This window comes from Schistocerca cancellata, chromosome 9 (genome assembly GCF_023864275.1).
Source record: "Schistocerca cancellata isolate TAMUIC-IGC-003103 chromosome 9, iqSchCanc2.1, whole genome shotgun sequence".
Taxonomy (NCBI): Eukaryota; Metazoa; Arthropoda; class Insecta; order Orthoptera; family Acrididae; genus Schistocerca; species Schistocerca cancellata.
In genome coordinates, this window is record NC_064634.1 from 185,591,188 (window position 1) to 185,701,897 (window position 110,710).

At 42.6% G+C, this 110,710-nt stretch overlaps 1 protein-coding gene across 1 annotated transcript; it reads right to left on the reverse strand.

Moving 5' to 3' along the window:
* Positions 1-25,070: 25,070 nt before the first annotated feature.
* LOC126101009 (retinol-binding protein pinta-like) lies at positions 25,071-109,691 on the reverse strand. The gene is made up of 7 exons (XM_049911675.1): positions 109,617-109,691; positions 93,928-94,066; positions 79,279-79,438; positions 66,702-66,960; positions 49,293-49,403; positions 34,839-34,941; positions 25,071-25,294 (listed from the first exon to the last, which is right to left on the reverse strand). The coding sequence occupies exons 2-7, from the start codon at positions 94,064-94,066 to the stop codon at positions 25,143-25,145; spliced, it is 924 nt and encodes a 307-aa protein (XP_049767632.1). The 5' UTR covers positions 109,617-109,691; the 3' UTR covers positions 25,071-25,142.
* Between the last annotated feature and the right edge of the window lie 1,019 nt (positions 109,692-110,710).

Sequence of the window (110,710 nt, forward strand, 5' to 3'; positions counted from 1 at the left end):
ACATTATTCCGTGGTTTATTAAGCTTTCAAATTTATACTGACTTTTTGATCACCCGGTATATTACTAAAACTCTACCCCGGATCCAGGTATCAGTTAAGTGCAGGCAGAACAAAAATTCGATTTTCAGTATTTCGCGCATTTAATGACCGAATTTAAAAATGTAAAACGCTGCCATAACCTATTCATTAAGAAGTATAATATTATGTTAAAATTTGAAACAATAACACAACTATTACAGTTAGAAACTGACACCAACCACAAAATGATGATAGGAAAAAAAGCTTACAGTTTACTAGGTTTTCGCTGCTCGTGAAATAAAACTGTTATGCGAGGAGTGACGTTTTAATTTATTACTGTTTTACTTCAAACTTTATGTAACGCACTTGCATATATTATGCAAATATATGTACCTACAAAATTATATCGCTGTACGACACATAGATCAGCAGATATGGCGTCTTAAATATTGAGATTCACGAAAAACTAGCTTTTGACTGGAATGGGGCACAAATTGCCCTGTTTATTTTGATCCAGTGTTTCGTAATGAGAGCTCTTAGCTGCGTTCAACAAATTTAAAACATAATTTCAAATATTTCAAAAAGTTTTTCTCCATTACATCCTTGAAGGCAAATATTTAATATGTTGACTCATTTGTAAAGTAATCAGAAGTTTGAAAGTGGTTTATACACGGAAGTTCGAAACTTTATGGAACAGAGTGTTTACTGGTTAATTATCTAGCAGATTCCGTATACGCTATGATGTACACAGAATACAGTCAAATATATTGTAGTGCATAGGGTGCACTGTATATCCAATAAAGATAATTTGCAAGAAGAGCTCACATACCTCAAGAGCATTTTTAAATCAAATGGATTTTCTCCGCAACAAATTCGTAGAGCATTTAATGCAAAACCTAGAATGCAGGTATGTGATGGCGAAGAAGGCAGTGATTCCTTCAGATCTAGTGCGTTTTTATCCTATGTGGGTGCTCTTTCCTCGAAGATAGGCCGTATTCTTGAGAAACACTGTGTTACGGTGATCTTCCGACCTCCCACGAAGATTGCAGCTTTACTCGGCTCTGTTGAAGGACGATTTACAGCTTCGTAAAGTGGGAGTGTATCAGATTCCTTGTGGAAATTGTGAGAAGTCGTACATAGGTCAAACAACACGCACCATGCATGAGAGATGTGGGGAGCATCGAAGGTACACCTAGACAAGTCAGCTGTCGTCGAACGTTTTATTGATACAGGGCATTCCATGAATTACAGTGATGTGAAGATTTTAACATCCACCTCTTCCTTTTAGGAATCTCTCTTCAAGGAAGCTATAGAGATTATACTAGCTAATAATTTAATAAATAGAGATAATGGTTTTAATTTGGATAAAGCATGGAATCCGGTTCTTGGGCTAATTAAACTGCAGAGAAGTCGTCATGGTGTTACCGCCGCCGATCATACATCGATAAGCGAATCGAATGTCTGTACGCCTTCGCCACTACAATCTGTAACCACGCGACCGCTATGGTCGCAGGTTCTAATCCTGCCTCGGGCATGGACGTGTGTGATGTCCTTAGGTTAGTTAGGTTTAAGTAGTCTGCATAAGTGGAGCATATAAGGCCACGCTTAGCATCTTGTCGTCTTCTACCTCACCATTTATGGCCCTCCTATTCACCTCACTCCTACCCTCAAATACCTTGGCCTCACCCTCGACCTCCACGTCACCTGGACTCCCTATCTCCTTACCATCCAACACAAAGCTCACAACAGACTCCGCCTCCTAAAGCACCTGTCCAGCTGGACGTGGGTCTGCATTCTTCCACCATCCTTCACACCTACAAATCCTTGATTTTCCCCATTCTTTGTTATGCCAGCATTGCTTGGATTTCCTCCCCTCCCAGGTTCTATAAGGCCCTCCAAATCCTCAAACGCCATGCACTCCACCTCCCCTTCCACATCTGCCTACTGTCCCCCATGAGCATCCTCTATGACTTCATCCCCTTCCCCCACCCTCTCCTTTTCCTTAAACACATCTGCACCCTGTATATTGTCTGCCACCTCGATCCCCATCACCCCTGGTGCCTCCTTTCCTCTCCACCCCCAGTCCGTTACCATGCCTTTACCATTGAACCCCACCCTCTCTCCATCTCCTCAACCTTTGCCTCCTTTCACAATGCAACTTCCAGCATCTACCCCTCCCGGATGATGAGTTTCGCCCTCACGTCTACCCTTCATACCACCTGCCTTCTCCTCAGGACTCTTTCTCCTCTCCCGCCCTTCTCCTGAGCGGCTTTTCCCTCCTACAGCCGCTCCCTCTCCTGTGCTTTCCTTCAATGTCTCTGCAGTCCCTCCTGCCTTGTCCTCCCTCTCCCATCCCACCTGTCTTCTGCCTCTTTGTGAACCCACTGACGCCCCTACTCTTTTCATCCTGCCCCCTGCCCTGCTGCACCTTTCTCCTCCCCCCTCGTTTTCCATCCTCTGAGGCCTCTACGTCGGCAGGTCCCGCCTGGCAGTTTTATTCTTCATTGTGTATGCTCCAAGTAGGTTAAGGTGTGTTGTTCTGGAGTGTTTTTAATACTGTGGCCAACTTTTAACCTGTGTGTGTGACTTCAGTGATTTTTTTTGTGCTCTACGAATCGCCAACTGTGTTTTTTAACTTTATGTCGAACTTTTTAATTGTCTCCCCATGAACGTCTCCTCAGTGTATTTTTACCTCCATTATGTCCCCTTACTCTGTTTTATGTCCCCCTTTTTTATCGTCTTTTTATGTAACATTTTCTTCTTGTATTAACTGTAATATCACTCGGCTGAAGAGCGGTGGATTGTGCCGCTGACAGCCCTCCCCTACCCATATGGGGTAGGGTAATAAAATCACAATAAAGAAAAAGAATCTTGTTTTCAGTCTTGTGACTAACTCTGAGGATGGCTGGACGACATGCGGCCGAAATATCAGAGGAGGAACATTTATTTGCGCGGCTGCATGCCCGAAATTTAATGGATGGTACAGTCAAATAGTTCGCATTATTGTAGTAATGGTTTCCATGTTCCTTGAACACATCTGCACCCTGTATATTGTCTCCGCCACCTCGATCCCCCTCACCCCCTTGTGCCTCTCTTCCTCTACACGCCCAGCCCATGCTGTGCCTTTACAATTGTGTCCCACCCTCTCTGTTGCCGAAGAAACAAGTTCATTCCAGAAGCTAGTTATACTTTTCACAAGTTAACATATTAACGAGTTTTGGCTGCAAGGGGAAACGCTGTGAAGTCCGATTGCGAAGTAATGAACACTTTGCAGGCACGCCAATAAAGTAAATAATGTGACAGTGTCTCACAATACTAAGACATTTTGTAGCAGAGGGGTGAAGAAGAGATTCAGTGACGGTCTGGAAGATACCGACAGGAATGTGGACTCCAGCGACGTGGCCAGGTGCGCTATGTTCTACTGTTCAGAATCCATGGCGCAAACTGCCCGATCGAAGTGGTCACACAGATTCTCGATTGGGCTTAAATGTGGGGGCTTCGGTGGCCATGAGCGTACTGTAAGCCATCCTGGTGATCTTAGAGCCACGCACGTACATTGCGAGCTCTGTAAAAAGTTGTGTTGTACTGATTGTAGATACCATCATGCATGTAGAGGTGGACATTGTCCCCAAGGATAACTGCATACTTGTGTTGATCCTTTATTACTTATAGAAAGAAGATATTACCCAGGGAATGCCCTCTGGCCTGGACCCTTCCGACGATTGTTGCCTTGCTTCAGAGGTTTCACGCCATACACGCCAACAGTCATCTCTCCGATGGAGCATGAAACGAGATTAATCTGAAAAGGCCACCTGTCCCCACTTAGTGGACGTCCAGTTGCAGTATGGGCATGCAAATTCCAGATTTCGTCACCAGTGAACAGCAGTCAGCGTGGGTGCATGAACGAAATGCCTGCTGCAGAGGGTCCTACACAGCAATGTATGCTGAACGGTATTTGGGAAGACACTGGTGGTAGCCCCTTGGATCCGCCGGACGCTCAGTTGGTCAATAATTGCACGTCTTTTCACCCATACATATCTTCAAGGTCATCATTCACCCTAGTTATCTATGGCCTGTGGTGCAACACAGTTGCATCGGCATCGGTTTTGGATACCGCCTTTTTGTCAATCACGGTGTACTGTAACGACGGTAGCACATGAACAATTTACATATGTAGCTGTTTCGGAAATGCTTCCACCTTTGGCCTGAAACCCAGTATTCAGGCTGTTCCACTCTTGGCCTGAAACCCAGTATTCATGCTCTTTTGAGCGTCAGAGAAATCGCTCCGTTTCCGCATTACGACACTGTTTTTCAGGTCTCTCCTACACGTTTTACGTACCCTCCACTGCTAGTGCTACCACCTCCCGTCTGTGAGCGCTTGTTGCAAATTGATGTGGAACATAGACGTTGGTCACATTGATTTGAGTATACCGTGTAGTTCCACGCTAATGTGGTAAGATTCAACAACAGAAAAGCGAGTTTTCATCGCTCACCTCGGTTTCGGTTCAAATGGCTCTGACCACTATGGGACTTAACTGATGAGGTCATCAGTCCCCTAGAACTTAGAACTACTTAAACCTAACTAACCTAAGGACATCACACCTCCATGCCCGAGGCAGGATTCGAAGCTGCGACCGTAGCGGTCGCGCGGTTCCAGACTGCAGCGTCTAGAACCGCTCAGCCACTACGGCTGGCTCCTCGGTTTTGGATAATATCGACAAAACTGTTCAATTTTTATCCGATGCCTTTCTTCTCGGTGCTAAAATCTCGTAATTTTAAACAAATCAATACCATTTACGTCAAATTACTTTAGTAAACAGCCTCATAGCTACGTTTGTGACCCACCATACACAGCGTGTTCCTCATCATTATTTGCTACTGAGTCCTTCTCCAGAGGCAGTTGTCTGCTGTAACTTACTCTTAAATCACATAGTTAGTTTATGGAAATGGATGGGAGGGAAATTCGTAGTTTAGCTCTATTAAAACGCAAATTTTCTCCAATCACCACACGTTATTTGTTTTGTTCTGCCTGTAGTATACACAAATAAAAACTTTTATATCCATGAACATAGTATAATCAACACAGGTATTTTACGAGGCCTGTCCATTTTCGTATTCAAACTGTGTGATTTGCGAACCAGCCGCTGGTGCTCGAGAGCACTGCAGGTGTAAATCGTGATGAGGAGCACGTTCCGTGTAATGTGCGAGCTCATTTCTAAGCGTTCACCAACCACGACGCAAACCACGTCTGGCGTACTTAACGATGCGATACACGTTCCGTGTGAGGACGGCTTAACATCCTGATCCTAGCGAGCAGTCAATGTGTAACAGGTTGCGATTCGCAACCGTGAGACTGCCAGCTACAGTACTATGACAAAAATGGTATCGATTCCTTTAAAGTAACTGAAATTTTAACAGCAAGAAGAATAACATTGTAAAAGTAATAAAGAATGTTATATAAAAATGAGGTGAATGATGAAAACTCGCTCTTCTGTGATTGAATACTACCAGTGAGGAGCTACTATACTTACAGGAGAAAAAGAATTCTCGCCATCAGGCCCTAAAAACCACGGGATAGTCGACCGACCGCCTTGTCATCCTGACTCATTCATCATCGGATGCGATATGGACGGGAATGGGGTCAGCACACAGCACTCCCGGCCGTCGTTGACGTTTTGATCTTGGAGCAGCTGCGTCCCAATCAGGCAACTCCTCAGTTGCCGTCATGAGGCTGAATGCACGTCAGTCCAGTTCTACCAGGAAGGAAAAATCGCTGCGACATAGAGTCCGGGTCTCCACATGAGGGTCTCTCACGTTAACCACTTGGCTACAGAGGCGGACACATGTACAGTCAATGAACAAAAACGTGGAAACACCACTAGAAATGCAGATTATAGACAAGCCTACAGGTTGCGCTGTTTTATCTGACCACAAACGACATCTGTGCACTGTCCTTAGTTTATTACAAGTGTCATCTGTGGTCATAACAGCATTGTGTGTACTTACGAGTGCATTGTGTTGGAGCCAAGTGTTTAGTGTATCAACAGGCACCGTATCGAACATTTATCCCGCATATGGGGAAAGTGGTAAAACATCATCCACTAAGTCTTAACGCGGAAGAAAACGTGGGTCGAGAGACTTAAGAGAATTGTGACGAAAGGTAAGAAGACGAGAGCTGCAGGCGTCACTGCACAGCAGATTGTCGCCGCGCGGGATAGCCGCGCGGTCTCGGGCGCCTTGTCACGGTCCGCGCGGCTCCCCCCGTGGGAGGTTCGGGTCCTCCCTGGGGCATGGGTGTGTGTGTTGTTCATAGCGTAAGTTAACTGAGGTTGGATTAAGTAGTGTGTAAGCTTAGGGACCTAAGCAGTTTAGTACCATACGATCTTACCACAAATTTTTCTCACCACAGCAGATTGTCGCCCTCGCAAACCTTGTCGGCACCAAAACAACACGAAGGGAGCTCCGTAAGCAAGAAATTACAGGAAGAGCTGGTGTTCCAAAACCACTCACCAATGATGCAATTTGTCCCTATCAGGAAAACATGTTGGCGAGACCATAAAACGTGCAATGGGATAATGTCATTTGGTTGTATGAATTTTCTTTTTCATTGTTTCCTACTTCTGGCCGAGTTGACCTCCCAAGAGTGAAACACGGTGGTGATTTACAAGGCCGCGATACTACGAAGGATTAAGTGAGAATTTTGGCTGGTCAGGTCCATTCCATGGCACAATGTTTGTAATGTTTGTTCCCCAATGGTGGTGCTGCGTTTCAAAAGTACAGGGCCCCGTTAACACAGCTCGCATCGTCCAGTTGTTACGTGAGACGAGGATGAACTGTCACATTCATTCTGGCCACCACAATCACCATACCTCAATATTATTGAGCCTTTGTGGTCTACTTTGTAGAGAAAGATGCATGACCGGTATCTACCTCCATCATAGATCCTTGCTTCAGTTTTGCAGGAAGAGTAATATAAGATTCCCTTGGGAACCAGGCAGGACATGTATTTATCCATTCCTCCATTACGAGTTGTTTCGGATGCAGACGGTTTTCGTACGCTGTATTGTGCATGGTAATGTGTTGTGATTTTGGTATTTCCACATTTTTGGCCACCCACTGCATTAGCTTATTAGGTACGACCCAGGTATTTTAATAAGTACGTAGAATACTGCCCGATTCTGGTTGGTACACTCGGATGGCAGAGTGAAAGAACATGGAAACGACATGAGACGACGCATTCCTTCACGTCCTCTTGCAGGATACTGGTGGAAGTATTCTCGCCTGGGGAGCGTCTACAATAGATGAATCAGGCCCTATGATGCATTTACCACAGCCAACGGCTTACAATACAGACACGTCATATCCAATCATGCACATGTGCTAGTTCGTCTAGAGTGGCCTACAGACGACTTCCACTTTTAACAGATCACTCAACTCCAACACAACAGAACTGTAGTAGAATATGAGAAGCACTCAGACTTGGCAAGGAGGGTACCACAGTTGTTAGTTTTGAATCCACCGTATTTTTAATACATGTAACTGACCTCTCACTTAACTTACAGGAAGCAGAATCGGTAGGTTTTGCAGACGACAACAGTGATGTCCAAACCTATAACCCTAGAGGGAAAAATTACCTTTATTATCCATTATAAAATCTGTCACCGGCTCAGAAATTAGTCCAATATGCACCAGCAAAAACTGATCATTTTCCCAGTATCTAAAGTGGCTAGCACGCATCAAAGCAAGTTTAAATCTAACCTAAAACCATTTCTGCTGGACAACTCCTTTACTCCATGGACAAATTTCTATTGAAAAAGTGCCGGCCGAAGTGGCCGTGCGGTTCTAGCTCTGCAGTCTGGAACCGCGAGACCGCTACGGTCGCAGGTTCGAATCCTGCCTCGGGCATGAATGTGTGTGATGTCCTTAGTTTAGTTAGGTTTAACTAGTTCTAAGTTCTGGGGACTAATGACCTCAGAAGTTGAGTCCCATAGTGCTCAGAGCCCTTTTTTATTGAAAAAGTAGTAGCCTGTAAAAAAAATTCTTTTGAGTATTGTGGCATGGGAGGAACGAAACTATGTGATATAGTAACTAACAATGGTACATAGCAAATCGAGGACGCCAGTTCGAGAAATGTACTTTTCCCAATTGCGGCTCTGACCAATCCCCAAGAGCTGAGAATCGCTGCTGGTAGGTTATGGAGCAAATTGGCTCCCCAGCGATTTTGCTGCCTCACGGATTTCATACGTCGCTACGTAGCACCGACAGCTGGGTAAAAAATGTGCCAGACGCTACAGCACTGATGTCTCTTAGCAAAAGGGAGGCTAAACTTCACCGATTTCCCCAGTTCAGCTGCTTATGTTCATACTGAACGTTTCAGCTACTCATTACATTTTTAACTGCTGACCTTCCAGTCCCGTACTGAGCGGTTTTGATGTTTAAATCTGCGACTGTTTCTCTGGAAAGTCCTCCACATGTGTGATGGTCAAGACAAGTTCAGACTTGTTAGAATTCTAACGCCATTTCTGAACTCACTAAAAAAACAAAGAAAAAGAGTAGGGTCCTAAGAAAGCTTCACTAAGCTACCGTTAGTAATAAGTCCTCCAGAGACAAAGAGTGTTGTGAATATGAATAGAGAGTCGTTAAGCTTTATTTGCTGTAAGAGCTTGAAAGGTTCTCAAACGTCAAGTCATTATAACATTTGCTCTGAAATAGAAGACTGGCAGCGTTTATATGGGCACATCGATTCTCCTTCGATATTAAAATATCGACGTGTTTCTTCTTCCGTCAATCTCTCCGAAGCAAGAATATCTTTGAGCATGTACCAAGAGAAGGATGCTCTCGGCGTCGTTTTGTCAGTAAGAGTGGTCAGCTGTCGTGTCAGCTTGTGCTGAGAGGAAGGCATGTGTAGACTTCGGTGTAAGCCACGCAGCGGGTGTCGCATCTTGGACGAAGAAGACCTACCTGGCCCTCCTCTCCTTCTGGGATAGCAAGCTGCCAACTGCAGCCCGTCATTTGGACTATGATAAAGCTCTGTATCGTAACGCAAATCGTTGAGTGGCTATCAGACTGTTTCCCATTTGAAACACTGAGAATATACACTCATAGTCATAAAAGGAGTAGCACCCAGACGGAGAAGGCGGGTTGCGACCATTGTTGGCAAGCAGGCAGATGGTACCACATGTATGAAATGATTACATTTTCAGCTATGAAGGACCAGCATGTGTTGCATGTTGCACTATGCAGTCACAAAATGAACATTTGGTATGCCGTCAGGTTTCTGTGCTTGTGAATACAAGCGTCCAGTTTTCACAGCATGGAGATGTGCAGGTCTCAGAATATGTAGCCCTGTGGTACTCCATCCCATTCTGCTAGCACCTGGGTGAACCTACCCAACAGACTGATTGGTGGACGTGGAATCCTGATGACATGCTCGCTGACCTCCCATACATTGTCGATGCAGGTGGCAGCCATATGAAAACGAAAGCTGTCATGTTGAAACAGAACATGGGCGTGGAAGTTAACGAACACAAGAGCTACCAGGTGCAGGATCTCATCCATGTAATGTACATCTTTCACAGGGCCTGTTGGGAACATTAACAGTGAACAAGCACCACTGAATATTTCTCCTCACACCTTCACATCAGTTTGGTGGGACATGTCATGGGAGACCACAAACTGCTCCTCGAGCTGCTCTTCTCTGCGCCTCTGGACATGGACCCGGCGGTTGTCGCCTCCTCCAAGGCAGAAGCGAGACTTGTCTGAAGGATGACCTGACGGCAGGGGAGTCGACGCTGTGGGGGCGTGAGTAGATGTTGCATAGAAGGCAGGACAACCCACTGAATGGCAGCTACCGTTTCCGCTGGGTCCACTCGCGCGTGGCAGACTTTCTATGGATGCACCCTCCTTGTGCTGTAGTCGGACATGTTGTGCATGGCTACCTTCCTGTATCTATAGCCACCGTCAATAGGCAATGATTGTGTCCACACGAACGGTGTGGAGCGCGATATGAGGATAGGACTACCATATCTCCCACAGCCACACGATATGGCCCTTGTGGAACTAGTGTAGCTAGGGAAGCTGCTGTCGAACGTGTCGCCTGCACATTCAGGTGAAGTTCTAGTGGTGCTACCCACTGTGGTACTGGCCAGGCCCTCTGACATCAACCAATGGGCACGATGTCGTGGACTCACTCACTCTCCACGAGTGCACATTCGAGCCTGGAAAAGTAATCATTGGCACAGCTGATGGTGTGCAACATACCCATCCAGTTTGCAGTGGGACTGTCAGGTGCTTTTGGTTGCGCTTCTTTTTATAACGATGGGAGTAAACGCGGCGATTTGTTTCCATATTATCTTCTAGCCACTGACTTTGAGTTATGCCGTTTCTCGGCAGGTCTGTTGGTTGTGAGAAAGTTGTTCCATGTTTTGTGGTGCCACAACGCATCGTGCCTGTTCTGCTCTGTTACAATAATTATTGAGAGAGGGGAGGGGCAAGGTAACTACATAATATGATTAATTTAGAGGGGTGATTTTTTGTGGTTAAACAGCAGCCACATGCTTTGCTCTCGTAAAGAGCAAGATGGACGCCTCGATCGGTAACTCCGTGATGATGTTATAAGCCTTCAGGGATGATGGAAAGGGACAAAATATCAACTTGAGGTAAGGAATCCTCGTAATTGACCTAACGCTTAACCCCCTTCTTCTGTCTGTTCTGTACTGTTTTACGTTATTACGTGCTAGTTTTCACGCATTTGCCGCAGCCTTTTAGAGAACTTATTACTGAGTTCACACTGTTAAACAGATCTCGCTTGATGCACACATGGGTAGTACTTGTTGTGATGCTTCAGCCACTGACCGCCTGTGTGAAAAGTAAATATACACCGAAACTCAGTGGTGGTGAGTTGGGGGTTGTTGTGGGGGAGAAGACCACACAACGAGTTCATCGGTCTCATCGGATTAGGAGAGGACGGGGAACAAAGTCGGCCGTGCCCTTTCAAAGGAACCATCCCGGCGTTTTGCCTGGAGTGATTTAGGGAAATCACGGAAAACCTAAGTCGGGATTGCCGGACGCGGGATTGAACCGTCGTCCTCCCGAATGCGAGCCCAGCGAGCTAACCACTGTGCCACCTCGCTCGGTGCAAACTACTAGAGAACCTTGCAGAGCGTACCACGAAAATATTCAAATGTCCATTGGCTTGCAAGATGGACGCCTCGATCGGTAACTCCGTGATGATGTTATAAGCCTTCAGGGATGATGGAAAGGGACAAAATATCAACTTGAGGTAAGGAATCCTCGTTCGGAGACAACCGAGTCGAAGGGTGCTAACGAAAATCTACTCAAGTTTCGCCTTAGCCTTACGCAGAGCTCATACTAAGGGCTCCAACTTTCGAACCCAGATCATAACGCACAGAATTCCCGTTAAATCCTTCCAGATGGAACTAAACTTCACCCGAACAAGCCATGAAGGACTAACGGCACCAACCTGCCGCCGTATCATCCTCAGCCCACAGGCATCATTGCATGCGGATACGGAGGGGCAGGTGACCAGCACACCGCTCTCCCGGCCTTATGTCAGTTTACAAGGCCGCAGCCACTATTTCTCAGTCAAGTAACTCCTCAGATTGCCTCACAAGGGCTGAGTGCACCCCGCTTGCCAACAGAGCTCTGCAGACCGGATGGTCACCCATCCAAGTGCTAGCCCAGCCCGACAGCGCTGAACTTCGCTGATCGGACGGGAACCGACGTTACTACTGCGGCAAGGTCGTTGGCGAATACTTCGAAATACTCTAAAACAATTTCCCTGTTGACGGTCTGGTAACGGCACACGTCACTTAATGTTAGAGAGATCAAAAATAGTAAGTCTACAGTACGGTAAAACTGAATAACATTTAGATGCACTAGTTTCACAAACTGCTACATTTACAACAGTTGTTCAAAATAGCGTTCTCCCAACTTTAATACAGGCTTGATACAGTCACACTGTTTTGTCGAACCTATTCTATTTTCCTCAATGTCATTTGAAAAGTATCACAGACACTGAGAACTCTTGGCACGAGATCCTTTTGAGGCTTGACAGGTGTCTCATACACAAGACTTTTCACGTCAGCCCCCAAGAAGAAGTTAAGTAGGGATGAGATCAGTTGAATGTGCTGGCCACGAATCAGGACCACCTCAGTAGTTATTTAAGGAGAGTTAGGGCATAGAGTGTGTCACAGATGACGTCATCGATGAGTCATTGAGTTTCCTCGATTCCCACCTCTCTGCCCTACTCCTCCTCCTCCTGCCCCTCTCCCCTCCTGACCCCTCTGCCCGTGTATGCTCCAGGGTTGTCCAGAAAGTAAGTTCCGATCTTTAACGAAATGGAAAACACAGCGAAAACCAGAAATGTTTTATTTGCAACAGTTAGGTACAACTTCCACTTACTTCTCTACACAGTCGCCGCTCCAACTTCGAGTTTTGTCGTAGTGTTCTGTCAACTTTCCAATTTCCTCGTCATAGAAAGCAGCCGCCTGTGCTTTCAGCCTGTGATCTGCACTGGTCTGCAGCTCGTTGTCTGTGGAAAAATTTTGTCTTCATAGCCAGCGGTTCTTGTGAGCAGAGATGAGACTCAGGGGGAGCCAATTATGGACTGTATTGTGGGTGATCAACCACTTCTCATCGGAAACGCTGCAGGTGCGTCCTCATTGCCCCTGCAGAGTGCGGCCGAGAACTGGCATGCAGAAGGAACTGCTCGACAGTTGTGTTATGTGGGCTGCATGACACAGGCGAAAGCTTTAACCAGGCCCTAAACTTGTCGGCAGACGCTATTCCATATGCATCTTTACATGCTCACTGTTCACACAAAACTGAAAAGAGTGATGCGACACGATCGATTGGCATACTAGAGACACTGCGCAACACATCTGTGCGTACCTTTACCGGATTTTTTCAGTGGTTTCCATTTCGCGACCCATCGGAACTTACTTTCTGGACAACCCTCGTATGTCACAGAAAGCCATTTAGAAATCCTGTGGATACGCCTAATGTTAAGTATGCTCTGTAAAAGGCAAAGTGAGAAGATTTGAAATTCGGTTGCATAGTTTCTGTCGTGTGTCGTTTGCTGGGTGAGTAATTACATTTCATTCTTCAATGTATATGTCGAACTATAGGGGCGAGATAGACTTGACGTGAATATTCTCAAACTTACATGGTGAATTTATTATTTTGTAGCATATTCCAAGATTTCAGTGCAAGAATCGATGTTGTCGGTACAATATTCGTTGTAGGAAGCAAAAGACTACATCTGGAGAGGGAGAGGCTTTACACTTCTGTAGGCACAATGTGATATCTGTACTACACATGGTTTCAAAATTGATTTGGTGTCATCCTAACTGATGTGAAGTGGGGCGCTCTTGTGTACTGTAAAGCAAGGAACATGTGATATTATTGTGTTACTCCAAGCTGTAAATGAGTTCCTAGCGAACAGCATGTTCTTCTTAATCGTGGGAACTCACTCTGTTCTTCACGACCCTAGATGACGTCATGTTTCGTCTATATAGCTATCACATTTCATCACACCAAGACATATCTACAGCAAAAAATCAACGTGTCTAAGGAACACGTGGAGCTACAGACTTTAGCCCTATTCCAGCTAAGCTACAAGCCTTGGAAAAGCGACTGTGTGTAACCCACAAACCTTTATGCAGTGGCGAGTCGAACAAGAGTCTGCAGCGAAGGCACCCTGCCCGGTGCGTCAGAATGTGGCCTGCGGCGGTGGCTGCACGCGAATCTAGCGTATTTAAGGAGACACAACTCTTTCCCTTCTACTGAGATAGTGCGCTGGTGGGCTCTTCACTACATCCACTGAAGGAAAAGAAATCGGAAAATCAAGAATGAGTTGTGAGACATAAAAGAAAGTTGGTAGGTGTGTTTCTGCATCTGAAAGACGATATACGTTCAGATTTCGCGCCAGTTTCTTGAGAGTGGCGCCAGTTTCATGAGAGTGGTGCCAGTTTCATGAGAGTGGTGCCAGTTTCATGAGAGTGGTGCCAGTTTCATGAGAGTGGCGCTAGTAGTGCCACTATGAGAGTGCAAATGAGGTTTGTTTCAAATACACGCTGTTACGGCCGTGAGCGTTAGTTACCTTTCAGATTGGAGGTAGTGAATTGAAGGCGATAAAGACCCCGTTATCAGCGCTTCAGGGAGTTTTAACAAGGTCGTATTACAGGGCTATGAGAAGCTGGATATTCCTTCTGCGATACTGCAAAAAAAAAAAAAAAAAAAAAAAAAAAAAACTTGGCAGGAATGTAGCCACTGTACATTATTGATGGCATCGATGGTAACGGTCGCAAGAAGACTGGGCTCTGGAGGGCCACTTGGTGTACGGCTGTGAAGCATCAGCAATTTGAGCAGCAGGTGGCACCAAAGTGACATAACGAACTGTTACAAATCGGTTACTTCAGGGACAGCTACGAGTCAGACGCCCTGTAAGGTACATTCCACTGACCCCAAACTACTGCCACTTGTGACTTCAGTGGTGTTAAGCGAGAGTGGATTGGAGGGCAGAGTGGAGGCCTATGTTGATTATAAGGAGGCCAATTAAGGGCGTGTAAAGAACCTGTCTTCGTGCTAGACACACAGGACCTACACATGGTGTTATGGTGTGGGGTACGATTGTCTATGACAGCAGGAGCACTGCCGCGGTTATCCCACACACTCTGGCTGCAAAATAGTACATCAGTCTGGTGCTTCGACATGTGCTGCCATTGATGACCAACATTCGTTGGCGTGTTTTCCAACAGGATAGCGCTCTCCGACATACTTCTGTTGCAGCCCAACATGCTTTATAGTGTCGACATATTGCTTTAATCTGCTTAATCACCAGGTATGTCTCATTAAAGCACTTTTTTGAGTCATCAGCTTTCTGAGTGGTTTGATACGGCCCGCCACGAATTTCTCTTTTGTGCTAATCTCTTAATCTCAGAGTTGCTCATGCAACCTACCTCCTCAGTTATTTCCTGGATGTATTCCAATCTCTGTCTTCCTCTACAGTTTTTGACCTCTACATCTCCCTCTAGTACCATGTAAGTCATTCCCTTATGCGTTAAAAATTCCCCAATCATCCAGTCCCTTCTCCTTGTGTTTTCCATATATTCCTTTACTCTCGGACTCTGCACAGAACCTCCTCATTCCTTCCCTTATCAGTCCACATAATTTTCAACATTCGTCTGTATCGACACGGCACATCGTCAGACGACAACTCCAGGTTCATCCGCAAGCAGTATTAACTGTCCCTCTACTGACCGAGCAACTGAAACAAGCGTGGAAACCCATTCCACATACTAACATCCGGCACATGTACAGGACAACGCCAACACGTTTCCATACTTGCAATGAACATTATGACGGCTACGCCGTTTATTAATGTAGCAGTGTTTCACATTTGTAATGGCTCATCTCACGATTACGTTAAGTTGTGTTACTTAGACAAATGTATTCCCGAAATTTTATTACTCTATGTTAATTATTTTTTGATGCTGTGATTTTTTCCGTCAGTGTATTACGTTCACTAGATGGCGTTGAGCTGTGCAGGAGATAGCAGTTAAGTTTTTCGTTCTGAAATATGCTGTACAAGTTGAGTATTTTGTTCCGTTTTTAATGGTTATGATTCGATTTGTAAATAAGTGTAAGCATGTTTCATTCTAAAATGTTGTTACTACGCATATGGTATCAATACGTTCGCGTGTTTTATGGCTCTGGGATGGTTGGTTATGTTAACTACCTAAGAATAGTTACCGTTCATTCCACACCGAAATTTTTGTAGTGAATTTTACAAGCATAGTACTTCAATTTGTTTTTCAGAGCCACAGCATAAGTGTACACCACCAGGAGGATGAATGTGCATCTGTTGATTTATTTCAGTTTGGAAGCAGAATGTGTTTGTGTGTTACTGTTTATTTCCAGTTTAAGTGAAATTTGACTCTTAGTCGTTTGGGTTAAAGTACAAGTGTGTTTCCTGTATTTTTCATGTTTCCAGTCGTTTTAACTTGGGTCACGCAGACTGTGATGGCAGTGCTGTTACAACTACATAGCAGGACTGGGAATCAGAGCTTCCATACTATATTTCCCGTTATGTCATCGATCTGGTAGTATGAATGTGCTGTCTTCCGAACCTTCCGGAGGCGGCAGAGGTACGTGATGAATCGGCTGTTAGCGGGCTACCGCTGACGGGGTGGTGGCGAGCTTCTCGACTGGTCTGGCTATCATGGATTTCGCATCTGTGCAACGGGAGATCTCCCTGATCAGGTATTTGTTCAAATAAATACGCAGTTGTTCTTCTTACACAGTATACATTCTGGACTTTAACTTAGGGGAATGAGGTGGCGGATGGGATAGGAACAATGGGGACCCTTCCCTCCTCCAGTTTGATCTTAAATAAAGACAGAATTGTTCCCAGTACACAGTATACAGTTTATACTTTAACTTATGATGCAGTATGACATGACGTGCTTATCAAACAAAAACAGCTGTTTAGACAAGGTTAACTTAGGATGGAATTACATAGTGAACCGACTGCTATAAATAGCCCTACAAGGCGTTACAGACAGGTCACTCCCCTCTGTTCTCGCACCTCGGATCCTGACGTCAAAGTAAAGCTATTGTTTCTGGTGTCAGTATGCCCTTGCCGCCATTTTCGACCTCCATAGTGTCTTCCAGGTCAGCCAACCTGGATTCTGACGTTCATAGAGCCCGTCCCAGTATTGTCTTGGATTCTGACGTCGTAGAACCTGTGCCGGGGGGGCCTTGGTAAATGCGGGACCTGCGACGAACCTGTGGCGTCACACTAGTCGGCTTTTCTGCCGCACTTCCCGAACATTCGGCTCCATGCAGGGCCCAAGGCCCTGCATTAATATGTAATTGAAAAGGCGCCTACTAAATCTCTTAACTCTGTCGTGTACTATCGACAATTTGGATGCATTTGAACGTCAAGAGTTATTAAACCTGGTTGAGATGACTATTGGCACTTGTAAGATCTGCAGTCTCTTCTGCTGTGATGTACGCGCCGTAGCCTGTCTTTATCGGGGTCTCGGTCCGTGCCAGTATTCCGGATCCGCCAGCATGAAAATGTGATATTTTAAATCTTTGAAGTTCTCGCCAATCTATACTAGGGCATTAGCCCTGCTTACACAGGAGTGTGGGAAACACCGCCAAAATTTGAATTTCTCACCATTTTACACACCTCTGTCAGAGTGGAGAGGAGTAGTGGGTTCAAATGGTTCAAATGGCTCTGAGCACTATGGGAGTTAACAACTGAGGTCATCAGTCCCCTAGAACTTAGAACTACTTAAACCTAACTAACCTAAGGACATCACACACATCCATGCCCGAGGCAGGATTCGAACCTGCGACCGTAGCGGTCACGCGATTCCAGACTGAAGCGCCTATAACCGCACGGCCACACCGGCCGGCTGGAGTAGTGGGGAAATGCCATGAAGTTATCAGTGTCGTCATTGGTGTCGTCCTCGGCGTCGTCGTCGCTGTCGCCTTGGTGTCGCCATTGGTTTGTCACTGCTGTCGTCACTAGTGTCATCAGTGTCGTTAATAGTGACGTCATCGGTGTCGTCACTGGTAACGCTCTCTGTGCCTGAACTGTCCTTACACCCTTCTCCACCTAGCTATTTTTCAGGAAATGTCTGATCCAGGTGTCACGACCCCTCAATCAATAGTGAGGCGGAGCTCTTCATGTTCGAATCGCATCCGTTGACGAATAACAGATGGGTAGCACATCTCTATCATAAACGCTGTGTACGCCGGTGCATTTATGTGAGGAGGAAAAAGAAACTGGCGTAGTACGTAATCATTCACTATGGCTGCCCACATACTGAGCGAAGTGGCGTAGGGGCTAGAGCGCTGGACTCAAACCTGCGTGCGGCCATTCTGATTTAGGCTTCCCGTGGTTTACCCAGCCAACGGCCTCGCCGCAGTGGTAACACCGGTTCCCGCCAAATCACCGAAGTTAAGCGCTGTCAGGTTGGGCTAGCACTTGGATGGGTCTGCCGAGCGCTGTTTGCAAGCGGGGTGCTCTCAGCAAACTGAGGAGCTACTTGACTGAGAAGTAGCGGCTCCGGTCTCGGAAACTGACATGCGGCCGGGAGAGCGGTGTGCTGACCACATGCCCCTCCATATCCGCATCCAGTGACGCCTGTGGGCTGAGGACGACACGGCTGCCAGTCAGTACCTCACGGCCTTCATGGCCTGTGCGGGAGGACTGGTTTACCTAAAACGCTCCTTGAAGATGCCGAAACGGTTCCTTTGGCAGCGCACGGCCGATTTCTTAGCCATCCTAGAAATAATCCGTGCTTGTGCTCCGTCTCTAATAACCTTGATGTCTACGTATTTATTTTCCAACATAGTCACCATGGGAACGAGAAGGTTTCTTCCAATGAGACACTGTTACTGTAGAATGTTAGACTTTGTTGACGGAGCCAAAACTTCACCTCTGCTTGCAGAGCTTCATCAGTATCAAAGTGAAGTCCTCGAAGATTTTCTTTAACTTTTGGAAACAGATTAAAATAGTATGGGGCCATGTCGGGACTGTTTGCAGATATCTCAACGCTTGTGTGTCGTCTGGCGTTGTCATGCTGAAGGACAAACTCTTCGAATTCGAAAGTCGATTACAGTACGCTGTTTCTCATGTACCGACATGTTTACGTTACACACATCCATGTTACACGCTACAGTTCTGAGCCCACTAACAGCAGAAGGCTGCAAATGTGTAGACGTGAAGAATAAAGATGTGCTACACTAATAAAATTTGTGTTATTTGCAAAGCTATAAGAGTTTTCACCACGCTCTCGCACTTCAACTTATACCAGTTAACACGGACTGCAGTCTAATATAGTACTGACATTCTACACATGGATTGCTCTGTCAGTATACAGTACGGTATGTACATTGGATTAGATGAGTTATTATCTCAACCTCTACACCTAAGTGCTTGTCGTGATTACCTGCCCCCAAAGTCTTAGCAACAGACTGGCACATGCATTCCACTAACAGAGCAATCTGAACAAATCCCGCTTATAATTTTCGACTCAGTCGTTTCAGGGCCATGGTTCCTTACCTCAACTTACCCTTCCCCATAATCCCTGAAAGTTTGTATCATCATCACGAAATCACCCTGTCTACTGAAGAGTCTCATTACCTATTGGAAATATACGTACATGAATTAGACAGTGGCACTGGTGACAAATGTCCCTCTCCGTAGCTGAGTGATCTGCGAGTATTATAGCTATGCAGAGGACATAGGCTGCATTCCCAGCAACAACGGGAATTTTTCATTTCTGGGACGAATAGAACTGGGAACACTCAGCCTCGTGATGCAGCGTGAGTAGTTACTTGAGCGAGAAGACCGGCTGCAAGGTCTGAGTCGATGGACGGCCGGGAGAGAGGTGTGCTGACTCCGCGCCCTTCAATACCGCTGTAGAATGACGCCATTGGCAGAGGGAGCCCTGTCGATAATAAATGACCCGTCAAGGTCAGAACTCTTTGATGCAGAATTGTCTGCGATCTTGCGGGCACTGGAGCACATGAGACATTCTTCCTCTTCTAAATTTCTTGTCTGTTCCGATTCACTCAGTGCCATTCACTCATTGCAACGTTTGCATCCGGCAGACAAAATTGTCCAGACCATCCAGGATGCCCTCCTCCGACTACAGCGACTGGGGAAGGTTGTAGCTTCCTGCTGGGTTCCGGGGCATGTCGGCATTGCTGGGAATGAAAGGGCAGATCTCGCAGCCAAGGAGGCGTGTCTCGATCCACAAGTATCTCAGTGTGCTATCCCCTTGCACGCACTCACCTCGCTGTTGAGCTCACGGGTCATGCGTCGGTGGGAGGATGAGTGGCTGGAAGTGACTGACAATAAGCTCCGTATAGTCAAGCCCACAACGCGTGTGTGGTGTACTTCCTTTCAGCCCCATCAATGGGACGAGGTTCTCCTCACTCGGCTTCGAATAGGCCACAGCCCTATGACGCATGGCTTCCTTCTCCGGCGAGAGGACCCTCCAATGTGTGGTGCTTGTGGCGTCCAGGTCACTGTGCGCCACGTTTTATTGGATTGCGTTTTATTTTCTGACCAGCGGGTCGCGGCTGACTTGCCAACGGACCTGCCATCTCTTTTAGGCAACACTCGGACGAATGTGGTTAAAGTTTTAAAGTTCTGTGCCCTGTCAAATGTTTTTACAAAGATTTTAGGGAGAGGATTTTAATTTGCTCACTGTGTGACAAGCTCGCCCATATTTTATGTAAGTGGCCTGCCAATAACAATTTCCTGTGACATTTTAGGTTTTACTTTCTTATGTAGCATTTTCCTTCTTTTCCTGCTTTCTTTGAGTGTGTGCTTTAGTTTTCTTAGGTCTGTCCACATTCGTTCCTTTTAATGTGTGTCAGGGCGCTGATGATCTCGATGTTGAGCGCCCATAAGCCCCAACACACCACCACACCAGGGTCAGGACGCGAGCTGGTATGAATGAAAGACCTTTGTAACTGAAGCACAATGTTTTTCATTTCCCTCCACCTTCCTAAGTTCGCAGTCACTCAACGTCTCAGTTATATAATGGCGAATCTGTTTTAAAGAGATACATAAATGTTGCATTTCAGCTGCAAAAAGTAAGTTCCGCTGCAGCTACAGTCTGCGAGTGGTAGAGAAGAACTGTATAAGTACTGTATTACGATGGTCATTCTTATGGGCAATTAACCGTGTTAATTCAGTTCAAGGCTTCATGCGTTAAGAATGGTTTTCAGAGCAGCAGCAATAAAGCAGAAATTTATATACGACAGATGAATACTCTTGTTGATTTTGCGCTCATTCTTCTCCTTCTGCATCTACGTACATACATATTCCGCAAGCCAGCGTATGATGCATGGCGGTGGGCACCTTGTGCTACTACTGGTAATTTCCTTTCCTGTTCCACTCGCAGAAACGTGAGATTGCGCCTCTAACCGCGTGTCCACTGAGCGCGGCTACTGCCCTGACGTGAAGACGCTGGCACAAGAGAATCATTCATGGCAGGCTGCAAGAGATGACTGGTGACTCAAGGAGACAGACTACAGAAGCTGTGTTCTCAGGTCATTTGCACATATGGGCTATGTTCTTGTGGAACACATACCAACAAAAAAAAACAGAATTTCATTTATAGTGCCACGATATGTGTGCATGAAATGTGGAATAAGCTGCTGGCCTGCCGTAATCATGGTGTGACAGGTCGCTGACACAGCTCATCGTGACCACTCAAGCGTTACAGTAGTGAATGTCACTAATTAAAGTAATGGAGACCCTCAAATCAAATATTTACACGTGTAAATTGATCTACAGAATACATGACGTGTGCAGAAAGTCAGCAAACATGCATCAGCAATACACAAATTCAGTCTTCACGGCAAGTGTCAGTGGTATATCCGCTTCACACACGCACACGCACGTATGCACACACACACACACACACACAAACACACACACACACAGATATCTATCAAATTCCATGCCTGAACACGACTGTAGACTGACAAATGACCCCTTGTAATTTCCTAGTGTACATGGTTACAAAACACATGTGGCTGGAAAATAATATCCTAAGGACGTAGGTCACATTCCAGTTTTACGTCTTGTAAGACGTGTATATTTCTATTGTCTATTGTCAAACCACAATTTATGAAAGATGTTTATATTTTGTTAATAGGATTAAGTAGGAATAATTAATATTTGTCATGTTGGAAATAATTGTGGTAGCAGGGAATGTCTGCACCAAAGTATTGTTGGCAAGAGAGACCACAAATACATATAATCTTAAAAAAGGGCGGGAGAGACCGTGTATGGATACATTTTCAGAAAAGAGAGGGAAGGACCGCGCATTGATACATTTTGTAATGGCAGCAGGGATTGTCTGCACCAGAAAGCATTGTTGGCAGGAGAGACCGCACTTTAGCGTTCGTAGGAAGACAGTAGTAAGCGAGATGTGAAGCGAGTCGGTAGCAGGTCTGAAGCGAGAGATTGAGAGGAGCGGTGTGCCTACCAGCCACCAGCTATGATTTACAAGAGATTATAAACGGATGTACAGAGACATCAGCTAACTATTATCATAAGAGGAACTAATATTATTGAAGTATTGTGTTTGCGAAACTCAAGACTACTGAAGGTATGTTTGTGCAATGCTAGTTGTAAGATTATTGTAAAACGTAAGTCCCATTTGAACGTTTGTAAAAACATTTCATTACCAACAGTAAATATTTGAAGCGTTTTCAAAATATAATTAATTTTTGCCGGCAATGTTGCATTACTGATTATAATCCATCCCAAAAACCATCAACATAAAACGTTGCAAAAATTTTATTGTTGTCAAGAAAAAGTGTAACTATGAATTACGTAATTTCAGTCAAATTAATTAAAGAATAACGTCAGCTTTGCTATTAAAGAATAACGTCAGCTTTGGTAATAAGCCGGCCGGTGTGGCCGTGCTGTTAAAGGCGCTTCAGTCTGGAACCGCGTGACCGCTACGGTCGCAGGTTCGAATCCTGCCTCGGGCATGGATGTGTGTGATGTCCTTAGGTTAGTTAGGTTTAATTAGTTCTAAGTTCTAGGCGACTGATGACCTCAGAAGTTGAGTCTCATAGTGCTAAGAGCCATTTGAACCTTTGGTAATAAATACAGCCACTTATTATGACAGCGCACCAACAGTTAATAGAGTATAGTGAACCAGAGTAAGTACATTCATGTCGCAGTTCTATGTAGCAGTCAGATCGCGATCCAGTAACAGTAAAAAAGGTAAGGAACAGTTTTGGGTTATTGCAGATAACGACTGAGGGCCACGACGATGACACATTCTATGTTTCGTCGAAATAATCAGAAAATAACTTTTAATAAGCAGTATTTAAATTCGTATGCGAAGATTGAGAAAGATAATTAATTTCAAAGGGAATATTTCATTTGTTATTATTAGAAATCCAAAGGGGAGGTTACATAGGTTATTGTAAATTGGAAGGTTGCGTAGCAAAAGAGATATAGAGGAGACGGTTATTGCGTAATAACAAAAGAGGTATAGAGGAGACGGGAAGGTTTCAATTTAAGTGAAACAAACCTAACCAAGCACCATTTTAGGGAGTACAAGCTAACAAGATACTCAAAATGTCCATCTCAAGGGTCACCATATTTTTTCACGACTGAAACGTCCATCAGCAAGCCACACACAATGTATATATCAAGTGCAATGTAACGTCGTGTGGCTAGGGCCTCACGTCGGGTAGGCCGGTCGCCTGGTGGAAGTCTTTTGAGTTGGCGCCGATTCGGCGTCTTGCGTGTCGAAGGGGATGACATGATGAAGATTAGGACAACACAACACCCAGTCCCTGAACGGAGAAAATCTCCGACCCAGCCGGGAATCGAACCCGGGTCCCTTGGCATGACAGTCCGTTGCGCTGACCACCTTTCTATTGTTCTCATTTTTTCGATGTTGTTCGTTGCATTTGTTCGGTGCGGATGTCCCATGACACCCGTTCAAGTTCAGTGATGAGCCGTTGACTCAGTTTTTTATTAAAGAGGGCAGCTAGCTCTGTGACCGAACACGCTGATCTACTGTGCCGGCGAGTGTTGCAATGCCACCTACACACCAAAAATATTTGTCAACATACGTAAAGGTGTTGGCATTTGGATATGAGGCTATGTTATTAGTGGTAGAAACCATAAACGGTGACCCTCTTACAATTACAAGTAGTTCAATAGTGCATTACCTCACCAAGCACCAATTTGAGGGGGAAGAAGAGAATGCTTCATGTTCTACAACATAAAAATGTAACTGATGATATTGACAGGCTAGTATTGCTTTTTATTCCAATTTGAACTACATCTACTTGGGTTTATGTACAGAGGCTGCGCTATTTATCTATCGCCGCTGTGGTGCTAAGTTTCTATAAAACATGTACTGACTGTATTTCCATAATCAACCACTAAATATGCCAAACTCTAACCGTAATGCGCCACAGTATGAGATATGAAACACACAAAATAGCCAAAGGCGAACGAACTGACCAAGCTCCATTTTACGCATTTAGATGAGAAATGTAACGAAATGCCACATACTTCACCATGTTACTGCGGAGCTTTAACAAATTGTCCCCATACTTCGACTTGTCATGGCAGAATAGTAATAAATTATGGCTACTGATGACTTCTTTCACCTGTCGCAACCTGAGACGTCTTCAAAACAGTTGAGAAGTGATATAATGGTTATTAATGTTTGCAATAAATCTTTTTACAGACGTGGTTTCTGAATTTGAAGAACAAGGTATTTACTTGTTGTGAACTGTATGATAATTCCATGACAATGGACATGATTCTACACTATGAAATGAATACTACCCTGGTTATCCACTTTTGCAGAAATATTTCGCTCCCAATGGGACTTAAGATTTTGCATGTGGCTCAACTTCAAGTGTCTGTCAGCTGCCTCTCTCGACTTTTCACAGATGAGCACACGTGGAGTGCGAAGCAACAGGTATGTTGCTCTTCCGAACGGTTAAACCGTGTGGGGTAGCCGCTTGGTTCGGGCTACCCCCGTGGGAGGTTGGAGTCCTCCTTCGGGAATTTGTGTGTGTTGTCCTTAGCGTAAGCCAGTTTAAGATTACGAAGTGTGTAAGCCTAGGGACCGATGACCTTACCAGTTTGGCCTCATAGGAACTTACCACCACAAAACGGTTAAGGAAGCACGGTGGTTTGCTGCGTCACAGCGCTGCACAGGGTATAGTTGTCAGTAAAGGCAGCCCATCAATACCTGTGAAAACCGGAACTTGGAAGCCAAAAAGCAGGTGAGACCACCTGGCCATACAAGCGACTGCGTCATAAGGCGAGACACCGTCGATCACCTTCGTCAGTTTTCGCCAAACAACATGAGGTTCATTCGTCCTCCTCTTGTACAGTGCCGAATGAAATTAAAAAATAGATCGCCTACTATGTGCCATGGTGAGTGATATACTGTCAGAATTTAAAAACAGAGTAATTTTATTCTCAAATTCATTGGCAGTATTTTACAGTAGGAGCACATGATAGCAGTGCCACTAAGAATGGCCTTTGACAATAGGCAGGTATAAAATGGTGCTCAGTCCACGGAGAGCTGCCGGAAGGAACCCTCCACGCCGAACAGGTCGGTGTGCGTCTTTGGTTTTCCGGGCCTCTTCGACTCGTCCACACCGTACTTCTCGTCCTCCTTGAAGAACGCCGCATTCCTCTCAATGCGCTCTTTCCACGCATCTGCGAACAGAGTGACAACGTAAACCAGATCTCTTGTGAACAATAGAGGTTAAGGGAATCAGGAATGTCTGGTGTGACAAATCTTTGCATACAAAAGGCAATATCCTGACTGACTGACCCACCATCGCCAAGCAAAGACCGCTAAGGATACAAACTTAAAATTCGAAGAATGTGGATGTTATACTGTAGGCGTCGTTTAAAATAATTTTTCGAAAAAAAGGGTTTCTATTTTTTTATTTGAAATGCCGATATAAAGGCAGTTTTGAAGGTAGACCTATGAGAACTAGTTTTTGATTCCTCAGTCAGAAAATAAAAGATACCTGTTTCAGTATTTTTGGAAATTCAACCGCTAATGGAGTAAAATAGTGGATGAAAGTTTTTTTTGAAACTAAATAACTTGTAAAGAACTGCTAAAGGATTTTTAAGGCTACATCAGGTATTTTAACTTCTCGGTTAGAAATTTAAAATAAGTACGTGTTTCACTGTATCTTCAAATTCAACCCCTAAGAGAGTGCAAAAGGGAATGAAAATTTTTAAGAAAATATTTTGTTACGTCCAAAAAATGTTATAGCTGCATTTTATGAGTATCGCTATTTCGCTTTTCGGTTAAATATAAACTTGCTGTGGAAGTATCTCCACATGAACGCAAAAGGCATGATTAAAAAAAAACTCCAGATACCAGAATCGCTTTTTGGTCAAAAGTACATTCGGAAAAGCCCACACTTCTATGGCCTTCATTGGCGCGAAAAGCTTAGACGCTTTTGCAGTTTGTGAGCAACATAAAAATTTGATTAAATAAAAATAGAAACAAAAATATCTCTGCAGGTCGTTTAGTCTACTGGAGTGAAGCAGGGGGCACTAAGCTAGTCTTCAGATATTTTGCAACCTACTGTTCGTACAGTATTCTGTAGTGGTAGTGTTGTGTGGCATGCTGTGGATTGCTGGTTTCTTATCTATCATTTCTGAGAAGTTCTTGAAATATTTTATGTTTGTAATGTTTATATATCTGCAAGATTCAATGATTGTATAAGTACTAGCATGCTGGAATGTTCGATGTTTGTTTAAAGCAGCTGCACTTCCCGTCCAGGATGTAATTTCTGTCCTGGCGGTACGTTGGTCTCAGTAATAAACTTGCTTCCAGTGTCATACTTCATTCACGACCCTGCCTTCGGATTTGGATTTGACTGAAGCTTCACGCTGTGGTTTCTGCACTCATATTATTGGAACACTTGAGCGTAATTAAATCCTTTTCTCTTTTTCCGAACTTACACACTACTTAAACTAACTTATGCTAAGAACAACACACGCACCCATGTCCGAGGGAGGACTCGAACCTCCGGCGGGAGGGGCCGCGCAGTCTGTGACGTGAAGCCTCAAGCCGCGCGGCCACTCCGCGCAGCCCAGGTCTATTCCTTTTCTTAATATATGTGTATAAAGGTGCAATTTACCCACCTTAATATATATATGTAGTCTTATACAGTTCTTTTCACCTAGAAATCTAAGGTAGATCGGATTGTAACGAACGTAAACTGTTGAAAAGTGTCCAGACACCTGTTAGTAGACATTGATGCGGACTGTGTCCACCCGAAGCCTTTACGACGGACTGAACGCTGCTGGTGCAATTTTGAGTGACATGTCTGAATGTATATGAAGGAATGGCGCTGACGTTCTTCCTCAAGACCGTAAACCAAAAGAGCTACTGGTATTGGACACTGTGGACTGGAGCGCAACCTCATCCGAAAAGGGTTCAAAAGGGGTGAGGTCGGGGCTCAGGGCACGCCATTCCATTTCAGGAATGTTTTTCTCCACATATACTGGTTTATGACAGGACGCATCTCACACTGATACAGTCATCGTCTCTGCACTGTTCTTCAAGTTTACACAATACCCAATACAGAAAACATGTACCTATCCTTCTACATTTAGTATTTTGTTAAGTCAATAAGGGTACATGCTGCAACCACGGGAGACATCCCTATACTGTGGCAGCAACTCCTCTTTCTGTAGTGTATTATATTCTGTATAATGCTATAACTTCTAGTGACATTTACGTACATTGTGATAATAACTGAAGCTCCAGTTCCAAACCGCTGTAAAAATGGAGCTCTGTTCGGACTGACAACAAATCTGAACGGAATGTTATCGAAGAAAGGTGAAACGTAATGGGATGGACGACTATGGTGTGAGTAGCGCATTAAAGCAACACATTAAACCAACAATACTGTGTCATGTGCATAACCACTTATGTTTGGCATTCACAGTTGTGGCACTATTAGTTAACTAGGTCATACAAAACGGCAAGGCTGTACCACATCGGATGGGAAAAATTGGTTTTTCATTGTTCTGAGATAAAAAAAAAACACATAAAAACTGACGTGAAAGTAGTGCAAGACATGTTCAATGTGCTGTCCAACGTTTTCTGCCACAAGTTGAAATCAAGAAACAGGATTTCCACAACAGATCTAAGTGTCTCCGGGGTCATGTTCACAATACGTTGCCCAATGCGCGCCTTCAGTTCAGCTGCGTTTGTAATCGGAGCACTAAACACAGCGTATTTCGGATAACGCCACAGTCAGAAGTCACACGGATTAAGATCAGGTGACCTGAACTGACAGCCTGTGGGGAAATCGCGGCCGTTGATTCTAGCACTTTCAAAATGCCCCTGCAGCAGCTGGTTCACTGGCTGTGTAATATGGGGAGGAGTGCCATATTGCATAAAAATGATCCTACCCACACACATGCTACTGAAATGACGTTGGTGCGCAAAAGACTCTCATAGCATTTACCAGTGACGGTAACAGGGTTCACAGGACACATCTCCTGGAAAAATAAGGTCCTGCAATAAAAGATGCCGTTGACCCGCACCACGGAGGTATGTTCGTAGAATGAAGAGATACCACTTGATGTGCGAGCGGATTTTCCGTTCCTCATATTCTGCCATATTCTGTGTATTGGTGTGTCCTAGGAGATATAAATGGCCTTCGTCTATTCAAATAATGTTTCATGGCTAGATGTTGTCCGTTTCCGTGTGAACAAAAAATTCTGGAGAAAACGTTCATCTTACTGGAACGTCAGCAAGAATCAACTCCTGAACGGGTAATGTTGTATGGATAGCATTACAGGGTGTTTCTTAGAATTTTATGCACTGTGCCCACAGGAATGTCTAGAGTTTGGGCAATTTCCCGTGCAATGAATAATTTCTGTATACCACCGCTCGAGCCCTCCTGTAATGCTGTCGCCACATCTACTGATATCGGACCAACTGTCTTCCTTCTTCCACCACTTTGTACTTCAAAATAAACCTCCTTTTCGAAATAGTTAATAATTTTCTCCAGATCCTTGGCAGACAGAGGACCAACGCCTTTTTACAAACCCTCGAGTCTCCGGAACTTCTGAAGAGCTACAGGCGCGCGGTCGCCGTTCTTGTTACAGAGCTCTAGCATGAGCGCGCGATCCTGAGGCAGCCGTGCTGAGCACCTCAACACAAACTGAGGAACAGGCGCGCACCCTGCATCTTTTATTTCGCATATTCTGCTGCTTACAGCGTCATCTAGTCGTGAAATATTCGTTACTTTTTCCCATAAGTTTTCCCCCTTCTTCGATAATAATGGTATTTTATTGAAATTTGCCGACATTCCGAGCAGTAGTTCTCTTTTTTTACAGAGTTTTGGAAGTGCAACTTTAATTACACTCCTGGAAATTGAAATAAGAACACCGTGAATTCATTGTCCCAGGAAGGGGAAACTTTATTGACACATTCCTAGGGTCAGATACATCACATGATCACACTGACAGAACCACAGGCACATAGACACAGGCAACAGAGCATGCACAATGTCGGCACTAGTACAGTGGATATCCACCTTTCGCAGCAATGCAGGCTGCTATTCTCCCATGGAGACGATCGTAGAGATGCTGGATGTAGTCCTGTGGAACGGCTTGCCATGCCATTTCCACCTGGCGCCTCAGTTGGACCAGCGTTCGTGCTGGACGTGCAGACCGCGTGAGACGACGCTTCATCCAGTCCCAAACATGCTCAATGGGGGACAGATCCGGAGATCTTGCTGGCCAGGGTAGTTGACTTACACCTTCTAGAGCACGTTGGGTGGCACGGGATACATGCGGACGTGCATTGTCCTGTTGGAACAGCAAGTTCCCTTGCCGGTCTAGGAATGGTAGAACGATGGGTTCGATGACGGTTTGGATGTACCGTGCACTATTCAGTATCCCCTCGACGATCACCAGTGGTGTACGGCCAGTGTCGGAGATCGCTCCCCACACCATGATGCCGGGTGTTGGCCCTGTGTGCCTCGGTCGTATGCAGTCCTGATTGTGGCGCTCACCTGAACGGCGCCAAACACGCATACGACCATCATTGGCACCAAGGCAGAAGCGACTCTCATCGCTGAAGACGACACGTCTCCATTCGTCCCTCCATTCACGCCTGTCGCGACACCACTGGAGGCGGGCTGCACGATGTTGGGGCGTGAGCGGAAGACGGCCTAACGGTGTGCGGGACCGTAGCCCAGCTTCATGGAGACGGTTGCGAATGGTCCTCGCCGATACCCCAGGAGCAACAGTGTCCCTAATTTGCTGGGATGTGGCGGTGCGGTCCCCTACGGCACTGCGTAGGATCCTACGGTCTTGGCGTGCATCCGTGCGTCGCTGCGGTCCGGTCCCAGGTCGACGGGCACGTGCACCTTCCGCCGACCACTGGCGACAAATCGATGTACTGTGGAGACCTCACGCCCCACGTGTTGAGCAATTCGGCGGTACGTCCACCCGGCCTCCCGCATGCCCACTATACGCCCTCGCTCAAAGTCCGTCAACTGCACATACGGTTCACGTCCACGCTGTCGCGGCATGCTACCAGTGTTAAAGACTGCGATGGAGCTCCGTATGCCACGGCAAACTGGCTGACACTGACGGCGGCGGTGCACAAATGCTGCGCAGCTAGCGCCATTCGACGGCCAACACCGCGGTTCCTGGTGTGTCCGCTGTGCCGTGCGTGTGATCATTGGTTGTACAGCCCTCTCGCAGTGTCCGGAGCAAGTATGGTGGGTCTGACACACCGGTGTCAATGTGTTCTTTTTTCCATTTCCAGGAGTGTATAATCATTCTGTAATTCAGTTTAACTTTTCCATCAGTAAGTAAAGACTACATGGATGATACGCCTGAAAGACAATAAATATTATATAAAAATATTTAAATATTGTCACTTGCATTATCCTTTCTATTTCTGAGTTTCAGCTGTTTCAAACTGGAAGTTCTGAGGCGCAAACTGGAAACCAGCCCGACATTTAGCCTAGAAGAGAATTGGAGACAGCGCAGTAGGGACAATAGGTACCCACACACTATCTCACGTATGAAACCAACGGTCATTGACACGCAATACGGCTCACAATCAGTCTAGCGGTCTACGACCTAAGCTCTATTCTACGTAATTGGCCAATATGAGGAAAAGGAATTCTCCGTTCCTTAACTGTAGGTAATAAAGGAGAATAGCCCACCACATGCAACTTGACTGCTATCAGGTCTGACTTGGGTGTCAGAGAAAAATACACAGGCAATATCAGCTGTTAAAAATTTTAGAATACACTGAAATTCAGTAGCATCGACTGCACTGCTCGGTTCTTGTTGTGTACATGAAGGTTAATTTCAATGCGATGAAACATCTGCATTTTCAACGCTTTATTTCATTATATCCTGCACATCGCCTTCGGAAACAGTTTTAGTTATCGTCTTATGTTACGTTATTTTGTGCCAGTTCTTTTTCATCGACAGCTCATCTTTCATAAGATAATTAGAATAATTGTTTATTTCCGCTTTTCATTTCAGGATTGATGTTCAGTCTTCCTCATATTTAACGTACAGAGATACAAGAGTACAGGCTGATGTGAATAACTTGGAAACATCAAGCTTTGTGGACAAAACACAACGAAGAAAATTTATGTTAGAGCTATAAAACTGTATGACCTACAAACTGAAATCCAAGTTAACCCCTGATATCAGCGCTTGTTTTATTTGTGTTCGTGTTATAGTTGTTACGTTTGCTGCCATAGTCCTTTAACCAAATGCACAGCACCAAAGTAGGTCTTTTATCTTTGTGTCTACGCTACAGTTTTATGGGTGTGTTCATAATTCTAATGCTCAAATAACGTTTAGGCGCATTCCAACTTCTCACACTAGGAAACACATTTTCCGCAGCTAATTCTAAGTGCACGTCGGAGCGAAGAGAAACGATCTGACAGGTTTAGTATCTGACTGGGCTCGTCAGAGGACGCTGCCACATCTTCAACAATCCTCCTATATATTGTGTAATATTTCTTGCTTAGTCCGCCATCATATCAGGCTCCAGGAAGCTGTTCCCAGAGCAGTGGAGATGCAAGAAGTATATAGATGACGAAATGTGGTGTGAGGTACCTGTGACAGATGTTAGATTCGGTACCATTCCCGTGAGAAAGACCGCCTGCATAATGCTACTGCTCTGTGATTGGCTGCTGTGTTCGGAGCAAGGGCGCCAAAACGTTAAAGTATAGTTATTATTAGTTAAACTACTCATTAGAATGACTTCACTTTTTAATATAAATATTTCTCAACAGCTGAGTATCAATCAGTCATTTTAGAATTATTAAAAACAATTTAAATCAAAAACAAAAGACTGACGAAATTGCAGACGAAGCACTTCGGAAGCGTTCGGGTCACGCCTTTTCTGGTATGGCGTACGAAGTGTTTCGGGCTGTTCGTACTCGGGATTAGGCAGTCGGGAAGAACAGACATGTATGTCGTAGTAAGTGCTTCCAATTTTTAATTAAGTTCCTGTTCATCACTCTGGATTAGGCAGTCGAGATGTACAGTCATGTTGTCTGTGGCAGGATGTGTTTGCCAGTATTCAGTATTAAAAGATTCACTCCGATAATCATGAGGCACACACACGTGCCACAAATAGTGTAAAGATACATTTTCGTAAACATTGTGTTTGATCATGTACTTTGCTGTATCAGAAGGTGTTGTGTTAAGATCATGTAGTCTTCTCGTATGGCTATATTAAAATACGCGAGTGGCATCCCAAAGAAGTGATACATTATTTCAGAACAGAACCTCGCTAAAAGTCAGTTTCTGCCTCAAGATACAGAACCTACGACCTGCGTGCTGTTTTCTGCTCTGGGGACATCAGCTTGAAGACAGCAGGTTAGTGAACTATAACGGAACCTTCGTATTCCACACAGTGCAGTGGAAACAACTAGGCGCCTCACGTGTACTGCATGCACAGAACAAATGTGCTCAGTGACACGTCACCTGCAGTAATGCAGTGGAGGTAAAGGAAGATGATCGTTATTAACACCAACAGTCTATTCATTCGTCCTTTCTTGCCGTAATTGTTTTACTATGTATGTGTCAGTAGGAAACAGGGCAGTTGGAAGGGAGAAACCATTAAATGTGCTGCTGAGAAAGAACAACTTGCAAGAATGAGAAACCATTAGCTTCAAGGAGGTTGCGAGCCACTTTCTGCTACACTGACACCTCTAAATGAAAATAACATGCGTGTTCGGTTGCAAATAAAATTCCATAGTTTTGTGTAAACTCTATTACTTCGTTACTATTCCAGGTAATTATAGGCAACACCACTAGTGAGCGGAAGACCCTCAACAGTAGCCTATCTCAAGATACAATCCTAGCTCTGTTACTATTTACCTTGTATACTGCAAATATGCCAGCCGGTCAGTGCAGAAAGTTTGATTCATTTCAGGAATAACTAATATGAGTGTTGTATGATGACTGGTTCTTGTTCAGTGACTTTTTAAAATCATCTACGGTTAATAGTTGTAGTTAGGGAAGGCACTTCAGGTAAGGGAGCAAAGGCTGAGCTACATGTTATGCAGACTTGCAGTAAACTCCACTGTGTGACTACAACGCCTGTAACTGGGATAAAATTAATTCAATCGAATCATTAGTAATGTTCGTCTGTTACCGCTCTTTAGCCAGATATCAAGGAAACGTATTTTGTTCCATTTACACTGCAATAGGACAAGAACTAGTGATAAATATATGTTCAAGGGAGATTTCTGTTACGTTGCACATACTTAGAATCAATGTATGTTTAATATCATTTTGCACTTCATCAATCAAGTTCCGTAGGTTAATTAAAATATATAACTTTTTGAATTCCAATTCGTAATTTGCAATAGGTATCATTCATATGATTTCCAAAGTAGAATTCCGTTTCGTCGTCTTTCAATAATTCATTTAATTTCATGTTGCTGGAAATTTGATGTTCAATTGTTGTGCGCTGATAACTTGTTACTTTAAAACAACGGGTCTGTTTACGGAGTGGCGACCGCTGTAATGAAATTTGACTCAAAACAATGCAGAGGAAGACCTTCAGAAAACTCCCGTTTTTATGAACTATTCTCTATCCTCGTGTATGTAATGGCAATAAAACAGCCTTATCCATTTCAATGCTGCGGTTGGTAGGACACGTTCTGAGGCATCAAGGGATCACCAATTTAGTATTGGACGGCAGCGTGGAGGGTAAAAATCGTAGAGGGAGACCAAGAGATGAATACACTAAGCAGATTCAGAAGGATGTAGATTGCAGTAGGTACTGGGAGATGAAGAAGCTTGCACAGGGTAGAGTGGCATGGAGAGCTGCATCAAACCAGTCTCAGGACTGAAGACCACAACAACAACAACATCCATTTCAATAGAAGAAACGTAACAGAGAGTTGTCTAATGGAAATAGAAACCTTTGACGCCGCATAGGTACATTAGCTACTGTGGCAAGTAGGTAGGTAAGTTGCAAACTCATTGGAGGAAGGAGGAAGGGCGCTTATTACTGTCCACGTCAGCCCAGATGGATTCAGTAGCACAGGGATCAGGTGCCCTCACGACCCAAGGTGCAGCCTGGCCGTCGAACTATTCATGGATGGTATTCCGTCATGCTCAATATCCAGGCCTATAAAAAACACTTCGTCGGCTTTTGTGCCATTCATTCTACGTATAATGCCCAGAAACTTTTCATTTGAACTCCATTCTCTGTGAATTAGAAAACTCCATAGTAGTCACCAGGAATCTAACATAGGATCTCTGCTTTGGTGGGTATTAATGCTACACTCATAGCACGGAGGCAACCTGTAGCAGTTATCTGTAGACAAACGAACTAGTAGTATGGAAACCGTCTGTAAATTCCCATACAGTTAACCTCAGGATCTGAGACTGACTAGATGTGTGCCTTTACGGCATGGAAGACTAATCACTTTATTTGGTTACACGAGTACTTGCGCCCTTCCCCTCACGTGTGTAATTTATAGAGGGACCACCGCTATTTGGAGCAAATGAAAATCCTGGGCGGATATTGCTATTGTACAGAGAGTATCTCAAGAAGCTTTCGAGTAAGGCGCAACGTCGTAAATTTAAGCTCTAGTATACTTCACTTTTTTTTACGTCGGTAGATACGGTAATAAAAAGATACATAAGAAAATTACTTTTTTATTCACTTTGAGAATGACGTGAGAGTCGCTAACTGGCACTGGTTTGCACTTACTTTCCAATTTTTCTATAGGCCCAGCTTCTCCTCCGTACTCTTCTGGTAAGATTTTCTTGGGGACGTGCTTATAAAGAGACTCCAGATTGGAATGTATGAAGATCTGAAAAAAAAACACGACAAGCATAAATACAAGAACGAAATCCTTTTTTGAAAGCATTACAACGTATTCTAAGGCGTAACACACAATTCAGACACATTCTGGTAACAGTACTTTTTATTCTGTTCTCTGCACAAGTTAACTTCTTTCTACGTAACTTGTTGTTGAATTCTTAAGTCCGAAAACTGACTTAAAACAGTTCTCAGTGAAAACATATCCTGTTCAACCCACAGCCATTTGTGACTGCTTGCTGTACCCAAAGCCTTAATCTGACTCTACAGCAGTTGCCGCCCCCCCCCCCTTCTCCATTACCAATTAGACTATTACTCGACGCTTCATGACATGTGTTATCGAACGATCCATTCTTCTAATCACGCAAGTGACATAATCCTTTTTTCTCCCTAATTTGATATAATGCGTATTCATCAGCTATCCAATTTACCTCTTTAATCTTCGGCATCCAGCGCCAAATTTCAAAAGCTTCTGTTCTGTTCATGTCTATTCTGTTTCTCGTCAACGTTTCACTTCCATTCTAGGTTGACTCGATAAATATTTTCAGAGAACATATATACTACATGTAAAATGTTTCTCTTTTTAAAAGAGTACTTTTCTTGCTGTTACCGGTTTGGAAGTAATGTCTTCCTTTCTATTTCAGCCATCAGCAGTTCGCTTTCATTTACTACTGTTAGTGCCTAATTTCCTAAGAAAAATTGCATTACCTTCTTTAATTCGACTACATTCCACTAATCTTGCTTTAAATTTGTTGAATTTCATCTTCTAAAGTACTAGCAAATCCAACAAAGCTGTGCAAATGTTAAATATGTACGGGAATTGGATATACATCTTAATCTGAGATATCCTTGGGACTTGTGTCCGGACGCAAGTTTAGTTTCTCATTGTGACTTCGCTCTCTTTGAAGGAATGGAAATGCCGCTCGGGATTAGCCGAGCGATCTTGGCGCTGCAGTCATGGACTGTGCGGCTGGTCCTGGCGGAGGTTCGAGTCCTCCCTCGGGCGTGGGTGTGTGTGTTTGTCCTTAGGATAATTTAGGTTAAATAGTGAGTAAGCTTATGGACTGATGACCTTAGCAGTTAAGTCCCATAAGATTTCACAAAAAATGGTTCAAATGGCTCTGAGCACTATGGGACTTAACATCTGTGGTCATCAGTCCCCTAGAAATTAGAACTACTTAAACCTAACTAACCTAAGGACATCACACACATCCATGCCCGAGACAGGATTCGAACCTGCGACCGTAGCAGTCTCGCGGTTCCGGACTGAGCGCCTAGTACCGCTAGACCACCGCGGCCGGCAAGATTTTCACACACATTTGAACTTCCCCGTCATGACACCATGCAAAGTTCATCCTTTTGTGCTATATTATTATCTAGCTTAGCGCCCGCTGTTTCGCTCGCGTGGGCTGTATGATCTGCATGCATCGTTTTCTTTAATCGAATTTTTATGTTGTTCACAAATTGCAACACTTTCTAAACTTTTCAATGTAACTAAGGGCATAGAAGCATTTTTTTAAAGAAAGGAATGGAACTCCAAATAAATCGTATACAACATGATTAATAAAGACTCCATTGTTAGTCTGTTTGGTTTTTATTGTTTTTAAGCTTTTTTTAAAAAAAATTTTTGTGTATAATGTAATTACAAAACTTCGGAATATGCAACATTTTTCGGTTTTTGAATATTGTGTGGTAAGAGTATGAATTGGTTTTCTAAACTACTAGTTCCTAAACGGGCAACATAAAAATGACCAGGTGACCAATTTGTCATTATTTAAATACCCTGTTACCATAGTTAAAACTGACTTTAAGGAAGAAAACAAAACAGCTCATTTTCACAGAATATCTACAGTGTTATGTACACTGCTGTTGTCGATTGCTCTTTAAAAAATACATAGCCCACGTTTTAACAGTATAGAGTTGAGTTTTAGTTTTTAGAATGCTGTGTAGTAACAGTTACTGAAAGGATACACATAACCGACAGTGGTAAAATACTCTGATCGTGAATCAGTTCCAACGCATCTGAATGTCCTATCTTGAGTCTCCTTTACTGTTGCTACAAACGAAACCTGGATTAGCTTAAACTAAATGCATAAATCGGTTGGGAGCATTGGTATACAAGGAATGAGAGACAGCCCTCCAACTGCTGGGTCTGTGAGGATTGTACCTTCAGTGACACAATTTTCTGTACTTTTAGATCTCTGAACAGGTAGCATTACAAATTTTTGGAAAATTTATATTGGATAATAATATACAAACCACAAATATTACTTTCCCATTGTACACGTTTTTGGATGAACCTATCTGAAAGAAACAATATAAGTCATTGTTGTGTATAAAACTTTAATACCCATGTAAGAAAACTTTTGGCTAATGGTTTAAATACCCAACTATTATTATTATTACTCGACGTCCCCCCACCTGCATGGACCATAGACCTTGCGGTTGGTGGGGAGGCTTATGTGCCTCACTGATACAGATAGCCATACCGTAGGTGCAATCACAACGGAGGGGTATCTGTTGAGAGGCCAGACAAGCGAGTGGTTCCTCAAGATGAGCAGCAGCCTTTTCAGTAGTTTCAGGGGCAACAGTCTGGATGAATGACTGATCTGGCCTTGTAACATTAACCAAAACGGCCTTGCTGTGCTGGTACTGCGAACAGCTGAAAGCAAGGGGAAACTACAGCTATAATTTTTCCCGAGGGCATGTAGCTTCACTGTATGGTTAAAAGATGATTCCGTCCTCTTGGATAAAATATTCCGGAGGTAAAATAGTCCCTCATTCGGATCTCCGGGCGTGGACCCCTCAGGAGGGCGTTGTTATCAGGAGAAGCAAAACTGGCGTTCTATGGAGCGGAGTGTGGAATGTCAGATCCCGTAATCGGGCAGGTAGGTTAGAAAATTTAAAAAGGGAAATGGATAGGTTAAAGGTAGATATAGTGGGAATTAGTAAGGTTCGGTGGCAAGAGGAACAAGACTGTGAATACAGAGCTATAAAACAAAAATTAATAGGGATAATGCAGCAATAGGTTTAATAATGAATTAAAAAGTAAGAGCGCCGGTCAGCTACTACGAACAGCATAGTGAACGCATTACTGTAGCCAAGATTGACACGAACCACACCTACCACAGTAATAGAAGTTTATATGCCAACTAGCTCCGCAGATGACGAAGAGATTGAAGAAATGTATGGTGCGATAAAAGAAATTAATCAGACAGTGAAGGGAAACGGAAATTTAATAGTCATGGCGGACTGGATTTCGATAGTAGGAAAAGGAAGAGAAGGAAAAGTAGTAGGTGAATAGGGACTGGGGATAAGGAATGAAAGAAGCAGCTGTCTGGTAGAATTTTGCGCAGAGCATAACTTAATCATAGCTAACACCCGGTTGAATCATGAAAGAAGGTTGTATTCGTGAAAGAGGCCCGGAGACACTGGAAAGATTCAGATAGATAACATAATTGTAAGACAGTGATTTAGGAAACAGGTTTTAAACTGTAACACATTTCCAGGAGCAAGATGTGCACTAACCATACCCTATTGGTTATGAACTGTAGGTTAAAACTGAAAAACATGCAAACAGGTGGGAATTTAAGGAGATAGAACCTGGATAAACTGAAAGAACCAAAGATTCTAGAGAGTTTCAGGGAGAGCATTCGGGAATCATTGACAAGAACGGCGTAAAGAAATACCGTAGGAGAAGAATGGGTAGCTTTGAGAGACGAAATAGTGAAGGCAGCAGAGGATCAAGTAGGTAAAAACACGAGGGCTAGTAGAAATCATTGGGTAACACAAGAGATATTGAATTCATTGATTAAAGAAAAAAATATAGAAATGCAGTAAATGAAGCAGGCAAAAACGAAAATGAGATCGACAGGAAGTGCATATTGGCTAAGCAGGAACGGCTATAGGATAAATGTAAGGATGTAGAGCCATATATCACTAGGGGTAAGATAGATATTGCCTACAGGAAAATTAAAGAGACCTTTGGAGAAAAGAGAACCACTTGTATAACTATCAAGAGCTCAGATGGAAAACCAGTTCTGAGCAATGAAGGGAAAGCAGAAAGTTGGATGTAGTATATAGAGGGTCTATACAAGGGTAATGTACTTGAAGGCAATATTATGATAATGGAATAGGACGTAAGTGAAGATGAAATTGTAAATATGATACTAAAGAGTTTGACAGACCACTGAAAGACGTAAGTCGAAACAAGGCCCTTGGATTAGACAACATTCCATTAGAGCTAGTGATAGCCTAGGGAGAGCCAGTTCTGACAAACCTCTACCATGTAGTGAGCATGAGAAAGGTGAAATATCCCCATACTTCAAGAAGAATCTAATAATTCCGATCCTGAAGGAAGCAGGTGCTGACAGATGTGAAAGTTACCGAACAATCAGTTCAATAAGTCACGGCTGCAAAATACTAACGAAAATTCTTTACAGACGAATTAAAAAACTGGTAGAAGCCAAAGTGGGGGAAGATCAATTCGGATTCCGTAGAAATGTTGGAAAATATGAGGCAATACTGACCCTCCGACTTATTTCAGAAGATAGGTTAAGGAAATGCAAACCCACGTTTGTAGCATTTGTGGACTTAGAGAAAGCTTTTGACAATGTTGACAGGAATATTCTTTTCAAATTCTGAAGGTGGCAGCGGTCAAATACAGGGAACGAATGGCTATTTACAATTTGTACAGAAATCAGATGGCAATTATAAGAGTCGAGGCGCATGGAAGGGAAGCAGTGGTTTGGAAGGGAGTGAGACAGTGTTGTAGCCTATCCCCGATGTTATTCTATCTGTATACTGAGCAAGCAGTAATGGAAAAAAAAGAAAAAAATTGGAGTAGGAATTAAAATGCATAAAGGAAAAATAAAAACTTTGTCGTTTACCGATGTCATTGCAATTCTGTCCTAGACAGCAAAGGACCTGAAAGAGCAGTTGAACGGAATGGACAGTGTGTTGAAAGGAGAATATAAGATGAACATCAACAAAAGCAAAACGAGGGCAGTGGAATGTAGTCAAATTAAATCAGTTGATGCAGAGGGAATGAGATTAGGAAATGGGACACTTGAAATAGTAGATGAATTTTGCTATTTGGGGAGCAAAATCACTGATGATGGTCGAAGTAGAGAGGATATAAAATGTAGACTGGCAATATCACGAAATGCGTTTCTGAAGAAGAGAAATTTGTTAACATCGAGTATAGATTTGAGTGTCAGGAAGTCTTTTCTAAAAGTATTTGTATGGAGTGGAGCCATTTATAGATGTGAAACATGGACGATAAATAATTTAGACATGAAGAGAAAAGAAGCTTTTGAAATGTGGTGCTACAGATGAATGCTGAAGATTAGATGGGTAGACTACATAACTAATGAGGAGGTACTGAATGGAATTGGGGAGCAGAGCAATTTGTGGCACAGCTTGACTAGAAGAAGGGATCGGTTGGTAGGACATGTTCTGAGGCATCAAGGAATCCCCAATTCAGTAGTGGAAGGCAGCGTGGAGGATAAAAGTTGTAGAGACATACCAAGAGATGAATACACTAAACACATTTAGAAGGATGTAGGATGCAGTAGTTACTTGGAGATGAAGAAGCTTGCACAGGATAGAGTAGCATGGAGAGCTGCATCAAACCAGTCTCTGGACTGAAGACCACAACAACAACAACAACAACAACAACAATATTATTGAATCCAACTGTAAGAAAGAATATGCACATTTCCACAGCACAGCACGGCCTTTTCTATCTCACCATCAGTTTTAACGTTGTTATGTAAAAAAATATTAATCTACGTCCGTTCCAATGTTTATTAGAGTGTCATGAAAAAATCTGAAGTAAATCTGTTAAGAACGTTTAGAGTCTTTTGGAAACAATGTTTCCCATTTGTATACAGACTGTCAGTATAAATTTTCGAGGCAGTAACAATACTATTCAGCTGGTCTTCGAAGACCTGTGCCACCTCTGACAGAATCACAATGTCATTGACAAACAACATAATTTCTTTTCTTTCGCCGTGAACTTTAGTTCCAACTCCAAAGTTCACACTGGTTTACTTTAGCAGTTGACCAGTGTACAGTCTGAATAACACGGGGACGCATTACAGCCCTGTATCACTCCCTCGTCAACTGTTGTCTCGCTTTCATGTACTACAATTCTTCTAACTACTGTCTGCTCTTCTGTTTAGTTTGTAGTTAACTTTTGTGCTATAATACATAACTTTGCTAAAGTGACGCGTTACAGGAAGCCTACATTACCAACTTACGATTACTGTGACAGTGTGGAGTACTTTTATTAGTAACAAATAAGAACTGTTGGGCCTGGTACCATCTTTAGAGTAAATTTTGTTAAGATAAGTTATTGTAACAATAATGTCACACGGTTAGCACAAGAAATAAGAGATAACTTATGATCTTACAAACATTTTGCTCCTATTACAATGTGTTGGAACCATGTAAAATTACCGAAAAAGAAAAGTATAAATTGTTGTTGTGTGGTTTTATTTTGGAGAACTGATGATTCATCAAGCAGTTCGACATACATGTCCCTACTACAGCAGTTAATGACCTAGTATGGTATTCACACAAAAGCTATACACAGTTTGGAATATGTATGTGTATTAAGAATACAGTAAAATTTTGCTATTTTACAAATTTAATTGGGAAGGTGAAGGAAAAATTATGTACTTGTGACTTACATCACTGAGTTAAAGACTGTAGTAATGCTTTGAATTTCATAATGTATCCAGTAGTGCCAAAGGTATTAAATACCTTAACAGCAACTGTTCTATTTGGACCTTCACCCAGACGTAGAGCATTTTTGTAGCAACTTTATGTTGGTCAAAAGACTTGAACCTATATCCTGTTAAAACAGCAAAGGCAGGTAAAGTGTTTTAACCATTTACAAGAATATTTTGCAAGTAGAGAGGAACCAAGATCGATACTTGCAGGTAATGGTACACAATTTGTAAGCTATAATTTTAAGGCATCCTTAGCATGGGAAGAATTATAGCATAGTACTACTTCCAAATACCATCCTTAGTCGAAGAGTTCGTTATGGGTAATGATGTTGTGAGGACTTCGTAGAAAGTATTGCTGATGTAAACATACTACATGGGCTTAAACAATTCCCGAGTTACAAGTGGTATTAGACGAGTTACCTCATTTGTGTATTGTTCTTTTACCAGTGGGAGTGGTGAACAGAAAATTTATTGGAGAAGCGTTCTTAAAGATATATCGATATCCACAAGGACAATATGCATAAATATTGGAAAAGTAAGTAAAGAAAAGTAATGAAATTAGAGTGAAAGAGCATAATAGTTACGCTGCAATGACAAATTTTGAGATGACTGACTAATGTTACACAAAGCTCACAATCATATTGCTTTGAAAAATGAATTAAAGAAAAGTTCTCAAATTAGGGTGAAGGAGCATAATAGTCATGCTGCAATGGTAAATTTTGAGGTGAATGATATCGTATCAGCCAAAGCTTATCATCATAGTTCTAATACAATGAAACAAGCCATCAAAGTTTTTTACAGACCTGGAGGTCCACATCAGGTGGCTGGCGTTCCCCATGCAACAGCAGTGTTCCTTGTAGATTCATTAAAGAGTAAGGAAAAGGGAATTTAAAGTATAGCTATGATGAAAAGGTTCATAGCATAAAGAGTCCTATGAGGATCCAGTTGCTCATTATATTACAACCTACGTCTATATAATGATCTCTTCATCTTTTACTGTTTTTCGATTAATTATGTTTTGTTCCACTATCCTATGTTCATTACTCACATAATGAAACATATACATTGATAATTTTATGTAGTTGATATGAATGTGTGATAAATCAATGGAAGGTATCATACAGATGTTAGTGATATTTTGTTGAGAAAGAGAGGAACAGAAAGGACGAGAACTACTAAATTATCACTGCATGACATGCTAATGTCCAGATTATACCACAAAAGAGATCTTGAAGGTCCATCATGACCAAGACTTGGTCACTATTGATGGAGTATAGAAGAATAATTGAAACATGGAGAAACAAAAAACAATCAAGAGGGTATGAATTTGTTATAAAGCAGGAGTTAGTGCCACATCAGTAAAGAGGAGAATAGACAGATGTGGAATGATGAACAGGATACTGCACCCATATGTATAAACTGTGTGATGAATAGGATATGCAGACCAAGAAAGGAGGACCTACACCTGAACTGAGGAGAACGGATATATAGGGACACTACTGTTGTGAAAACTTCATGATTGTTAGGAAGCAGACTTCTGAAGAAGGGTTACTGGTTCATTGGCATACTACGCCATTATAATTAAACAACCGAACTACTAAGCTCAGCAGATGATTTCAGATACAAGTTTAAAATTATACTATCTCTTTCTCTGTGTTCTTACTCTCATAAAATATAGCCTGTACTTTGTCCCTGTTTACGCTCAAGTTACTAGTTAAAACCCCATGAAAAATTAGGATGTTTAAATAGACAAACAGGCAGAAACGACGGTTTTACAGTTCCTATATTAGTGTGGACACCACGGTCGACACTGTTTGGAAGTTTTTATTTTTGTTTGTGCATGCAAACTGGCATGGATGGATGCAGCGTATCTTCAAGGAGGGACGACGATGAAAGTTTCACTACACGTCGCGGTGCTTACTAGCTTGGCAGTTATTCCGTGCTGAAGCGGCCCGGCTTGGAGGACAGCGCGTTATCGAGTAAAGAGCTCCGTGACAATGAAGACGACGTCACGGCAGAACAACATAGACTTTCGTTATCTGTCACATAAATATTACCATTCTGAGGTTGTATCTCGAGTTATCAATTTGACTTTTCACAATGACACTATTGTCGTGTTCCTTCTAAGGAGACGATGATGTACAGACTCATCTCATTTGAGAATAGGCGTACAGTTCACGTTTATTTTAAGAGTGTGGTATTGCTGTACTCTTGACCTCCAGCGAGTGATGCACAGTTTGGTAGCTTTTCAAGATTGGCGGTCATGAAGAAATAGTAAGGTGAGCAAAAACAAATTAATGGTCTGAAGTTATAGATAACGGGAAAACTAGTCATCAACAATCAACAGGCGCCCTTGTAACATGACCTGGAATAAGCGTTGCAGGAAATGAACTATATTAATGAAGAATGATAATATTAGTAACCAGAAAATGGAATTATTGAAGATTTATGATATTTTATCGATGATATATTGGAGTTTATCGTTTGTGTCATTGACAACTGAGTCAAAATCTGTAACTATGACGACGTGCACAAGCCATTATAAGCATTGGTGATAAAAACAATGGAGAATAAATTGTTTGACGATACATAGGAACTAAATAAATCGACAATATATGAGAACGTACGACGCAGAAGGATTTTAAGAAGTCTATAAATCAGAGAACCAGCCACCATGATTTCTAAGAACTTGAATTGTTTCGTCACTTCCACAATGACGCCCCAACAGCCGACAGTAATCACTATTGCTGGTCGCTAAAGTACAGCCATGTAGGACGGCCAAAGCAGCGACCTCCCGTCGTCGTCGCGACGTGGCAACACACACAAGCATTGGGTGGTGAGCTGTGTTCAAGCCAGTTTGAATTTATTTATTTTATTGCGACGGTAGTGTGTGTTGTGGTGTAATTAAAGTGTATCTGTGTCGAGAAGTATTTTTGTTAACATAGTTAACTACTCTCTATAATAGTGATCGAAGTAGTTTATTGTAAATTTGTTATCACTGCCAGTGAGAACCAGGAAGGTGGAGAACGTGTTGAAAGCTTCTGCTGATTTAGCTGTTAGATTAGACAGTATTAAAGCAAGTATGATGGCTCAAGGTGTTGAATTGGGAGCTAGACTGGATACTACTAACATAAACATAGGTGCGCAAGGTATTAAGCTAGATGCAATTAAGAATAAATTAAATGTGGCCATCAAAGCACAAGGTGTTAGATTTGAAAAAGGACTTGTTGAAACAAATGCTCAGACTATTGTTAAGTTAAATAATTAGTTACATAGTGCATGGACCGGCTTAAAATTAGAGTTAACAGTTGAATTATGATTCAGGAATCAGAAATCAGATGAAGATGCACAACTGACTGACGAAACGAAAAACTGAAAACAGTAATGAGATAGTCAAACGGCAATCCGCTATTACTACTTTAAAATAGGAGTTACATTCTCAGTTGTTTAAGCAGTGTGATTTGGTAAAAGGGACGCAAATAAAGATTTAAAACAGATATTCGCTTATGAAATTTGTTGTTAATAACACGTCAAAGTTTAAAAATAATAACAAAGTGCATAGCTACAACACTAGAAGGAAGAATGATCCTCACAATTCTGGGTTAAATCTGACTCTGCCACAGAAAGCGGTGAATTATGCTGCCACAAAAGTCTTTGTTCATTTACAAAATAGCATTAGAAGTCTGACAGACAGCCAACCAGCATTTAAAAACAAATTAAAAGAATTTCTGAAGAACAAATCTTTCTAGTCTTTACATGAATTTTTAGATATGAAGTAGAAAGAGTGAAAGAGAGAGAGAGAGAGAGAGAGAGAGAGAGAGAGAGAAAGAGACTAACTTTATCTTGTAAAGAAACCTTATGTTAAACTGACACATACCTCATCATTACGAAATGTCATATTCATGATACGTGGAATTAGTAAGATTTTGCTACAGACGTATATAGGCATAGCTCAGATACAGCTGTCTGGTTATATGTCACAGGGCAGAACAATGAATCCGACGGAACTGCAATATCAGGCTCGACGCTTGTACCTTTTGTGTAGCATGCTAGTGATTTAATTGAACAAAAGGTGCAGGAGAAGATCGAATGATCTGTCAGTATATCTCATTCATCAGAAGGTACAACAATAACAAAGGCTGAATTAAAAAGGTAGTTGCATGAATTGGTGAAAACGAAAGATATAATAGAGAGAGATTTGCTGATAATTCTGGATTCCCTGTAGAATTATTAGAAGAATAACGTCAATAAAGTGGTTGGAATTTATTCAAACAATTTCTTAAATTGAAATCGGACGGAGATATACATCCCACCTATTTTAAGAGTATTTTCCAGATCACTGTCTAAATGTTCTGATGACTCAAAGAAAATTGATTTTGTCCTCAGTCATTTGGAAGGGGATGCTGCTATATCTAGAACCGCTAATTCGGAAGTCTAGTCCTCTTTCAGTGACTGCCAAGATAAATTTATAAGAAGTGCTGATCGTCACGTACACTTTACTTCGAAGATCAGAGATACCACATTAGTAGTTAGGGTACCTGTAAGGCACATAATAAGATCCAACGCTTAGATGATGTTATAAAGGAGAATCATTTTCCTAAGTGTTGGTTCCCGTATGAGGAAATAACTTTGATATCATGGTTGTATGACTGTGAACAGTTAATTAACATTTAGTGAGGGGCGTTTAGTGAGTTAAGCCCGAAGGAGCTATTCCCTGGGATAAAACTCGATAATTATAATTAAAACCGTCATCCACCATGGTTTCAAGGAAAATGTGAAAGTAAATACTTCGTGGTAAGGAAACAGAAGAATAACAAAGTAAATAGTAAATGACGTAACAACACTCAGACATCGAATTCGAATAATATAAACAACGGGCATACAAATATGTCAATTGATATGTCGTTTTTGTAAAAGTCGCCGGAAAACAATGGAAGTTCTGGGCTAGGGCCCAGGCTTCAGCAAATGACAATGGAACAGCGGGTCCTCACGTGGAGAAAACATTAGTCCTCATATGGAAAGTAAGTACTTGTCAGATGTTACTCAAAGGATGGGAAGTAAATTCCAGGAAGGAATGAGAAATATCATGATATATTTTGTAAAACAATTCGATATTCCCTTATATTCTGAGAGTCGAACATCATTGATCTCACAGGATTTGCTGCCAGCAATTGAAAAAACGATCCTTGTCCAATATTACTAGTAACTGCAGTATTAGCTCAGAGAATTATCAGTTGTAAAGGAAAACAAGTCACAGATGAAATGCGGCTACATTTTATCACTAATATATTGACTTTTTATTGGACATTGCTAGTTGTACCTAATTTAAACCTAGATGTACTCTTAGGCTTAGACTGGCTAATTTAATACAATACTGCTAGATTTTAACAAAATGAGGGTTGTGAATTTTCAGGCTTCCCTGGTGATGGGTATGTTGCAAATATACTTCCGAAGTGTACAAAGTTATTTGGCGGCAAACCTAAGAAGTGTATAAATTAAAAATAATAAAAATAAAACTTTTTGCGAAAGACGTACAGTGTCTAGAATATCCTTAGAAAAAATTTATTAGAAGTTAAACATGATCAGCCTGTGGTGAAACACCTCCATTTAATGGCTTCAGCTGATATTATTGTAATAGATGAAATAGGACAGGCAAGAGATGCGTTAGGTAGAAACATTAAATCAAGAGAATCATTTATTTTGCCAGAAGAATGGGAAATCCAGTTAGAGGATATACACGTGTGTTGTCAGATAAATCAGGAAAAATAAGGAATATATATGTAAAGGACTATAAGAAAGGTGATATGCTATTTTTGAGCCATACCTGGTACTAATGAATCTTTGATCTGCAGTGAGAGGTAAAATACAAAAGATGTTTGATTAAGACGTACATGAGTGTAGTCCTAGCGTCCTCAATAATCTGTTGTTAGTTGCTAAGAAACCTGCAGGAGATATTAATTTACTCTTGGATGCACAAACTCTCTGTAAACAGATGGAAACTGAATGGGATGGACCTGTGAGTATAGATGAGTTCTTATCAATATTTGAGGAAGCTGAATTGCTTAGTTTTTTAAATTTAAAGGTGGGGTATTGACAAGTCCCATTACACAAAGAATCGAGACCATGCATGGCCTTATTATTTGAAGGTAATTTTACCAATGTAACGTACTACAACTAATTTCTAACATTTGAGTTGTAGCTTTCATTCCTGCTCTAGATAAATCACTAAGATAGGAATTAGTGCAAGAACTAACAATTTATTTAGACGATTCATTATTAGTTTCTAAAACTTGGAAAGACCAGCGTAAATTACTCACATGAACGCTAAACTGATGAGAAGAAAATGGAAATTTTCAAGGTCACATATTGGGAGGCAAAAGGTAAGGCTTTTAGGTAATATTATCCGAATTAAACGAGTAAAAAACCGATCAAGAAAGAACACAAACCTCAGAAGAATGTATAATATTGTGTACGTTTTTACATTTGTCTGGCTTCTACAGAAGATTCATAAGGATCTAGACAATGAATGATTCGGGTTTACTGATTTTACTAAAACCCAGACTACCTGAACCTGGGATGCATTTAAATATGGCTCACGTTTTGGGATACTCCATGGAGAATGGCTTTCAGATAAATCTGAGCGTGGAGCCATAGCTTTCGCTAGTCGAAGCCTTAGTAAACACGAGTTGAATTATTCATCTACTTAGAAAGAATAGTTATCCATTGTTTAGAGTTTACAGAAATTCGAGACGTTAACATGTGGCTCAAAAATAATTATAGGTACACACCATCAGACTTTGGCTTTGTTAATTGAGAGTAGATTGTGACGTGGTAGGTCCCGGCTTGAGCGAGTTATAGAATAAAGAGCACCATGACAATAAAGATGAATTACAGTAAACAAGATAGAGATTCGTAATCTTTCGAATAGATGTTAGCATTCTGTGGGTCTATCTAGAGTTGTCAGTTTGACATTTCGCACTGAAGTTATTGCGGTGTTCCCTCTAAAGAGACGATGATGTGAAGAGTCATTGTATTTGAGAATAGGAATGCACGTCAAATTAATTTGAGAAGTGTCGTAATTATTTTAGAAATTATATATTTTACCGTACTCTTGACTTTCAAAGTCTACTGCAGACTTTGGTAACGAAACCCCGAGACTGACAGTCATGAGGAACTAGCGAGGTGAGCAAATTAATAGTCTGAAATTATAGCTGGTTGACGAACTAGCCATCAAAAACCAGCGGGAACACCGTACCTTGCACTTCCTGTATTTTATCGCTGCTGCCTTCTTGATTCCAAAGCATGTGTTACAGGCAACTTTTTTCTATGTCTACAAGGACTACAAATGGAAGCAGGTTTAATTAAATTTGTGTATTATAGTTATCCTCTCAGGGGACGAAATACATTTACAGCAGTAGGTAGTACTGAAGAGCCTGATGAGATTCTTTGTTCTGAGAGCACATTTTCCAACTGAACGCTCTGGTGTACAACGAAGTAACATTTCACTTGATTGTTCTCCACAAGACAGTCTACAGAGCTCATTGAAGGTACTGGCGATTCATATAGTAAATTGCAAACAACACGTCATACAAATTGTAGTACCTACCCTTTTCTTCATCTTCTCTTTAAGAAAACTCTCGAAAAATGAGAATATTTTCTCGACACCTGGATGGCTGTTGATAGCGTGGAAGGCCTTAGGTCGTAGCGGATATGCTTCCTGTAACAAGAGAAAACAAAGAAGTTTCAGCACGTGGAACCGAATCTAAATATCTCTTGTTAAGGTGTCCCTATGTTTAAATTTGAGAACTCAAGAAACCTTTACTATTCGCCTTCACATATACTGTCTTCCAACATATCCCGCAGGAAGAGTTGCAATTTCCATGCACTAATATTTAAGTTATATCCAGGGACATTAGTTTTGAATCTCGTGAGTTGTCAATGTGCTCTGACCTCGTATTAAACCGAAATGGAATGGATTATCAGTAGAGAGACACAGAGGAACGTGGTCGTGTTGAGACGAAGTAGGCAGATGGAAAGCTCCCGTGAACCGCTCAGACATAAAGGTGAGACTGTAGCCTCTGACGACACGAACTCCCAACGATTACAGATGAAATACTAACCCTGAGTAGATACAGATTTTTCTGGACAGATATGTAAATTATTTGACTTTAAACAGTATAAAATTTTGCAGCAACCTTTCAAGTGACAGCACCTATCAACGTGTAAGAACCAGGATCAAACCCTTGTAATGTGAAGCACTGGAAAGGCGTTGTTTGAACATCATGAGGAGAGCGAAGGAGCCGCTTTGTGCCGAATATTAGTGGCTGCGAAAAAAGGAATGCAGGACGTTACACTCCATTAGCACTGTCCCATGACTCCCTGGTCCAGAGACAGGGGAATCAGATTTTATGCCAGATCATCTTTCAGATTATTGCACTATAGGCACGACAATGTTACTGACGAGCAAAATTTAAAATTATGACGTCATTTTTTCTTTATAATTTGTGTGGCGGAAAACATACCACCATGGGTCATTAATATTCTAATGATAGACGACAAACAACATCTCCATGGGTCCTGCATGATTGTGCATTAAAATAACCAGTTACAGAGCTGGTCAGACGGGGTTCTTAGGGATGAGAAATGATTTCTTCATTGCAGCAACGAAAATAGTTTATCAGCTGTATTAAAGTATTAGTGTGGAGAATCTGAAGACCTTTTCGGAGAGACCATCTAAGGAGGTGGAAGAAATGCTGGCTTTAACAAAAATTGTTTACCTCCTAAGTATTTTAAATTCATGGATTGTTTTTATTCACAATAAGCTCTCCATTTGTCTCTTGCATAGAAAATATTTTTATGGCCAACTTTGAGCTAGAATTAATGACAAAATGCCCTCAGCATGCTAGAAGATTAATTTCATTGAATAGATATGTTTACGATGATTCCATATTATATGGCTCTGAGCTCTATGGGACTTAACATCTGAGGGCATCAGTCCCCTAGAACGTACCTAACTAACCTAAGGACTTCACACACATTCATGCCCGAGGCAGGATTCGAACCTGCGACCATAGTAGCAACGCAGTTCCGGACTCAAGCGCCTAGAACCGCACGGCCTGTTGAAAGGGACCAGTTTCTTACGGATCTAAATAGTTTAAACCATAAGATACAGTTCAATGGGCAGTGCGCCGAGACTGACACTTTACCGTTTTTGGGACCTCCAAGAGACGATAAAAAGTGATAATATAGGCTTCAATGTTTAGCGAAAGGCAGCCACGACAGATTTTGCTATACACAGGCAGTCGTATCACCCACTGCAATATAAATCCGCAGTATTGTGGGCCATGTTAAACCATATGTAGGAAGTGCCTCTTACGAGTTAAGCTCAAGTGACTGAATATTACGTTATACAGTGTACAGCAAGTCAAAACGGTTAAGATCCAGAATTTGTTAGCACAATTAATAGAAGTATATTGAAAAAGAAAAATCTTTCTTCCCATATTGGATTAGAGGCAGATTTGGTTGTTGTAGTAGTATAGTATTAGTAGCTTTATTCATCTGTAGATATCTTGTCAGAGTATTTACAAGTTTAGATCAATTTAAAATAAGCTAATTCGTATACACATATATTTGCAGACTTCCAGTTAGAGACAATCATTAGATTTACTCCTGGTATACACTACTTTTTTTACAAATAACTTATTAAATAATGTAATGCCACACTGTTCACTCATACCTCACTATCAGTCACTGCACACACTATTCACACATCGTTTCATAACACTTCACTCACTACACACACACACACACACACACACACACACACACACACACACACACACTGGTGATCTCATAGGCCATTTTCTGTGCCACAACTTCCCATTTGCTATCCTGAAACACTGAGGCAGCATCACTCCATAATGAGTGAGATGTTGAGCTCAGAAAGAGGAAGAGGTGTTAGTATTGTGCTATGTATAGCTGGTGGGTAAGTATTTCTAGAAAGGAAAAAGGAAGGGAAAAACATCAAGTGAAGGTCTCAAGTGGAATGTTGGATGTTTTATAATAATAATAATAATTATTATTATTTATTTATATAACTTTTTTATCAAACCCCTACTCTGTTTATTCTAAGTAATCCTACAATGTATAAAACGTATTGCATAACAGGTACTTTTTAGCTGCCTTTTTAAATATGTGTATTTTTTCAATTTCTTTAATCTCTTTTGATAATTTATTGTACAGTTTTATTCCTTGGTAGAAAATGCGGTTTTGAGTTTTATGTTTATTTTTTCTTGGTAAATGTAAGTTGAGTCTATCTCTTGTTGCATCGTCATGGACAGAGCTGTTTGCGCGGTCATTACCAATGTTATTTCTGATGTGTACAACTTACTGGTAAATGTATTCACATGGAGCAGTTAAAATCACCAGTGCTCTGAACAGATCCTTACAATGAGTTCGACTAGTATTTTTGGTTATGATTCTTATGGCTCTTTTCTGGAGTTTGAAAATTGTGTTCATATTTTGTGTGTTTGTTCACTAAAAAAAAGAATGCCATAGCTAAGAACTGAGCGTACATATGAATAATATGTAACTAAAAGACACTGCATGTTACACACTGATGACAAGATTCTAAGGGCATAACATGCTGATGACATTCTGTTTGCAAGTACCTTTGTGTGTTCACACCACTTCAACTGAGAATCAATTTTCATTCCCAGAAATTTTGCATTTGTTACGCAGTCTATAGAGGTGCCATCTACATTTAATTTAACGTTGTCATTTTTCCTCTTCAAACTGAAATTTATGGCATTAGTTTTCTTTATGTTCATAGTCACTTTATTGCTTATTGATCAATCATAAACTTCCTTGAGAGTTACATTTGCTTCTTCGGCAAGGAATTCTCTTGTTTTCTCAGTGACTATAATATTGCTATCATGTCCGCCCCAGTAGCTGAGTGGTCAGCGTGACGGATTGCCGTCCTCCGGGCCCGGGTTCGATTCCCGGCTGGGTCGGAGATTTTCTCCGCTCAGGGACTGGGTGTTGTGTTGTGTTCATCATCATTTCATCCCCATCCGGCGTGCAGGTCGCCCAATGTGGCGCCGAATGTAATAAGACCTGCGCCAAGGCGGCCGGACTTGCCCCGCGAGGGGCCTCCCGGCCAATGACGCCAAACGCTCATTTCCATTTCCATTGCTATCATCACTCCATATTCAGACCACGAGTGGCCGACCGAGACCATCCCACCGCCGTGTCATATTCCGAGGAGGATGCGGATAGGAGGGGCGTGGGGTCAGCACACCACTCTCCCGGTCGTTATGATGGTTCAAATGGCTCTGAGCACTATGGGACTTAACTTCTGTGGTCATCAGTCCCCTAGAACTTAGAAATACTTAAACCTAACTAACCTAAGGACATCAGACACATCCATGCCCGAGGCAGGATTCGAACCTGCGACCGTAGCAGTCCCGCGGTTCCGGACTGCGCGCCTAGAACCACTAGAACACCGCGGCCGGCCGTTATGATGGTATTCTTGACCGAAGCCGCTATTATTCGGTCTAGTAGCTCCTCAATTGGCATCACGAGGCTGAGTGCACCCCGAAAAATGGCAACAGTACATGGCGGACGCATGGGCACCCATCCAAGTGCCAGCCACGCCCAACAGCGCTTAACTTAGGTGATCTCACGGGAGCCGGTGTATCAACTGCGGCTAGACAGTTGCCCAATATTGCTGACATCAGCGAAGAAAATTTTTTCACCATGAGTAACACTATTCGGAAAGTCATTGATGTATATCAGGAACAGTACTGGTCCTAATATGCTACCTTGCGGAACTCCTATGTTAATGTATTTTGATTCTGATAAGTGTTTTACTAAACGTTTAGATCTATTTGAAGTGTGTGTTATCTCTACTCTTTGTACCCTATCTGTTAGGTATGATCGAAACCAGTCATTAGCTATCCCTCTTATTCCTAATGCTTCTAATTTATTTAATAGAATCTTGTGGTCGACTGTATCAAACGCCTTAGAAAGATATAAAATTATGCCTGTGGCACACTCATCCTTATCAAGAGCATCAAGTACAATTTTTGTGACTTCTACTATGGCTGACTCCGTATTTTTGCCACTTCGGAAACCAAACAGTGATTCGCTTAAAAGATTGCATTTATTCAGGTAATTCATTAATCTGTCTTTCATAACTGCTTCTATTATTTTTGAGAATGCTGACAGCAGGGAAATGGGCCGCTAATTTTCTATGTCTCCTGCATTACGTTTCTTAAGCAAAGGAACAACTCTTGCCTGTTTTAACTGCTCTGGAAGTGTCCCTGATGTGAAGGATTCATTTATTATATTTGTTAAGGGGCCTCGTATAATTCCTACACATTGTTTCAGTACATAGATTGGTACTTCATCTAAGCCTACTGACTTTTTATTTTTTAGTTTTTGAACGCCTATACCAGCCGAGCAGACAAAGGAACGCTCTATTTTTTGTAGATTACCATATCTGAGTGCAGTGTCCGAAAAAAAAAATGGTAGACGTATGACATCTAAAAACATTATTCCAGCTATTTCAGATTTTCGGATCTAAGGAGAAAGCCCTGGCACAAGGATAAAGTTGTGGTAAATAAAGATAATGAAGCGAGTTTATAGGTCGTTACATGCAGTGACTGCAAACCGCTAGGTCATTTCGAATAAGATTTCAGGAACCCCTTAACTTAAACAGCCCACGATCTGCATTATCAGCGCACTTACACGAATAGGATCACAGCATCACAAGCACCGCAGGAAATTTAAATTTCTTCACATTTTGAACATATTAGGGAAACTAGGAAGTTTTAAACATAAAAATGAAAACGCACAGTTCACGTTGAATAATTAAAGAACCATAGCATTCTGGCTAATGTTGATTGCTTGTATGATTAGGTGTTAGTACGTAAAAAAAAAATACTCTATTATTCTCGCTAGTAAAGATAGCGACTCAGCGCTTGTAGTCATGACTATATGACGTCACACCCTGCACAAGGATAGCTTCCGTTCCCTCAGCCAGCTAGTCTCTCTTTGTTGTTTTGCGTTGCCCTGCACGGAGTTCCCCTACTGTCACACTGGTAAGAGGCTGCCACCTGATACTTTCCACATAGTAATTTGCACAGTGCCAAGACTAATCAGGTTAGCAGTGACAATTTTTTATCGCCAATCTGGCCCCTTTTTAAAAACTTCTAACTTGCGTTCACTAAAAAGTATTTTCTCTTTTCTTTTTAGATGCAGGCAAATTTTAAAGAGTGGAGCACATTTTCTTCACCTTTCGCTCGCTATGGTATTGACGATATTCTCTGAATAGTATATTTGGACTAGGAGCGATGGGTATGTCATGCCTATGATCTTTTAACGTTGTGAGTATAGTCTAGACATTTTTCACTAATTATAATATCCACTTTACTTTGCTTTTTACTGTGTAGGTTGCACCTGATGATGCGGCTTTAAGCCGCGATACCCTGTGTTTTAATAAACAACAATTTTGCCAGTTGTTAGTGGAGTTCTTCCTAACATCAATAAGCATCGTCCGATTTACTGTCAGCAAGCTGAGACATGACATCATGACACTGGTAGTTGGCAGTGGTATGTCTGTCCATTGTGCACGCTAAGAATTCTCCTCGTCAATAACCGGATAAATCAAAGTCATGAAAGAAGGGACTAAGCAAGTGTAAGCACAAAGAGCTGTACAGAGAATTTTATTTGAGTAATCGCGTTACAAACGGCTTAGTGAACCGAGCAGCGAATCACGAGTTATTCAAGTTTCAGTTCAGCTGACTGACTGAGCGCAAGAAGCGAGCGGGCTCCACCATTGTAGCAGGGTAGGACGGTGGTGGCCGTAAAAACAGAAGTCCCCTTGACACGGACGCACCTAAGGCTTTGGAGAAGTTTCGAATGCCGTCAGATGGCTACGAACTGACAGAGATGGTGCGCACTTAGCAGCAGCGGGCACCCCTTCATTACGACTAGGTGAAAGATACGAAAGTGTCGTAGAAGGACAGAGGAAAAGGACATAAAGAACGCTGCTGGGGCCTGGAATGGTCGGATATGATGCAACAGGCAGCTCCACAGTTATTGCACAGTAAGCTTTGTTTTTGCACATGGTCTTTGTAAATCAAACGTAACGTAATATTTTGGTTTATGCTAAATTCACAGGCTTAGTCGATGTCATAAAATGCACAGATCTTATGCCATTCATGAGTCGATTAACACAATTCATGTAGGTGAGCTGGGTGCTTTGGCTATTCCAGTGTCTACTGTGCCAGTGTTGTGACTAAATCGTTGCCGACGACCACTTGGTTGCTACAGGCAGAGTATTCTGTAAATGTGGGTAGTTGAGAAGGTGTCAGCATTTCCTCAACTATCCTGGTAATATAGTAGCAAGACCAGTGTGGCATGTTTAATAATAATAACAACGCCAGCGTTTCTTAAACTATCTTGGCGGTATGGTAGGAAGACCCACGTGGTAATTTTATTAACAGTAATAATAATTCTGGAAAACATAGTAGAAGTATGGCAGATTCATGTTGTCCATTGATATGCAAGTAACCTTCTGCTGTGTATCGGTAGTGTTGGCGTGAAAGTAATACGTTACGTTTGCGTGAGTTCTGCTAGTGCTGATGGAAACATTTGCAACTTTGTTCAACGGCTGTAACAAATGTACTTATGCAAAATTGCGAGACGCTGGACCTCTAGAGAAACTGAAGCTTTTACCAAACCTCTCTGTGACCCATTTATGAATGTACCAACTTCCACAGAGTGATATTGTTGTAGTGTATTCGTTGTCATGTTCGTATGCTGGAGTGTAACATGCTGGTAGCTGAACTACAGGTAGAATTTATGACAAATTTTGACAGCTGGAGAATGTGTGGTTGGGCGGGTGCGCTGGCTTTCGATCAACTCCACCTGTGTGCCGGCCAGCCTCGATGTGGTTTATAGGCAGCTTCCTACATTCGGCTACGTGAAATATGGGGCTGGTACCCACATCCGGCCTCAGTTACACGATTCGTAATTATTTGTTGGACGTTCTCACACTTTCACACTATAATCTGTCGAAAATTATTTTAGGATTGACAGCGAGGATGGAAGTGGTAGGGGAGGAAGCCCAAGCAGCAAGGATGGGACACTTTCCGCCAATATCATAGTACCTGCAGTTCCAGAAAGTCCCCGAAGTTGCCAAACCTTTACGCCACACGAAAACACTTCCTAATTGCAGTGGGCTTCAGTTGCAGCCAGTTTCCTTTCCAGTTTGATAGTTGCGCCCTGTGACTTTCTGTGTGTTCGTCTTTACAGTTGAAGGATATACTCTGTGGTGTTTGTGGTGTGATACTGCACGACGTCAGGGGGAAGTTTGTCGAAATTTATAAGTGGAACAGTTCGACGTCATTCTCTTCGACAGGGGATTGCCATACGATGACAGACAAGAGAATGACAATGCCTTCCAGCAAATGGGGGGGGGGCACATTTATTCTTCTTCATGCAGGCACCTCGAAAGGTTTTCTCCTGCTTTTAAACCAAAGAAAACGAGACGTTATCACAAAAAAATGAACCACGTTACATTTGTTGACAAGGCATCTACCACGGCAAACTGTATAGAGGAAAGGGTTGAATGACTTTAGCATCATAACGTCGATGTAAGTGATGAGCCTATGGAAAAAAATATCTCTCCATAATCGACGAACCGACTAAGAAGAAGAAGGCATGTAGTCGTTAGGCTACCACCCACCTTACCACTGCCATTTCAACCCAGCAGAGTTAATATAGGCCCAAATTAAAGTTTAGGTTTCCAGGAACAATAATAACTTTAACCTATCTGCTGTCGGAGCATTCACAAGAGAAACTACCAGGAACAGCGCCGCTGAAGATTGGAAGAAAGTCGTCAAACATACGCTTAGCAACGTGGAAAGAGCATAGCACACTGAATCTCTTTAGAAAAATTCCATGGAGGGGATGATAATTTTATCAAATGACAACAGTGACAGTGACACTTCAAGAATCCATCTTAGGGACTAGAGTGATATCAGTGGAGACTTTCTCATTATAACCATAGAAATGGAGCACAGGCGGATTTAACAACGGTTGGCGTGAGCAGTTTACATCTGTGATTACCGACGTAACAAAATTATATCGTCGTAAGTTTTGAAATTGAAATAAGAAGGACTAATGCTAAATTTCATCTCAGGAATTCAGCACGCAGAGGGGTCCAAAAAATGTAGACACTCTTTGACAGTCAGCATTAATGGAACAGAATAACATACTGTTTAAATTCTTGCACGGGGGAAAGGTTATTTTATGTGTTAAAAATTACTCCTCTTAGCAAATAAAACAACGTCGATGCCACTGAACTGTTGACCGAATTATTGCTGTCAGTGTTTCTGGTGTGATAGCCGTACAGGACACCTTGATGGTTCTCGTAGCTCGTTCAGAGTAGCTGGCTTCTGTTGATTAACTTCATTTTTCAAAACTCCTCATAGGTAGAAGTCAAGAGATGTAAAGTATGGAGAACATGTTGGATACTCAACAGCTCCTCTTCGACCTATCCATCGTCCAGGTAGATTTTCATCTAAGCAGGCTCTGACACCTGGTAGTGAGGCGGTGCGCCATTTTGTTGTAATCAAAATCTTTCGTTTCCAAACACCTCTCGGATGGCAAGTAAAATCGATGTTTGCAGCATATGAAGATACACCTCGCCAGCTGCGGTACCTTCAAAGAAGAATGGGCCAGTCAAACCGCGAGATGACAGATCACACAACACGTTAACCACCTGGTAGATTAAGATGTTTTGTCTACATGAACGTGAGGATTTTCAGGAGCTCTGTATACGCACTTATGGTGGTTTACACTACCGTTCAGTTTGAACTGCGCCTCATCAGACCAGATAACGATCACTGCCAACCGTTCACCCTCGCAAAGCATGCCTTCAAATCACCGTCAGTACTCTATACTACGATTCTGGTCGTTCTTGTTCATAGTGGGCAGCAATTTTCGTCATGGCTTAGCCATGTCTCCGCAATATCCTTTCTTTCAGGAGTGCTAGTTCTGCAAGGTTCGCAGGAGAGCTTCTGTAAAGTTTGGAAGGTAGGAGACGAGGTACTGGCAGGAGTAAAGCTGTGAGTACCGGGCGTGAGTCGTGCTTCGGTAGCTCAGTTGGTAGAGCACTTGCACACGAAAGGCAAAGGTCCCGAGTTCGAGTCTCGGTCGGGCACACAGTTTTAATCTGCCAGGAAGTTTCATATCAGCGCACACTCCGCTGCAGAGTGAAAATCTCATTCTGGATGGTTAATTGTGTTTATTTGAGTCACGGTGGCAAGGTAAGAATTTTGCATTCGTTTATTTGCATACTTTCGCATAATTTCGTGTGCTTTGCGTGAGCTTGAAATGATACCCTTTGTTCTGACAGTAAAGCAAACGGATTGTGTATTTTAGCCTTGTGTGTGTCTTTAACATATAGGATGATAAAGAGGTGTCATCTATGGATAATACGCATGTTGATACATGAGCAATACTTTCCGAATATCTTGAGCTGCTTGTCTCGTTGGGTGTTGCAGGTCCATTAAATTCTCCACACGCTCGAAAGTTAGTTGCTCAAATTGTATACCATAAAGCATGGAGCCGGACAAATACTTTCTATGTTTACCCATTTCTGAATTTACTGGGGCTAGAGTATATCTTATCCACCAACGCACCTCATACTTACTCGGGCGTCGCTATTGTTAAATGGTGTCACTCAATTTCAGATAATAAGCACAGAGCCCAAAGAAGGCTGAGTTTACCTTGGACTGCCCATTTTTGAATCTATTGGAGATGATGTAAATTTGGGACTCAGCAACCACGTGCCTTGGATCTCACCACTTCAAATCTGTGTGTCCAATCACTTTGTAAGACATGTCAACCCGACTACGTATTTGCGTGAAAAAAATTTTTCAGTCACTCATTTAAGTATGATAGTTCACTAGGCCTGATGTCCATCCCTGACATCATTGATTGCTCTCTGGTCGTTAGGAAACAGTCAATTGGGGAGCAAATGTTGTCATGGCTCTGTATGTGTTTTTGTGATCTGAGGTCGCCTCGTACTCCCTATTACATAAAGCCACGCTGTGATAATTTTAGTGTCATCTAATGTTTTACCAATTAGCCTTATTCAAGAGTTTCAAAAATGGTTCAAATGGCTCTGAGCACTATGGGACTCAACTGCTGTGGTCATAAGTCCCCTAGAACTTAGAACTACTTAAACCTAACTAACCTATGGACAGCACACAGCACCCAGTCATCACGAGGCAGAGAAAATCCCTGACCCGCCGGGAATCGAACCCGGGAACCCGGGCGTGGGAAGCGAGAACGCTACCGCACGACCACGAGATGCGGGCATTCAAGAGTTTATTAAGGGAACATTTATGGGAAGTTTGAGTATAGTCTCCAGTTGTCTACTGAACAATGTACCTCTCTATCCTGTAAATGTATGATGGTGATACATAGGGAAGTGCTTTTGGTATGAGCATGATTAATAAATTCATTTTGTGACTTTCGAACCTTGCCCTATTCAAAAAGTACCCAACACTGCAGCATCTCATTTTCTAATCCGCCCCATATGATGCCCCCAAAGCTTTAACATGTACGCCACCCAAGTGAGAATCTGAAATGGATAGAGCCGATGATTGAACAGCAGTCCAGTGAATTTAAAAGTCACGTATCGTCTGTAATGTCACCTTCCTACTCCTCCACACGTTTATCGGAGAGGACGTCAGTTTTCACCCATCGTCTAGGGGTATGTCTTTCATTTCAGGTTCGAACCAATTGGCAACTTAAAGTTTGAATAAAAATCATCAGCAATGGCGGCCGAAGACTTTCGGCATACGAAATCACCGTCATTCAGCCAATGGCCTCGTCAAAGAGAGAGAAGGAGAGGATAGAGGTTCAGGGCACACTTTTACCTTGAGGTGGGAAACTGCCCCCGAAGGCGAAAGAATCAGCGATGATCAATGGTATGAGGATGCAGAAGGCAATGGAAACCAATGCATTAAAGACACATGTGTGCCCAGAGGACATATGGCCTGTAATTGAAACAGTTCATGATGATCTCCCCTTTGGCGAAAGATTCCGGAATAGTCTCCCATTCGGATCGCCGGAAGGGGACTGACAGAGGGGACGTTGACTATGACAAGAACAGTGAATACTTAACGAAAGGATAACGTTCTACGTGTCGAGGTATGGAAGTCGGAAGTATGATCGTGGTAGGAAAGCCAGAAAATCTGAAAAGGGAATTGCTAAGGCTCAATCTAGAAGTGCGGGTCAATGAAGTGAAATGGGGAGAAGACAATGATTTCTGGTCAGATGAGTGTAGGGTATTGTCAAGAGCAGCAGAAAGTGGATAACACGAGTAGGATTCTTTATGAATAGGAAGCTAGGTCGCGGAGTAAGCTACTGTGAAGTGTCCTGTGATAGGATTGATAGCATCAGAACTGACATAAAACCGACACCAGAAACTATAGTTGAGGTATACGTTCCAACATCACATGCAGAAGATGAAGAGGTAGGAAAAGTATATGAGGATACTGAACGTGTACTTCAGTTCATAATGGGCAATAAAAATCTAATAGTCATAGTGGATTGGAATGTGGTTGTAGGAGAAGGAGTAGAAGAAAGGGTTATGGGATAACGCGGGGTTGGTATTAGGAAAGAAAGAGGATGAAGAGTAATTGTGTTATGCAATGAATTTCAGCTGCTAGTAGCGAATACTCAGTTCAAGTATCACAAGACCAGGAGGCATACTTGGAAAAAGCAGAGAGTTACGGGAAGACTTCAGTCAGATTACATCGTGGATAGGCAGAAACTCTGAAACCAGATACTGGATTACAAGGCGTACCCAGGAACGGATATAGACTCACATCACAGTTTAGTAGTGATGAAGAGTAGGTTGAAGATTGATTGACAAGTCAGGCAGAATCAACGCACAAAGAAGTGGAATATTAAAGAATCAAGGAACGAAGAGATACGCTTGAAGTTCTCTGTTGCTATACGTACTGCGGCAAAGAATAGCTCAGCACGCAATTCACCTGAAAATAAATGGGCATCACTAAAAACTGGAAGTACAGAAGTTGGATAGAAAGAACATATGTACAAAGACTGAAACTGCAAACGAACCATCGAACCATCGATAACAGAAGAAATAATTTGATTGATGAAAGAAGGAATACAAGTCACTTAAAAAATGAAATAAACGGAAACTCCAGGGAAGTTATACGACACGGCTGATGAAAAACGTGAAGAAATCTAAAAAGAAATGATTGTCGGAAGGACTGATTGAAAAGTCAATGCAACCTTCGGTGAAATTAAAAGCTGGAATGGTAACATTAAGAGAGCAAAAGGAATTCCACTGTTAAATGCAGAGGAAAGAACGGATAGTCGGTCTCTATGAGAGGGAAGACTTGTTTGATGAAGTGGTAGAAGAAGAAACTGGAGTCGACATAGAAGAGATATCCTGTATTAGAATCTGAATTCAAAAGAGCTTTGGAAGACTTCAGGCCGACTAAGACAGAAGGGATAGGTAACATTCGAATAAAAATCCAAATTCATCGGAATGATTGGCTAAAAAACGACACTCACATTGGTGTGGAAAATGTATGAGTCTGGCGATACCCCATCTAACTTTTGGAAAATCATCATCCACACAATTCCGAAGATTGCAAGAGCCGTAAAGTTGGAGAATTATCGCACAATCATGTCAACAGCTCATACATCGAACTAGCTGACAAGAATTATACACAGAAAAATGGAAAAGAAGATTTACGATGTGTCAGAGGACGGTCAGTTTGGCTTTTAGGAAGGTAGGGGCCCAGGGAATCATTTCTGACGTTGCGGTTGGTAATAGAAACAAGACTAAAAAAACAAGACACCCTCACAGGGTTTGTCGACCTGGACAGATATTCGACAATGTCAAATGGTGCAAGATGTTCGAAATTCTGAGAAAAATAGGGGTAAGTTATCGGGAAACGCGGATAATATACGATACGTAGTAGATCGAACAAAGAAAATTGAGGGCGGAAGACTAAGAAAGAAGTGCTCGGATTAAGACGAATGTAAGACAGGGACGTAGTCTTTCACCCCTAATGTTCAATTATACTCGTACATCGAACAAGTAATGACGGAAACAAAAGAAATGTTCAAGAGTGGAATTAAAACTCGAAGTGAAAGGACATCAATGAGAGGATATGCTGATATTATTATCCTCTTTACAAGTGAAGAATAGTTACGGAATCTGCTGAACTAAATGAACAGTCTAATGAGCACAGAATATGCCGTGTGAGTTAATCTAAGAAAGACCAAAGCAGTGCGAAGTAGCGAACAGAGAACAGCGAGAAACTTAACATCAATATTGGTAATGACGAAGTGGGTGAAGTTAAGGAATTCTTTTACCTAGGCAGCAAAATAACCCATGACAGACAAAGCAGGACATCAAAACCAGACTAGCAATGGCAAAAAAGGGCATTCCTGGCCAAGAGAATCTACTAGTATCTAACGTAGGCTATAATTTGAGGAAGAGGTTTTTCACAATGTAAATTTGGAGCACAGAATTGTATAATTATGAAACAAGGAATGTGGGAAAACCGGAAAAGAAGAGAATAGAAACATTTGAGATATGGTGCTACAAAAGAATGTTGATAATTAGGTGGACTGATAAGGTAAGGAATGAGCAGGTTCTCCATGGAATCGACGAGAAAGAAATGTATGGAAAACACTGACAAGAAGAAGGTGAAATATGGTAGAAAACTGTTAAGTTGTCATTGAATAACTTCCGTGGTACCAGGGGTAGCCGTAGAGGGTAAAAACCGTAGAGGAAGACAGACTTCGGAATACATCCAGCAAATAATTAAGGACGTACACTGATCAGCTAGAGCATCATGACAATCGACCTACTATAGATATCGAACGGTTCACGCCATTAGCAGCCGTCATCCTAACGAACAATGACTGCTAGTCACAAACAGGCACGGTGCATGTGGTATCAATGAGCGTGCTGTCCCTGTGTAAAATGCAGAAGGCGCGCAATCTGTATGAGTGAGGACAGAGTGTGATGGTCCGGATTCTTGGCCACAAGTATTTCGGAAGCTGCATTTCGAGGAGTCCTATCGTGAGCGTGTTCAACAGGTGGCGAAACCGAGGTGAAACAACGTCTAGATATCGTGGTCTCGGCCGACCACCCCTCATTACAGAGGTCGGTCGTCTTAGGCTGGGCAGACTGGTAAAACACGACAGGCGGCGAACTGTGGCGGAACTAACGGTACAGATGACGACCCTTGCGTGTACCAATGTTAACACCACGACATTGGCAACTGTGAGTGAAATGAGTACGTGACCATTGAGACTGTACGTTGGCGCAATGGCGGAGCATTGTATGGTCTGATGAATCCCAATACCTTCTTTATCATGGCGATGCAAGGGGCAATCGTCGTCTTCCAGGGGGACAGTTCCTTGTCACCTGTACTGCGGGACGGTGTCAACCTGACAGTGGCTCCATTATGCTCTGAGGAACATTCACGTAGGCAACCATGGTCTAGTGGAGTTCATGCAAGGCATCATGACAGTCAAGGGGTACCGTACACTGGTTTCAAACAACATACATCCCTTCATGAAGATAATAATTCCCAACGGCAGTGGTATTTCTCAACAAGATAATGCGCCATGTCACAAGGCCAGGAGTGCGATAGAGTGGTTCAAGGAACAGAGTGGTGACTTCCAAATAATGTGCTGGCCCTCCCAGTCGCCAGGTGTGGACCCGATCGAACACATCTGGATGTGATTGAACGTGGTGTCAGAATTAATCGCCCCCCTCCCTGTAATTGACGGAAATTAGCCGGTTTGTGCGTGCCGATGTGGTGACAAGTCCCTCCTGCGACCAACTAAGGCCTCATGGCTTCCATGTCATGATGCGTCGCTGCTGTTATCCGTGCCAAATGTGGACATGCCGGCTATTAGCTAGGTAGTCACAACGTTCTGGCTGTACAGCGCTGACTGAAAATGCTACTCTGAGATGAAGAGGTTGGCACAGGAGAGGAATCCGTGGCGAGCCACATCAAACCAGTCAGAAGACTGATAACTCAAAAAAAGTTTGACCAGAGTTGTTCGTTACACACAGTAATACTAAAACTACTTTCCATATTGCACCTGTTCTCTAACTTGAGCCTAATTAATTTGGCAGGTTGACGTAGAAGTTTGCATGTGCAATCCCAGACGACGACAGGGGTCTGAAAAGAGTTTAAAATAATAGATATGGAGAAGATCATCTCAAAGTTCGCAAATACAGGCATCACAGCAAATAAAGCACCCCCTCCATTCACTGTGCACGAATCGTGTCCTTATCGAGTACCTATGATGTGAATTACAAATTTGGAGAGATGCTATGTATTTATATTTTGTACGTTTTGTTTTTTTCACGCACTTCTGAAACAATGGAGATAATACTAATAACAGCGCATTCTGTATGTAAAGTTGCGTTTTTTACAAATCTCTAGGTTTTTTCGCACAACGAGAGTCGAGCGGCTATATGTACATTACTGACCATTAAAATTACTACACCACGAAGATGTGCTACAGACGCGAAATTTAACCGACAGGAAGAAGATGTTGTGATATGCAAATGATTAGCTTTTCAGAGCATTCACACAAGGTTGGCACCCGTGGCGACACCTACAATGTGCTGACATGAGGAAAGTTTCCAACCGATTTCTCGTACAGAGACAACAATTAACCGGCGTTGCCTGGTGAAACTTTGTTGTGATGCCTCGTGTAAAGAGGAGAAATGCGTACCATAACGTTTCCGACTCTAATAAACGTCGGACTGTAGCCTATCGCGATTGCGGTTTATCGTATCGCGACATTGCTACTCGCGTTGGTCGAGATCCAATGACTGTTAGCAGAATATGGAATCGGTGGGTTCAGGAGGGTAATATGGAACGCTGTGCTCGATCCCAAGGGCCTCGAATCACTAGCAGTCAAGATGACAGGCATCTCATCCGCATGGCTATTACGGATTGTGCAGCCACGTCTCGATCCCTGAGTCAACAAATGGGGACGTTTGCAAGACAACAACCATTTGCACGAACAGTTCGACGACGTTTGCAGCAGCATGGACTATCAATCAGCTCGGAGACCATGGCTGCGGTTACCCTTGACGCCGCATCACAGACAGGAGCGCCTGCGATGGTGTACTTAACGAAGAACCTGGGTGCACGAACGGCAAAACGTCATTTTTTCCGATGAGTCCAGTTTCTGTTTACAGCATCATGATGATCGTATTCGTGTTTGGCGACATCGCGGTGAACGCACATTGGAAGCGTGTATTCGTCATCGCCATACTGGCGTATCACCCGGCGTGGTGGTATGGGGTGCCATTGGTTACACGTCTCGGTCACCTCTTGTTCGCATTGACGGCACTTGAACAGTGGACGTTAGATTTCAGATGTGTTACGACCCGTGGCTCTACCCTTCATTCGATCCCTGCGAAACCCTATATTTCAGCAGGATGATGCACGACCGCATGTTGCAGGTCCTGTATGGGCCTTTCCGGATACAGAAAATGTTCGAATGCTGCCTTGGCCAGCACATTCTCCATATCTTTCACAAACTGAATACGTCTGGTCAATGGTGGCCGAGCAACTGGCTCGTCACAATACGCCAGTCACTACTCTAGATGAGCTGTGGTATCGTGTTGAAGCTGCATGGCCAGCTGCACCTGTACACGCCATCCAAGCTCTGTTTGACTCAATGCCCAGGCGTATCAAGGCCGTTATTGCGGCCAGAGGTGATTGTTCTGGGTGCTGATTTCTCAGGATCTATGCACCCAAATTGCGTGAAAATGTAATAACATGTCAGTTGTAGTATAATATGTTTGTCCAATGAATACCCGTTTATCATCTGCATTTTTTCTTGGTATAGCAATTTTAATGGCCAGTAGTGTAATAGTAGCCACGGCAGGTTTTAGTTCGCTTACCTGGTAGCACGTCGTCATGCGGCGCAACAGCCAAGGCGACATGGCGGTGAAGTGTCCCAAGGTGGCGCCCTGCATGTCGTGGATGAGCACCTCGCCGCAGATGACCGTCGGGTCGTCCTCCCACAAGGTGGCGTCGGAGCTCATGAAGTCCACTTTGGACGTCTCCTGTGGCGGCAGGGTGCCCGGCGGCAGCTTGCCCATGCGAATCACAGTCACGCGTCTGCCCTCTGCGTCTCGTTCTGGTAGCTGCACTACGACCCTGAAGATGGAAAACGTGTCCCTGCACAATTGCGGACTGTTGTTATTTTTTATACAATGAGCGGATATTGTTGCATTTCCGTCAAGTAGAGGCGAGGATATTTCAGCAGCGGACAGTGATAAGGGGGTGGAAGCGACTAGTCGCCTCGGTGAGAGACAGAAGTCATTGAGCCAAGTGGCTGTAGAGGCTGTAGTGGCTCCAGCAGGCATGAGTGTTGGATAGACTAATCCTTTTGTTCCCTGCCTGCTTTTAATAAACGCATACCACGGCGAGGAAACTTCGCATACTGTACTTGAACCATTCCAAACACGCCGTTGTGTTACTGTGATGATTATCACTGTATGGACTTCGATTACGATTTGGATACAACAGGGGCTATTTATGTACTGGTACAGTCGGACTTAGAATCCATTGGGGAATTTATCTGCTTGATAGTTTCAGATGATGTTTCGCATCATTGTCTTCCGGCTTCTACCTTTTGTGAATGTCTGCCATACCTGCCTGAACTGCACTCCAAGCGCCACATAGCGGAACTCACCTACCGAGTGCGTAACGAATAATATGTGTTTATGTGGAATCGGGCGCAAAAAGAAAAATCATAGTCAAAGACTGTGAGAAGCAAATGGATGCATTGGGTTGATCCAAATCTATACCTACACCGTGCATGTCACCTTACAGTGTATGAAGGGGGTACTTCTTTTACTACTGACGTTTATCCTTTTTCTCTTCCATTCGCGAATGGCTGGTGGGAAGAAATACAGCCGATAAACCTCTCCCTCTTTCTCAGAATTTCTCGTTGCGAACGTTTCCAGAATCATGTGTTTCCTATTGAAAAGTACCTCTTGTTATTTCAGCAGTAAGGCTCTCATTTAACACAACACCTCTCTTGCTGCAAGTTCCACTGGTGTTTGTTGAACATCTCCGTAACACTCTCCCTCTTGATGAACCTTCCTGTGACACAATGCGCCGCTCTTTTCTCTCTTTCTCTCTCCCCCTCTCCGTCTCACCCCTTCTGTCTCTGTCTCTGTCTCTCTCTCATATATCAGTTCAACGTGCTAATGGTCCCAGACAGTTGTGCATTACTCAAGACCCTATCTGAAAAGTTTCATGTAAGTTACTTCTTTCGTGCATGAATTAATTTTTGTTTTGATTCTCCCACTTAAATCAGTCTGGATTCTTTTCTTATTTCCTACTATTTGTTTTATGTGCTAATTTGCACTTTAGATGGCATGCTAGATACACCTAGATACCTACATAAGCAATCTGCGGTACCGCCATCCGACCGCTATGGTTTGGTTAAAATTGTGAAGACTTCTCTTGCAACGGGAAATGGTACAAATAATATTTTGCTTTTTCAAGGAAAATTAATGCTCACCAATACATTTTGTGTTTTAAGAGATTAATCGAAAGTATATCAAAACCGAATTTTGCAAACTTATAACCTTCCCCTAACCTAGTTAATTGAAATAAATTTGTGTTCCTAGTAATGTTGAGTGAGTCCGCTCACTGTTTATTAGAAAATAGGTACAAAATGTTATAAGTGAGTAATTTTAAGACATTATTTTAAAACTGTCTCTACTCGCTGTGTGCCAGCCCTCGGAAAGTGAGAGCAGTCTCCGTTTGATTCCCCGTCACCTCAGCATTTGCCGAAAAAGAATTATCGATGATGGGTGCTTACCGGCGGCAAGTGAGAGACAGGACTTCATTACATTTAAATTAAAAATAATTATTTAAGTGAAAAACTTTTAAATATAATACGCTTCTTAACATTTCTCCTATACCCATACAGATTCCTATCAACATACAAATCGTCCTGGAAATTTGTGGTTGTGAATTTTTAATAGCTACGACAATACTTGTGAAATTAAAAACGAAGAAAGTGGGACGCATGAAGTAGGTAATTGATGCATGAACAGTTCACCTAAGGTGCTAACAATTTTATTGCACTTCAAATTAATCGAACTGTTGCGTCATTTTTCTCAACGGCAGACATTCTGTACATTCCTTACAATTGTCTACTGCATGCACCTCACGTTCTCCGTTTTCAGTTTTACAAATATTGTCGTAGCTATTAGAAATTCACACCTCCTGGATATTGTGTAGTTTGTCTCTAAAAGGTGTTAACGCTAGGCATGGTTGACGTATAAAGGAAAATGCTGTAAAAGTATGTAAATAAAATCACTCATCCCCGGAAACTGAGTGAGAGCATTCATGTAACGGCACCAACCGACAGAGATTTGTATCAGTCAGTTGTCTCGCATTGAGTGAAACCACTTGAACTGGGTGAGTGCGCGGATACATTTATGAAATTGACGTGATAATAGAGGTTAGTTTCATTTGGTCTGTATCATTCGACTGAAAAAATCGACAAACCAATCGGTTGTTAAAAACAGTGAATTCTCTTATCGCTAGCCGTTACTAGTCATCTCGGGAGCATTGATTCCTTCACTGAACTGTTCCAATGTTCTCTAAAGTGGGGGTATGTAAACAACGTACTTAATGTACCCCCATTGGAAAGAGCTACAAGGCGTTTGGTCAGGCGACCTGTAGATCCGAGGGAATAGGGCCCCATCATCTTTACAAAAACGATCCCTCCAGTGACGCGGAATTTCGTCGTTCAGGTTGCGACGAACTTTGATCCTACAATGAGGGAGTGCCCCATCTTGTTGGAAAATGAAATATCTGAATCAGCGGTCAGTATTGGAAACAATAAGAACTGTAACATATCCCCTTACAGCTCTGTTTGTAAAACTACAATGAAAACATTAACTTCTTGCGAATCTCGTTCGTGCGCCACAATTTCACGAGAATTTTCAGTGACTCATCCTCTTGCATTTTGTCGATTAACCGTTCTAGATAAATGGAAGGACTCTTCGCCGTTGAATATCAGCTTGCAGGTGAAATGTTCATTTTCAAGTTCTTCCTGACTTGTGATGCGAAATTGAAGGCGCCAGCCATGACCTTGCCTCTTGATGGTGTCTCGAGCTGCAGACGGTACGGTTTGAAAGTTAATCGCCGTCGTAGAAGCCTCCACACGGTCTGATGAGGTATTCCAATTTCGTGACATACCGACACTTTATTTTTTTGGACTGCGTACGAAATTTTCCCTCGCCCTGCTCGCGGTTGCATCTGGCACACTTGGTCGACCGGTACCTTTCTGTTTACAGAGAGAACCAGCATCCCTAACCTGCCGACACAAACGAACAATGCTGCATTCACATGGCTGTTTCTTGTCAGAATTCCTTTTGAATGCGTGCTGCACTGTTGTAACGGAAAAACACCTCGCATTCATACACACAAAAAGTCTTTTCGTGCTCTCTTGCCGTTTTCTCAAAGCGCTGCCCTAGTAACACCAACTGGTGGGCACAATAAAAACTCAGTCTACTGTTTTATTCACGCTTAAGGGGCTCCGGAACGCCCTATACTTGCAATGTTAAAATAACTCTTATAAATTACATCTTTCCTCACAAAGTATTTGAGGTAGGAAGTTGAACTTTTTACAGATTATTTATTGGAATATGGGCTACAACTTAACACAGGGATTTTACAAAATTTTAGTTCAGTTATTAAAGATGATTTTTTTTCAATTGTAATGAAAATTCACAACATTTTTTTGCAATTTTTTATTTATATATTCAAAAATATACAGTTTTTTGGAAAAAGGCTGTGTTAAATTATGCAGAAGGTACTGTGTAACATTTACTGAAAGTTTGAAACAAATATGTTTGGAAGATCCTTAGAAAACATGTAATTAGTATGAGAAAATAAAAGTTTTGGGAATCGAGCGACAAAGATTGGATTAACTTTTTAGTGCATTCCAGGTCCATAGGATGGATTATCTTCATCCTCTGCAAACTCCTCCTCCAGCTTCCTCTTGTTCCTCGTCCTGTCTACTCTTGCTTGTATTTCTAGACTCTTTACAGCCCTGTCTGCAGCCCGAAGGCGTTCCTTGTCTAAAGCAAGCATCGCTCGTACCATGTTAGAACCTATCTTCATTCCCATATTTCTAAATACCTTGCACCTTACAATGTTGCCATCATTGAAAGTCGCAACAGCAACTTTACTTTTACTCATTATTATACTTCAACAAAACAGTGACTCAAGAAACAGAATTAATTACGAATATTTTCGAGATAACGACAGAGTAAACAAACATGAAACAATCGACAATCACACCAGCGATATATATTGAACCATCACAGGTTATCCACAACACATACTTTATCTCACATCACTAAAATGTACCTGATGAACACGGACGTTAATAATAACACCATTTGACAGCAGTTTAACAGCGCCACAGTGGGTCACGCCCATGTAGAACACATTTCAAAAGAAATTTAAAAATAGTTGTAGTCTTCGGAATTGAATAAATTATATATCTATTAAAAGGTAATAGTCTGCAGATTCAGAAAACGAAAAAAAGTAAAAATTGAACTTTTCATGATTTTGAGCTTTTCCGGAGCCCCTTAAATCGTATTTATGCTCGTAACACTTTGGAAAGTATATAACTCCGGAAACGAATGTATCATTTATAGTAGCCACGCATTTTTCCGCATGTAGCTGCACAGACATTAAAAAAACGTCAACTCAGATGATAGCTAACACTGCTGAGTTGCGAAGTGCCGAACATTAGATCGTACACAACATAGCTTTGAGTCGATGAACCGTCACCATTTTTACCATCATGAATCCTGCGTAGCTAGCAGGTGCTAGGCAGCGTTAGAAATGGAGATGACAGCTTGACGCGGAGTTGTGCACGAGTTCGTCATTGATTGCCACCTCTGAAAGGAAAAAGTGGCGACGGGAATAGACCATGGCCTATACCGAGGTACCATCTCGGGATGCGCCGTAAGTAGTCTGGGAAAACTGCAGAAAACGTACATGAGGGGGCTGAATGATCCACGCTGTAGCACGGTAGTCAGTGATAATGCTGAAAGTTGTATTGAATGAGGGAGAGTCTAGAAAATTGCAGGGCACCATAATCGATGGGAGTGGTACGTCCAAACAACGGTAAAAATACACTGAGGTGGCAAAAGTCATGAGATACCGATGTGCAAATAAACAGATGGCGGTAGTATTGGGTATAGAAAGTATAAAAGGACAGTGTATTGGCGGAGATGTTATTTGTTCTTAGGTGACTCATGTGAAAAGGTTTCCGACGTGATTATGGCTGCACGACGGGAATGTACAGACTCTGAACGCGGAATGGTAGCTGAAGATAGACGCATGGGACATTCTATTTCGGAAATCGTTAGGGAATTCAATAATCCGAGATCCACAGTGTCACGATAGTGCCGAGAACATAAAATTTTAGGCACTATCTCTCATCACGGACGACGCAGTGCCCGACGGTCTTCACTTAACGATTGAGAGCAGCGGCGTTTGCGTGGAGTTGTCAGTGCTAAGAGACGAGCACCCGCGGAAATCGATGTGGGACATGCGGCGAGTGTCCCCGACAGGACAGAAAGGTGATGGCAGAAAACGACCGACGGCAGTGCTTTTGCTAACAGTACGATATCTTTCGTGGGCTCCTGACCCTATCGGTTGTACGCTAGGCAACTGAAGAACCGTGAACTGGGCAGACGAGTCCCCATTTCAGTTGCTAACAAGGGAACCTCCCCATCGCACCCCCCTCAGATTTAGTTATAAGTTGGCACAGTGGATAGGCCTTGAAAAACTGAACACACATCAATCGAGAAAACAGGAAGAAGTTGTGTGGAACTATGAAAAAAATAAGCAAAATATACAAACTGAATAATCCATTTGGATGATAGGCAACATCAAGGACTACGTAAGTCAAGGAGCACCGTGGCCCTGCGGTTAGCGTGAGCAAATGCAGAACGTAAGGTCCTTGGTTCAATTCTTCCCTGGAGTGAATTATTTTTTCAGACAATTATCAAAGTTCAAGCACTCACACATAATCAACTTCGCTCTCCAAAATTCCTGGACATGTTCATATTTACTTGGACATATGCAGGATTTGACAGTCTACACACGGAAAAATTTGAAAACGTTCAAAACATGTTTTGACAGAGCACAGAGAAAACTGTCCGACTGTGAAACTGTTGCATTCATTTGTTGCAGTTTATGTGACAAACTCTTATGTTTTCATCACTATTTTGGGAGTGATTATCACATCCACGAGAAAACCTAAATCGGGCAAGGTAGAAGAATCTTTTTACCCATTCGCCAAGTGTACAAGTTAGGTGGGTCGACAACATATTCTTGTCATGTGACGCACATGCCGTCAGCAGTGTCGTATAGAATATATCTGACGTGTTTTCCTGTGGAGGAATTGGTCGACCTATGACCTTGCGATCAAATGTTTTCGGTTCCCATTGGAGAGGCACGTCCTTTCGTCTACTAATCGCACGGTTTTGCGGTGCGGTCGCAAAACACAGACACTAAACTTATTACAGTGAACAGAGACGTCAATGAACGAATGACAGATCATAACTTTGCCAAAATAAAGAAAGTAAAATTTACACTCGAGGGAAGAGTTGAACCAAGGACCTCTCGTCCCGCAGCTGTTCACGCTAACCACAGGTCCACGGCACTCCGGAGCGCAAAATATCCCTGATTTTCCTATCTTGCTCATGGACTACTCAGTTTGTATATTTTGTTTATTTTTTTCATAGTTTCACACAACTTCTTCCTGTTTTCTCGATTGATGTGTGTTCAGTTTTTCAAGGCCTATCCACTGTGCCAACTTATAACTAAATCTGAGGGGGGTGCGATGGGGAGGTTCCCTTGTAAGAGTTGATGGTAGGGTTAGAGTGTGGAGCGGAGCCCACGAAGCCATGGACCAAACTGCCAAGAAGGCACTGTGCAAGATGGTGATGGCTCCATAATGGTGTGGGCCGCGTTTACATGGAATGCTCGGGGAACTGGAATTTTCAGCCGTTCATGGAATTCAATTGTGGAGACTATGCGCCTTGTCATGCGACCAGGACTGTTAAAAATTGGTCTGAAGAACATTCTGGACAGTTCAAGCGAATTATTTTACCGCCCAGACCATCCGACATGAATACCATCGAACATTTAAGGGACATAATCGAGAGGTCTCCTCGTGCGCAGAGTCCAGCGTCAGCAACACTTTCGAAATTATGGGCGGCTATAGAGGCAGCATGGCTCAGTATTTCTGCAGGCGACTTTATTTATTTATTCATTTATTTATTCATTTACACGTCAAGTTCCGTAGGAACAAATTGAGGAGCAAATATCTAAGGTACTGAAACGTCTCAGTACATGAAACTACAACATAAAAGTAATAACAGATAAAAATAAATGTTCATGAACCTGAAAAAAGTCAGCCCATAAGTATAAGTAAACGTTATCAGCAATACAATAAGAGTCAGCTTAATTTTTCAAGGAACTCCTCGACAGAATAGAAGGAGTGATCCATGAGGAAACTCTTCAGTTTCGATTTGAAAGTGCGTGGATTACAGCTAAGATTTTTGATTTCGAGTGGCAGCTTATTGAAAATCGATGCAGCAGTACACTGCACACCTTTTTGCACAAGAGTTAAGGAAGTTCGATCCAAATGCAGGATTGATTTCTGCCGAGTATTAACCGAGTGAAAGCTGCTTATTCTTGGGAATAAACTAACATCGGTAACACGAAACGACAATAAAGAATATACATATTGAGAGACGAATGTCAAAATACCAAGACTCGTGAACAGAGGTTGACAAGAGGTTCGCGAACTCACACCACTTACTGCCCGAACCGCCCGTTTCTGAGCCAAAAATATCCGTTTAGAATGGGAAAAGTTACCCCAAAATATAATATCATACGACGTAGGCGAATGAAAATAAGCGAAGTAGACTAATTTTCTTGTCGATTATCACTCACTTTTGATACCGTTCGAATAGTAAAAATGGCAGTATTAATTCTTTGAACAAGATCCTGAACGTGGGCTTTCCACGACAGCTTACTATCTATCTGAACACCTACAAATTCGAACTGTTCAGTTTCACTAATATATGCCCATTCTGTGAAATTAAAACGTCAGGTTTTGTTGAATTGTGTGTTAGAATCTGTAAAAACTGAGTCTTACGGTGATTTAACGTTAGTTTATTTTCTACAAGCCATGAACTAAAGTCACGTACTGCACTATTTGAAACCGAGCCAATGTTGCACACAACATCCTTTATTACCAAGCTAGTGTCATCAGCAAACAGAAATATTTTAGAGTTACCCGTAATACTAGAGGGCGACATTGGCCCCTGGGGCACCCCCACCCCCCTCACTATAGACAGTGCCCCACATCACAGCCGTTATCACCATTGTGAATAATGACCTTTTGCTGCCTGTTGCTAAAGTAAGAGGTGAACCAATTGTGAGCTGCTCCCCATATTCCGAAATGGTCCAACTTCTTGCGCAATATTTTGTGATCAACACAATCAAATGCGTTACTTAAATCAAAAAGTACCGCAAGCGTTCGAAATTTTTTGTTTAGCCCATCCAGTACCTCACAGAGAAAAGAGAATATAGCATTTTCAGTTGTTAAACGACTTCTAAAGCCGAACTGTACATTTGATAGCAAATCGTATGATATAAAATGGCCAATTATCCTTACATACACAGCCTTTTCAATAACTTTTGCAAACACTGATGGCATAGAAATAGGTCTAAAATTATCTACATTAGCCCTTTCTCCCTTTTTATAAAGTGGCTTTACTACTGAGTACTTTAATCGCTCAGGAAACTGACCATTCCTAATCGAAAAATTACAAATATGGCTAATTACAGGGCTAACATGTGCAGCACAGTATTTAGTATTCTGCTAGACACTCCATCATAAACATGAGAGTCCTTAGTCTTCAGTGATTCAATTACTGACTCAATCTCCCCCTTGTCTGTATCACAGAGGACTATTTCAGACATCAATCTCGGAAAGGCATTTGCCAAGAAAGTTATATGATTTCCTGTAGAAACTAAATTTTTATTTAGTTCACCAGCAGTGCTCAGAAAATAATTCTTAATTACTGTACATATATCTGATTTATCAGTAACAGAAATATTTTTTACTGCGAACTGACTTTATATCGTCGGCCTTGTGCTGCTGACCAGACACTTCCTTCACAACTGACCATACGGTGTTAACTTTATCCTGTGAATTAGCTATTCTATTTGCATACCACATACTCTTTGCCTTCCTAATAACATTTTTAGCACCTTACAATACTATTTGTAATGGGCTACTGTAGCTTAATTGTGACTACTTCTAACATTTTGATATAATTCCCGCTTTGTTCTACATGATATCCTTATCCCATTAGTCAGCCACCCGGGCTGCCTATTACTACTAATACCCCGTTTAGAATGTTCCAATGGACAGCGACTCTCAAAGAGCATGAGAAATGTGTTATGGAAAGCATTGTATTTATCATCTATGTTATCGGCACTATAAACATCCTGCCACTCTTTTTCCTTGACAAGTTTTAAAAACTCTCTATTTCTGCTGGATTAACTTCCCTACATAGTTTGTAATTAAATATGGCATTGGTTTGAGTACAAAAGCCTTTTAGTGTTAAAATTTGTGCATCATGGTCTGAAAGGCCATTCACGCTTTTACTAACAGAATGCCCATCTAGTAATGAAGAATGAATAAAAATATTGTATATGACTGTGCTACTGTTCCCCTGAACCCTAGATGGAAAAAACACAGTTTGCATCAGATCATATGAATTTAGGAGATCCACCAACTTTTGGAGTCCAGGTCACGTCGGGCTGCTGTACTACGGCGGGCAAGAAGAGATCCACGACAACGTTAGGAGGTATCCCACAAATTATGTCATGATGTTAGATACTCGCTTGCAACTGCCGTCCGGCCGGCGATTATTTATGTCACATTCTACCTGGTCAAATAACGTTTGTCTGCGTATGTAACTACTTGACTAGAAAAGCAAAAAATTCCGTTGTTTTGTCCTAGATTAATGCAAGGAAGTTTTTAGGCAACTAGGGCGGTGCTACGTCTTATAACGCACTGTAAGCTTGAAAGAGTCCGGATACACCGTAGTTATGATTCCAGGCTGATACACCATTGTTATGATTCGAAGCTAAGCCATGCACTTACATACACTCCTGGAAATTGAAATAAGAACACCGTGAATTCATTGTCCCAGGAAGGGGAAACTTTATTGACACATTCCTGGGGTCAGATACATCACATGATCACACTGACAGAACCACAGGCACATAGACACAGGCAACAGAGCATGCACAATGTCGCCACTAGTACAGTGTATATCCACCTTTCGCAGCAATGCAGGCTGCTATTCTCCCATGGAGACGATCGTAGAGATGCTGGATGTAGTCCTGTGGAACGGCTTGCCATGTCATTTCCACCTGGCGCCTCAGTTGGACCAGCGTTCGTGCTGGACGTGCAGACCGCGTGAGACGACTCTTCATCCAGTCCCAAACATGCTCAATGGGGGACAGATCCGGAGATCTTGCTGGCCAGGGTAGTTGACTTACACCTTCTAGAGCACGTTGGGTGGCACGGGATACATGCGGACGTGCATTGTCCTGTTGGAACAGCAAGTTCCCTTGCCGGTCTAGGAATGGTAGAACGATGGGTTCGATGACGGTTTGGATGTACCGTGCACTATTCAGTGTCCCCTCGACGATCACCAGTGGTGTACGGCCAGTGTAGGAGATCGCTCCCCACACCATGATGCCGGGTGTTGGCCCTGTGTGCCTCGGTCGTATGCAGTCCTGATTGTGGCGCTCACCTGCACGGCGCCAAACACGCATACGACCATCATTGGCACCAAGGCAGAAGCGACTCTCATCGCTGAAGACGACACGTCTCCATTCGTCCCTCCATTCACGCCTGTCGCGACGCCACTGGAGGCGGGCTGCACGATGTTGGGGCGTGAGCGGAAGACGGCCTAACGGTGTGCGGGACCGTAGCCCAGCTTCATGGAGACGGTTGCGAATGGTCCTCGCCGATACCCCAGGAGCAACAGTGTCCCTAATTTGCTGGGAAGTGGCGGTGCGGTCCCCTACGGCACTGCGTAGGATCCTACGGTCTTGGCGTGCATCCGTGCGTCGCTGCGGTCCGGTCCCAGGTCGACGGGCACGTGCACCTTCCGCCGACCACTGGCGACAACATCGATGTACTGTGGAGACCTCACGCCCCACGTGTTGAGCAATTCGGCGGTACGTCCACCCGGCCTCCCGCATGCCCACTATACGCCCTCGCTCAAAGTCCGTCAACTGCACATACGGTTCACGTCCACGCTGTCGCGGCATGCTACCAGTGTTAAAGACTGCGATGGAGCTCCGTATGCCACGGCAAACTGGCTGACACTGACGGCGGCGGTGCACAAATGCTGCGCAGCTAGCGCCATTCGACGGCCAACACCGCGGTTCCTGGTGTGTCCGCTGTGCCGTGCGTGTGATCATTGCTTGTACAGCCCTCTCTCAGTGTCCGGAGCAAGTATGGTGGGTCTGACACACCGGTGTCAATGAGTTCTTTTTTCCATTTCCAGGAGTGTAACAGGCTGAGTGTACTGTGACACGGATCAGCGAGCGGCAAGGCATGTCATCTCCTGTTCGACCATGCTAAGTAAAGCGTTATGGTGCTCAGACCAAACTTCGGTATGAGGGCACATTTACTATCTGGAGACATATAGTGCTCAACCTGTGTCCATCCTTTTCTTTGGCGTCATTTGCACATTTTGGGTCCTTACATGGTGAACAGTAGCGCATTCCACATCCAGCAACATTATGTAGTCATCTGTGTTTTCTGTTACCAATGTATCACCACAACACAGGTGTGAAAGCATGGCTTCAATCTGTGTGTATCTTATTTTGTCTGTACTCCGTCATGTCTGCGCTCTGTACTTCCTAGACAAACGTAGAAAAACAGGGTTGCATTATTCATTTCGGGTGTGAACAACAACATAAAAGTGATCATTGTGTCAGAACAATGATGGCTATTACAGAACAAGGATTCATCTCAGGTCTGTGCCTGATCACCTTGCTTCTGCGGTATTCGAAGCGTTGTCGTGTAAGTACGGCAGAACCATGGTAACGAGTCATAAGTAAGTGCGTCAGAACCACGGTAAGGAGTCATAAGTAAGTGCGTCAGAACCACGGTAAGGAGTCATAAGTAAGTATGGCAGAGCCACGGTAACGAGCCATAAGTAAGTACGGCAGAACCGCGGTAACGAGCCATAAGTAAGTGCGGCAGAACCACGGTAAGGAGCCATAAGTAAGTGCGGCAGAACCACGGTAAGGAGCCATAACCGAGCATTCAGTGTCACAGCCGCAGCTTTACGACACAGTTAGGTTTCAACTTACGCAGAGTTGAGATACTTCTGGGCGATCGGCGCGAAGGGGTCCCTGTTCGTGAATATCTCCGGCAGTGCCGAGCGCATCGTGTAGTACATGTCCAGCTTCTGCTTGGTCTTCTCCAGCGAGAACTTGCAGCCGCGCAAGAACGTCAGGATCCACTGGTCGTCTGCGAAAACGTCACCATAGTGTGAAAAAACATATACTTTCCAGTTACGCAATGCAACTAAAATAGAATTTTAGATGGAATAGAAGCAATCAATAACAGTGAAACAATCGAAAAAACTAAATTTATTCATGTATACTCGTATTAGTGAAAAATGAAAGAAAAATCACATCTAATAACGTGATGCTTTACCCGTCAAGGCATCTGACAAACTGCGTAAAGAATGATTATTTAAAGTGTCGTTCTGTGGCCCGAGTGTGAAGCATGTACTCGGCATGAGACTCCTAGCGTCTTCAAAATTTTATCAGATTTACTGAAAACATATTCTCATTTTTAACACTAGACGGACCGAGGGGTGAAACTGGCCACTTTTTGAACTTTTCACTTCCTTTCTAAGCAAACCGTAAACTGGAATAAGTTGATGTATTGTGACTTCTCATTATTTGTATGAAATATTAACCACCGTTTTTTGGAGTGCCCTGTTTCTATTAGGTTGTGAAATATGAAGCTTACTACCTTGAAAGACGGTGGGGCAACTTCGGGCCCTCATAACATTTTTCTTTATTTTTTGGCTACTTCTTTGCAATACTGTTTATGAAATCACATCAGCTGTTGTGATATTCTTGTTCAAATATGCGCCAACAATGTCATTCAATTCAGCGCTGATTGTTGGTTAGTTGAAGCAAGGATTTAAGATATTATCTGTTATGACGGTATCTGATAGTCGTCACCGAAATCATGAGTTATGAATACAGGAAGTACCTAACAGACGTCTAAATACGAGAACAGTGGTTCCCAACCTTTCTGAAACAATTACCCCCAGTGCAATCAGATATGAATGATATTTAGTTTTTGTAGGAATTTTATTAAATCACAAATTAATGAATCAATGAGATAATTGGTACATCTTATTTCTAACAACCTTCCTTCATAGAATGATGAAGTGATTTTCAGTGCATCGTGAGGGCTACCTAAGAACTCCTCAGATAGGAAAGTTGACGATCTATGTTGAGAGTAGACACTTGTTATGCAACAGGCTTCATCTGCACCACTTCTCTACACTCGGACCCTGCACCCCAACTGAAAATCAACCAAATTAAAATGCGTGCTACAATAAGGCCTACTAATTGTAAATCACGTGATTGATGGAAGCCTTATTTCTGAAATGGCAACAATAGGGGAACTTCAGGCTGCCAATGCTTTGTGTCTGATCATTGCCATTAATAACAATAATAGTAACAATGCCCTGTAGGCACTACAGCAAGATAGTAGCCACTACGTAGTTATTATTGTATTGTGCTGTCAATTATTTCGTTTATTGTTAGGAAGTGAATAGTGAAGCAATTATGGTCTATTGTGGGAACTGTAAGGGGTAGTCAAATGAAAAAGAGACGGATGGAAAAAAAGTAAGTAAAATGTTTATTATTTCAAGGGTAGTCGCCATAATACACTTATCCCAATGTTAATACACACATCAAAAAAACTTTTGCATCACCCCAGTTCCCAGAACTCCTGAAGACAGACGTTGACTGTGGATATTGTATCACAGACACAGTCCGTTTGACTGTTCGGAGGTGTCACTAAGCGCGCCCAAAGATGTAAACAACTACGCATGAACAGGCCTATTAGACGGAGGGGGTCCTAAAGCCAATCACTTCCAGTCATTCCACCAGCAAGGAGGTACACAGCACGTGTTGTCTGTAGTTCAACCATGCCTAGACGGTCAATACCGCGGTTTGATCGCGTCCGCATTGTTACTTTGTGCCAGGAAAGGCTCCCAACAAGGGAAGCGTCCAGGCGTCTCGGAGTGATCCAAAGCGATGTTGTTCTGACATGGAGGAGATACGGAGAGACAGGAACTGTCGATGACATGCCTCGCTCAAACCGCCCAAGGGCTACTGCTGCCGTGGATGGCCGCTACCTACGGGTTATGGGTCGGAGGAACGCTGACAGCAACGAAACCATGCTGAATAATGCTTTTCGTGCAGCCATAGGACGTCGTGTTACGAATCAAACTGTGCACAATAGGCTGCATGATGCGCAACTTCATTCCCGACGTCCATGGCGAGGTCCATCTTTGCAACCACGACTCCATGCAGCGTGGTACAAATGGGCCCAACAACATGCCGAATGGACCGCTATACATTGATATCACGTTCTCTTTACCAATGAGTGTCGCATATGCCGTCAACCAGACAATCGTCGGAGACGTGTTTGGAGGCAACCCGATCAGGCTGAACGCCTTAGACACACTGTCCAGCGAGTGCAGCAAGGTGGAGGTTTCCAGCTGTTTTGGGGTGGCATTATGTGGGGCCGACGTACGCCGCTGGTGGTCATGGAAAGCGCCGTAACGACTTTACGATACGAGATTGCCATCCTCCGACCTATAATGCAACCGTATCGGCAGCATATTGGCGAGGCATTGGTCTTCAAGGACGACAATTCGCGCCCCCATCGTGCACATCTAGTGAATGACTTCCTTCAGGATAACCGCTCGACTAGAGTTGCCACCATGTTCTCCAGACGCGAATCTTATTGAAAATGCCTGGGATAGATTGAGAAGGGCTGTTTATGGACGACGTGTCTGACCAACCACTTTGAGGGATCTACACCGAATCGCCATTGAGGGTCCGCAGCTCGTGGTCGTGCGGTAGTGTTCTCGCTTCCCACGCCCGGGTTCCCGGGTTCGATTCCCGGCGGGGTCAGGGATTTTCTCTGCCTCGTGATGACTGGGTGTTGTGTGATGTCCTTTGGTTAGTTAGGTTTAAGCAGTTCTAAGTTCTAGGGGACTGATGGCCATAGCTGTTAAGTCCCATAGTGCTCAGAGCCATTTGAACCGCCATTGAGCAGTGGGACAATCTGGACCAACAGTGCCTTGATGAGCTTGTGGATAGTATGCCACGACGAATACAGGCATGCATCAGTGAAAGAGGAGATGCTACTGGGTATTACAGGTACCGATGTGTATAGCAATCTGGACCACCAACTCTGAAGGTCTCGCTGTGTGGTGGTACAACATGCAATATGTGGTTTTGATGAGCAATAAAAAGGGTGGAAATGATGTTTATGTTGATCTCTATTCCAATTTTCTTTACGGGTTCCGGAACTCTCGGAACCGAGGTGATGCAAAACTTTTTTTGATATATCCCACTGTGAGATAAGACAGTCAACGCCTTCGTGGGGAAACGTTTGCAGTTTCCTTCGGAACATGATTTTACCGAGGCGTGTACTTCAGAAGCGAATTAATGGTCACGAATGTCTTTCTTCAGTGCATATAATATATGGAAATTGTGTGTGGGGGGGAGGGGGATCAGGGTTGTACGGGGAATGTGTGAGAGCGTCCCAGCGAAACTGCAGCAGCGTAGTCCAAACAACAAGCACGCTAGCTCCGGAGAGGCCTGAGGGTCATTTTCTTTGATGCAGGGGCCGCTCGCTGCTCATTGAGTTCCGGGAACGAGGCACCACAATTAACGGACAGCGGCAGATGGGCACTTCACAAAAACTGAAGTTTCCCGTCAAGTTAATACACCCAGGAATGCTGACGGACAGCATAATTCCGTAGCAGGATAATGCCCGCCCACATGTTGCCGAGGTTGTTTCGACCAGCTGCAGAAGTTTCTCTGAGAGGCGCTTAAACATCCTTCATACAGTTCAGATTTCTCTCCATGCGATTCACATGTCTTTGAAGCCCGGAAAAAAGACATTCGTGGCCGTTGATTTGCTTCGGGCGAATAAGGGCACGCGTGGGTACAATCATGGCTCCGCAGGAAACTACAAACATTTTCCCATGAAGGCATTCATCACCTTGTCTCATAGACGTATGATGTTAAATGATAAACAGTTTACCTACATTTTGGTATCTGTTTCGTTTTCACTTGACAGCCTCTTATACCTTCATCACAGAGAAGGGATCTTCGTGAGATATTTATGCACACGATATTCACCTGTCTCATAGATGCATGGTACAGTATATGGGTGTAGTGGGTGTTCTATGTGTGGAAGATGTTCGTGTATTAGTTTCACAAGCTTAAACTCCAACAAATTTAATGCGTCAATGCACAGTATATCTCAATAATTCGATGTGAACGGGGCCAGGACAACCTTGAACTATTGAAAATCATACTATCGAAACTTACGTAGGAAAAGAAATAAAACGACTTTTATAAGAATAAACCACATGAAGAACGCTTGACTTACTATTTCTATTTTTTAAACTTCGAATTCTTTATAGTTTTTCGGTTGAAAGATTCTTCAGAGTATTTCTTTGAATAAAACTGTGCAAATTTAAGTTTGTTTCTTGGCCAGTCACGAACAATAACTTCCTCGAAAACATATTTAGATCAATTTTTTATTGTTTCTCCTTTGTGACGTCGTTTCAATGTCTCTGACGTATATTCAAAGACACAAATTTACTTTTCTTTGTTGCAGCAGTCTTTTTTAGGTGTACAAGCAAAACAGTCAACAAAGAAAACGAAACACAACACTATATTTTACCGTTAATGACAAACCTGAAAGACCACTTTCAACGGAATGCTTATATAAACTATTAAAAACTGCGTGAAACGTATGTATGATGTTGAATAGGTGTTGTGCCATCAAGGCTGAGGAAACGGTTCGAGGTTCAATATTTTTTTTTAGATATATCGAGACTCTAGTGTCTTTGAAAACAAAAAAATGTTATTTTTGGTAACTTATATAAACGGTATTTTTTTAAGAAATAATTATGGTAGTAATGATCTTTTAAAAATAATTTCCTTTCGTTGCTTGTTTTTACCTATCAGAAAGCTACATTTTACACATTAGGGGTAATTACCCCCGGGTTTGGAACTACTGTTCTAGAAGCACTGAGAAAAACAGAAGACAAACGCTCAGGCGAAGAATTTGAGTTTTGTGACAGTAATCGGGACAATGAAGAAAGTGTGGTAGTTACAGTGTCTGCAGATGAAGAAAGTGAGTCGTGCAACGAAGGTGAAGATATAAACATAGTACAGGGTAGGGAAAAATGAAGTTCCTACATCCAACATGCCCTCTGATGATCCAATTCCTAGCTCTATAAGGTCAACAACTCGGACAAGAGTTGCTTCCCCCCCTCCTCCTCCCCCGGAAGCCAGTCAAAAACTGTTACTGGGAAACAAAAACTTACTGAGGAAAAAGAAACAGCAAAAGATGGGACTCTGTGTGAAATTCTGGATTCTAATACAGGTCAGTAATATTTTTGCTCTTTGTGTAGAGTTTTAGATTGTAAAATTAGAATAAAAACTAACGATAAAAAGCTTGCATAATAAATAGCAAAAATAATGACTTAATATGCTATTGTACAGCGAATAAAAGAACAGATATACTCATATAATATCAGTACATTATACGTTATAAAAAGTACAGTCATTTTTCATGTTTTCAGGTCTCCTGCAAAGTCATAACATTTTGCAAGATAGCACAAGACGCACATCATACACTAAAAGGAAAATTCAAAGAGGCAAACTTCTTATTGGATGGTGGTTAGTTTTCAGTACTTCCATAATGCGCCACATCAAACACTGCACTGGAGCTGACGCTCGTCGTCGAGCACAAGACGATTCTTGGGCAACAAACACTGAAGAGCGGAATGCTTTTGTCGCCATACCGTGTGCAAGAGGAGCGTATGGGGCAAAGAATTTTCCTCTCAAAAGTTGTTGGTCAACAGTATCGGGTCCTCAGTTTCTCAGAGAAACTATGGGGTGAAACAGAGTTATCGAAGTTACCGAGTAGACTAGCTCTGAACGCCTAAAAACTGAGAAATTTGACCTTGTCGCAAGTATTTGGAATGCTTACCTAGAAAACTGTGCGCCATGCTATAGAGCAGAACCTTATATTGTAAATGATGAACAACTTTTGCCGTCCAAAACAAGATACCCATTCATACAACAAATTGCAAGCTGGCCCGACAAGTTTCGTATAAAATTCTGGTTACTTTTACGTGTTTCTAGTAAATACGTACTTAGTGGATATCCATACAATGGTGCTGAATCCCCCCCCTCCCCCCCGCCCTTGCAAGCAGATTAAGGGGTTGGTGAAAAGTTTGTTATTAGGTTTGTAGAACTATACTTAGGGAAAAGTTTTAATGTCACTACTGACAGTTACTTATGTCGCTAAGCCCTGCAAACCGTCTGAACTTTAGTGGGTACTTTGAACCGTGACTGAAGAGAGGTGCCTTTTACTGCAAAGAAAGGAAAACCACCACTCCGCTCGACTATTGTGTATAAAAACCTAACAGTTCATCAAAGAAAAACAAATAAGAATATTTTGTTATTGAGTTCACTTCACTCTCATGTATCTCTGTCCGAAAGTCAGAAGAAGACTCATAAAGCAGTGCAATTATACAATGAAACAAATTTGGCGGTTGACTTTGCGGATCAACTGGCTGGGATGTTCTTTACAAAAGCCGGTACAAGACGTTGGACATTGCATATATTTTACAATATTCTTGATTTGGCTGCCAGAAACTCCTGGGTTTTGTATGAAAATGCCTCTAAGCACTATGGGACCTAACATCCGATGTCATCAGTCCCCTAGACTTAGAACTACTTAAACCTAACCAACCTAAGGACATCACACACATCCAAGCCAGAGGCAGGATTCGAACCTGCAACCATAGCAGCCGCGTAGTTCCGGACTGAAGCGTCTAGAACCGCTCGGTCACAGCGGCTGGCGGTTTTGTATAATGGAGTGTCTGGTAAACGACATAACAGACAGAAGTATGTTTCTGACTTGTGCGAAGAGCTTCGAGCGCAGTATGTACAGTATCAGCAAGACACGAAAGATGGACCAAGGAGGGCAACATAGAGAGAGAAGTTTTAAATGCGTACCTCAAGCAAAGAAAACCATACTGCTACTGTTTGTTCAGGTTGTGTGAAAGCGGTATGCTGCAAATTTGAGAACAGGAAACTAGTGTCGTGCGAGAAATGGAGCAGTAAAAGGCAGTATAAGCAATAAACAAGCACGGAGCCAGTTTGACCTACCGGTGCTTATGGGCAGTAGCCTGTATGCCATCTTTCTAGTGATAAAACGTAGTCTGCTACCGCGTGATGTAGTGTAGTGAAAAGACAAGAGAGTCTCATATTGAAGGACGGCAGTTCGCTCCTGTGTAGGTACCAGCCGGTTTGACTGGTGCGAATCGTTACGTTTAAGCCGCGCGTTAATTTGGAATAGGCATATGAAATAGAAGGGCTGTTTTTGCAAAGTCCTAAGAGTTGAGTGTGGATTAAGACTCTACACTGCAGATAAATGCAAGGTTTTAGGAAGTAGAGTAACTTTTAACTACAGAAGCTTTTAGATGAAACGGCTTTTACAGATCTTGGTCATCACAGTTATATTCAAGTAAGTGACCATACTGAAATACATATCTTTATATTGTCAGACTGATTCTAAAATACCCTAATGAGCCAAAATATTATGAAAATGTCCTTCGTAACGTGCTGGTGCACCTTTGGAACGCTATACTACTGCGATCCTCTTTGGTATGGCTTCTACACTGAAGCGTCAAAGAAACTGCTAGAGGCATCCGCATTCAAATACAGAGATACGTAAACAAGCAGAATACGGCACTGTCGTCGGCAACGTCTATGTAAGACAACAAATGTCTGGCGCAATTATTAGAACGGTTACTGCTGCTACAACGGCAGGTTATCAAGATTCAACTGAGTTTGAACATGGTGTTTTAGTCGACGCACGAGCGATGGAACACAGCATCTCCGAGGTAGCAATGAGGTGGGGATTTTCCTGTACGATCATTTCACGAGAGTACCGTGAATATCAGGAACCCGGTAAAACATCAGTTCACCGACATCGCTGTGGCCGGAACCAGATACTACAAGAGAACCGTTCAACGTGACAGAAGTGCAGCCCTTCTGAAAATTCTTCCAGACTTCAGTGCTGGATCATTAAGAAGTGTCAGCGAGTGAACGATTCAGTGAAATATTATCGGTATGGGCTTTCGGAGACGAACGCCGACTCGTGTACCCTTGATGATTGCACGACACAAAGCTTTATGCCTCGCCTGGGCCCGTCAACACCGACATTCGACTATTGATGACTGGAAACATATTGCCTAGTCGGACGAGTCTCGTTTCAAATTTTATCTAGCGGATGGACGTGTACCGATCTGAAGAGAACCTCATGACTCCATGGACCTTACGTGTCAGCAGGGGCTGTTCAAGGTGATGGAGGCTCTGTCATGGTGTGGGGTGTGTGCAGTTAGAGTGATATGGGACTCTGATACGTCTAGATACGACTCTGACAGGTGACACGTACGTAAGCATCCTGTGTGATCACCTGCTTTAATTCATGTCCATTGCGCATTCCGACAGACTTGGGCAATTCCAGCAGGACAATGCGACATCCCACACGTCCAGAATGCCACAGAGTGGCCCCAGCTCCACTCTTCTGAGTTTAAACACTTCCGCTGGCCACCAAAGTCCCAGACTTGCAAATTATTGACCATATATACCATGCCTTGCAACGTGCTGTTCAGAAGATATCTACATACCCTCGTACTCTTATGGATTTATGGACAGCCCTGATGTCAGTTCCCTCCAGCACTGCTTCATACATTAGTCGAGTCCGTGCCACGTCGTGCTTCAGCACTTCTGCGTGCTCGCGGGGGCCCTTCACGATATTAGTCAGGTGTACCAGTTTCTTTGACTCTTCAGTGTATAATTTCTTGATAGGTTTCCAGAACTCACATAATTCCTAAACTCACGGGCTAATTGTTAGTGGGCGTGCAAGTGACAACTGATAACAACCCAGATGTGTTCCTTGTGGTTCGATTCAGGTGAATTTTGTGGCGAAGATATCAACATGAGTTGACTGTCAATCTTCTAAAACCACCGCAGCACGATTCTGGCCTTATACCAAAGTCATTTGTACTGCTGCAAGATGCTATCACCACTGGGAAAGACATCAAGAGTGAAGCCACTGCAGGAGGCCCGAAATAATGTCCACGTAGACGACAGTTGTGAAGGTGCCTTCGATTTCTACCAGACGTCGTTTGGAAGCCGATTTGAATGTTCCCCCATAGTATGATATTGGTTCCACCGGCCTGGTGCTGTGCTGTATGTTTCGAGTACGCAGACACGACCATAGACGTGTTGTAACGGGAAACGTATATGCCAGACCGGACGACACGTTTTAATTGATTCGCTGATCCTGTGCTTGTTGCAGTCGTAACTAACGATATCGTTGGATCGACATGGGAACACGTAGGTGTCATGTTGCAGAGCTCCATGCTCCACCACGAACGCTGAACCGCCTGCTCCGAACCGTTTGAGCTTGGACGGACTTTGTACTCCGTCGTCACATCTGTCACAGATCGCCGCCTATTCTGCTTTACAGAGCGGAGAAGCGCACTTTCTGTGATGAGACAGGGACGTCCAAAAGCTGGTCACCAACTCTTGGTTCCACCGTCGTTCAACTACTTTCCGTACGTGCTTACTACAGCAATGCGCAACAGTCGATTGGCTTCCCCATATCCCATAATCTCGTTCTTATGTTCTGGGAAGCAAAAATCTGTCGCTCCTAAAACTCACTTGCGTGAGTGGATTTCCCGGCTTGCACCCTGTATCGACTCTAGAATAATTCCGTTCGTCTTTAATTCGTTTCCAAATTTTCTTACCGCGTCGTGTGCCACCAGGATGCATTGAAAGTCGCGGTGAACAATGGTCACAAGGTTTTCGCGTGTCAGTGTACGTACGTCAACTTCTCAGTCGGGTACAGGTGAAAATGTGTACCCCGACCTTGACTCGAATCCGGGATCTCCTGGTTACATGGCAGACGTTCTATCCATCTGAGCCACCGAGGACACAGAGCATAGAGCGACTGCAGGGACTATCTCGCGCACGCCTCCCTCGAGACCCACCTTCTCACCTTATATGTCCCTACTCAACACACTCATTACTCGTAAAAGACATTCTTACAAAGTCTCGTGCCGGCCGATGTGGCCGAGCGGTTCTAGGCGCTTCAGTCTGGAACCGTGCGACCGCTACGGTCGCAGGTTCGAATTCTGCCTCGGGCATGGATGTGTGTGATGTCCTTAGGTTAGTTAGGTTTAAATAGTTATAAGTTCTAGGGGACTGATGACCTCAGCTATTAAGTCCCATAAGGCTCAGAGCCATTTTTGACCCAAGTCCCGTAAGAGTTCGGGTAATACGTGTGCATCTGCACAGAAGAGGAAGATCATGGCCGGTACTGCCAGAACTATATACTTACATGGATATGGTGTCTGTTCTTTCGGACATGTCCGCAAGAACAGACACCATATCCATATAAGTATAGTTCTATATTTAGCTCCGTTACTGATGGATAGCATGTAGATACCGACAGCGGAACTACGAGGTGCATTCAAGTTCTAAGGCCTCCGATTTTTTTTCTCCGGACTGGAAAGAGATAGAAACATGCACATTGTTTTAAAATGAGACCGCATTCATTGTCAATACGTCCCAGAGATGGCAGCACCGTACGGCAGATGGAATTTTACCACCAGCGGCGAGAATAAGAACTGTTTTAAATACTTAAAATGGCGACGTGTTCCTTACTTGAACAGCGTGCAATCATTCGTTTTCTGAATTTGTGTGGTTGAAACGAATTCAAATTCATCGACAGTTGAAGGAGACATGTAGTGATGGAGTTATGGATGTGTCAAAAGTGCGTTCGTGGGTGCGACAGTTTAATGAAGGCAGAACATCGTGTGACAACAAACTGAAACAACCTCGGGCTCGCACAAGCCGGTCTGACGACATGATCGAGAAAGTGGAGAGAATTGTTTTGGGGGATCGCCGAATGACTGTTGAACAGATCGCCTCCAGAGTTGGCATTTCTGTGGGTTTTGTGCACACAATCCTGTATGACGACCTGAAAATGCGAAAAGTGTCATTCAGGTGGGTGCCACGAATGCTGACGGACAACCACATGGCTGCCCGTGTGGCATGTTGCCAAGCAATGTTGACGCGCAACGACAGCATGAATGGGACTTTCTTTTCGTCGGTTGTGACAATGGATGAGACGTGGATGCCATTTTTCAATCCAGAAACAAAGCGCCAGTCAGCTCAATGGAAGCACACAGATTCACCGTCACCAAAATATTTCGGGTAACCGCCAATGATGAAAAAATGATGGTGTCCATGTTCTGGGACAGCGAGGGCGTAATCCTTACCCATTGCGTTCCAAAGGGCACTACGGTAACAGGTGCATCCTACGAAAATGTTTTGAAGAACAAATTGCTTCCTGCACTGCTACAAAAACGTCCGGGAAGGGCTGCGCGTGTGCTGTTTCACCAAGACAACACACCCGCACATCGAGCTAACGTTACGCAACAGTTTCTTCGTGATAACAACTTTGAAGTGATTCCTCATGCTCCCTACTCACCTGACCTGGCTCCTAGTGACTGTTGGCTTCTTCCAACAATGAAAGACACTCTCCGTGGCCGCACATTCACCAGCCGTGCTGCTATTGCCTCAGCGATTTTCCAGTGGTCAAAACAGACTCCTAAAGAAGCCTTCGCCGCTGCCATGGAACCATGGCGTCAGCGTTGTGAAAAATGTGTACGTCTGCAGGGCGATTACGTCGAGAAGTAACGCCAGTTTCATCGATTTCAGGTGAGTAGTTAACTAGAAAAAAAATCGGAAGCCTTAGAACTTGAATGCACCTCGTACTTCTGTGTTAAATTAAAATATAACTGAGTTGTCTCTCTCAGGAGCCATGGCAGTCTCTCTAGCTCTAAACACAACGAGAGAAAGTTGTCACTGAGCGAAAGTTACAGTCATTAACATCGATCTGCCACTATTGTTCCATGTCATTCAAGTTCCGGTTTCATGGTGACTCTAGAGTTATCAACTATCTATAGACTGAGCTGCAGTATTGAATCCTAAATTAAATGTCTCTCATCGAGTTTCCCCTCAGTGGCGACATGGCACCGTTAATATAGAGATGCTTCCCTTGAGCTTATTGAACAGTCAATAGGGTGTTGAGCATCACTTCTTTCACAGCACAACCCGAGTGCAGCTCTAATGCTGTTGTACACTATTCTCGAGTGTCATGTGTTTCTCCTCTTTGGGATACGTCTCATTTTTGTGGCGGCAGTCCCGTCAATTAACAACGTTAGTATCGAATGTGTCACAGTGTGACACACTCATGTCAGAATATTTTCCTAGTTGGTGGACAGCCAAATTGGGCTTTCCTCAGGTCGTATAGAACACCCTTATCTGGAGTTGTATGGATTAAAGTACTTTTACCTTTCACGGTCTTATACACCCTAGTGGCGTGTCAATTAGCGTGTCATAAAGCAGGCATAACTTCATTAATGTTTGGGGAATAGAGTAAAATATATTACTACTGAACATATAAAGCAAGAGAGAGAGAATATAGTCGAATGAAATCAGGCACTGGGGAGGCAATGAGAATGATGAATGTGGCACTGCAAATAGCAAAAGAGTTTTGGTGTTTCGGCAACGAAATAACTGAAGATGGGAGAATTAGAGACGAAAGAAAATGGAGAGTGGCAAATAGCAAAAAAGATTTCTGAAAAAGAGAATTTAGTCAACATCAATTTGTGTTAAGAAGTCTTCTGTAACGCTATATACCTGGCGTGTCGTCTTTAACAGAAATCAAAAGTCTAGGAAAATCATTTCAGACAAAAAGAGAATAATTTATTTTGAAATGTGATACCACAGAAGAATATTGAAGATTAGATGGGCAGCTCGAAAACTAAGAAGGAAGCACTGGATCGAATAATTAGTGAAAAATGAAATTTATGGCGCAACTCGCCTAAAAGAAGGAATAAGTTGTTCAAAAAGATTTCGGGCTTGCGGCCGGTCGTCGTAAATTTGATTGCACGATATTTCGGCTGGACAACTGCCAGCCATCTTCAGGTGAGCCGTCCTCGTTCGGCTCACCTGAAGATGGCTGGCAGTTGTCCAGCCGGAATACCGTGCAGTGAAGTTTACGACGACAGGCTGCAAGCCCGAAATCTTTTTCAACAATTGATTCGCCGGGAAAATTTCAAATTTTACAAGGAATAAGTTGATGGAATATATCTTGAGGCATCAGTGCATCGTCAACTCAGTGATGGAAGAAAGCGAAGAGGGGTAAAGCTGTAACGGGAGGCCGCGGTTTGAATTCAATAAACAGATTCAAATTTAGGTCGATTGCAGCACTTTTGCAGAGATGAAGAAAGTTGCATAGAATAGACGAGCGTGGATTTCTGCCTGAAACCAGTGTTCGGACTACAGGCTGTCACAATAACGTATTGAAACTCAGATGGTAATAACGTATTTACATAACCTTTAATTTTTTGTATTATGATAGTCACATTACTTCCAGAAATTACTTGGAAAAAGTATTGATTTTGATCGTGGAACAGAAATGTATCTGTTGCTAGAAATTACGCTGTGATAATCTAAGACCCGTCACCTGTATAGTCTGATAACGGTATTACTTCCGAATCCAAATGTAACCACGCTAGGAAATTGTATAAATCAACAATCAGTAAACATAAAAAACAGACCAGAAGAAAATTCGTAACTGATATGTCATCCATGAAGAAGAAATAAAAACTTTGAGGTTCGCCGATGACATTGTAATTCTGTCAGAGACAGCAAAGGACTTGGAAGAGCAGTTGAATGGAATGGACAGTGTCTTGAAAGGAGGATATAAGATGAACATCAACAAAAGCAAAACGAGGATAATGGAATGTAGTTGAATTAAGTCGGGTGATGCTGAGGGAATTAGATTAGGAAATGAGACACTTAAAGTAGTAAAGGAGTTTTGCTATTTGGGGAGCAAAATAACTGATGATGGTGGAAGTAGAGAGGATATAAAGTGTAGAATGGCAATGGCAAGGAAAGCGTTTCTGAAGAAGAGAAATTTGTTAACATCAAGTATAGATTTAAGTGTCAGGAAGTCGTTTCTGAAAGTATTTGTATGGAGTGTAGCCATGTATGGAAGTGAAACATGGACGGTAAATAGTTTGAACAAGAAGAGAATAGAAGCTTTCGAAATGTGGTGCTACAGAAGAATGATGAAGATTAGATGGGTAGATCACATAACTAATGAGGAAGTATTGAATACGATTGGGGAGAAGAGAAGTTTGTGGCACAACTTGACCAGAAGAAGGGATCGGTTGGCAGGACATGTTCTGAGGCATCAAGGGAACACCAATTTAGCATTGGAGGGCAGCGTGGAGCGTAAAAATCGTAGAGGGAGACCAAGAGATGAATACACTAAGCAGATTCAGAAGGATGTAGGTTGCAGTAGGTACTGGGAGATGAAGAAGCTTGCACAGGATGCAGTAGCATGGAGAGCTGCATCAAACCAGTCTCAGGACTGAAGACAACAACAACAACAACAACAACAACAACAACATGTCTCATGTGCTCTGGCTATCGAAAAACTTGCTATGTAGATCAGCAGCGTATCTCTGTAAAATAGAACGTAATTCCTAGCAGCGGGACAGTATCACTCACCATCGCGAGCGTTGAGGTGGGGCTGTTTCTTGAGCCACTCCTTGATGTGCTTGATGTCTTCGTCTCTCCTCTTGGGGTCCTCGTTCAGATTCTTCTGTGCTATGGCCTGCAGTTCGGGGGAAACCTGCCGGTAACTCATCTGTAACAAGGGTTGTCAATCGATACAATGTTGAATAATCCACGATTCATGCAATTCTCACTGAGTGTAATGTACCAAGAAATATTGAGCTCCTGCGTTACTTATCAGACGGTGATAATACACCACGAAACACCTCGTAGCACGATTTGGTTCTTTCTTTAGAACCAACGTGACCCCATATCTGGTGTCGGTGACAAGACTACGTGTTCTGCGTCAACAACTAATCAGTTTGAAACGTCACTTATTAAAAAGCAGCAACATCACATGTGTTTAATAATTGTTGTGCGAGCACTAACCGGGTTGAACACAGTATCTCTTTTGACTTATCCAAAGCATTTAGCTATGCAGATAGGACGTCATTTTCACATAAACCGTAGTATAAAGAACTTTGGGAAAAAATTCGTAAACGGCTTCTTACTTATCTTTGCTTGTCTGGAAAACAGGGATATGCGTATGAATCTGACTGATGGTACAGTAAAGTAGAAATTCAAGACCATTCTGTTCTCGATATGCGGCTTTTTTCGATGTACGGAGCTTAACACGAAGTTACGGCCAAAGGTGGACGCATTTCTCAGACACAGCTGAGGAAAATATACTATGTGGATATAGGTCCGAACACACTTTATTTGGTTCAAATGGCTCTGAGCACTATGGGACTTAACATCTGAGGTCCTCAGTCCCCTAGAACTTAGAACTACTTAAACCTAACTAACCTACGGACATCACACACATCCATGCCCGAGGCAGGATTCGAACCTGTGACAGTAGCAGTCGCGCGGTTCCGGACTGCGCGCCTAGAACCGCTAGACCACCGCGGCCGGCTCATTATTTGTTTCTCAGAAATTACTTCCTATATCTTTTCATTGCATATTTATCATGGGAAACGCACAAAAACATAAATTAGTAGCATATCACATGAAATGTTTTCTTGCATGAAATGTTAAGAATGCACTCTCTTACCACTAATGCATCCATCAACATCCCGCCGCACTGAATCCCGGATGCGTGGAAGTATCCCAGGAATAGTTCGTGTGTTTTGGCAGTATTCCAGTGTAGTGACAAAAGGAAACTACTACTGCTGTTTTTCGATACACTCGAGCTTTGAAAAGCTCCCACAAATACACGAGTAGTAGGTTTACGTTCGAAAAAGTGGAGACAAGGAAATAGTCCGCATCTTAATATCCTGTTGTTGTGGTCTTCAGTCCAGAGACTGGTTTGATGCAGTCCTCCATGCTATTCTATCCTGTTCAAGCTTCTTCATCTCCAAGTAACTACTGCAACATACATCCTTCTGAATCTGCTTAGTGTATTCATCTCTTGCTCTTCCTCTACGACTTGTACCCTCCAAGCTGCCCTCCTGTACTAAACTGAAGATCCCTTGATGCCTCAGAACATGTCCTGCCAACCGATCCTTTCTTCTAGTCAAGTTGTGCCACAAATACCTCTTCTCCCCGATTCTGTTCAGTATCTCCTCATTAGTTACGTGATATACTAATCTGATCTTCAGCATTCTTCTGTAACACCACATTTCGAAAGCTTCTATTCTCTACTCGTCTAAACTAGGTATCATCCATGTTTCACTTCCATACATGGCTACACTAAAAACAGATACATTCAGAAAGACGTTCTGACACTTAAATCTATATTTCTTGTTAACAAACTTCTCTTCTTCAGAAACACTTTCCTTGCCATTTCCAGTCTACATTTTATATCCTCTCTACATCGACCATCATCAGTTATTTTGCTCCACAAATAGCAAAACTCATCTACTACTTTAAGTGTTTCATTTCCTAATCTAATTTCCTCAGCATCATCTGATTTAATTTGTCTACATCCCATTATCCTCGTTTTGCTTTTGTTGATGTTCATGTAATGTGCTCCTTTCAAGACACTGTCCAATCCGTTCAACTACTCTTCCAGGTTCTTTGCTGTATCTGACAGAATTACAAAGTCACAGGCAAACCGCAAAGTTTTTATTTCTTGTCCATGCATTTTAATTCGTACTCCAAATTTTTCTTTTGTTTCCTTTACTGCTTGCTCAATATACAGATTGAATAACATCGGGGATAGGCTACAACACTGTCTCACTCCCTTCCCAACCACAGCTTACCTTTCATGCCCCTCGAATCTTATAACTGCCATCTGGTATCTGAACAAATTGTAAACAGCCTTTGGTTACCTATATTTGACCCCTGCCACCTTCAGAATTTGAAAGAGAGTATTCCAGTCAACATTGTTGAAAGCTTTCTCTAAGTCTACAAATGCTAGAAACATAGGTTTGCCTTTCCTTAATCTATCTTCTAAGATAAGTCGTAGGTTCAGTATTGCCTCACATGTTCCAACATTTCTACTGAATCCAAACTGATTCTCCCCGAGGTCGGCTTCGACCAGTGATTCTATTCTTATATAAGAATTCATGTTAGTATTTTGCAGCCGTGAATTATTAAACTGATAGTTCGGTAATTTTCACACATGTCAGCACCTGCTTTCCTTGGGACTGGAATTATTATATTCTTCCTGAAGCCTGGAGGTATTTCGCCCGTCTGATTCATCTTGTTCACCAGATGGTAAAGTTTTGTCAGGGGTGGCTCTCCCACGGCTATCAGTAGTTCTAATGGAATGCTGTCTACTCCTGGGGCTTGTCTCGACTTAGGTCTTTCAGTGCTCTGTCAAACTCTTCACCCAGTATCATATCTCCCATTTCATCTTCATCTACGTCCTCTTCCATTTCCATAATATTGTCCTCAAGTTGTTAAAATGTGTGTGAAATCTTATGGAACTTACCTGCTAAGGACATCAGTCCCTAAGCTTACACACTACTTAACCTAAATTATCCTAAGGACAAACACACACACCCATGCCCGCGGGAGGACTCGAACCTCCGCCGGGATCAGCCGCACAGTCCATGACTGCAGCGCCCGAGACCGCTCGGCTAATCCCGCGCGGCTTTCCTCAAGTTCATCACTCTTGTATAGACCCTATATATATATTCCTTCTACCTTTATGCTTTCCCTTCTTTGCTTAGAACTGGTTTTCCTTCTCAGCTCTTGATATTTGTACAAGTGGTTCTCTTTTCTCGAAAAGTCTCTTCAATTTTTCGGTAGGCAGTATCTATCTTACCCCCAGTGATATATGCCTCTACATCCTTAGATTTGTCCTCCAGCCATCTTTGCTTAGCCATTTTGCACTTCCTGTCGATCTCATTTTTGAGACGTTTGTATTCCTTTTTGCCTACTTCATTTACTGCATTTTTTTATTTTCTACTTTCATCAATTCAATTCAATTTTTCTTCTGTTACCCAAGGATTTCTACTAAGCCTCGCCTTTTTACCTACTTGATCCTCTACTACCTTTACTATTTCATCCCTCAAAGCTACCCATTCTTCTTCTACTGTATTTCTTTCCCCCGTTCTTGTCAACCGTTCCCTAATGCTCTCCCTGAATCTCTCTACAACCTCTGCTTCTATCAGTTTATCCAGCTCCCATATCCTTAAATTCCCAACTTTTTGCAGTTTCTTCAATTTTAATCTACAGTTCATAACCAATAGTTTGTGGTCAGAGTCCACATCTTCCCCTGGAAATATCTTACAATTTAAAAACTGGTTCCTATATCTCTGTCATACCATTATATAATCTATCTGAAACCTTCTGGTGTCTCCAGGCCTCTTCCAAGTACACAATCTTCTTTCATGACTTTTAAGCCAAATGTTAGCTACGAATAAATTATGCTTTGTGTAAAATTCTACCAGGCGGCTTCCTCTTTCATTCCTTACCTCCATTCCATATTCACTTAAAATTTTTCCTTCTCTTCATTTTCCTACTATCGAATTGCAGCCCCCCAAAACCTACCCCTCCATTACCCCTATTTGATTTTGTATTTATAACCCTGTATTCATCTGACCAGAAGTCTTCTTCCTCCTGCCACCGAACTTCACTATTCCCACTATATCCAACTTTGACCTATCCATTTCCATTTATAAATTTTCTAACCTACCTACGCGATTGTGGAATCAGACATTCCACGCTCCGATACGTTGAACGCCAGTTTTGCTTCTCCTGATAACGACGTCCTCCTGAGTAGTCCCCGCCCGGAGATCCGAATGGGGGACTATTTTACGTCCGGAATATTTTACTCAAGAGGACGCCATCATCGTTTAATCATATAGTAGAGCTGCATGTCCTCGGGAAAAATTACGACTTTAGTTTCCCCTTGCTTTCAGCCGTTCGCAGTACCAGCACAGCAAGGCCGTTTTGGTTAATGTTACATGGCCAGATCAGTCAATCACCCAGACTGTTGCCCCTATAACTACTGGAAAGGCTGCTGCCCCTCTTCAGGAACCACACGTTTGTATGGCCTCTCAACAGATACCCCTCCGTTGTGGTTGCACCTACGGTACGGCTATCTGTATCGCTGAGGTACGCAAGCCTCCCCACCAGCGGCAAGGTCCATGGTTCACGAAATCTGTTGTCTAAAATCCGATGACCACTACCAATGAAATGAAGCAGAACTGTATCCACGATAAAGCACGTGTTTCGTTGCCTGAAAGAATACAGCTTCTAGCAGATCAAGAAAAATATTCTTAACGGGAACACTGAAATTTTGTCCATTGCCCCTGGATGGAAGAATGTAGGTCCCTAACATGCACTCACCAGTAATTTCTGACCAAACGTTAACAGAAAAATCGTTGTAGATTTCGTGCATCAACAATTGCGTGAGGATTCGCGATAGTCTATAGAGGTTCATTGTGAAAATTTACAGGGATTAATCTACTACCAGCAGCTATATAAAGTGAGTTCTAATACAAACAAACTTTTCCACCATCATTCGCAGATAACTTATTTTCTTCTTCCGTATGTAATGAATGAATGCTGAAATTGTGGTCCTATATATTTGTACACTCTGTATATCGACGATGTGCAACTAAACACAAAAGAATCAGTTGTACAATTTCTGTCTAGAAATGACACGTCGCTGTTAAAGCTGTATTTGTATAATTTACGAACCAGTGATTTACACATAACAGATTATCGTTTAACCATAACAGAATACATTGCATGCAGTTTCTGAGATTTACCCCAAAATTACTGAATGATCAGTGCACTCTTACATTTTAAATTATTAGTTTTTTTAGAAGTATCACATTCAGGATTTTTCCAAAAGCTAAACGCTGCTGGTTTGATTACGAGAATACTTTCAGCGTTCACATACTGTCAATTCTTTATTTACTTTTACTCCCCTATCTCTTTCTTAGGTGTTTTCAACTTACTCTTAATGCTTCTCTCGTTTGTAATTCGTTTGGTATTCGGCTGTCGGTAGCTTAGAGTTTTCATACTCTTTGAGAACCTGTGTGGGTACTTTTGTTTTCATGTGGCATGGAAGCAGACAGCCTCCGAATACCATTTTGACGAGTTTTTTGCGATGGCTGAAACACATTCTGCCTTAGTTCATGAACATTCTTGGTTGGAGGCTGGCATGAAAATATGGCTCTTCCCAACGCATTTGAGATTTATTTTGTGGGGAACAAATCAGGGAATCAGACTGGCCGGTCGAGGATCCGTGCATTTCTCGAGACGTTTGTGGAGTGAACTACTGGTTTGTTCCGTTATGTAGCTGGAATATGCCATTTGTTGCTCTGGTCATGGAGGGTTTGTCAACATGTTTTACTGTTCTTGCGGAATACCGACAAGCAATCAGCCGCTCTTCAACAATTACCAAATCAGTCATGTTGTCATACCCAGTAGCAACCTACATCATGATTGCAGGAGTTTTGGGAGGTGTGCATGTCAAAGAGTCCCTACCTTGTGTGACCTATCGCCAGGTCGTCCACGGAGTTGACGGCCCCGATCTGACTGCTACAAACAAAAGCAAGATTGACAGTGAACGCTAAGAAATGCTACTCAGTGTCCTACTCGACTCTGCCTGTACACCGTATCAACCTTTAATGCCTTTAGTAAGGTGTCAACTATAAACGACGCATTGTAACTCGAGATCTTTTCCAAACTTCCAGTAACATGTTTCCAACTGTTGTCATCTTTCTACTCATCAGATACTGTCGAAAAATCGCTCGATATTGTTGTGGCGTAGTCATTCCGGAGCCCCTTGTGCCTATTCCTTTTGCACGTTGCTCCCCTGGTTCTACTATGTAACCAGTCGTTCTGCAGACATCGAACTGTAGGAAAATTTATGAGCGATCTATCGGTATGACGTTCCAATGATTCGACCTTTCTCAAAATATCGGAGATGGTGAAAATCTGCACACTCACATCTTCTAGTCATGCTGTGTAGCGCTTTCCACCAGGAACGTTCAACTGTTGGTAGACGCACACAAAACGCAGTACACACTCACAGCATTCTTCATCAGTGGGAATGGTTTTCTCTGTACTGAAAATAGGCTGCAACAGGAATAAGGTTTTTACCAACATGTTCCATAAGGAAGGACATGCTGGGTTTTCTTAGCCTTTGAGAACTTATGTGGGCACTTTTGTTTTCACTTGCCATAGTGGTAGACAGCCTCCGATTGTCACTTTGAGGAGTTTCTTGCAATGGGTGACATACATTCTGACTAAATTCATGAACATTGTTGGTTGGAGGATGGCTTGAGAATATGCCTCTCCCCAACGCATTCCAGGTTTATTCTATGGGGGAAATATCATGTGTCCCTTATAATTAAAGGAAAAGGTTACTCGAGAGAGTTGTACCGGGAGAAAGGTGTACCTAGGAACACGTCATGTTTCCCGGTCGGTGCTTAAATCTAGTGACTGATTTTAGAATCACATGAAGTAATGCGCACTACCAACCGCCATAAACGGTGTCCGGCATTTTATGCTGCGTTCGTTGTTATGAGACGTGAATTTGTGTTTTGCGCACTGTTTATAAATATGACGATTTATACTTATTTAAATGCTGTATAATAAAGATGTTTGGGAAATATTGTTTTTTTTTTCATTTTCAGACCTTTTTGATGAGTAAACCCAGTTACCAGCTTCTAGCATGAAAATGGCCAAGGTCTTGTAGCATGCAGCACGTGAAATTTGCATCGGAACTGAGTTTCTTTATCAAGTTGTGACATATCCATGAGTAAGTTTCCAGCGATCCAGGAAAATATTTGCTTTATTATACCTCTAGTCTTGGATCACAAAGTTTGTTTCTAAACAAGTTATTAATTTAGTTCAGTAACGACCATCTGCAGTCCTGGGCGAAAACGTGTTACATTACACATATCACGCCATTACGTGTGACTGCACAATTACATGTAATGGCATGATACGTGTAATGCAACACGTTTATGCCCAGGACTGCAGATGGTCATTACCGACCGAAATTAATAATCTATTTAAAAATAAAAATTCTGATCCAAGACTGGAATTATGATAAAACAAAGAGTTTCTTTAATTTGTTAACAATTTGCCCGTTGTTGTAAATGGAAATATGCATTTGTGAAAGCTTTTAACTTATAACTGGTGTCTCATAATACTTCTTCCCAATTTGATTCTATTTATTGATTATTATAGCCAATTACATACAGTACCGACAAGATTTTTTTCGAAAGCAACACTGTTAAATCTCAACAGAGTATTTGTTCATAGGTACATGACCTGTTGTTGTCGCTTGGAACACTTTTTAATAATATTCGGAAAAACCATACTTTTCCGGACTAGTTTTTGTAATTTCATAAACGGACTGCAGCACACATTAAGTAAATGCCATCATTTCAACATGAAATACGAAAATATTATAAACGTCTATTACAGGGCTCTACGGAAGCGAAAATCTGAAAAGTACTACGAGGAACAACACTCTCTCAATTCTTCAGTAATAGTTAAAGTTGTCTGACTTGCCTTTTATCACGAATAACAGGACGCTGCTACTTTTTCGTAGTTTCCTTTTATAAATTACCACATGGTGATCATATAATGGAGACGAATCCTTAATACCAAGTGTCAGTTATCTGAAACAACGAGCTGAATGTCTGTTTGGAGTTTATGACGAACACGTATATTCTCTGTAAAACACCAACTTCCCTCAAGAGGACCAATATTTTAGATGATTGCCAGACAACTAGAAGCATTTATAATTAATAACTGTCTGCATGTTGAATAGGTTACAGTCCATTCCGTGAAGTAATGGTAAGTCCACGGAAAAAAGTTTTTTCTAAGTAACAGAGTAGGCCGATCTACAGAATAATTTAAAAGTAGAGAGGTACTCCACCAGCAACATGAAGTAGTACATTGTGCACTTTTTTACATTAAAACTGTTCGTTATGGTGTTTGTGGAAGTAAGATGAGTATTTCGCAAGCATCAGACTGTTCACAGTAGCTGAGCTGCTCTGCTGGGTTGCCTCATGGCACACATACTTCTCTTACCACAGAGTAACTTCTAATATTTTCAAGAGCACACAAGAGATAGAAATGAGTACCAGTCCTTTAAAATACATATTCACATTCAATGAGATTGTGTTTGTTTAGCCGACCGGTGTGGCAGCGCGGTTCTCGGCGCTTCAGTCTGGAAACGCGTGACCGATAGGGTCGCAGGTTCCAATCCTGCCTCGGGCATGGATGTGTGTGATGTCCTTAGGTTAGTTAGATTTAAGTAGTTCTAAGTTCTAGGGGACTGATGACCTCAGATGTTAAGTCCGATAGTGCTCAGAGCCATCTGAACCATTTTTTGTTTTTCTTTTTATGACCTTCGTATGCAGTTGATAATAGTTTTATCTGCTTATCTGTCGATTGTGAACGACAGACAGGTTGCGTAAACACTTGAGATACAAGATTTGTCGGTGTGTGTATACAGGGTGTTACAAAAAGGTACGGCCAAACTTTCAGGAAACATTCCTCACACACAAAGAAAGAAAATATGTTATGTGGAAATGTGTTCGGAAAAGCTTACTTTTCATGTTAGAGCTCATTTTATTACTTCTCTTCAAATCACATTAATCATGGAATGGAAACACACAGCAGCAGAGCGTACCAGCGTGACTTCAAACACTTTCTTACAAAAAATGTTCAAAATGTCCTCCGTTAGCGAGGATACATGCATCCACCCTCCGTCGCATGGAATCCCTGATGCGCTGACGCAGCCCTGGAGAATGGCGTATTGTATCACAGCCGTCTACAATACGAGCACGAAGAGTCTCTACATTTGGTACCGGGGTTGCGTAGACAAGAGCTTTCAAATGCCCCCATAAATGAAAGTCAAGATGGTTGGGATCAGGAGAGCGTGGAGGCCATGGAATTGGTCCGCCTCTACCAATCCATCGGTCACCGAATCTGTTGTTGAGAAGCGTACGAACACTTCGACTGAAATGTGCAGGAGCTCCATCGCGCATGAACCACAAGTTGTGTCGTACTTGTAAAGGCACATGTTCTAGCAGCACAGGTAGAGTTTCCCCTTATGAAATCATGATAACGTGCTCCATTGAGCGTAGGTGGACGAAACTAAAATGAGCTCTAACATGGAAATTAAGCGTTTCCGGACACATGTCCACGTACCATCTTTTCTTTATTTATGTGTGAGGAATGTTTCCTGAAAGTTTGGCCGTACCTTTTTGTAACACCCTGTATGGTATAATCAGCTTAAGACAACAAAGTAAATTTTCGCCTGTGCTATATAACACTTCCTCGATGAACCAAATGTTGCTAAAATTCTCCGACAGTTTGTCGAATGATTTCACGAAAACCTCGTAACATTTCTGAAATCACCTGAGCTACAGAAACGTACGCATTTATGGAAATCAGAAGTCCCGTACCTTGCACCTTCGGTTTCGGTGGTCCTCAAAGCAACTTTTTTAATCCAATTTCAATGACAGTGCTGTTACCTGGATTCCAGAGTTGACAAATACTGCCTGCAACCTGCATTTTTGTTTCACCACAGTTAATTGGCTACCTGCATCTCCCATCAACAGTGTGTGGGGCGGCGAGTAACTTCGTGGAAATTAAAAAATTGCTGTATAAATGTTTGAATGTTGAATCAGTTTCAGGCTTTTAGAATGTTGTTAATGCTGTCTTTCGCCGTTCTCAACACTGGCTCTCTATTTACTTTTTAGCCCCCAGAAAGTGATTTAACAAAACTTGAAGCCTGTAATTAGAGTTCCTAGTGCCCACTTCATCTGAGAATACCATTATAGCTGCAGCTTATAGCTCTGAAGAATTAGGAGATTGTCCGGGATTTCTAATCAAAAACGATTTTCCAAAATAGTTGAGTATATTCTGAAATTCACTGATAAACACAAGTATCCCTACAACCTACCTAACAGAGCAGTTGAGAGTCTAATGTGCTGATGCAACTATAAATGTCCGAATTAAATGTTAAAAAGAATGCTCGCCAAAATTTGATGAGAATATTTCATCAAACGCCACGCTAAATAATTGGTAGAATGTCTGTCCCGAGACGGCACGTGAAAATACGACAATACGCAAACTGAAGCTAGATAATGAAATCATCCCAGAATTAACCCTTCACTTGAAATGATTTCATGGTTCCGCGTATCTCTAGTAACTTTATACGGCACCCGAGGCTGTTTGTAGCAGTGATACCGAAGCGACGCGACTCCCGACACAGCTGACGTGCTATTCAGTGTCTGGAGAGAACTGGGGCCTTCCTTCCTCGCGCAGCGCTCTTGTATATATAGCCGCGGTGCGGACGGCTAAGGGAACGCCTGCTCAAATCGGCTCTCCCGACTAGCTGCTGGACTAGTAACGCACCACTTCAAGTTACATAATAATTTATAGCTTCTTTTGCTGATGGCCGATGAAGCTCTTAATTTAAACGTGCATTCAGCACGCAGGTAAGTATTGATAATAAAATTTTGACGTGGCTAAGTTAAATATTTTGGGCGAGAGAATTAATTAAATTACACTGCACGCAGTAGATGAGCTCTGAACTGGCCCTTTTAAGATCCGCTATCGCTATAATTTTATAGGTATTCAAAAGAAACTTTTCACATCTTCACAGTCATAGCGGACCTCCAACCTATTTAAATCTAAACATCCTAGCCTTATTTATTAGCCTACTTAATCTATCTTGCTTCCTTCAGTTTTGAGACGAAAACCAGAAAATCATGAATTTCCACTAAAGTCTCAATTTGTGAAATCCAAAGTACTGTTTTTATTAAATCATTATGAAAGATGAATCTAAATATAAATTTTGAAGTCTCTAGCTCTTTTCTGTTGCGCCAATGATTTTTTTAGAAAAACGTCCAAATTTCGAAAATGGCTGAAGTTATCGAACTGATATTTAACACACATTAATTTAGTATTATTCCTGACATGCTAGAAAAGTTTTAGGTCATTTGCTTGATTTTTAAGGTATTGCGCAACATTTATGACGTCAGAGCTAGTTACAGCAGACTGGCTGGCACACAATGCAAACTGATGTGAATTTACTACAGCGTGAGTAGGCTGCTTCCCTACAAGTGGAAACCATCGTAGTGCGATGATGAGCAATTGCGCTTTCGAAACAGGGCAACGTTTTTGCAAGAGAATCCACGGAAACGTACAAGCGCCTGAATTATAGAACTGTGTTCGATGCTATGCTAAGAAACGTTTTGACCAGAAACGATTATGAGCAAGAGCTGTGTACAACACTCTCCGGACAAAATTACACTTATTCCTTTAAAATAAAATACTGGTGGCCTTGGAGCGTTTATAGGATGTTTCAAAAAGAACGACCTGATTTCAAAACCCCATATTTATTGATAAAAACATACTACAAACATGGGATGGATTGCAAAATAGTCACAAAATATTGAAGCTATTACAAATGCTGTATGTGTACGCCAACAGCAGCACGAACAATGCCTAGACTATAACTTAATTCGTCATAGACTTTACACCATATATTTCTCTTTACGGAAGTCATGGCGGCTGTTATTCTGTTCTTCACTTCTTCTATGTCACGAGTTAAAGGGGAGATGAACAAACATTCCTTCACATATTCCCCCCCAAAAAAAAGAAATCACATGGGGTCAGGTCTGCCGATCTTGGAGACAAAGAGTGTGGGCAGTGTCTCGGGGTCCCGTGCGCCCCATTCAGCCTTGAGATATTTTCGATTGCTCCAGAGTTGGATTTTTTCACAACTTCAGGAAAATTGCGATAACTTCCTTTTAAAACAGGATGGAGCGTCACACATCATACGTGAATTTCTCAACGCTGGCTAGGGCGCACGGGACTCAGAGACCCTACGCAGCACTCTTGGCCTCCAAGATCGCCGGATATGACCCCATGTAATTTTTTTTTCTTATGTGGATATGTGAAGCAAAGTGTCGTCATCTCCCTTACCTCCTGACGTAGAATATGTGAAGAACAGAACAACAGCCGCCATAAATTCTGTAAAAGCAGATACATTATGTGAAGTTTACGACGAATTTAGCTATCGTCTAGATTATGTTCGTGCTGCTGCTGATGGTCTCATAGAGCATTTGTAATAGCGTGGCTAAAACTTTAATGTTTAGTGGGTATTTTGCAATCCATCCTATGTTGTGGTATTTTTTTATAAATAAATATGGGGTTTTTGCAATCAGATCATTCTTTATGAAACACTGGATATACAGATGTATAACTGCAGGTAAAACGTGCAAGGCGTCCAGTGTGCTGACGACCCGATGAGACGATTAACGCCCATTGTGTGGTGGTGTAGATCAGGATGGAGGTGGTTCTGTGATGGTTTTTCAGGTAATTTTCGTAAAATGAGTTGAGCTCACTCATCGAGGTCATCGTGGACGTGAATCAGAATTTTTATTTCAGGATTCCAATTTTACACTTTCTTCTGCTGCTTCGTGCTTCATGATGAGTATTCTGTGGACACTCCCGTCTACCATGTTGACAACAGCCATCATAATACGGCTATACGCATACGTGCTGTATGTCACTCGACTTTCTCGCTATATCACTCGATATTTACTCCAAATAAAATGTTTAAGACTATGTGGAGCAACGTGTGAAACTTTGTAATCAATATCTCCGCTGTGCAGTATCTAAACATCAGTAAAGGTCTTTACTCCATACCAGTAAACCCCCATTCTTTAAAGACTCGAACTTCCGTGTAAAGAACAGATCGAAATTTCTATTTACGTTGCAAGTGATTTAGGTGTTTAATATTTTCCGTTGAGCATGTAACCTTGAAAAAGTTTAGAAGAGGTCTGAAGTTATGTTTAAAATTTGTTGGAAGTCACTAAGGGCTCTCATTGTCAAACACTGGATGAAATCAATTTGAGTATTTCGTGCTCCGTTTTCCAGACATCTGAATATTAACGACGCCCTTTCTCCTGAACCGTGGTCGTGTAACGATAAGGTGTACGGATACATCTAGTGGTATATTTGGATACCGTCTTCAATATGTATTGCGAATAGAGTTAGCAGTACAGAATTAATAAATTAAAATGTCATGCCTGCTCTAGGAAAGCATGACCTCGAAAGACAATACCATTAAGCAAGGTCGAGCGGAGTGTCCGCGCGGTTTGAGGCGCGATGTCATGGATTGCGCGGCCCCTCCCACCAGAGGTTCGAGTCCTCCCTCGGGCATGAGTGCATGTGTTGTTCTTAGCATAAGTTAGTTTAAGTAGGGTGTAAATCTACGGACCGATGACCTCGCTGTTTGGTCCCTTAGGAATTCACAAACGTTTCAACATTTGAACATTAAGCATGAAGTACTCAGCAGAACACAGAAAGTATCCAATTTGCACAGTCAAATCAGAAATCTTCTCTGGAACAATAAATGGCACGAAAAGCAAAAGCGACCACGTACTGCACCTTCCTGGTACCAGTCTTCACATATGGTTTGGAATCATGTACCCTCCTAACCAAAGGCTTTAGCAGAATTCAGACGACAGAAATGATATTCATTACAACTATGAATCAAACAATTAGAAAGGACAAAATCAGAAATGAGGGGAAGAGACAAGTACCTGCTATTGTGGTTCGCTTACAAATGTCACAAAGAAACGCAGGGTTTAGTGGTATGGGTACGTAATGAGAATGGACAGCGAAAGACCTGCGGAAAGGTACATCAACCTGAACCTCGTAGGAAGAAGACCACGGGGAACAACAAGAAAATGCTAAATAGAGACTGTAAGATCAGATGTGGAGGAGGAAGGACACAAATGGAAAGTTGTAAGATGTATGAAGACAGAAGGAGATGGCGAGCGCTTGTACACCACATCTGGGAAAATGGAGTTGGAAAATTATGATGACAGTGCCTGCTGTTGCAGTTTTACTGCATGAATAGCGAAGATCTACGAGGGCTATTCGGAAAATAAGGAACGACCAGTCGCGAAATGGAGATCACGGTGAAAATTCGATGAAGCTTTGGACAGATGCATTGTGCAGTGTCGCTAGTACGCCCGTAGATAGCGTCATGTCGCTCTTCTCAGTTGTGAGCGCACAGTAATCACGTAAAGATGCCTAGATAAATAGCATCCCTCGCCAAGTACGGGTGCCTGCCGTGAGATTTCGCGTGATTTCACATAATCCCACATAACGTACCTGTCATGCATTTCCTTCTTCGTGACAGTTTTCAGCCGCACGCAGCAGGGGCAATAAAGCTGTTCTCGCAGCGTTTTCGATGGAAAATGTTTGATCGCCCGCTTTAAAGCCTGTAATTCGCTCCCTCTGAGTTTCATCTCTGCTCACATGAACCGCTCACTATGAAGACAACATTCTGGCTCAGACAACGACTACAGTCCAGCACAGAAAATTGTCGAAAAGCCCAGGAGGCTATCTTCTATGACGAGGGTATTGGAAAATTGGTAGAACGCTACGACAGGTGTCCAATTCGGAGCGGCGCTATGTTGAGAAGCAGCTGGAAGGTGTAGCTAACTGTTGCAAATAAAACAGTTTTGATTTTCAATGTGGTTTCTATTTCACCATCGATTGTTCTTCTTTCCGAATAGTCCTCGTAGTTAGCGATATCCTTCTTTCCTTTTATGGTAAAGGTTTGAGATTATGTGTAAAGTTAAGGGATCTCTTCCTGAAACATGGGTCAGTTATGCTGCGTCACAACATACACACAGTATCTAATTCTAATGCTTGTCTCACTGAGTTAAACTTCTAACCTAAGAGTATAACTCTTAATGAGTGGATTAAGTTAATACTCTTCATGAGTATTTTAAGACTGTAAATACGCTCAGTAATAATGTGAAACATTGAAAATAAAATTTTGGTCATCTCTAGAAGCCGGAAACCTACACCTGGGATTATGCATCATGAACCACGAAATGGGTCAGCCGTTTTGTGATATAGATGGCACACCTGGAGAACTTCGTGGCCTCTCTGCTTAGTGGAACTTTGAACATTATGAAGTATAGAGGCGGTGGTACACGCTGTTAGCGCGATGAATCCTGGGACTTTAGCCAGTGTGCTTGCTTATATTAAATTTGCTGTATGGATTGACTCTTTAAGACACAGCTTTAGTGTAATTTCCTTAATTCCGATTTTGGCAGTAGAATAACTGATTGTCTCTTACCGGTACAACAGATCACAGAGAGGCAAAAATAAATGGAAGTTCGTTAAGAATGAGCAATAATTAATCAGAAGTTTACCGTAAATTTTTCACTAACCTTTGAGTGATCTGCTACACGAGTTTTAACACTACGGGTAGCTTCTACACGCGACGTAACGATCGCCCACACAGCACTCACACGTAATGTATCTTTTAAGACACCGCTCAGTAGCTGTTATCTGCAAAGCGATCGCGCAGCTATGATGAGTGACAAACAGAGATTAAGTAATGAATCCATGCTATCTCGGGGGCGACTCGAAAGTCCGACGGCTGCATGTTCTCATTGGACTCCAGTAGCAAGCTACCGAGCGCAAACAAAAGCCCATACGTAAAACGGAATTGAACAGAGTCCATTATAATTGTTTAAGGCGTACCAACTTTCTCACCCTCTTAAGCCTCCTGGGTGACATTAAAGTCTGAAGTACTCAGATAGCGTGAAATATCTGCAACGTTAACCTGATTACACGCCCAACATGTTCCTCATATTCCAACCGAGTTTACGTTCGAAAATTTCAGTGTCCTTTTTAACACGAAACTATTTTTTGTAGTCAGGAGTAACATGTACTTTTTTTTTCACTTACGTGGGAGTATTCACTGAGAAAGAGATTATCGATAGGTATGAGTTAGCTAAGGAGCTAATTCTTCACGGCGTTAAATATAAATTCTAACTAATGTTCCGCCAGGGCTTGATGCCTCTTTAGTCTCAACTATTTATCTGTGCCTGGGAGTGCGGGAGTCAAACATTGGTATGGCAGCGCCTTCATTCCTGAATACATTTTAAAATGTAGAATTTAGTATTTCACCTGTCTCTTTGCTGTCTTCAGTTGCAACACCAGACGAGTACGCGAGAGACTGAATGGGAGATTTGGACTAATTCACTGACTTTATGTATTACGAGAATTCCCCGGGACTTTTTGATAAACCTTTCAATCAGACGGTGAAAAGTATTGTAGACTTCTCGTAAGACCCTTCTTAAGGATGCACGCGTTAATATTAACTTTGAATTCTTCTGCGTTATATGTGTCTTGTTGAGTAAGCCAGAACGCTGCTGTATTCAAAGACTTTTTATTAAGTTGTTATTACCTGTTGCTATAACCTTATTTCGGCCCCATTGCCATTGTCAAGCTATCTAGGTTGTTATTATCTGTTGCT

Bases quoted from the DNA above. Each gene is read 5' to 3' on its own strand.
- LOC126101009 (XM_049911675.1), bottom strand. From the start codon at position 94,066: ATGAGTTACCGGCAGGTTTCCCCCGAACTGCAGGCCATAGCACAGAAG. The intron at 66,961-79,278 runs GTAAGTTGAAAC...TTCCATCTTCAG, and splicing joins CAGAAGTATCTCAACTCTGC to GGTCGTAGTGCAGCTACCAG. The intron at 25,295-34,838 runs GTAAGTGCAAAC...CTCTGTTCGCAG, and splicing joins GCCTATAGAAAAATTGGAAA to ATGCGTGGAAAGAGCGCATT.